The sequence below is a fragment of the Indicator indicator genome, chromosome 2 (assembly GCF_027791375.1).
Source record: "Indicator indicator isolate 239-I01 chromosome 2, UM_Iind_1.1, whole genome shotgun sequence".
Classification (NCBI taxonomy): Eukaryota; Metazoa; Chordata; class Aves; order Piciformes; family Indicatoridae; genus Indicator; species Indicator indicator.
This window is the reverse complement of record NC_072011.1, coordinates 24165550-24309728: the sequence shown is the minus strand read 5'-3', so window position 1 is coordinate 24309728 and position 144179 is coordinate 24165550. Positions and strand designations below refer to the sequence as shown.

At 40.5% G+C, this 144179-nt stretch overlaps 3 protein-coding genes across 3 annotated transcripts; 2 read left to right on the top strand and 1 right to left on the bottom strand.

Moving 5' to 3' along the window:
• The first annotated feature begins 38534 nt into the window (after positions 1 to 38534).
• Positions 38535 to 64439, top strand: LOC128975759 (plasminogen-like). Its single transcript, XM_054392787.1, has 19 exons — positions 38535 to 38583; positions 40735 to 40870; positions 41498 to 41604; positions 46369 to 46483; positions 47505 to 47668; positions 48180 to 48309; positions 48433 to 48551; positions 49931 to 50093; positions 50362 to 50492; positions 51359 to 51518; positions 52915 to 53105; positions 54120 to 54268; positions 54964 to 55057; positions 57058 to 57175; positions 58859 to 58933; positions 59457 to 59597; positions 61356 to 61466; positions 63240 to 63381; positions 64281 to 64439. The coding sequence occupies exons 1-19, from the start codon at positions 38535 to 38537 to the stop codon at positions 64437 to 64439; spliced, it is 2454 nt and encodes an 817-aa protein (XP_054248762.1).
• Positions 64440 to 73493: 9054 nt separating this feature from the next.
• Positions 73494 to 104554, top strand: PLG (plasminogen). The gene is made up of 19 exons (XM_054399295.1): positions 73494 to 73542; positions 76457 to 76592; positions 79239 to 79345; positions 83448 to 83562; positions 84392 to 84531; positions 85197 to 85317; positions 85436 to 85554; positions 86464 to 86626; positions 87194 to 87324; positions 90833 to 90998; positions 91744 to 91910; positions 94955 to 95103; positions 96498 to 96591; positions 98178 to 98298; positions 99402 to 99476; positions 99844 to 99984; positions 102043 to 102149; positions 103012 to 103157; positions 104309 to 104554. The coding sequence occupies exons 1-19, from the start codon at positions 73494 to 73496 to the stop codon at positions 104468 to 104470; spliced, it is 2409 nt and encodes an 802-aa protein (XP_054255270.1). The 3' UTR covers positions 104471 to 104554.
• Positions 104555 to 109990: 5436 nt separating this feature from the next.
• Positions 109991 to 135765, bottom strand: SLC22A3 (solute carrier family 22 member 3). The gene is made up of 11 exons (XM_054394064.1): positions 135352 to 135765; positions 125525 to 125628; positions 123981 to 124135; positions 120266 to 120431; positions 119554 to 119671; positions 115527 to 115624; positions 115172 to 115386; positions 111830 to 111938; positions 111494 to 111606; positions 110752 to 110851; positions 109991 to 110048 (listed from the first exon to the last, which is right to left on the bottom strand). Exons 1-11 carry the CDS (start codon positions 135763 to 135765, stop codon positions 109991 to 109993), a joined length of 1650 nt encoding a protein of 549 aa, XP_054250039.1.
• Between the last annotated feature and the right edge of the window lie 8414 nt (positions 135766 to 144179).

Here is a 144179-nt window from a genome sequence, read left to right as displayed (position 1 = left end):
TTCTAAAAAAGAGATGAAGTGTCAGCATATTTTTGTGGATTTCACTGTGACTGAGGATATAATGGGATTTCTATATTAAGAGTAGCTGTTTTAACTGTAAATTGCACTCTAAAGCTGTTCAGTTCCACAACAGTTGCTCTCATCTGTGGTGATAATCATAAACACAAAGGTGTCGAAATTCTCCTGTGGAGAACAGGACGACTTGTTGAAACTGAAGACTTGCTGTTGTTCAGTTCGCTCTTTCTTACTGGCTGAATGCTATGGCCTGTTTGAGCCCTATTTCTATTGTTTTATCTATGGATAGTTTGAAGTCTGGGAGAGAAATTTTCTTCACCCTTAATCCTAGTAGAGATACGAGACAATTAGCCCTGCTACTTAGCCTAGATATTAAGATGCTAACATAAAATATGCTGGACTCTGTGAAAAGACTCCAGCTTTCTAAAAATCCATGGGTGTTGCAGCATACAGAGCTAGGAAAAAAATGCTGATCTCCAGACTGAACACCCAGTTCTCAACAAGGCAAGCACACAGTCTTTCAATAGTACTGGAGAAGGACTGCTGACTAGAGCTTGCACGTTCACCTGTCAGAAGCATTCAGTGTGGATCCGTTACAAACTTCATCACATGTTGCATAACTGTAACCTGGCTGAGATGAGATCACAGAATTTATTTTATTTTCTAACTAATTCTTAGATAGACACTAACTCTTTGAATGGATGTTTGAGCTGTAGCTAACCCATCTGAGGTGGTCTCTGATGGTCTTCATCAGATATAGATGACTTCTCGCAGAAAGAGAAGGTATGTATTCTATAAGCTATGGAAGATGACTAACAGAATCACAGAATCACAGAATTGCCTAGATTGGAAAAGGCCTTTAAGATCATCCAGTCCAATCATTATCCTAACACTGACAAGACCTCAACTAAATCATATCCCTAAACACTTCATCTACACAACTCTTAAATGTCTCCAGCAATGGGGACTGCAACACCTCCCTGGGCAAGCCATTCCAATGCCTGATAACCCTCTCAGTGAAGAAATTCTCCTAATATCCAACCTAAACTTCCCTTGATGACACTTGAAGCCATTTCCTTTAGTTCTATCACTTGTTACTGGTTGAACAGACCAACCCCCACCTCTCTACAACATCCTTTCAGGCTGTTGGGGAGAGTGATAAGGTCTCCCCTCAGCCTACTTTTCTCCAGACTAGACAACCCCAGTTCTCCAGATGCTCCTTGTAACACTTGTTCTCTAGACCCTTCACCAGCTTTATTGCCCTTCTTTGGACATGCTCCAGCACCTCAATGCCCTTCTTGTAGTGAGGGGCCCAAAACTGAACACAGTATTTGAGACGCAACCTCACCAGTGCTGAGTACAGGGATAAAATCATTCCATAGTCCTAATGGCCACACTACTCCTGATAAAGCCAGGATGCCACTGGTCCTCTTGGCCACCTGAGCACACTTCTGACTCATGTTCAGATGGCTATCAATTAACACCCCCAGGTCCTTCTCTGCTGAGCAGCTTTCCAGCCACTCCTCCCAAAGCCTGTAATGCTGCTGGAGGTCTGTCTAGACCCCTCTGCAGATCCTCCCTATCTTCAAGCAGATCAACACTTCCATCCAGCTTGGCATCATCTGCAAACCTACTAAAGGTTCACTCATCTAGACCATTGATAAAGATGTTAAACAGGACTGGTCCCAAATTTATAATCTGTTTCTAGAGGGATAGTTAAGGTCAATACAAGGATAGAACTGCTATTATCTGGATTTAAAAGTTGAAGAACACTTCAGTTAAAAATTCTTCATTTAACTGTAATTACACATTTATAAAACACCTCCTAATGATAGCTGATTTCTGGACTCCCCAGCACAAAAGAGATATGGACATGCTGAAGTGAGACCAGCAAAGCATAATGAAGGGTGTGAAGCTTAGCTGAGATGTTCTTTTAGCTGAGAAGCTAAGAGAAAGGGGACTGTTCAGCTTGGAGAAGAGAAGCCACAGGCAGGATCTTATCAATGGGTACAAATACTTGATGGGGAGAGTACAGAAGATGGAGCCAGGCTTTTCCCACCGGTCTCCAGTGAAAGGACAAGAGTTCATGGGGACAAATTGAAACACAGGAAATTCTGTTTAAATATGAGAAAAATTTTCTTTACCATAAGGGTGGTCAAACAATGTCGTAGGTTGCTCAGAAAGCCTGTGGAATCTCCATCCTTGGAGATCTTGAAAACTGGTTGTGGTCCTGAGCAACTGGCTCCTTCTTACCGTGGCTTAAGCAGAAGGGTGGGATGAGGTGATCTCCATGGGGGACCTTTCCATCTCAACCGTTCTGTAATTAATTTCATAAATACTTGTAAATTACAAGCAATTTCTAATATGGAAAATTCCTTAGGAATTACAACTATTTAAAAGCACACAGCATCACAAAACTTTTGGGTTTTGGTTTGGTTTTTTTTGTGTGGCAACTTTGTGTCACACAATTTGTGGATTTACAATTGCAGTTTAATTTATTTAATTTAATTATTCTAATGTATCATTCACACTTCACATAGCCACTTCTGCAAATTAAATTGTAGCTTACTGTCAGAAGAAGGTACACAAATACTGTTTATATAGATATAAGGACAGCTTTGTGACCAAGTCATTTTCCTCCTCCTTTCCAAAATTGTGTCATTTCTTCCTAATGAAGTTTTATAGCCAGGCTGACCATAGTGCTTTCTTATTTTTATTTTATATGTAGACTGTAGGTTAATTGTTTTAGGAAACTTTTAAAGAACAAGTTTTTCCAAACCTTAGGTTTTATCTATGGAGGTAATTAATGGTACTTAATATTAACATTTTCAGTCTACTTCAAGGTAATTAAACTAAGCTATCCCATTTTGCATTTACTGTGTAAAATGGAAAGGCAGAAAGTGAATTGCAATGTTTAGCATCTGTGAACACCTTTGCAAGGGTATGTAGGTATTCATTTAATCTGCATTTGGTAGGGCTAAACCTTAAAGAAAACATTGGCAAAATCAAAGAGCTGCAAGTTGAGCAGTGACCTGGTAACAAACCCCTGTGGCTTTGCAGGAGGATGAGGTCACTGCAGAAAGCCAGACATGTCCTAGGCCAGCTCATTTTTGCTTCAGGCTGCCTTGTTCCTGGTCTGTAGAAAGTTTACCTTCCACAAGCTTGAAGGGGTATTGCACTGCAGAGCTTCTGTTTTCTCTCTCTTACCCAAGCGCTACAACCCCTTACCTCCGTGGCTAGTGGCTGAGTGTATGGCCCATACTGACATGATTTTCAAGTTATTGTGGAATGAGTCATACCCATGCTACAAGCTGCATTGTACCTGCAAAGGTAGGGGTACAAAGTGTTACCAGGGAGGTGTTTTGCCTCTTGGTTAGATGTCAACACCCAGCCACGGGAAGAAAACCCAGAAGAAATTGCTCAGGAACTCAGGTTCTTTCCTCTTATATCTCTAGTACACTAGGAAGAGTATTCAAGTTACACCTGTTTCAGGAAGGTGTAACCTCTGACTTCGGCTGCCTAGCTGGCTCAACCAGCAGGAACGAGTCAGAGTGATGCAAGCCCTACCCTTGCCCTTCCCTGTCAGACTATTTGTTCCCTCCTAGGTATCAAGCAGACTGAAGTTTTTAAGCAAGGGGGAGGGTTAAAGAGGCACACAACCATCTTTGAGAGCTGAAGACAAAAATAACCTATCATTATTACAGTATTTTTATGGAAATACAATTAGTTATTTAGGCAAAAGGATGCCCCTGTAAGGCAAAACATGGAATTCATGAGAGCAAGCAGAAAATAGAACAGGTATTTGGTGAATGGCTACTGAACCAATAAACAAATACTACATTGCTTGGACAAGTTGATTAATTTTCATCAAGACTAGTTGAGAGCCTTGACATAGAAAAGGATGCTAAAAATATTAGATAGAAGGGAAGCTTGCTAATCTGTACTATTGAAAAGGCTAATATATTCCCTGTGTATGAAGTTATTTTTTATGTGTTTCCAGGAAAAATACAATAGTGAATAAAGGGTACTTCATCCACAAAAATATATTTTCTAGTGCTCTTGGAAATGAAACGGTCACTAGCTTTTATGACACTGCTTTAAAAATGAATCCTTTCAAGGGAAGGAGGACAATAAACCATTCTTGCAGGATGTCTCAGCCACTAGCAATATTGGCCACGTTTAAAATTTGTGGGAACTGAGGATGTACAACATCATATTGTGGCTTCAGGTTACTACTGGACAAGCAATGTATTATTTTCATTTCACTGGACAAAGTCAGACCCTTGTTCTGATTATGAACTGCTTTTAAAGCTGCAAAGCAAAAAATCCTTCACAAATGTGTCACAAATGTGAATTGCTTGTGCAAAGCATTCATCACACAAGTTTAAGCTAATGCCTGTTCCAAGTATTCCTCAGAGTATTTGACATTTCTGCCATGACATTTGTGTACTGTGTGACATTAGTGATGTATTAATGCTGCACGAGCATCACTCAGAAGTTTGCTGCTGTTCTGCTGTGGGTTGACTAACGTCACTCGTGTACATGGAGGCACTGGGCTTGCCTTATATCAAAGCTCTGAAAACAAGGGAAGGTGGGAAAGGGATGGTGCCTCAGTTCTCTGCTGATATGTCCAATCACTGGTGACATTTCCATTTCTTACTAAAAACATTTCTGTTTCAAGTATAACAGACACCTGGGCAGATGAACAAAGTCTTTTCTCTTAGAGCATTAGGAAGAATTATTGCAGTCCCAGCTCCAGGAACTATATGAATTAGAGGCAAATATAAACTCAGATCAAATCTCTGTCTTCAGTTTTGAGCAAAGTGCCTGAGGATATGATGCAGAAATATTCTAAAGTTTCAGTAAGCAAAACAAACATACAGGATCTACAAGCTTAGGTCAACCTTCTCTTTCTGGGGACCTGACTTATGACCTCTAAATGCTTGTGTTAGCAATTCTGTATTTAGCAGTGACCAAAATGTTCAAAAATAGCTTCTCACTATTTGTGTTGCTATATTTATGCTTGGTAAAAGCCCTGCTAAACTTCTAAAAAAAGAAAGCCAAACCTTGGCAGTTGGCAGGGCATGCCCACAAAGATCGATATACTCCTTTGCCTCTTGAATCTGAAGTTCTCTGCTGTTGCCTCTCCACAGTGACAGAGGCTGATGAGAGCTCCTCTGAGACATCACTTTTTCTCTTACATCACCTATCTCTTAAGTGTGATCCATAATGGAACTTCCAAAAGGGCAGATTCACCAGGCAAAATTTTTATTTCCAGTTAAAGTGAGAAAAATTGTGATCTTATAATCTTCATACTTTTAAAACAGTGGAAAGTGTTCCTGATTGAACACAGACAAGACTTAACCAGTTACCTGCATGTCCTGCTCTTGTTTGTTCCAATCTGATCTTATCCACTCACATAGGTCTTATCTTTTAGTCAGTTGGATGGCTGGAACAGAAGTCATCACTTCCAATTTTTTTAAAGAAAACAGTGGGTAACCTGGCTGGACATTTTCACTTGCTGTATTGTAAGTGTTAAACAAATAATACTTTTGTCAATTTCTCGTCTCAGTGTTGGGTCCAAAGCTGTAATAGGTAGCACATGAAGTACTGGAAATCAGTTTGTTCAAGCCTCACTGTGGGAAATGTCCTCATTCCAGAATACAGGGTTTGAAAGCTGACATCTGGAATGATACAGATAAGTTTTCTTCTCTATTATATCTTCTGACATATATATACTTTAGATGTAAATTAAGACTACTATGTTAAAAATGTGTTCCTCCTGTTCTGTGTTTGCAGTTTCAACACTTAAAACTCCTCCAGCACAAAATCCCAGAGATGGATAATTTAATGTCCATAAGCAGAACCTGGCCAACCATTACTCAGAGAAGCAACTAACCTCTCTTAACTTAATGTGGCTTGTGCAAGTGCCAGCTACAGCACTTGCAATTGCTTGTGCAAGCACCAGCTACAGCACTTGCACTTGCTTGTGCAAGCACCAGCTGCACTTTCTTAGGGGACTGGCTGCTCCTTGTTTGCTAGCCTAGGAGAGCAGGACAGACCACAGCTGGGTTTACCATTGTATTGATCAGTAAAAAATTCCCTGTAACCCAAAACAAAAGAAGGAACTATAAAAAGGAGAATGTATACTGCTCCAATCAGAACTGGGAATCTTGTAGGAGACTCTTTCACTCTAAAATAAAACATAGCAATATTGCAATATGCTGGCCAGTCACAAGCCTGTGCCTGCAGTATTGCCTTGAAGATATTATGATGGAAATTTCCCATATCTTATTTTAAAGTGACATATTCTGCCTGGAATTCTTGTATATCCTTCCTTTCTAAAACTTGCATCATCCTGTCTCGGTGGTGCAAAATCGTATGTCGTGTTATTGGAGCTATTTGTTGCAGTCTGTACATTTCGTGTCTGTACTTACCTATATGAATATGTTACATGTACTTAAATGTGACATGTTTGTAAAATGTACTAGCATATGCAAGTCTGATAATGAATCTAACCATCACTGGGTTTAAAACTCTGCCAAAGGTGTTTTGGATGACTGTATTTGCCAAATGTAGCAAGCTGCATAATGATGTTTTGATAGCTCCTGCATGACAGATTCTTGCACATTATTCAATAGAGCTTAACTTATCTTTTCATTAAATATGTACAAGAGGAACATGGAAGCATCCCTGATTTTAATCTTTATAGTGCTCTTCAGGAATCAGCTGCTATTGTTCTGGATTATATGGGAGATGTGATCTTAGGATCACTCCATTTTGCACCATTGATGTATCAGTGAGACACTGCCAAGTAATTTACTCAGTCTTAGAAATTATGATTATATGCAAGACGAAAAAAAAATTGCAGAGTGAACTATGCAAATACCCATGCAGTGTGACCTGCCATAGTCGTCCTTCTGCATCAGTTCCTCCAAAGATCTGTCACCTGAGAAGACACTTCCCACTTTCTACTTTCCCTCAAGGACAGCAAGGTGTCTCAGCAGCAGGACACTGAAAGGTGAACAAGCTTGACACCCCCAAGAAACAAAAGGGATTTCTGTCCTTCTACATATTCTAGCTGTGTAGAAGTGAAATCCTGCTGTTTAGTCAACATTCACATCAGCTACCTGGGAAACCACCATTTCAAGCTTACCTATAAAAGTAATAGTAAAATTTTCCATTGAGTTCTTGCAGTCTGAATAGATACCTATTTTAATATATTTTAATATTTCAAAATAGATATAAAAATTGCAAAATACTTGGCTTTACCTTTTTGATATTTGCATATTCTGTATTTTATTAATGGTAACTGCTATTATGCTACTCAGTCAGTTTCAGTCCAACTTCCAACACAGTACTCATCACAAAGAGTCATGGAAAAAAATACGTAAAAGATCCTTGCTAGTATTACGTTTGTACATCTGTAGGGACAAGAACGACAGTTAGTCAAGTGCCCTGAACACTCATTTTCTCCTTTGAGAGGAAATATGTTCACATTTTTTCTCTACAAAGACGCCTCTGAGCTTGGATTCTTTCCTATGGTGCTGAATGCCAGCTTGTTCTGCAAAGAAAAGGAAGGGATTTAAAAGGACATGAAGCTAAAAGGACTTCTGGATAGTCAGGCAATTATAACAAAAGAAAGTCTGCCTTATGTAGAGAGACATAACCTCTTACTTCATTGCAGCATGTGCACACCACCATGTTATTTCTGCTCAAAAATTTCCTTTACTTTCCTATTCATATGTTCAAAGTGACTTCTCTCCCTATGGAACTAAATAGCTACTAGAATGGCAGGAGAAGTTCCTCATAAAAATTGTATGACCTGGCTTTCTGTTTGGTTTGGGTTTTGTTTTTTGGTTTTTGTTTTTCCCTGCACTATGACCACATGACCCAGAGAGACTGTCTGAAAGCATAGAAAAGTTCTTCATATTCATGAAGTGTTTGCAGTATTTATTTTTATTGTCTGTGTTAGCCCTCTTGGTTCTCTGCCCCTTTGTTGCTCATTGCTGAGCTCTGGGAAGGAACGTCCTGAGGCAGAACCGTCACAGGCCAAATGAAAGCCTTTTCTTGCCCATCAGTAAAACAGATGGGCTTATTAGTTCAGCTTGCCTGCCACATTTCTCCTGCACTAGCTGCTCAGAGCAGTCTGGCAGGCTCTGAGAGATTCAGCTCTGCACTCAAGCCAGGAGAAGCTGCATCTTCTTTCATTTCCATCTAAGCACATTGCATGCAAACCCAAGTAATTTTCCTCAGACCCTATCATAAGTCAAATAAAAGCCAGGCTTGGTGTATATTTGCTAGTCACTCCCAGGGGAATGATTTACTGCCTGACTCGTTTATGGACAACAATCCTGGGCCCGGGGAGCCATCTGGGGCACCCCAGCCAGACAGGCAGGCCCTTCGTGGCTGGGCCTGGCTTTCACAAGACATGCTGTGTCAGAAGCTGAGAGAATAGCAGCAACAGGACAATGGACTAACAATGATTTACAGAAAGGAGATTACTCCTTCCCATGTTGGGCTGTAGCTGGGGGTTGTAGCCAGCCAGCAGCAGGGTCAGGCAGAGGTGACTCACTGGAGTGACTCAGAGATGACCTGTGACAGAGGTTGCCTCTGACGGTATTTGCTCTTCTGACCAGAGTTATTACAGATGACCAGCTGAGAAAAACCGCTGCTGTGGGATGTTTCTCAGTATTGATGAGAGCTGTGGGGTTCTTTGGGGTCAGGAAATTCTTTGGCACACACCACCCTGCTATCTGGTGAGTGTCTCTGGCAGCAAGTCTCCCCAGTTAAATTGTGCATGTGGCCTGAGCCAAGTCCTCAGGTTTTGTATGTGCAGAGCACTCACAAATCTGCTGCTGGTATGCAGCAAGAGGTATCGTAGCTCATGTGAACCTGTGGGAGAACCAGCAGCCATCGCAGAGGTGTGGGAAGCAGTCACACCTCTGGCCATGGAAGGATAGCCATATCCCTATCAGCCTGTTTGTGACACAGATGGGTATGTGCTGCAGCCGCTGACTGCAGCTGTAGGCATGTCTGCTACTACTACAAGCCACACCACCAGCCTCTTTTGCTGCCTTAGTTCAATCTGATTTGTGAAAGGAAGTCAGGTGAACTGATTATCATCCCAGCTGTTTACTGCAGCTTCACTGCTCCAGTGTTTTTACTACACAGCTCCTATGATTTATGAAATTCTGTGAATGAGAAAACAAACCAGCCCATTAATGGCAGAATATGGAGTGAGGGCTTTAGTGGTGCAAGTAGTGTAGGCACAACTGAAACATTTTATCTGGCTACTAAGTCAGAGTTTATTTGGAAACAGCTGTAATGTCTTCAAATGTTGACCTTTCCTAGCTGTCCACTGCAGTGTAGCATTTTTCTGCAGGCAGCTACTGCTCATCTAACTGAGCTTCACTCACAGGTTGCTTGCCTGAATGCAAGTCATCTTAGACTGACCTACAGCAGATGGAGGCTTTTAAATTCAGACAAGCAGCTTTGCCCAGAGGCTGTTGAGGAAGACTGAGATGAACTGCTCTTTTAGGAGGGTGATCTCTCAGAGCAGTCAACTGAAAACAACTGGTCAAATGTAGTCATCAGTATCTTACAGCACCAAAGCTCTTTGTATTGTGAAAGTTTGGCACTTTAAATTCCAGGTTATCTGAATTTTCTGTGTACTTGTAAATGGACTATTTTAATAATAATTTAAACTAGTTTTACAAAAGAAAAATATATTTTGAGTATTTTGTGTGCGTAAAATGATTTTTTATGTTTGCCCTCGTGTCTGTGCAAATCTTAGATTTGCATATATTCGATGTATAACTCAGAAAAAAATGCAGCAGACTATCATATTTGCCAGCAAAATCCCCTGAAATACGGAAAATGTTTACATTCTAACTGCACTGAGATAAACACTGTAGTTTGCTAGCTTTATGTACGAGACTGTAATATCATACAGTAATAAAATGTAGGCACTTCAGTCAGTTTTTCTAGGATGCAGATGACCTAGTCCAGATGACCTAGTCCAACTGCTTGTTCTCATCTACAGGATAACAAATAGATATCACAGTGAAAGAAAAACAGAAGGCAGAAACAACAATTCTGACTTCCCCTAAGAAGTAGCTCCCAGCCTGGCCTAAAGCACCTATGGAAATACATCATGCTGTTGGGGATTCACACATTAGGAAAGTAGGAACAACCAGAAAATCATAATTTTTTTGCCAGAAAATGAGAGTTCATTTTCTACTGAAAATACAGGGATTCTTTTATTTTTAAGTGAAACTCAGTCCTACAGTGATCTGGACAAAATCATAGAGGTTAAGTATTTAAAATCCAAGCTCCCCAATTTGTTCAGTGTGATCACACCTTGAGGCTCACCAGTGACATAACCACAACTCTGAGCAGATAGGCAATACTTTTCATTCTTAAAGCTGTCAACAAGCACAAACTCGCTATTCAGAAATCAGGGAAGCAAATAGGCATGTGATGTCCCCCTTTATTTACTCAGAGGCTGTAAGCACCGCTTTACATCAGGTGTTGAGGTTAAGCATGCAGGTCTCAGAGTGCTGTCCCAGCCAGCAGTGGCCACTCCACAGATGTACCTGGGCCAGGGGCAGCTGCAGAGAGTGGCAGCTCCTCTTGGTGCTCTCCACACTGTCCCGCTGGAGGTTGAAAGTGAGGTAATCTGGCATTGTGAGGGATGTTATGTGAGAAAAATTGAAAGAGCTCTGCAATGAGCATAAGTGGCCTGTGGTTTTGGCCTTGTCACTTTCTTGTTCCTTAATCTTGGTCAAGAATTTTTCATTCTTTGCATCTCCATTTTTCCTCTAACACTATTTTTGCTGGCCTGCTCAGTTGTGTCCCAGTCTCTGCTGGGAGAATTCATACCAATACTAATCAACATGGTAGTTAGGATTAACAAGAAACAATTCTTTCAAATATGGCATCTTGTATAACAAAATAAAACGAACACAAACAAACAAACAAAAAGAGCTACCAAAGCAATCAAAGCAAGACTGGAACTCAGAGAAAGCAAATTACAACAGTTTAAACAAAGCTCCTCTACTTACTGCATGTTCTTCCAGACTTGTGCTGTGCTGACTGTATACTAGGACCAGTGGCTTAAGTGCAGTGGCAATGTGTAAGAAACAAACTGCAGAAGCAGCAGGAACAAATTTAAAGGTCATCAAGCTCATTCACTTTGGAAAACAAGTGAACACTGTGATACTGTGAACAACACTGTGCCTACTGTCTATTACACCACTCCTCGTGACTGTTACCATACTCCTTTTTCACTGTCATTACAATATATTTCTCAGTGGAGAACTGTGAAACATCAGATATCAGAGGGAAAAATGCAGAGTAGCAAAGGAAATAGCTTGCATACACGTCCATGGTGGAAGCGTGTTGTGCATGGAGACCATGACTTTTTGCTGGCTCCATATAAGTTAGCCTCAGAATGTGTGAAGGCTTGGATATTTAAATTATTTTAAATAACTCTAATAAAATACCTTTAAAGTAGAAGCCATGTGTCTAATTTTCCATGTGCATGTCTTAAAAGTACTAGTTTCCCTTTATGTTCCCTTCACTTGTTTTCCTCCAAGGTTCTGTAATTCCTTTCAGGCCCTTCAGCTGCTACTTGGGCAGCATTTAGCTCTTGTTGCTGTCTGGGTGAGACAACAAGGCAAGTTGCCTGACTTCTTGGCTGGCTTAAATACTGTCCCAAGACAATGCCCTTTGGTAACAGAGAAACCTGATAACTGGACCTATAGGATGGGACATATCCAAACATGGCCAGGAGCATGCACAATTCACAGCTGTATTACAAAGTTAATCACACATGGTACATGTTTATCTGGAGCCCAGGAAGTGTCCAGGTTTGCACATTCACAGGTGCTTAGCCTATTGTCTGGGCTAAGGGGTGTTTTTGGGGTTTGACCCTTCAGGACAGACTTATGACTGGAAGAGCTATTGAGAAAATTTCAAAAAAAGTGATATTTCTCAGTACAGTACAGTACTATACATAGAGTAAGAGTAGATGAAAGGGCCAGTTCAGTTTTCTGTATTATTTGTCTGGCTCAGAATTACAGAATCACAGAATCAATAAAGTTGGAAAAGACCTCAAGGATCATCAAATTCCAACCTCTCACCCAAGACCTCATGACTACTAAACCATGGCACCAAGTGCCACGTCCAATCCCCTCTTGAACACCTCCAGGGATGGTGACTCCACCACCTCCCTGGGCAGCACATTCCAACGTCTAACAACTCAAGACATCTTGAAACACAAACCAAATTTGTTCACAAAAATTAATAATACATTAGCTGTTTTAGAAATAAGATATGTATTCTTAATAGCAGCATTGTTCACTGTTATCCTGTGGAAATAAATGGTGGATGATAATGTCCAAGAAATCTCAGTGGACTAAGGTGAGTTTTACAAGCGTGCACGAGTTTAGACTTGGATGTGATAGCTTAAGTAGCAAATATTTTCTTGAGTAAATAGAGCCCTTTTGTTAATGGACTCATAATAATGCTTTAGTAGAAGCATAAAAAGTTGCATAACTATGAACTGAGGATATTGACATATCTTTGCAAAAACATGAGGCGCAGTTTCTTTTCTTGACATACGTATATTTTAAAGTCTGCTCAGCTCTCTGTACCATGTTACTATGGATGATATTTTGACTCCACTGAAGTTCGTGACAACTCCTCTTGATTGCAGTGACACTTTGATGATCACATTTTCATGTGCACATTGAATGGAATATAGTAGTTTTGCATTTATTTTCCTGTTTAGCATTTTTATCTTTGTGCAGATGAAAAATAATCTTACCAGTTAATGATATGACAATAAAGACTAATAATAAAAAGAATAAAGTGATGAGTGATAGCATACAGAAAGGTCAAAAAACCTGTTTTGATGGCATGAACATGTCTGTAATATGGCAAATCAGGGAACTTTGTCAAAGTGTGATGAGTTCCACTAGCATGGGAAATTGTACAAAGGAATGCTATATCAATTGCATATCCTGACTAAAGACTCTGAGTGACAAAGCTCCTTAGTTATTGCAATCAGCATCAGTAAGTCTGCACTACAATACTCAAAGGTCATCACAAAATCATTACAGGCATGCACAGCCCTGTTTCAAGAAAATGTCAAAATGCTGAAGCTTCAGTAGCTTCTGAGGCTCTTCAGAGCAAGCTTAGGTAACTTCTGCCTAGAATGTAAAATCCCTCTGTGCTTGGTAAAATTATCTTTCCTGGAGTCTTCTCCTTTTCCAGGCAAGGGAAAGTGCTCCATCCTTTGTGTTCTCTCAGCTAAATTCCACCACCTAATTGTCAGTATTTGTCCCCTCATAACTTAATGAAATGCCTGAAGTATTGGGCTTCCTAGGTATGAGAAAAGAAACATCAGTAAAAATAGAAAGCCGGTGCACATAAGAGTCTATGGTCATAAATAAAAGTATGCATTATGGTAAAAGAGACTGCTTGGCTGCCTTGTCCAAAGAAAGAATTTGTGGTCGCAGACTCCTGAGCACAAGGATCTTGATGACAAATCGGTTACCTCATGTATTTTCTCAACAGAGAAAAAAAAAAGGATTAAATAAAATGGCCATTTAATGCGAGCATGTTGAAGTCGAAGGAGAACTTTCTCAGCATATTCTTGAGAAGAGATAGAAGTGAAGCAAGCTCTCATTCAGTGGAATGATGTACACTGTAGCTGGATTTATCTGATCAACTCTAGGTGTCTCCTACCAAGTTCTGGTGCAGGTATGTGTCTCCTAACTTTATCACACTAAATTCATTTTGTAGTCAGTGAGATAAATGACTATTCCCAGGATGTGGATAATCCCAAAGTGTACATATATGTTTAGTCAAACAAAGTGTTTCCAAGTACATATCCCTCAATTGACTGGAAAGGGAATCTGAAGAGTATAAATTTAAGCTTATGCATTCTGAGTATAGAACTTCTTAAATACCTGAAGGTTTCGTTGTACCTACCCACTGCCACAGAACTGCAAGTTTTCTCTTAATGACAAGAAACTTATGTCTTGCAGTTAATATTTTGAGATAATTGATTGTTCTTAGCATCCTCTCTCAAACTGGCTTTGGAAACACTGTGCCAAAACTGGGTGATTTTGATACTAAGCCCTCTTCAGCTTGTGAACAATGGGAATGCTCAGTCTCTCTTTTGCAGACTTGCTATACACCTAGCTATTTTCTGTCTGTCTCTCCAGTTTCTTAAGGTAATGTAGAATATTACCCCTGTCTTTTTACCTGAACAGGGTCAAGTTTTGGGTCAATGTTAATTATTCCATCATATACCTGGGCCGTGGAAACTAGTGCAAAAGGGTCTGATTGGAAAAGAAATTTGAACCCTGAGGTCAAATGCCAAGACTATTGTGCATTTTGCAAGTGTTTTCAGTCCCTCTTTCTTGAAAACTGAAGTTGCATAACAGATCCACATTGTCAAGCCAAAGGACAACTGAAAGTTAAGTGCTGCTTGTTCTCCCTGAAAGTTACATACTGCTTTTTCTCCCTCCACTCAGCTTATTTCCTCCATGTGTGATGAATCTGACTTTCAGGTGGAACCTACCTCCCTAGACAAAAGTATCTCTTCTCTGCCTGTGGAGCTAGGAACTTCTGTAAGTGAAAGTGAATTCTAATACCACCAGGACTCCAGTGCACTTTTAGGCTTTACCAGGTGCTTTCAAATAGTTTTCAGTGAAAAGAAACTTCTGTTAGAAGATCCCGTTAGAGAAATTTAAGTTGGAGAAATTTCACTCTAAATTATGTGAAATTTCACAGTTTTGTAAGTGATAGCTAGTGCAGCTGCTTCCCAATTTACATCAGACCATGCTTTCATGTTTTTACCAGAGCTGTGATAAAGAACATGTTTCCTGGCTGAAGTAGTAAGTAGGAGATAAGCTTTCAACACACACAGTTTTGCAATGAACTTTATTAATTTCCCATGTGTGATAGCATGGTACAACTCTCCAACTGCAGGGAACTAGACTGAAAGTCCATTTCAGTCCTGCATTCTTTATGTTGTAGGTAACCATACCACGTACAATTGGAGCTGAACATACAGAGTCCAGGATTCTGCTCAGAGACATTGTCCATAATTTTTAGCAGTATCATCTACACATCTTTAGTTACACAAAATGATAGCAATTTCAGAATAACAACATATTTAGCAAGATGAGAGTGCCTTCACTTTTCTCAGCACCTAGTACAAACATTTAAATATTATTTGTAACATCTGACATTCCAAATCATGTTTCGAGACTTAAAAATGCAGATTGGAACTGAGGAAATTATTAACTTAATTTACCACATTTGTTTGCTGATGTGTAATTCCAGTCAGAATCAATAAAACTTTATGCACTCACACATGCTGTTTCCATCCCCAGCCAGATAGACCAAAACTGGGACTAGCAAAGCTATTTTTGTATGCTCCAGTAAGATTTCTTTGCCCTACATTTGAATTTTTGAAGTTAAAATCAAATATTTTCAAAATCAAGTTTGTGAAGTCCCATGTTGATTTTTCAGATTTGCTGACCAACTGGCACAGCCACTGCAAGAATATGAGACCTATGGTAGATGACAACTGCAAAAATCAAGGACCTTTATTAAGCTGTCAGATTATCTTCTCACAATAGTGATATGCATATTCAAAGCATGAATGTTAGCAACTTTGTGCCATGTTGAAGACTGGTATCATATCAGCAGAATCTGTAGTTCTCATCTTGTCTTTGTGAGATATCCTTTTCAGAGGCTGTCCCAGGCATGCAGATGTGTGCCATGGTCCCAACAAGTTGCTGCAATATTATATATGTTTTAGAGATGGGGTTAGGATTCAGGCACTGGAACGGTCTGGCCAGGGAGGTGGTTGAGTCACCAACCCTGGGTGTGTTTAAAGGTTGTTTGGATGTGGTGCTTGAGGATGTGGTTTAGAGACAAACCTTGTAGAGTAAGGTTGGACTTGGTGATCCTGAGGGTCTTTTCCAACCTGAATGTTTCTGTGATTCTGTGAGAACTCAGGTACCACACTTGAGTGGTACTTGAGCAGTACTTGAGCATAAGGCTTGAGTAATTAGGTTGAAGTCAAGCTGGTGTGAAAATAGCTGGCTGGGACAGTGCTAGTGAAACTGCATACTGGATATTCCGTTAACCAGGGTCACTTCCCTGGTTATCCCTTTGTAATTACTTTTGGGGAAGGGATACAGTCTAGACAATAATGTCTTTTTGATGTTCATAGAATCAGACTTTCAAAAGTCTAAAAAAAAAAAACCACCTTGTTGCATTTCAGCTAAAACATAAACTCCATTGAAATGTGGAGCTGTTTCTGTTTTATCTTATTACCTCTGTTACTATGAGATATTTTATAATTTAGAAGTTCTAATCTTAATTTTCTGAAATCCTACCTTTTAAAAGGCAACATGAGAAAAGACACAGAACACTCACTCCTTTACATGATTAATGCAGATTCACTCTTTGACATGATGAGATTTTCTTGTTGTATATAAAAATATAATCACAAAATTAGACTTTTTGCAGATTAAAATAATGATTCTTGGTTTCCTAGGTGTTGCAGGTTTGCTGTGGGGTTTTTTTGTTTGTTTGTTTGTTTTCCAAGGTAATACAATTGTATTTACAAGATGCTAAGCAACATGATAAAGTTTTAAAAATATTTATGTTGCTTTTCAGCATATTGTAAATGAATACAGGAAATTATCAGCTTTTGTGTAACAAATATTTTTAGTGTTTTCCCTTTTAGACATTAGATAAACGCATTTTATTCTTGTAGCTACATTTTCAAGATACAGCAACAAACATGTCCATACATTTTGTACAAATTCACTGTTCAGCTTAAAGCAGGTAGAATGCATATTTCTTTCTGGGCAAAAAATTAACGAGTAGCTGAACTGGAACCATTTTGAAGAACACAGAGAGAGATGGAGAGAATCACAGATGGCTCACAAATTCATTGCTTTATACTCCTTTAAGGGGGTATTAGAGAAGTGATCTGTTTGTCTACATTCTCCTTGCTATCACATGTCATTAATTCATAACTTTGCATATATTTATCCTCATGACTGTGAACAAGACAAGGAGCTAAAATTCAGGGAAACTGCTAGTGGAATCTAAAATGGAATAGTGCAAAGTCTGAGGTCATTGGTTGGGAAAACTCCTCTGCCAGGTACTAAACTAGTATTTGTCTTCAGAAGCAGTACTCTTTATAGATGAAGGCTGTTATTGTCCTACCTTCTTCTGTGTTTCTCACTACCTATTCAAACAATGCTATCCTGTATGACTCTCAGAAGAATGAGATTTATTCAGTTTGCTGACGTTAAATACAAATGAAAGAAGTAACATTTTAATGCCTGTGTGTGGGAACCCCCAAGGGAGTAGCTAACGGGATGTTTAACCGGCCTTCACGTCTATGTGGGATCCTGGGGTGTGAGAAGTGAATCGGGGGAGAAAGGATGGGAGCAAAGGTAACAAAATGCTGTATCTTTGAAGTGGATGGGAAAGGCAATTGGGGGAAAAGCCTCTTGTTAAAGTAATATAAAACAGTGGGCTTCAGCAGGGTAGGCTTTGGGAAAGTGAATTATACCATGTACAGACTCCTCAATAAACAGCCACAGGCTTGGCAGATTAAGGCCATTTGGCCCATCTACAGCCTTTTTACTGCTAATATGTTTTTGTTACTATATGAGAAGCATGCAAGAAGGTCTATCTGCCTCTCAGATTCACACATTGCATTTGTGTTACTGGAAACCCTCAGCTGTTTAGTCAATGTCCTTTTGCTGTATGTTCCAAAGAAAATGTGACCATTTTTTTGCCAACCTCTTGAAAACCTTGTATGTTAGAAACAATAAATGTGACAATAAAAGTCAAATAGATCAGCTACATGTAAATATTAAGTACTGTTGTCCTTTGTTGTATTTCCTGCAAACTGTAGACATGAGGTTGGTGGTTCTTTGGGGCATTCCAGTGGCAATAGAGAGACTTTTTATGACAGCTTATCTTATGGAAAGATATTCAGGCAGAGATATAAGATCCACAAGATCTTTGTTTTCTTGGCTCAGGTTGCATGAACTTAGCCACAAACATTTAAAACCAAAACCAAAACCAAAACCAAACCAAACCAACAAACAACCGGCACACACACACACACACAAACAGAGCCCCTACCTCTTTAATGGTATTTTTCTTTATGTACATGAAATTTTCACTTGTGGGCTTTGAAGAAAACTACTGTAGGAATCCTGACAGGAACAAAAACACACCATCGTGTTTCACAACCAATCCTGCTACCAGATTAGACTACTGTGGCATACCAAAGTATAAAGACCAGAGTATATATGTTTCTTACTTCTGTTCTGCCCACTACATTCTCTGCCATGATTTTTATTTTCTTTTTATATTTAAGTATGAGGAAGTATTCAGATTCTCCCATGTCTGCTTTATTTTGAATCAGGGATTTGCTTTACATGTGAATTTAGAGTATCTTTATTAATAAGGCTGAATTTGTTCATATGGGCTTGTGGCATGACCCAGATACTAAAATGCTGTGATTTGATAAAGTCCAATTACTGTGCATAAAAGAATGGACTTTTGTTTGGATTCTTCTAAGGGTGGTGCTCTTCTACTTCTCTGTACCCTGCAGTGCTTCTCCTCATACCTTATTCTTATCTCTTAGCTCACTTTTTCCTACTCTCTCCAACTTTGCTCTTCCACCTGACTTTCCCATTTTTCTTTCCAGCAATGCTTCTCATTCAACCTCCCAATCATCCCTGCTAAAGTTAGAGTCTCTCCATAACTGTCTGAGCAAAAGCTATCTGAGACTGGTCAGTGTTTTTAATATGAATCAGTCTCAGTGGACTGGCCAGCTGCCAGAACACATACCATACAGTATCACAGAGGGTTAGGGGTTGGAAGGGACTTCAAAAAATTACCTAGTCCAGCTATCCCATCAAAATGCAATCATCTAGAATAGTTCACACACAAATGTGTCCAGAAAGGTTTTGAATGTCTCCAGCAAAGGTGTCTCCACATTCTCTCTGGGCAGCCTGTTCTGGTGTTCTGTCACACTCACAGAGGAATAATTTTTTCCTTATGTTCACGTGGAACCTTCTTTGCTCCAGCTTGCACCTGTTCATATTTTCTTGCAGTATGCTTTTTATTGCAAGAGGAAAGAGGATAACTTGAAGCATGAAAAGCCAATCACGGAAAGGCCAGCAAAAGAACATTTATTACAGGGTGTCTTGATCACTTCCATAACGGTAGTTGTGGATGTGTCTGTGGTGCGAATGAACAGCAAGATGGGATGATTTATCTGTGATGATGACTCTCTAGTAAATAAAACTACTATTAAGCAGGTCAGAAAAACAGTTTATATTTTCATACAACAGCTGATTTCAGATTTCCAGAATGCTGTTATTTTCAATCCACGTTTTTTAACAATTTGTTCTCTACAAACTACTATGATAACCCAGATGGTAAGAGGCCCTGGTGCTATACCACCAACAACACAATGTGATGGTGGTATTATAGCGTCCCTCAGTGTCCAGAAACAGCATCAAAACCCCCTGGGAAGATGGGGGAGGATATATCTGTGCTACAGAAGCACAAACTACTTTGGAAGGCAGGCATTTGTGTTGTGAAAACCTCCACCTAAACTCTGTACCATTGATTATTTATTGATCTTGCGTGCATGCTGCAAAGCTTTCTCAGTCCTGGGTAGAAAGTACAGCCTCTTGATCACATGGGAATTGACGCTGAAGTTTTTGAGTCTTCTGATTAACAAATGGAGAGTTCTAGTTTTCCTTTTGTGTGTAAGTAATTACAAGAACATATCAGAAATGAGCACAACTAAAGAGATATGGCAAAAATTAAAATATCGGGCATCACTTCTCTTATTGCAGGGTTGAGGGAAAGTGAAAGTAAAGATGAGAGAAAAAAATGGATAAAAAGACAACAGTCCCTTGGTTTAGATCCTGGATGTTAATGATCTAAATCTAACTCACGAAAAATTACATTTGAAGACATTTTAGAGCTCTATGTGAAGCTTTTACTTCCCTAATACAAGCAAATGCAGCATGTAAAAGTGAAATTGAAATGCAAGTGCTCTTACAAAGTACCATCTGTTGCATGAAGTCATTTCAGACACTCTAACAAATGTCTTCTGGTCTTTATTCTCAAACATTCCTCTGACTGGTTACTAATCTGTCTGACTTTTCTAACTCATTTTTGACTGTTTCCTAAAGGTTGTTTTGGGGGGGGTGGGGTGGTGGTGTTATTATTTTTTAAAATTTAAACACATAAGTGAGGAACTGATTTCTGCTGCTCATTATGGATGCTATATATCAACACAGTCTTCAAATCCAGAAGAGTGCTGTCAAGAGAGTTAGGCTTGGATAATCATGGAACAATCTCTTCTACTGTCACAGAGACAGGCTTGTATAATCATTGAACAGTTTCTTCTACTGCCATAGAAAAGAAATGCCAAGCCTGGAGCTTGGTGCTGCCACATTGTCACAACAGAACAGCAAGGAATTTCCCAAATATGTATGTTTTTCTTGCATTTTTTGTTTTGTTAGCCAGTTGCTCTTTCTTTCCACACAGTGGGCTTATAGGACCTAAAAATAGAAGGGAATATTCTTGACTGAAAAAAAAAAAATCACAAGCCCAAACATTAAAAATGACCCTGTAGTAAATTTTTCACAAAACTCATATTGAGCATATTGAAGAACAACCATTAAGACATATAGGAAAATAGCTGTCTGCTTTCCAAAACTGTCTCTTTATAAATATTTGAGAGAACTGCAATAGCCTTTAAAGTGCTTTAGAGAGTAATAGATGGAAGAATTGAACAGCTTGACATTTATAAGTGCCTGTACTGTGTTTTATACAGCAAAACAATCACGATGGCTAGTAAGCCTACATTTAGTTGGAAACTGTAAGAAACTATAAGATTAATATAATTCATTTAACTGACTTCCATCCTTCTCAGCTTTCTCATTTGTCATTTTCCCCCAATTCCTTCCAGTGTATTATTACTTATTCTCCCATAAATCTCTGTTCAAACCTGCCAACAACTTGTGTCACATTTTCTGTGCCATTCCAAATCACACTTTTTTAACGAGATGGCATTTTTTGGTAAAAGATTTTTGTTTGTGAACCTGGGGGAGATTCTCTTACTGTTCTGATTCAACATGAAGAAATTAACTGATCTCCTTAAAATTCTTGGGGAGAGGAGGACCTCACTGTCCCATCCACCCTTCACTATGCAAACATTTAACTAGGGAATTGTTCACAGAATACTGCAGAATTATTGCTAGATGAGAATCTCTACTCAAATTTACATTCATATGCCTTTATAGGTCCTTGAACCTAGAAATTATAAGGGATTCATCTGTTGTTTTCTGAGTTTCTGACAGTGAAAAAGAAAATATTTTCAATTTTATACTAAGCTCCTACTTTGGAACATACGGTTCAGTTCAACAACAACAACAAAAAAAGACAAAGGATGTTTTCTCTAATTGCATGTATGTTCTAATGAATGGCAATAAAGGAGAATACTATGTCATTGGGCATCGCTCAGTCAGTCAATACATTTGTACAGCTGATGGTTAAGAGTCTACAAACACTGATGTGATTTATCAAGAATGAAATGGACAGTTAGACTGCTTGCTGGGAAAGTCCCTAGACTCTGTTGGCTGCCAAACTATGACTTGGCACTGTGTGAGACCACACTAGCCAGCATGGGCCAGAGCTGTGCCAGGGAATGTGCTAACAGTTGAACATCTTGCACCATCACGGGATAGTGTGCAAGTGCAGGCTCTGGCCATGTTTGGCTTACTACTAGTACAGACGTAGTCTTTGTCCCTTCTTCAAAAGCCAAAGGACATCATGATACTGAAATCATTACCAGACAGGCCAGAAGGACTAGGATAACTTCAAGAGCATTGCAGTCTATGGACGTTGCTGGTCTTTGAAGGATATGTCCCCCTGCCTGTCAAACACACTTACTTTTGTCACTTGCTTCAGACGCTGAAGAAACTTGCAGTGGGTATACGATGAGATAGCAAATGCATGAAAAATAAGTTAGGAAAGATCTAGGTCAAATTCCACAGATTAAATTCAAAGTTTCATACCTCTTCCTAACCTAATACTACCTTCCTAATTTAAACAGCCAGTATGCTTCCCTCCTTTGTCCTTCAGCTCTGTAGTATAAAGTTCTTCATCTTAATCCACTGACTATGTGAACCTGTAGAAAATACACTGCTCTTAAAAGTTTATTTTTCTAGTTCTTTGGCCATATATATTGATTGGCAATATACTGATTGATTTCCTGTATTATTTTTTTGACTAGTTCAATTTTTTTCTTGATTCTCTAAGCACATCAGAATTCCTTGTTAGTCTTTCTAGTTTAGTTCTTGAATTATTACTGAGGTGATATATGTTCTGACCTTGATCTAAAATGTAAGAGCTGAAAGGTATGCACCATGCCTCATCCTTCCTTTTCTAGCACTTCAGCTACATGACTACACATCACAAAACACCATTCTTTTTTTCTGTTAACTGATCAGGAAGACAAGCTATAGAAAAAGACATTCCCATTACAGTGATGCAAAGTATCTGTCCAAACACTAATTATCCATTGCTAATAAAAAATAATCCCAGACACATGATAAGGACTCAGGAGCCAGCATCCCTCATGTGCCACCAGTGATCCTGGGCAAATTACTTGGGCACAGAGTTCCAGCACCAAAAGGTGCTTAAGTGCATGTGCAGATAAGATCAAGGCAGCACGTGAGCTGCTACAAAGTACCTATTAACTCCTGCTGAGCACTGCAGTAGTGCTGCTGCATCACCTCAGGAGAGAAGCCAGTATCTTCTATGGATTCCTGTGACCATACTATCTCACACAAGCTCAGAAGTGTCTGTGTCAGATGCTATTAAGGCTAATTACTTCAGTGGTTGTATGTTGCTGATGTGGGTACATTGCCTTTTACCTCAGAGCAGAGTTCAAAGCCCTCTTGGGTGAATCACATACCTGGCAGAGATAGGCAAAGGGAGGACAGGGCTGATTGTAAGTGAAGAAAAGCGATCTGACTCGTTACATTCTGTTTGCAGAAATAACCCCTCACTATCTAATCTATAAAAATATAAAAAATAATGAAATGAAATGAAATGAAATGAAATGAAATGAAATGAAATGAAATGATGAAATTCCAGCCTTAGTTCCTCTGTGTCTCTAGAGCTTTTATGACTTTATAGCATATAGATTTATGATAGTTGTATAATAGATAATGAGAAGTCTTCCCCAGCCAAAGCCCAGGTTATGATATTTATTTGCCCTTTTACAGCCGTGGTGTTGTCACAGAATCACAGAACGTTAGGTGCTGGAAGGAACCTTGAAAGATCATCTAGTCCAACCACCCTGCCAGGTCACACAGGAATGCATCCAGGTGGATTTTTTAATATCTCCAGAGAGGGAGACTCCACAACCCCCCTGTGCAGCCTTTTCCAACGTTCCATCACTCTCATAGTGAAAAATTTTTTCCTCGTGTTTCCATGGAACTTCCTTTGCCTCAACTTCCACCCATTGCCCCTTGTCCTGCCATTGGGCACCACCAAGAAGAGCATGACTCTGTCTTCTTGGCACTCACCCTGTTTATAAACACTAATGAAGTCACTCTTTAGTCTTCTCTCCAAGGTAAAGAGGCACAGCTCCCTTGTAAGGAAGATGTTCCCCTCCCTTAATCATTTTTGTGGCTCTGCACTGTCCTCTCTCAAGCAGTTCCCTGTCCTTCTCAAACTGAGGGGCCCAGAACTGGACAAAATATTCCAGACATGGCCTCACCAGGGCAGAGTAGAGGGCGAGGAGAACCTCTCTCAACCTACTAACCACACCCCTTCTAATACACCCCAGAATGGCATTGGCCTTCTTGCTCACAAAAGCATATTAGTGGCTCATGGTCAACCTTCCATCCACTAGGACCCCCAGATCCTTTTCCCCTTCACTGCTCTCCAACAGGTCAGTCCCCAACCTATGCTGATAAATGGGGTTGTTCTTTCCCATTATTTACTCAGCTTCTGTTACTCCTTTTTGCATATTATTGAAGTACTATCATTAGCATATTTACATGCTTTCTTCTTCAAAGAAACAGTGGAGAGTCTTTATTTTTTTCTCATCCAAGGCAGTTTTATCTAATATGGACTCACCTCTGACACTTTCTGCCTTTTTAAGACCCTGACACTTTCTGCCTTTGTCAGAGTTTCTAGTTACACTGCTCGGATGAAGAATGCAATGGGAGCCAACTGATCCTGGGAAGGGACTGCCCTCTCCTGGAAAGCAGTATGCTTATTTGAAATATAAGATTACAAGTGCAACATTAAAATTATATTACATTTTAAGAATAAAAAATAAATATTGCTCATTATAAATTACTCTAACAGTCTGATAAGTAGCCAAGATGATATTTTTTCCCCTCTTTCAGTATTGTCTGTATTTCAGTGCATTTTACAATAAAAACAATTGAAGAACACCTTCAAAGCATCCTGTTCTCTGTGTTGCTGCATCTCACACTTGTTTCTAGCTCTCCTAAAGGTTATATTGCTCTAGGTCTTTTGTGGTCTCTGTTTTCACTGACCTCCTGCATTATTAACAGCCACATTTACAGTTTTCTCTGAGGGCCTCCCATAGGTCAGGAAAACATCAAGCTGAGTTGGGGGACAGGTAGATTCATCATAGGCAGACTTTGAACTCTGAATGACTTCTAGACTACAGTGTGTGGCTCTGGTAGTCTCACAGTTACATCAGCCATGAGGATTATTTTCTCCTCTAGATGTTACACAGGCAGAAGTCAGCAAAGAACCATTTGGTTTTAGAGATTTCTCATACTTGACTATTAGCATTAGACAAGATTTTCACAAGGTCTGGTTTGATGGAAACGGAAGAGACTTTTAAGTAATGTTTGTGTATGGTAAATTCAGAACTGTTACTGAGTCTCAGCGCTAGAGTATGCATGGTGCAGCAACATTTCAGTTGGTCAGCTCCAAAGCTTCCATCAGACAGATTGATTCAGATTCAGTCCTTTCTTAAGTGGCAGCTGTAGTCCCAAAAGAATTTTCTAGGGAGTCTAAAATGGCATTAGATGCTTTGCTTAAGTTCCAGCCTAGCTGTAATTTTTCTGACCAGTTTGGAAAGAGTTGATATCACAGTGAGGCTAATGAAGGGATTTTCCGTTTAGCTATTGAGATACATAAATACTTTTTACTTCTCAATGATAATTTAAGACATTCAACAGAAAAGAAAACAAATAAACTGCAATGCATTTGAGTCTTTGCCATGCATTGTAATACTAAATTAAAGAACCATAAGCTCTCAGCACAGCTCTTTTAATATTTTTTATTTTCACTGGCACATTAATTCTTCAGTAGTCCCATTCCATTATGGTCATCCCTGCATCCAAACAATGCCATTTCTCCCAGAATGTGTCATAAATAGCATTACTTTTCTTTCTCACAATATAACAAAGAGCAATGTTTAAGAAAAATACTGTCAAGCTGTCTAGAAATGTCAGTGTGCCAAAAAATGCATCTGCATTCAAAGCCCAAGAAATAATTTTCACCCTGCATTTAAATGACAAGTACTCTGGACTTGATTCAAGCATACATTGCACAAGAATTTCATCATCCCTCTCTTATCCTTGGAGACCAGAGAAGAGATAGAAATCACTTTTAAGGATGTGAAACTGTTCAAGCTGTGATTTTTGCTGTCTGTGGTTTGGTCACATTAATTTGCTTTTTTAAAAATTATCATTTCACTGAATAATCAACATAGCTACCAAAGGCTACTCTGACTCTTACTTTTCCTCATCAGCATCTGTTTAATAAATTTCAGTAACAAAAATCTTCATTGCTTGCAATGACAGACATGTGTCACAGGAAGAGCACTGTTTCATTCCAATCCTAAACCCAGCTTGCTTGTGTATTATCAGTTAAGCTGAAAAAGCTTTTGAGCAATATTAAATATTCTGTACAGATGAAAAAGAGCAATTGAATTCCCTAACAACGTGTGTAGAACTTATTAGATTCATTATAATAAATAAACAGTTGCATAATGGCAAGAAAATAATGGCATAGGACAAGTATATTTTCTGACAAAAGTGCCCCAACCCTAACAGTTGCTATGCTATACCCATTATCTTGGCAAGAGCTAAGCAGATGATACATGGCAGACAAAACATTACTGCAACAGCTCATTTTCTAACTAAGCCACCAAAATTTCATGTTTTATTGTTAAAGTATCCACTTTATATAGATAGAGACAGAGAAGAAGATGGAGAGAGATAGATATGGAAAGAGATGGAGAGATATAAGAGAGTGTGTGTGTGTGTGTGTGTATAGTATACATGCAATATCCATTTGCAGATATACTCTGTAGTCTGGTAATCTTCTTTGTACTTTCATCACTCATTAAAACAATAAGAGTAGCCCAACATAAATTTTGCAAGTGTCTTGACTTCATTGGCTCATAAAGACACAAGGCTCAAACCTCTGTTACTGGCCTTTGAAAGCTTTGAAACCCAACACATTCAGACATTACAAAATTAGTTGTCTATATCACTCCCCTAAAAATATCACCCCTCTTTCATCTTTATGCACTTAATTGTCTGTGGCTTCACTTGTGCTGTGCTTAATCATGTTCCATGTATGTAATAGTGATAAAACTTTTAACTGGGTCCTTCAAAAACCTCATTTTTTTTCTATGTTGATTTTATCTGCTGATTTTGCTAGAATATTTAATTTAAATAATGGGGCAGCAGTGTGTAGTTATTACTCCTTTTTTATGAAAATACTACAAAATGGAGAGAGGGAAAAGTAAAATCCAAACAACTCAAAAATTACTTTGAAAAAGAGAAGAATTTAGCTAAAGACGATTTACTTACCAAGGCAGATTTGAACATCAATTTACACAATCCAGTAGAGACCTAGACTATTTGAAATTTCCTAATCTGATCTGATTTTACATAATTTCTTTTTCATTGCATTTTACCTTTAGGGGTAGTGCACTATATTTTAATAGCCTACATATTTATCTGTTATATATTGTATTAGGAGGCATAGACTGCATAACTCTGCTTTTTTGTTTTCTGAAGGAGGCTGAAATATTTCAAACATCTGATGTTATACTGTATGTGCTTCATGGGCCCTTTTCTCCATAGCATCAATTTTTAATTAATTTTTTGATTGAGCTGCTGTATTGTCGATCTCACCCTTACTCATGAAGTAAATTTTCTAGTTTATCATGATTCTACATGTGAAATACTCAAATATTTTTACAAAGTTTTTTTTTAAAGTTGCTGGTGACTTTAAATACAGTTCAACTTTTTAAAAAATCACATTATTACACTGATTTCTTTATAGAATTTATTGTAGATAAGTCACAGAATGCTCAAAATACTTGTTTGCTCTTAAACAGAAAATTTCTAGCATTATCCAGATATTCTTATTTAGAAAACTTGGGATTAAATATAGTCAGCAGTTTGGTGTTCTGTGTCTGAGATCACTTCTATTAGGGAGAAAGTAATAATCTGGTACAAATACTGTTTTTATTAGAAAATTAGTGAAAAAATATGATTTAAACCAACACTGAAATGCTTCTAGACACTGCAATATCAGGATTATATCAACAGCATTGGTCTCTGTATATTTATTATAAATTGAATTGGCTAGCTATGACAAATTTTAATATTCTGAGTAAACCTATACAGAGAGACTTGCTTTAAAGTAAATAACATGCTTACAGTGTGTGTGAACCAACCTGCTCTACCTCATCCCTTTGTATTTCATGATTCTCCTGTGTGTTTCCATGGAACTTCCTTTGCCTCAACTTCCACCTATTGCCCCTTGTCCTGTCATTGGGCATCACTAAGAAGAGCATGACTCCATCTTCTCGGTACTCACCCTTTACATATTTGTAAACATTGATGAGGTCACCTCTCAGCCTCCTCTTCTCCAAGCTGAAGAGCCCCAGCTCCCTCAGTCTCTCCTCATAACAAAGATGTTCCCCTCCCTTAATCATTTTTGTGGCTCTGTGCTGGACTCTCTCAAGCAGTTCCCTGTCCTTCTTGAACTGAGGGGCCCAGAACTGGACAAAATATTCCAGATGTGGCCTTACCAGGGCAGAGTAGAGAGGGAGGAGAACCTCTCTCGACCTACTAATCACACCCCTTCTAATACACCCCAGAATGACTTTGGCCTTCTTGGCTACAAGAGCACATTGCTGGCTCATGGTCATTCAGATTTGTACTGAATATGGCTTACAAGGAATACAGTATGTGTTTGGTCAGGTTTCATTCACCGGCCCTGACTGCTCGTCCCCACGACTGCAACCTTTTTACTTACATATAACTCTTTCACTTATGGCACTCTAATGTGGCACAGAAGATTTAGCAGTGACTTTTGTTTCCATAGGAGCACGTATAAGCAAGAGCCCTTCTGCATACAGATCCTTAGTAGTAACTATAAACATGGAACATTATCACTTCTAGAAGCAGACACTGTCTGCAAAAACATGCCATTAACTTCAGAATATGCAGTTACTTAGAAGAGAGTGAGTTGAAAACCAAAATTGCTCAAAAAATAGCTCAAACCAGGACATGTATCTTTATGAGGATTGTTACTGATTTGGCTTTGCCAGCTAAGCTTTCTAAAGGAGATCTAACCATAGCTTACCTGTGGCTTTTTGCTTAAGATGCACATACACAAACTGCTATTCTGACCACTAAAAGTGGGTTTCCTAAAAATGGATTAAAAAGCCCAGTCAGGAAGAACAGTTTGTTCCTCCTCAGTGGGAGGAACAATTTGTTGAACAAGCCACACAGCTGAGCTGGTGAATTTTAAATAGTTCTCCAATCCAGCTGCATGCTCTACTTGCCAAGCATATTATCATAACAAAACCAAATATCCTTGACTGTGAACAAGAGCCTGGATACTGTTTAAGAGCAACTCACTTTAGTCCCTTCTTTTTAGCAATAGATAAGGTCATTGAAAGAAAATACATTTTTAAAACTAAATAGTTGTTGATCTCCCTGTGTAAAGGATCATTAAAGCTAACATGATTCTGGAAAGATTCCTAAGCTGGAGAGCTAAATCCATTTCTAACTCACGAGATCAAGCGGGCTTGTTTTAATTCGTTAATGTGAAGCTCAGTTGCATAATAAGAATTGTGTTTGTACAATTTCTCTGAACATGAAGGCCTCTTTCCCAGGATACCTAAGTGTGTGTTTAATTTGCAGTTATAGGGCTAAACTTGGATATTCACAAGTCCATGGGACCTGATGGGATTCATCCTAGGGTGCTGAAAGAACTGGCAGATGAGCTGGCCAAGCCTCTCTCCATCATTTTCCACCAGTCCTGGCTCACTAGAGAGGTCCCAGAAGACTGGAAACTGGCCAATGTGACACCCATCCACAAGAAGGGACGGACAGAAGAACCTGGGAAGTACAGGTCTATCAGCCTGACTTCAGTGCCAGGGAAGATCATGGAGCAGATTGTCTTGGGGGCAATCACTGCACACCTGCAGGATGGCCAAGGAATCAGGCCCAGCCAACATGGATTTAGGAAGGGCAGGTCCTGCCTCACCAACCTGATCTCCTTCTATGATCAGGTGACCAGCCTGGTGGACGTAGGAAAGGCTGTGGATGTAGTCTACCTGGACTTCAGCAAGGCCTTTGACACTGTCCCCCACAGCAAACTCCTGGCCAAGCTGTCAGCCTGTGGCTTGGACAGCAGCACTCTGCACTGGGTTAGGAACTGGCTGGAGGGCCGAGCCCAGAGAGTGGTAGTGAATGGTGCCAAATGCCAGCTGGCAGCCTGTCACTAGTGGTGTCCCCCAGGGATCAGTGCTGGGCCCCATCCTGTTCAATATCTTTATTGATGACCTGGATGAGGGGATTGAGTCCATCATCAGTAAATTTGCAGATGACACCAAGCTGGGAGCAGGTGTTGATCTGTTAGAAGGTAGAAGGGCTCTGCAGAGGGACCTTGACAGGCTGGACAGATGGGCAGAGTCCAACAGGATGGCATTCAACAAGTCCAAGTGCCGGGTGCTGCACTTTGGCCACAACAACCCCATGCAGAGCTACAGGCTGGGGTCAGATTGGCTGGAAAGCAGCCAGGTGGAAAGGAACTGGGGGGTACTGGTTGACAGCAGCTGAACATGAGCCAGCAGTGTGCCCAGGTGGCCAAGAGAGCCAATGGCATCCTGGCCTGCATCAGGCATAGTGTGGCCAGCAGGAGCAGGGAGGTCATTCTGCCCCTGTACACAGCACTGGTTAGGCCACACCTTGAGTACTGTGTCCAGTTCTGGGCCCCTCAGTTTAGGAAAGATGTTGAATTACTGGAGCATGTCCAGAGAAGGGCAATGAGGCTGGTGGGAGGCCTTCAACACAAGCCCTATGAGGAGAGGCTGAGGGAGCTGGGGTTGTTTAGCCTGGAGAAGAGGAGGCTCAGGGGTCACCTCATTGCTGTTTACAACTACCTGAAGGGAGGCTGTAGCCAGAAGGGGTTTGGTCTCTTCTCCCAGGCAACCAGCACCAGAACAAGAGGACACAGTCTCAAGCTGTGCCAGGGGAGATTTAGGCTGGAGGTGAGGAGAAAGTTCTTCACAGAGAGAGTGGTTGGCCATTGGAATGGGCTGCCCAGGGAGGTGGTGGAGTCACCATCCCTGGAGGCGTTCAAGAGGGGATTGGACATGGCACTTGGTTTAGGCCATGGTTTAGGTAGTCATGAGGTTTAGGGTGACAGGTTGGACTCGATGATCTTTGAGGTCTCTTCCAACCTTTTTGATTCTATGATTCTATGATTCTATGAAACCCTGGAAAGGGATTTGCAATCCCCTAAATTTGCAAATATTGCAGATGATTAAGGGGCCACATTGTAGAGCTCCTGCTTTCTTTGTCATTGCCTCAGTGCTCTGTCTGTAGATTTGTTCCCTCACAGCAGTATGATTGCAGGGTAAGAGGAAAGCAGTATTTACCGTAACTGTCCAAAGGGACATTTCCCACAGCTGTCCTGTCTTTAGGTAGAGACATCTCTCTTCCCTCTCACTCCATGCAGTCAGATTCTTTTTTATACAAATGCATCCTCCTAGTGCTTCTAGCCAAGAAGCAGCAGAGCTAAATATTGTATGGTTTCAGTCACTTCAAGGAAAAAAGCATAATGTCTCAAGAAGGAAATCTTCATAACCTGACAGTTTGAACCTCCAGAAGCAGGGGAGAGGCCAGAGGAGAACCTTCATGACAGCTGCACAGAGGGCCGAGGATCGTGGCGCTTAGAAGCTGTGTCCTAACTCACCAGAGAAGAACGTGGCATGACCTCATATCAGAAAGGGAGAAGAATAAAAATAGGTCATTACAGCATGTGTTGGCCAGTAGCTTCTGCCTGTGGGAATTTATTACCAAGTTATTTCCAAAGAAAATAAAACTGTTACTGAAAGTGACTATATCCAAAAGCGTGCATTCTAAAGCAGTTTTAGAGGTGGAACAGTTTCAGCTCTTGTGATTTAGTAAAACCATGTCCTTTACAGGAAAGAGACTAAAAAGTTGGTTTGTTTGTGGGATTTGGTTTGGTTTGGTTTGTTTTGTTGGGGTTTTTTGGGGTTTTTTTTTGGGTAGAAAGCCCAGTTGCCAACAACATAAGCTAAGTTTCAGATTTATGGGAGAGGATGTCTGAGATAATTTTAGACTTAATGTTACAATTGGAGAAATTATAGATTATTTTCAATTTACTGGACATAGTTAGCTCATAGCTGTGTTCTGAATGGACTGCAGACAGTTTATTTAGATTAAAAGTATGCATTTGTCACTATTGTTCCTGATTTAGTTTGTGCCAGTGAATTTTGGTCACCAACAAGTGATCTGTGACAGTAGCTGATCACTGCCACGTTTATTTGAGGAAAATAAGAGGTTTGGGTAGGAAATGTTCTGCTCAGATGAGAACAAGATTTCCCTCAAAGGAAGGCCTAGTTTAGGACAGGAAAACAAATTTCATGGTGATACCTGAAAAATATGGAGGATATAAGATAAATGTAAAGCTAAATAGTCCATACACTCTGCATGTGCGATAGTGTCCAGCACTATAGCTTGCTGTATTCTTATGTACAGTTTTGACATTTACTTGGAACCAAATAAAACATGTACTAATAGGTCTCATAGTAGGTTATTTTCTCTTTGCTCTGTGAAGTGCCTCCATGAAATCGGTAAACTCTTCCCAAGGGTTGTAAGAAGTGATTATGCCAGTACTCCCTGTGCGAGTCCATCTCCCAGCCATGCACCGTGTGGGAAAACTCACAGTGGGCATTAAAGATGGAAAAAAAGTCAGGAAAAAAAGGTCCCTATTAGTGCTACATTTGTGCTTCTGTGGATGCAGTGGACGTAATATATGTCCCTCATGTGAAGTCATCTTGATACAGGCTTTCTCCTGAACTGCATTTCTGGAAGAGTGGCCTTAGCTCAAGATTTACCATCTGCCAAGAGGGAATATATCATCTAACATGTCAAAGTACCAGCAGGTCCAGCTTTGTCTGAAACTTCAACAAAGGTGATCTAGGACCACTTATAAGAGAAAGATAAATATGAATAACATGGGAAACAGAAGGGATGGAGCCCTTCTTGCATTGCCTGTACATAAGGATGAGGATAAGGATAAGGATAAGGATAAGGATAAGGATAAGGATAAGGATAAGGATAAGGATAAGGATAAGGATAAGGATAAGGATAAGGATAAGGATAAGGATAAGGATGTCCAGAGAAGTGATGGAATTATCATTCCTGGAGGTGTTGAAAATACATGCAGACATGGCACTTCAAAACATGGTTTATTGGACAGCTGGACTTGATGACCTTAGAGGTCCTTTTCTAACCTTAATGATTCTATGATAGGGATCAGCATGTCTGGTGCAACTGTAGCACAACTGAAAGAGTAAAGTCTGGGGCCACATGGCACAGGCGTGGCCATAGGACTCTGTCACAGTAGAGGCCTATGAAACATAGCAGTTGTGTCAATGATATCAGCTCAGATATTTGTTCTCTAACAGCTTTCTGAGCCAATACTGTTATACACTTACTTGTTTTAGCAATACGGATATTTATAATTAATATCTAAGTAATCTGTATTGGTTATCTGAATATTCATTAATATATATTACCTATATGTGTTTTACTTGAGGTGTCCTGCATGTAATTCAAATTTGATATTGCATCCAGTTGTCTGAATGCATTTCAAAATACCCTGCCATTGCATTTGTTATATAACCATAATCCATCCACACAGATTCATTACTAGGAGCTATGAGGCTTGTACTAATCCTGGGTTATTTTATACAATATGGCAAAAACGCTTTAGGTCAGACATCAGGAAAGACTTAAGTGTGAGATTAATTGTTGGCTTCTTTCCTGAGAATGTGTGGGGTTGCCAGTTTGGGAGGTTTTTGATTTTTGCTTGTGCAAGCAGCAGTCAGGAAGGATGTGGTAGAGTTGCTTCTATTTGAGGGAAGGGAGACATGTTAGGTGGTTTCTGGGGACTTGTTTTCAGCCATTCAGTTGCTGTATACTAAAGGGTACGAATTCACACTTTGTGTGCATGCAGTACATTTCAAACTGAAGATTCAGTTGTTTGTATTCACATGCAGGAGAAATAAACAGAGGACCAAACCACCTTAGGAAGAAATGAGCTCTAGGCCTGTACCTTAAATCTGCCTCTTTGGCAGCCAGCTATAGAGGCCTTCAGTTCTGGCAGGAGTAAGGGCTAGACAATCAGCCATTTCTATAAACCAGGACATCATTCCTCTGAGTAGGCTCCATCATAGCTCTCTGTCCTTCTGGTGGGTCTCAATCATGTAACAGCATGTGCATGTCATACAGACTGAAGTTAGTATTGGTCTCTTATTTAGCAAGGTCATTGAGGTAAAAATGTTTTCCTGAAGTATTTTATTATCTGAAAATTCATTATCTAGCTATTACAAAGCTTTCACTGGTGCTGGGAGCATGCTGGTAATGCTCATGGTGTTGATGCTGAGAGAGACTGGGTGGATGAAAATCTGAGGTAGTAGAATATCTGCTGGACACAAACTCTCCCTCAACAGCTGCAGGAGAATTAACAGAGGCTAGGAGATCAAGTCTAAACAAGTATTTTTCATCATAGCTGGGGGACACTCCAGCTAAAAGCAACTGAAATGTCAAGGTGAGACAGCTTCTGAAGTGGCAATTACATTGTGAAAACCAGAAGCAAACCAACTGTGCTCGATGTTTCCCCAAGGCAGGGGGAGCTATCACTTGAATAAAAATGATTTTGCTTGTAGGCTCCCAGAAGGTTCCCTGAGTAGTTTGGAAAATAAAAGATTTTCCTTCTTTCTCTGAAAAGAGTTACCGTGCTCAATCAGTCTTCCTGGGGCAAGGACTCAGTGTGCTGTACTCTTCCCAAAGGAAGTAAAAGTGCTTTAGGAGATGACCTACACCAGTGAAATGTAGCTTGCAAACTGAGAAGAGCATGCAGATATAACCAGGCTGGTTAAAGGAGACAGTGTCTGTAGGAACTTGACTAAATAAAGCTCTGGAGTCCTGGATGATCTCCTTTTCATGTCTATGAGCTGTGAGAGGAGGTCAGTGGAGAAAAGAAGGCAGAAGGCACAAAAGCCATCCCATAGAGAAAAGAGGATGATTACTTCCAATGGCTTGTGCAGAGTAGTAGTACTGCTGTTTTGAGGAATTGTTCAAGTGTCACAAATCTAATTAACAGAATTAGAAGAAAAATAAAAGGATTATCTAGTTCAACCACCATGGTGTATAACATACACATACCCAAAATATGTCAGATATTTATCATTTTTTTTCCCCTTAAACTTCTGGTTGTAAAGATCCCACAACTTCCCCAGGCAAATTCTAGAGCTTCCCTTACCATGTGAAAAATAACCTTTTTCTACTCTTGATTTAAAATATATTTTGTATTTTTAAATCCGTACTACTTGCCTTATCCTCCATATTTATGACTAATAGACTACTTGTCATTGCACCATTATTTAGATGTACACATGTTATCTATACATATCTATATGTCATAATAGACCTGTATTTATATGCAATATAAATACATTAAATGCAATATGATCTCTAGCCAAAACACCCCACTCTTTTTCATTCTGCCTCCTTTCCTCCAACCCCATCCCAGCAAATTCTGTCTAATTTGCAGTTCTTAGCTTGGAAAGAGTAAGACATTGCTCTGCCAAACAGCCCTATTTGATTTTTCAGATGCCAAATCAGTATTATTTATAAGATTCCAATACTTACCAATAGATTTTGAACCATACTTGCTTCACAGTCTTGTAAAAGGATTATACTTAGCTCTTATGACATCTTTCCTTTTAATTCCAAAATAAGTCTGAATTTACTAACCTCACAGCAGACAGGCAATGAAATATTTGCTGCTCCTATTTTATAGATAGGAAACTTGCTGCAGTGTTTTGCCCAGGTGATGCTGTCAATGGGACAGATGGTAACATGCAGGTGCCTCAGAAACAGTCCTGGATACTTTAAATGTATCCATTGCTCCAGGTGAGCAGGTTACTAGCATCTTGATGCCTTCTTGTGACCTTTCTTATAGACATTCTGCTAGTTAGAAACACAAGCAATATGTGAAGTGAAGAACTCATATGCACCAATTTCTGAAATGAGTAGGGCCAACGAGGATTTCCTACCTCACCAATGCCATGGCTGTGCCATTTTATTTCTTTACCTCTTACCTGTTAGCAGAATAATCTCTTCAGAGTTGAGAAAGTCTCAGCTAGTGCTTGGGCTCTGATTTCAGGTGGAGACTCTGATATTAATAGTAATCATCATCTTCATCGGTGTCATCCTCTGGAAAAAATGTAAGTATCCATGAGAGTAGGCAAATGGTCAGTAATGGAGCCCTCTCAAAATGAGGTACTGAAATTTATAGAAACATTTCTCATGTTGCTGACAAATTGGTTGTGCTCTGTGCTCAGTTTACCTGAATGCTGCCCTAGTAGTCTGACTGAGGTTTGTCTCAGTGGACAAAATCTACTGTGAAGCAGGAAACCATTAGGAAGTTAGAAGACATTGCACTCATTCCCCTTGGAAACCAGCTTGAGGTTGGGAATTCTGTGACTAAACATGGAGAAGTACAAAACTGAAAAAAAACCCCAAACCAAAACCCTTAAAACAAACCAAAACAAAACCACAACAAAACCGAAACCAAAACAAAAAAAACCCAACCAAACAAAAACCAAACTGGCCAACCAAAACAAAAGCTCTCTGCCCATCATTCACTGTCTACTCTCTGCTTCTGGTGGCTAATCACTCAATTGCTGCTCCTCTCAGTGTGTCCTTACCAGGAAAGGAAAATTAGGGAATAGAGAAACTACAAAGTACTTTAGAAACTGGTTCTTTAGAATTTGTTTGCATTAATGAGGAAACAATAACTAATTCATATTTCATAGAGCTTGTGACTCACATTATTCTCTTCAGGAAAGACTAGAGGGATGGGTTTCAGAGGAATTTTTCTGTTATTTTTTACTCCCAGAATGAACTGTCCTTGATGACAAATATTTGATGTTCCACTCACTTGTTTGGAGATGTGTTCACTTCCCATTCTATTCCTAGATTATTTTTCCTTCCAAGAGTCTTTAACTTGATTTTAAGAATTAAAGATTATATGAGGCCTATATAAAAGCCCTCTGAAGTCAAAAGAAATATTTGTATTCCACTGACAGAATTTACTGAATCAGTGGCTGGAAGTATCTCCTTGATTAACTGACAAGTTTCCTGTTCATCACTTAAAACACATACTCTAAGCCAGTGCAGCAGAGTTGCGTGATGTTCCCTAATGAAGGTGTGAATAAGCAAGCAGGCACAAAACTCTCATTCTCCAAGCTGAAAGCCTAATGAAAGTATTTTAGATTTTGACACTTTACTTTGAAATTTATTTTTGTTTTCATTACTTTGCAGCTCTCTATGTTTTTCCATATTAATTTAAGAACATTATTTTGAACTCACAACTTATTTATTAATTTTATCTTGATTTATTTTCCTTTTCAAGAGAATTGTTTCTTTCCCATCTCATTTTTCTACTTCAGATGAAATCTGTCCTATACTCTCACAAAAACTCGGATTTATTTTTTTCCAAATAGGTGCCTCTGTTTTTCACTGCAATGTAACTTTTATTATGTTTTTCAATGTCTTGCAGTGATAATGTTATAGTTGGCTTTGTTCCCTTTCTCTTTCACATTCTGTTCTTTCTATGTATTATTTCACATACACATGCTGTCTTTCCTACCTGCAACACTGCTTTGAGAAAATAAGGCTTTTCAACCTAATAATGTCACAGAAACTGAAATCAATCAATTTTAAGCCTCTTGGATCGTGGTGGGAAGCAGAAGGTGGAACTGAAAAAGAAATTAATATTTACGTAAAACAAATTTCCTTGTAATCTAATGTTCTGATATGAGCAATGAAATCACAGTATCACAGTATCACCATATATCAGAGGTTGGAAGGGACCTCAAGAGATCATCAGGTCCAACCCCCCCTGCCAGAGCAGGATCATTAAGGGTAGTTCACATAGGAATGCATCCAGGTGGTTTTTGAAAGTCTCCAGAGAAGTAGACTCCACAATCCCCATGGCGAGCCTCGAGATTTTTCAAATTTAGAGACAAACAACATCTGCCAATATATCATGAATGCTTGCTAGCAGTTTAGTGTCACCCACTTTGTCAAAAAAGTACCATCTGCTGCTCCCTCCTGGACATAACCAGGACTGCACAGTTGCCAGAAAATCCCATACAAAATCAGGTCGGATTACAGAATAATTTTCATGAGAAAAGATGTGCCTTCCTTCGTTTCTAACAGAAAACAGGAATAAAAACCTCTGCTTTTGACTGATCTAAGATTTAAATGAGATTCAAGATTTTTCCATGCTATTTACTAGCATATCTAGAGTGGCTTCAGATTTCTGCATCTACAGTCCTTCTGATTTATGTTTTTGTGCAAGACAGTTGCTAAAAACAACCTAATCAATGCAAGTCTGTAACGGAAAATACTGTTGGGAACTAAAGCTGAATATCCAGACCTGTGTAGAACTAAATTGTACCTGGATACCCATACTTTCCTGCAACACAGTCCCCATCTTTACCTTAGCAAAGGGAGGACAAATAATTTGAGAACAAAAACATGCTACCATGAAACAAGAGAGTGCCTTCACATTTCCTATATTCCAGTACAAATGATTGAGTCTGATTTGGTAATCCATCCAATTCAAGGTTGTTTGAATGGCCACACCATGGCAAAGAGGGTCAAAGCATTGGAGAATGATTAACTTAATCTACCTTCCCTGTTTGTTTGATGCTGCTTCACTCCAATGTGTGTCAATAAAACTTTGTGCACTGACACACACAACTTCCAGCACCCTCCAGCTGGGCCAAAATGGGGCCCAGAAAAGCTGCTTTTCTCTTTCTTTTCTTGCTCAGCTCAGGTAAGAGCCCTTTGCCTTTTGCTTGCCTAGGTGAGATGGGGGCCAAACAGTTGCAAATTCTATTTGGTGAAGGTAAGTTCCTGCATTCCTGTGTTAGCACTTAGCTGGACAATGATGGATTTGGGCCTTGCTGGCTAGTGAGAGTTGTTGTTAAACGAAGTGAGAGCTGTGGTTTCTTCAGTGTTGTGTTCATTAGAGACATTACAAGAGCACTCAGCCTTGCTATCTGAGTGGTGAACCAATGGCTCCCTGCAAACATGACTCATAGTCAGAAACGGTGGTACCCTTGGAAAGCAGCCCCAAAGCCTGGTAGGAAACCTGTTGCCATCAGGGAAATGTCTGTCTCTGGTTTCAGCAGTCTTTGAATCAAATGCTAAGACTGCTTTTGGTGCCAAGTATTGCTAAGCACAGTGATTCTGATTCTCATCCTTTACAACAGGAGTTTTAAAGTTTTAAAATTAAATATTTAAAACTTTTAAAAAATCCTTTATATTCCAACAATGTCACATTTTCTGCTGTTGAACAGTTACAAGAAAATGTTCTCCCTTGTTTTCCTGGGGGCGATAGGTAGAAATTTTATCTTCAGGTAACCTAGATCGACTTTTCCAAGAATATGTCTAGAATTTGTTTTTACAACTTCAAAAGTAGATAGGTGTTACACTAAAGGTGTATCCACTAAAGGTGGATTTCGAGCTAATCTACAAATACTGTAAGTAAATATTGGACGTGTTCAATCGGATCTTAAAATCAGATATCATGTTCTCTAGTACTTAACATTGCATATCATTGTATGGCCCTTAAATGACTTTTAAAAAGCACTGCTAAAACCGGATCAGTACACTTTGTATGATTTTATGATAGCTCAGACAGTTAGTATCATGGAAAAACAGGGACATATCATTGTATGATTATGCTGGATTATAAAAGCCAGGTCATAAACTTGTATTTATTTATTTATTCATTGTTAGCACTAGCTCCAAAGTGATGGTCCACAAAAATACCTTAAAACTCTTATTGATGTCTTCTGGATTAGTACTGGTCTAGTTTGTAAAGATACATAGGTAAAAGAAGTAATTGGTTTGCTCAAATGTATTTGAATATTCTGTTCAGTTACTTGGTGTCACGTCAGGGTTTAAAAAGACTTGAACTTTAGCCAGAATAACATGTTCCCTTCTGCATTTTTCCATCTGTGATATTATTTTTTAAGCTTACACTTTGCAATGTTTTTCAGGCAAATAACATTGGATTTCTTTTCTGTTGTCTAAAGCTTCTGCTGACCTGTGTTGCCTTTTATCTTATGCATGTCATCCAAAACTTCATGTGTTTATTCTTAAAACTATTGAATCAAATAACTATTGTGGTCACTGAAAAGGAATGATATTCAAAACAGAGCTCTTTGTACAAGCATGCAGGTTTAAGATGATCCAATAAAGTTTGGAAAGGAATCTTTCCCTCTTCTGGTTCCCTGCAATCGGCTTCAGTTACCTTAGGAAAAAAAGGTCAGGAGAACAGTTGTTCACTGAGTCCATTAGAGGAAATTGGTAGGCTCTTGGTGCTCCACATAGTCCTCAATATCAGGAATTTCTTAAAACATGCAGGTTTTACAGCACTAAGCATAGTCTGCAAACAGTCATAGAAGATTTCTCTCAGGCCATGAATTCTGTTGCTTTCATTATATATGAATGAGTGTCATACAGAGGTAGGTGATAGATGATGGGAATTAATAACACCAGAGTGATGTTGGAGGGAATTGAGCCTAATATGAAAGTTTCCATTAAAAAAAAAAAATCACAGTATTATTTGTGAGAATGCTGTACAAGGTTATGAATTTCCTGTATCTATCAGTAATAATCTGTCTTGGAAAATGAAATAATTGAACCATATACCTTCTGTAATCTTGTAACCTGGTGCCGGACATGGAAATAAATTTTTGTTTTGCTGTTTTTTCCTGTGATGTATTACAGTCACATAGCTGTGATTCTGTCAGCAGACAGAAAATATGTCACAGTTTACAATCTTTTACCCAGAATTACACAAAATAAATTGTGCTTTCACCTGTCAAATGCATTAGAAATGATACTCAAAGTAACAGATCTTCTTAACTGCAGCATTTTATTTTTTTAATGTCTGCTTTATTTTGCTCCCAAGTAGTGAATGGAGATATACTGGATGACTATTTAAGAACAGATGGTGTTTGGATACTTACTCGAAATAAACAGTTTTACGAGGCAAATAATGAAAGAGAATGTGCAGAGAAATGTGAAGCAGAAAGACATTTTAATTGCAGGTAATTTCTACTGATCTTAACACTATGTCATTGTGGGTATCTGCTTATCAAGTATATCTTCCTCCTGTTGCTTTTGGAACCAAAATCCTCATCCCGCTGCAGTGCTGCTTATGGCAGTGTCTCCCATGCCTGTGCCTACAGCTTGTGGTTTATCTCAACCCATAAATTACTGTGAGATCAAGTAAAGGGTGGATTTACAAAGTTTTACTTTATTCTGTAGCAAATGCTCAGGTTCCTGCTCTTTTCTAATGTTAAGTGGAGAAATGCTTGCACCTCTTTAGCAGGATGCTGCCTCGCTTCACAAAGTAAGGGTGATACGTTTCTTAATCATTCTAAGGAAGGATGCTAATATGAGCAGCTAGGATGCTGTTGATAATGTTTTGCCAATGCAGTAACTAGTTTCCCAGCAGTAACTTATTCACATAGTCACACACCCTGAAAAGTTCAGCCACTTTAGAGCAGTAAAAAACATTAAGTCTCTTATTCAGTACAGTATCCAAAAGGTATCAATGGACACAAGCTAGTGGCAGTAAATGAATAATTTATAGAAAAATAATTACAAGTTGAATGATTTGGGTTGAATTAAAAATATTGCTTCTTATGCCAATATTGCTTCCTTCTCAACAGGGCCTTCCTATTCACCAGGAAAAAGCTAGAGTGTTTGACACTAGCTGAAAATGCCAAAATGACAGTGACATTCAACAGCATGGATGCAGTTCTTTATGAGAAGAAAAGTATGTATACAGCAAAATGCTGCACATTTACATGTTAATCCCATTTAACTACATCCTTGCATTCTCTCCCACACTGCTGGAACAAACTGTTGCAGGTGGTGACAGCTTTAGTGAGGTGGGCCGGCACCTATGATAAACTGGGTCGAAAGTGCCAAAGAATCTCACAGCATCAAGGCTCCTTACATTTAACTCCTCTAACCATGTATTATTGTAACTAGGCAGAATAAACATGCTCCAAAGCAAAAACCATGCACTTCCCTGCCCTTCAAGTATTTTCAGTCTTCTGTTTCATGGAGTCTATGGAGTCCTTGGCCACATAAATTTTTCAAGACTGTAGGATTTGTTATTTCTATGTACCCACTTCTCTAATTTTCTGTGTAATAATCCTGTCAATAATTGACTGAAATATTGTATTTACTTATAATTGTGGTTTTTTAAAATAATTATAATTAAATGCTCCCCTTTTATAGCCTGTTTTGTTGCTTCTTAATTCTTGATGCATGCCGGGCTTAGATAAGTAGCTTTAATTTAGGATAATTCTTGGAATGAATTAATGCTTTTCCAAATTTTTAATAAATGCTACATATCTGGAAAAAATGTTTTTGCCTAAACTAACTCACCAAGTTTTGTGGGAACATAGACAATACAGTCGCAAACATTAACTTCAATGACTCTTCTGGAAATAAGAAAGTTCTGATTACTAACTGACATGTAAGCTGAAGAGTGAACCTTTCTTGTAAGAACATTTGAGTTAATTTGAAAAGACAATTATTTTCAATCTCTTTACAATTGAAAGCATTTGAAAGATACACAGAAAAGTGAAACTTGCATGACTAATCATGGTGCAGGTCTCCTTTACCATATCCATTTTTTAAAGAAAAAGAAGCTCATGTCCAAATTCCCACCTAATATAAACTGACAAAGTTCTGGTGAAATAATCATAATTATTTCATAATGGAGTTTTGTCCCAAACAACAAAACCCTAGAATGTTAACATTTAAACAATTACATCCTAGTTATTCTACTACTAGAGTGGAAAAGCGGTTGCCAGGTTCATGGCAGCTGGTGCAGTTCAGTTTGTAACAGGTATGTTCAGTAGGTACTAGCTCAACATTTAGCTGATTATCAGCCAGTGACATTTTGTTCTTGTGGTGCAATATTTGTTCCTTGATGTCTTCTGTATGCTGATGACAAGTGGATTTTTCTCACCAGTTTTCCTGAACTTGAAGTTTATGTTTATCTTGGGCATATTAACAAAGCCTTGAAGGCCATGAACAGGACTGAAGGAAATGTCACCCCACAAGTTCACTGCAGGGCGAGACACTGTATCTGGTTCCTCACAGAGAGGGACCAGCTCATAAGCCTGTAGATACCTGGCATGGCAGGGGTTCCTCCACAAAGGGAGGCACTCGTCTGAGTGTCAGGCCTGGCACAGAGTCACAGTTACCTGATGTCATTCCACAGGGACTCCAAGCACCCAGCTTAGGCACAACAGGCATCCTCCTCTCTTGCCTTCACTGCCATCACTCTGTGAGCTGTCAGAGCAGATGTTATCTGCAGATCTCTACTATGAGGGTAGTGGCACCCTGGCACAGGTTGCCCAGGGAGGTGGTGGAAGCCCCATCACTAGAGATATTCAAGGTCAGGCTTGATGGAGCTCCATCCCTGTTTGCTGCAGGGGTCTTCAACTAGATATCCTTTAAAGGTCCCTTCCAGCCCTACGCGTTCTGATTCTACGATATACCTGAGGCTTGTGGCAGCTAGATAATAGCAGGGGGGAAAGGCGTCTGCCTTATAGACTGCATTTTCATCTAATGACCTATCAGGTGTTATTTTCTCGTCATCCAGTATTTTACACCCCACAGCAACTTGGAAACTGTCTCTCTCCATCTCTTGGCAGTTTCTGCACTCCAGGTGACTCACTTTTGACACGTGGGACACACACTTCCTCCCTTGTCTATGCCGTTCAGCTCCTATGCTGCCACTTTACAGCACATTACCTCTGCCTTTTTACGTTTATCTCTCTGTGAAAGTCTGCTTCAACAGCAAGTGCTTTTAGCCCTAATATTCAGAGAATTGGTTCCTTTGACTTTTTGGGGGATAGTTTCACAGTGCCTGTTTTTTTTCAAACAAGGAATGTGGAGTCACCTTCTACTTGACACTAGCAGAAATACAAGAGTGTCTTGTTCCTTCTGAAAATCACAGCTATCACTGGTAACCTTAAACCAGACATATTTCTCAGAAGTCTGTTAAAGTGCAATGTAAAAGTCAGACTCACCTTCCTAGAAGCAACCTAATTACCACAGCCACCATCACACAGCCTGAACTTGAACTTGCAAATAAAGATGTTTAGTTTCCTTAAGACTCAGAAATGTTTTCTGTCCCCACTGTGATGCCTCATCACCATGCTATAGGTAGAGTAAAAATATTTTCTGCTCAGATATGATAGAATTTGTTCTGCTTGGAGAAAACTATCTTCAGGATGTTTCACAACTGACACTCTCTTGGATTCATGGGGACCATTTGATCTCACCTATGCCTGACTCAGATCTTGGAGTTTGTAAGGTCTGCTCTGGCATCAGTCCTTGCTAGAGCTTATATTCTTTGGGAGTGTATTCAAAATATCCGTACAAAATGCCTGCTTTAAAGCCAAAAGGTTAATTTCTCTGTGACTATAAGAGTTTGTCTGACTGTGCTGGGCCACCCAATGTTACGTACTTACATCTTACCCTACCACAGACACTTTAGGATCTATACGCAGACCATACTCTGAATTGTCCATAGTTCAGAAGACAACTCTATGAACATATATCTGACAGTTATAGTTATACTTTCCTTATGACAAAACTCTGTATGAGGAATCCTCTTTTGATTACATCCTCCTTGTTAACAGTAGGGGAAATCCACGGATACCTGTCCTCTGTGGCCTGTGCTCACTACATTTTGTTGAGTTAGATTTCTTCCCACTCATACCTCCAAAAGTGTATTTTCCTTAGGTTCTAAATGGCCTCACAGAGTTTAAGAACCACAGCATTTTTCCTAGCTCAATGTGCATCTGGGATGCTTAACCTCTTGTGCTTTTTCATGTGACTTCACCTGGAGTACTGTGTCCAGTTCTGGAGCCCCTATTACAAGAGGGATATGGACATGCTGGAACATGTCCAGAGAAGGGCCACCAGGATGATCAGAGGGCTGGAGCACCTCTCCTATGAGGACAGACTGAAAGAGTTGGGGCTGTTCAGTCTGGAGAAGAGAAGGCTCCGAGGTGACTTTATTGTGGCCTTCCAGTATCTGAAGGGGGCCTACAGGAAAGCTGGGGAGGGACTTTTTAGGGCACCAGGTAGTGATAGGACTAGGGGGAATAGATCTGAGCTAGAGGAGGGTAGATTTAGATTAGATTAGTTAGGAAGAAGTTCTTCCCGATGAGGGTGGTGAGACACTGGAATTTGTTGCCCAGGGAGGTGGTGGAAACCCCATCCTTGGCAATTTTTAAGGCCAGGCTGGATGTGTCTCTGGGTAACCTGATCTAGTGGAAAGTGTCCCTGCCCATGGCAGGGAGGTTGGAACTAGATGATCCTTGGGGTCCCTTCTAACCCTAACAATTCTGTGATTCTGTGAATAAGAAAACCTTGAACACTTAGTCACTGCAGTTTCCCCAGTCAAACCTTACTTTTATCTTGACATGTAGTTTGGTTTTTAATCCCATCTGGGTTTTGGAAAACACAGAATATCAAGAATTACATGCCAGCATAACAAAATCCTGTACCAGACAGAAAACTGAAAGAGACTTCAGGCACCAAATGGAATGAAGTGATGTTACTAAAAATGTTGTTTAAGAAGGGTCAAAGGCTGAAATCCGTGGAGGCCTCCATGTACCATTTGAATTAGTAAATTACTTGCTTGTCTTCATTCCTGACCCATCTATACAAAGCCAAGGCAAGACTTTTGGGCACTCCAGTAGTACCCTGACAACCAGGCAGCAGCTCCTTTTTGGTAGGGCATGCAGCACAGATATTTGTAGTCCCTGTCACACACCATGATGGCAGTAACTATTGCAAGTTGTCCTAACAAGACTCAGCTTTTCCTATCAGATTGGTCTCCTGTTCTTGTTCTAAAATTTCCACGGTATATTTTGAGATTTAGGGCAATCCTTCATGTGCAAGCAAATTGATGGAAGGGTAAATCAGGGTCACTTCCTGAAATAGCTGGACATTTCTCAGTGTCCCTTGTTAATAAAAGCATCATCAACATGCTTTGCGTTCTTTCTGCATTTGAATCCCACTGGAAAGTACCTGGAAGCCTCAAGCTAAGAGGCTTGTTTGACAAATGCATTTTGGCAACTGAAGATTTTCTGGCTTGAAGGGATAGTTGTATGACACCCATACTGTGGCTGTGCTTATGAAAGTTTCACAAGCATTTTATTTCAACCAGTGGCTGGTGAAAACATTCCTTTTAATCTCAGTAGTAGGATAATATAAATATGAATTTTATACATGTCAAAAAAATTGCAACTTGTTTTATCTGTATTCTTAACTATTCTTTATTATCTTTATAGAAATGCTTTGGGAATTTTCCTCTGTATTTGCCTAGTAGTTGGCATCTAATTTGCTTAAAAATGCCTTATTGCATGCACAAGAAGTTCAAACTATGAGTAAAACGTAATTCCTCATGAACTGATGAACTTCAATTATACCTGCAGATTCTCATTTTAAAAAGATGCAATATTGTAACACCACTGAATTAACAAAGCCAATTCCATTTCAGTTTACCTTCTACAATGCAAAAGAGGGATTGGGAAGGACTACAGAGGAACAGAAGCCAAAACTTGGAGGGGTATTCCGTGCCAGAACTGGGCTGAAAAAACACCCCACAACCCAAAGTATGGCCTTATTTTCATCTTTTGTCTTCATGTTGTTCTGAATCCCTTCCAGGCTCATGTGTATGAATAACTTTATAATGCACATTGTCAAAGCCAATTGTCAAGTGACTTTGAGACATCTATCTTGCTACTTTTGACTGTACTGGCAGAGAACTGCAATGATCTGGGTAAAGAAGGTTGTCTGCTGGGGAAGTTGTCTCTAAATACTGAACGTCTTAAGATGAAATTCCTCTTCTATCAGCACATTAGGAAAATTTTTCTGTTGGTAACAGTTGGGCCATAATTTCTTTCCTCTTTATGAGATGTGGGGAGAAAAAAAAAAACAAACAACAAACAAACAAGCAAACAAAAAAAAACCCAACAGTGGTATCCATCCAGCTCTAAGGCCCCTGCCTGCCATCCAGTCCAGAACAAACATCCAGCAAAGAATCTAGGCGCCCAAGCTATCTGCACAGGTAGAGTTTTCTCAGGGCTATCTGCCACTGAGATCACTGAAACAAGCATGGAAGTAGAGGTCCTAATTTCCCTGTTCTATATTGGAGTTTTATCTGCTTAAAAAAATATTTGTTGCTATTCTAAATAAACTTGTATGCATGTGTTTAGATTTTTGTTTAAAAGCGATTTGGTCTTCTTTGGGAGGTTTGCTATAAGAAGAAGCCTGGGGTCACTTGCTTCAAAAACTCAGGAAATTAGGATCCAGATTTATTTGGTGAACACTCTACTTTTAAAGCAGTTCCATTTAGAAAAAAACATGACAGAGCCACCGGTCACAGGGAACTGACTAGATCAGCTGGATGCAAGTATTAAAGACAAGTATTTGAGACTGTCAACGGCAACTGGAACACAGGCAGAAAGATACTGAGAATGGTAGTTATAGAGTCTTTTATCAGATTTCATTTATGGGTTACAATGGGGCATCTATTTCTTTCACTGTGCATTAATAGAGCCCACAGTTAGATCAGCAAGTTGGACATTTCCTTTCCTCTTGACTAAATAAAAAAGAATTTTAATATTGTTACAGTTATACACCTGAAAAATACCCCAATGCAGGGCTGGAGGAAAACTACTGCAGAAATCCTGATGCGGATGAAAATGGCCCCTGGTGTTATACAACAGATCCTGCTACCAGATTTGATTACTGTAACATCCCAGAGTGTGAGGCCCAAGTCACAAACACTGGAGAAGGTATAATGTATTTTTCAGAGAAGGGGTATTCAAGTAGGTAATGTTATTCCTGCTATTTACTCTTGCTTTAATATTGCAGATTGTTTCAAATGTGAATTTAGATCAAACTGAAGCTTAGGAAGTTCCCAACACGAAGATTCTTTTCTTAATTGGTTCCAGTTATCAAAGTAATTTTGTAAATATGGAGGAAATCTTTTAATAATTTTCTGTTATTGTCTTACTCTTACCCTGGCAATTTATTTCATTTTAACAAGAGTAAAGATGATTCAAGTACTCTCTTACATACAAAACTCACATTGCTATCAGTACATACAGATATGTGATAAAGTCTTCCCTCTAAATGACACTGTACATAAAGCTTTATTTATTTGGCTAAGCTGTTGTGCATGGTCTTCTGGATTCCTTTCATCACTATCTGGAGAAAAACTGTCTTTTCCTTTCAATGTAATCCATTAGATCAGAAACAAAATTCACAGGCTGGTGCAAACCTTGATGGTTTTGTTCTGCCTAGGCCCTACAGCGGAGTGCATGCAGTGTAATGGTGAAGACTACCATGGAGAAGTTTCCAGAACGGAGTCCGGACTGGGTTGCCAGCGCTGGGATGCCCAAGAGCCTCATGCGCATGGATTTACCCTGAAACAGTGAGTTATGCTCAGCACTGAATTCATGTGCACAGTGCTTGGGAAACCTTCCCTTCAGGCAGTCTAATTGCTGCAGCTGGCCATAGCTGACTCACAAGCTTCTCTTTCATTTTCCATATGCAGCTTTCCTGGGAAGGATCTGAGGATGAATTACTGCCGCAATCCTGATGGTGAACTTCGGCCCTGGTGTTTCACTGCCAGCCCAAATAAACGCTGGGAATATTGCAACATTCCTCGTTGCAGTGAGTCTGATTTCCTGAGATCGCTAGAGACTTTTATTAAAATAATGCAGTGAGGTGAAAGAGAAGAAATCACAGATCTGAGTAACCTGAGGAAATCCTCATTAAGCAGAATCACTGAATTTCTGTTCCATAAAGTCACATAAGCTTAATGAGGGTGCAGGTGTCATAAAATGCAATAACGTCAAAGACAGTCTTCAACCACATTACTTTTCCATTTACTTGCGAGGCAGGGCATTCAGGTTAAATCAGGTGACCTGCTAAGTCATGGAAAACATGTAAGTCATCATGTGGCCATACTGTGATATTTTACCTGAGTCTGGCCAGCACAGCCAGCTCTGCATTTTTCTTAGAAAGGAATGAATAATGAGAAAAAGTTCAAGCCTTGGGAGAAAAATCTGAATTATCAGTGAGCTAGCTTAACCCATTAAGAACACTAAATCTGGACACTTTCAAAGTACTGGATAATGAGATTAGCATTGCTGTTTGTAGAACTGCACTGCACTTTGTGAGAATGTTTCGTGTTTTTCTGTCTCTGGAGCCTGCTTTCATACAGATCTTCATTTTCCAGAGCTCTAAGCAGCAACATGTGTTTGCAAGAAGTAGTTTGCCTCAGCATGCTCATTTGCAGATGGAGGGATGACTATTTAGAGACTTTTGTGTGATAAAGTACGCTGTGAAATTTACCTTGGTGTCTCCATTTTGTGCTTAAAACTTAATGGAAGTTTAAGGAACAGACCAATGTTTTAGAGTCATATTTGTCTCTTTAGAAAATTTCATATACAAAGTATGTACGATAGGTATGCACCATAGATTCATTTTCTGTCTTCCACAGGTTCCATGTCTCTGATCATTATCCTTCCTTTCTTTGCTGTTCCGCACATGCCAGACCAATTCACTTTCTTTTACTCCTTCCCCACTTCCCCAGCTCACTGACTGCAGAGACTCAGCTCTGAATCTGTTTTGATTTCTTTCACAATTTATTCTTGGCCTCTGTCCTTATCCTTTCTGTCTTTCCACCCTAACCATTATATTAATGCGCTCCCTTCATCCCACTTGTTTTTACAAGACTGTACAAGACTACTTACTGCCTTTTCAGCTTTGCTTTCAGAGGACTGCAGGCACAAAATACAGCTTGACCCAGCTAGGTTATTTACTGACTGCTATGAAAGGGCAGACACAGGACCTCTGTCTGGCAGCAATGGCTATCAACCAATGTCATCTCTGCTGAAAAAAAAAAAAAAAAAAAGAAGAAGAAGAAAAGAAAAGTAAAAAGCTAAAAAGCACATTTGACATTACAGAAAACAAAGGTATTTAAAATATATTTGAAAGCACTAGTTTAGCAGCATTTTTTCTTTTTCTTTTTTAAAATCCTGCTACAGCTACGCACCCACCAGTCTCTGGCCTGGGATCCCAGTGTCTTTCAGGGAAAGGAGAAGACTATCGAGGCAGAATAGCTGTCACCAAATCAGGAAATGCCTGCCAGCACTGGGACACACAGTTTCCACACAGACATGGTTGGATTCCTGACAAATATCCATGCAAGTATGTTAAGCCTAAGGCATTTAACAAATGCCAAACAACATAGTTATTCCTTATCAATACAGATGCAGAAGCAAGAGGAGCAAAGGTTCTTCATGTATCATCAGCATTTAAATTGTAAATTCAAAGGCAGCTGCTTAGTCTTGAAATACAGGTGCATGAGCCAATGTCAAAACATGATAAGTGTAGCCATTCAGTTGAGTTCTGCATGCACTAATTGTCAATACTCTTGATTTCTATGAGTAGTTTAAAGATGGTGTTTCTGTTTCAGGGGCTTAGAGGAAAACTACTGTAGAAACCCTGATGGAGAAAAGAGGCCTTGGTGCTACACCATCAACAGCAGTGTTCGATGGGAATATTGTGCAATTCCCCACTGCGATGGGACAGAACAAGGGATTGCTGGTATGAGTATTGGAGCATACCTGAGACAGGGACTTTAAAACAGTGATAGATTTATTGTTTCTCATTGTAAATGTGTTAAATCCTTGAAAGTCACTTTATCACTGTTGCTACATTAGCTTTTCTGCTTGGCATTTTGCAAAACCTGCCAAACATTGGCAAGCATTGGACTTCCAATGGTTAAGGAAGCGCAGTGAAGGATGTAAATCACCAGCTGACCCTACAGAAGAATTAAAGAATGAAACAGCTTTATTCTTTTATATTTTTTCCCCCCAAATTGGGACATTTTTAGAAAGTGAATTGAAAAATGAAAATTGGTCTTAAAGAGATGGAAAAGTGCTAAATAAGGAAGTGCTATTTTTGGAAACAGTTACAGAAGAGAGGACAAGACCTTCCAAAGTGAAAAAAAATCCAAAAAACCTCTCATCTGAAACATTCATTCATTTTAAGCACACACAAAAAAGAGAAGGTCTTAGTTCAATCATAAGGATAAAATAGAAGTTAAAGTTTAACAAAATGTCCATTTTAGAAATATGTCAGTGGCAAAATTATTGGCATCTAATCCTTGAGGTTTTTTTCAAGTGAACTTTTTGATCTTTAATTCAGATGTGTTCACATATAGCAAGATGAAACTGTGCAGTGAGCCTTCCACTGAATGACGTCTGACATAGGAGGGTAATCTGTGAAAGTTTTCTAAATATCTTTGGAAATGCCTTTCTTTTCACACTGGCCACGATGCTCTCACTGTACACTCTCTACATAAATGAATAACTTGTTTTTATCACCCTATGTATTTAATTTTTTCTTGTGCTAGTCAGTAAGAGCATAACATTGTGATTTAAAGGACTTACTTTTGTTGTTCACTGCAGATGTGCCTATGCACGTTCCCCTGCTTGAGGAATGCTACTGGGGCAAAGGCCAAAGTTATCGAGGCACAACTTCCATCACTGCATCAGGGAAAAAATGCCAGGCCTGGAACTCCATATTCCCACACAGGCATGAAAAAACCCCAGACAGGTTCCCAAATGCGTATGTTTATCTCACCTCTTCTTGATTTATCTGACATTGACAGTTGCTGATTGTATTATCTTTGAGGAAACATTTTCTGTTAAAAACCTGTGGTTTCTCATTAATTAAATTCTGAGTAAAATATAGCTGTGTCCTTCTACTCTTAAATCTGAGCTTCTGTAACATTGGGAGACTTGCATTCAGAATCTTGACATCTGCTCAAATAGGCATTTTGTTTATGAATTTGAGACCTTTGTGCTGGCCTTTCTACTTATTCCATCTGCCAAGAACACAACTTTATGCTTCCAAACGTGCAGTGATACTGTGATTTATGGTGCCATTTCAGTGTTCTTTGTAGTTGGAATTTGGCATTCCAAATTGCACACACTGAATTGTCCTCCTTGTTTTGTGTTAATCATACTAATAAAACTGGACCAGTGATGTTTTAGAGAGCTGGTCTTAATTACTAATGCACCAGATTTTAATAAGAGTAGAAAAGTAACAAGATGATAATTGCCTGTAAGATGGATTACAGGCATAAGCAGGAAGGTTGTTACTTTTCTATTTTTTGTGTTGTCACTCAAAATATATTAAAAAAAAATCTCTCATATTTTGTCATTAAAAATACTGATTTATTGAAACTGGAATATCCTCAAAGGGGATGCTGATTTTCACAAATATTTAAAAAAATGGAAAGTGAGATGTAAAAATGTTGTGATTCATGTGTTTTGGCATATTCAGGGGAAAAAAAAAAAGCCATCCATTTTTAAACTGTGTGACTGTACTGTGATTCCAGATGGGAAAACACTGCAACTCCAGAAATTATTGAAGGCAGAAATTTTACCTTCCCCTGCCCCCCAGTAAGCACAGGCGTGGAAGTGCTCCAAATTAATTCAAAAGTAGGGTATTTGAGGGGTGAGAAGGAACATTTCATAAGTATTTATTTGCCATTCTTCTGAATGTGAGAAAGAGCACTTCAACATTTAAAATAAAAATCTGGGGAAAGCATAATGGCCCACCAAGAGTATGGACCTTCCCGCCTATTTATTACTAATTCACACATTCACAGAATTGTGTATGCTTGTACAGATATATTTAGAAATTAAATTATTGACATATTGGGCATTTATTTAGTTATTCAGCACACTGATATATTAGAACCAGAATTTAAGCCAGTAGTTGAATTATATTACCTTATGCATAAATATATTCATTCCGCTGATGTACATGTGAAATATAACTCTCCACTTATATCACAGCCATAAATGTGTTTGTTGGTAACAGGATATCTGGCAGTAAGTAATAAACTCATCAATATATTTAGCCATACATAGTGCAGATCCACATCTTTTTGTAAAGATACTCCTATTATTGCTTTCAGTCTTATGCAATGTGACTGTTGTACTTATTTTTGCAGGGATTTGAGGGACAACTATTGTAGAAACCCAGATGGTCGTAACAGCCCGTGGTGTTTCACCACTGACCCCAGCGTGACATGGGAGTACTGCAATCTCAGGAGGTGTGATGATCATAGACAAGAACCCGTACCAAATGACCCCCTTGCAACAACTCCGCAAAACGTTGACCTGAATACACTCACTACATCTGGTAACAGCTGGCTATAAATGTAACCTGCTGTACAGTCTGTCAGTAAAGGAATAGTAATTTGTCTTGAGTAGGGCTGCAACGTAACAGTCACATCCCTCCTCCAGCTGTCAGATTTGTACTGTTGCATTTTGCAGCAAGTATTCTTTAGTCAATTCATATCCTGTGATCTGTATCATTTTACAGTACATTTTGTAGGACAGTTTTTTCGTTTAAGGGAACAAGAGGAAAGGAGACAAAATGTCTAGTGTTTCTGTAGCTATGTGCTGTTGAAATATGATCAGAGTGAATGTTGTTGTTACAGGAATTTTGCTTATGCAGTGCTTTATGTTTTCAGTAGGTTGACCTTAGCTTGTTTTATTATTCATAGGCAACAATGTTTTGCAAAATGTGCACAAAAAGAAACAAATATTTCCTCTATCCTACTTCATTTCTTCCTTAATTAATAATCCAGGGTGGTAAAAGTGGTGACATTTTGTTGAATGTGTGGTAGAGCTTTCCATGGGTTATTTGCTTTGCAAGGTAGGTGGCAGGGGTGGATAAAACATACATTGCTAAATGGACCTGTGTGCTAAATGAACTCGTGCAGCAAAATAAAGTACCTGAAGCAGTGTCACTGGAAGCAAAAATTCCTGTTTTATTCTAATAGGGTCTCAACTGTGAAATATGCGTCTCTCATTGAAGGTGTTTGCTGATATCAACTTAGCAAGAATATTGGAGTCTTTTCAGATATTTGCAATGTGTTGCAGAAAATATGTAGCCTGAAGTTCCTTGATCATTTTCCAATTCAGTTACCCAGTGCATCCAAAAAGATATCCATCCTGACAACCTAAAAGATCACATTTTTGTCTTTCTGCTGTAGATACTAGAGAGTGCCTACACTTCAGTGTCACTAGACACTAAAAGCTAGACACTAGAGAGTGCAAGTCCTAAAGGTTCTTAACTGGGCCTGTTTCTGCTTACCACCACCACAGATTCATCAGCTAACAATAATTTCCTTTTCTTCTTTTTTCACAGACTGTATTAACGGTAATGGTAAAGACTATCGTGGCACAGTAGCAAAAACTGGAAGGGGCAGGACTTGTCAAGAGTGGAGTTCGCAGAAACCTCATAGCCACAAATATTTCACTCCTGTAACTCACCCAAGAGCAGGCCTGGATAAAAATGTAAACACCTGCTAGTGCCACTGGTGTCACTGAATGTTGTCTTCTTTCTCCATGAGTCCTCAGTAAATGCTTCAGTACTTATATGTTAAGCAATCATCATGTTGATAGCCTAGTGGCTCCAACCAGAGTTAGAGATGGGAGGAGGCATTTTACATTACTTTAGGATGTTGGTACTTCAAGTGCAAAGATAAATGATGGGGTTGATGCTGACAGACAAGCAGTGCAAAAGAAATCATACAGTGCTTCCCTGATTTCTGGAAATCACGAAGCGATGTCTTTTCTGTTTGTCACAAACTAAGCAAACTTCTGGCACATTCTTGGAGTTAATCTAACTTGCTCTCACTGAATAAGGATTAGATATACAATAAATGTTTTAGTGCATTTAGTGCACTCAGACATACTATAGCAAACTTCACTTCTCATGAGGCCTTAAAAGTACTAAAGTTACAGTGACTCTTGGTGGATGAACCAATGATGGCAATTTTATAATATTTTTCTAGATTCCTGTAATGTTTTTGAGACACAGGAAAGAAAGAATTTTTTAATCAGAAGAAACAGAAAGCATGTAACAGTGGAAAAGTAGTTGGAGAGAATTGATTCAAGATTAATACTCTTTTTAAAAAATGCACCTGTAGACTTCTTTGTTCTGTGGCTAACATTTGGGGTCTTCATTCTCTGTTTTTTAATTATTACAGTATTGCAGGAATCCTGATGGAGATATACATGGTGTTTGGTGCTTCACAACAGACCCAGAGAAAAAATGGGAGTATTGTGAAATCCCACGCTGCCGTAATTATCCTTAAAGACTTTTCTGTCCTCCCTTTCTACCGTTTCCTTTGTTTGTTACAAAATGTTTTCATTCCATACATAAAAAGCTGCAGTAGGCATTCACTTTAGATTTGAATTTGAAACCCTTTTCATTCTCTGCTGACAATTTTTATTCTAATCAGGGTGTTAAAATAATCTGTCCTTAAGATATTTTGCCATTCTTTTGGAGTAGGAAGTGAATTTGGTCCTGGATATTTTATACAGATTTCCTGAATTAGTTTTTCTTTTTGCTGATAGTAAGCAATACACTGCACAGGTATAGTGTTTGCTGAAAGACTCAGCAGTGAAAAAGATTTTACCTTTTTTGGTGCTTTGGCAGTGGGTATCAATAATAGCTGTAGCATACTGGGAGTGCTGCTTGATACACCTGGCAATCATCTTGTTTGCTTTGCTTTTCCTTTCCTTGCCTGCATTTTGATAGTTTTGTGGGGGTTTTTGGTGTTTTGTTTTGGTTTGTTTTTTTTTTTTAATATCTCTGTCAGGGATATGGAATGTCTATTTCTTCTTCATCTTATGTATTTTTTTTAGTACAGTAACTTCTAGAGGCCAAGTTCCTTCTCTGCTGGACATTGTAGCAATGCCAAACAGTGCAGAGAGCGGTCACTCTTTCAGGAGCGTGTGATATAGTCTTCATACTGGCTATCTAATGTGTTCCTCCAAGCAGGAATGAGTTATGATTGTGCACATTAATTTTGTCATCCAAACATAAGAGCTGCACAGGCAAAAAGAATAAGGAATCATAGAATCACAGAATTGTTAGGATTTGAAGGGACCTCAAGGATCATCTAGTTCAAACCCTCCTGCCATGGGCAGGGACACTTCACACTAGATCAGGTTGCCCAGAGCCACATCCAGCCTGGCCTTAAAAAACTCCAGGGATGGGGCTTCTACCACCTCCCTGGGCAACCTGTTCCAGTGTCTCACCAAACTCATGGTCAAAAACTTCTTCCTAACATCCAATCTGAATCTATCCATTTCTATTTTTTTTCCATTCCCACTAGTCCTATCATCACCTGACATCCTAAAAAGTCCCTCCCCAGCTTTCTTGTAGGCACCCTTCAGATACTGGAAGGCCACCATAAGGTCTCCTCAGAGCCTTCTCTTCTCCAGTCTGGCCACATAGGAGAGGTCCTCCAGTCCTCTGATCACCCTCATGGCCAGCACATAACACAGATGTGAAAACCTGCTCCCTGGAACTGCCATGGTGGATTTTCACTTTAAGATCTGATCTCTTTTCGTAACAGATTTTAAATGATATATTTTAAAATTAAAGTGTAAGGGAACTTTACACTCTCTTGACTTCGAACAGTTTGTTATTGGTTTCCTACTGGAAGTAACAAATGGAACATTCATAGCACCATATACAACCCTGGAAAGAGTTACTTGGGTCATTACTAAGGGTCCAAGATCAATCCATTTGAAAAATTTTAGAGAAATTTGGATAAACAAGAAAGCAGAGTGAACAATATAAGAGCAAAATTCAAACATATTATGACAAAGGAATAGAGATCAAATTTTGTTTATAATCTAGGAATTGTTTTTAACTCGGCCAAAGTGTAGACTGTAATGTTTAAAAAAATTAGAAATTGTTATTGTCTAGACACTAAGTATGTGCACTTTCTTTAGCTCTTTCTTCCCTTCAGCTTCCCTACAGACCTACAGATTTTCTTTTGGGGGTAGGGCTTTTTGTGATTTTACTTATGTTATTTGACTACATCGAAATACTTGACATAGTTAATAATTTCTTGCAGGTAAATTAATATTTAATCATGTCAAATGAGATATATAATCCCAGGTTTAAATGTCCAAGGTAAGAATAATATAATAGAGTATAAACATTCTGGTTGTTTCTTTACCCTTAGTTTCTTCTGAAGAACTTATAGTGAAAGCCTAAAGGAAGACACTGTGGATGGCATTACAAAACTTTAAAATTCTCCATTGTAGCTTTTTTTATTCTGTAGCTTCTTCTGAGCATGACTGTGGAAAAGTCCCAATGAGGAGTGAGCGAACCTGTGAACAATATAGCATGTGTGACGCACCTCCAGGGTCTTGGCCTTGGCAAGTGAGTCTCAGGATGAGGTACGGCTATTTAGACTCTGTCACCATTCATGAGCACAAGCGTTTCACAAGAAACAGGTCTTAGATAGAGACTGACAACAAATAATGCATATGTTTCTGAGGCCTGGTCTTGTTTTATATATAAATAGAACAATGTGGTCTTGTGGCCAAGAAGGCCAATGCCATTCTGGGGTGTATTAGAAGGGATGTGGTTAGTAGGTCGAGGGAGGTTCTCCTCCCACTCAACTCTGCCCTGGTGAGGCCACATCTGGAATATTTTGTCCAGTTCTGGGCCCCTCAGTTTGAGAAGGACAGGGAACTGCCTGAGAGAGTCCAGCACAGAGCCATGAAAATGATTAAGGGAGGGGAATATTTCCCTTATGAGGAGAGACTGAGGGAGCTGGGTCTCTTTAGCTTGGAGAAGAAGAGGCCGAGAGGTGACCTCATTAATGTTTATAAATATGTAAAGGGTGAGTGCCCAGAGGATGGAGCCAGGCTCTTCTCCGTGGTGCCCAATGACAGGACAAGGGCAATGGGTGGCAATTGAGGCATAGGAAGTTCCATGTAAACATGAGATAAAATTTTTTCACTATGAAACACTGGAACAGGCTGCCCAGGGGGTTTGTGGAGTTTCCCTCTCTGGGGATATTCAAAGCCTGCCTGGATGCATTCCTGTGTGACCTGGTATAGGTGATCCTGCTCTGGCAGGGGGGTTGGACTGGATGATCTTTCGAGGTCCCTTCCAACCCCTGACATTCTGTGATTTTGTGATAAAATGCCTTAGCATTTATATAGAAAACTTCTTTTGGTTTTAATCATAATGTCCACAGATTGCTACTTACTGGTTTAAATTAATCCCAAATGTAACACTTCTGAATCTTTAAAGGGAAAAATTGACCTGCAGACATTGAATACATCTTTATTTACTGAAATGGGGAAGGAATAATTCTCACTGAGGAAAGTGAGAATTAATTGCCTTCAGCAGTAGTGGATTTAAGCCCAGGAGCATAGGAAATAACCTGCAATATTTATGAATAGATTTTAATCATCCCTTTTCACCCAGTATCTAATCTGGTTCAAATCTAGATTGATGTAAATATAAACCACCCTAGTTGTGTTAGAAGTCACAGGAAGACCATCATCTCTCAATATAAAAAAACCTTATTCTGCAAAGCATTTCCACAATGTCTGGGAGAGTGGATATACAGGAGATGAAACACTTACAGAAAGGATAACGAAAATTTCTATAGGGTTGTTGACAGTCACCATAATAACAATAATTATCCCAAGAAAAGTTAAAAATCCACAGTAAGGTTTATTTAAAGAACTAGTCCGAAGCAACCCCACAAATCAGAAGGATATATCCTTTTATTAATTGCTTATCAGGAGAAATTCATTACATCACAAGTGAAATTGTTAGGAAATGCAATGATTTTTTGCTAAAGTCCTAGAAGTAAGTGTGCACTGTTCCAAAAATTTCACCTGGGTGTCAATTTTTATGTTCACATCTCTCATATTCTGGAGCAAACAAAGCTTATTACTTGAAAATCTGCATTTATTTCTCTTTTCATGGATGAAAGATAAACTCTAACTGGTAAAAGAGGCACATCGCTAGTTTGTTAATATTTCCCATTGTGTATAGCATAGATGATGGGGAATTGACTATGCAGTCTTAAAGGAATGTGATTGTCTTCTGTGTTCTAGTACCAATGTGCACCATTGTGCTGGCACTCTGATAAATCCACAGTGGGTTCTTACTGCAGCTCAGTGCTTGCAAGAGTGAGTATCTGCTAGAACGAGTGGTAAGCATTCCCTAAAATGCTATGAGAAAATAGGTAGAGGGACAAGATGTAACCAGTAAGGCACTTTCTTTATTCCTTATTTCCTGTTTTTCTTGCTGTCAAGTTGATTTTTGTCTTCTGCTCCTGTCTCAGTCAAACAGCACAACAATGGTTTATTTCTGCCATCCACCACAAATCACGGCAAAAAGGGTACAAATTATGTGCTGGTGGTAATTGCACCTAATTGCTGTGGCTAGAAGCTGATGCTTAGGGCTTTAGGAGTTGTGAACACTGCAAGAAGGTGCCCCATTATTTACAACACATGGGATTTTTCACAATCATAAAAATCAAACTGTTAATAAAGTTGCATTTTCTATCTCCCCCAGAATAAATGAGGGTCAGAGGGAGCAGACTGACTATCATCTTAAGTGCAGTTCTCAAGGGAAATCACCAAATTTTAAAAAGTAACATTCCTGATTAAATATATGGATGTATAACCTTGGTATTGTCATTTCTTCCAGATCAACAGAGCCTTCTTCCTATAGGGTGTTTCTTGGGATACAGAATCTGAATGCAGTAGAGCCATCCCTGCAAATCCAAACTGTTCAAAAAGTACTAAAGGAACCAAGTGGAGCAGACATTGCTTTACTGAAGTTGAGCAGGTACCATTTCAGTCTAAGCTTTTAATTTCAGGATGGATGTAGAAATTCCTTGATGCAAAATTGAAGCAGAGGTAGAAACAAAGTTAACAACTTGATGTTGGGCAATCAGAAGCTGCAATGCTCTACTGCTGTAGCTCAAAAATCTTTGCCTGACTAGTCACACCAGTGGGCCAAACAGGAGCCAGAGATGTTGTGAAGGACATACTACCAGTGGAATTAGACTTGATGTGCTAAATACAACCTTAGAGACAAAGGTCCTAGAAGAATATCACTAGAGACCTAGACAAACCTGGAAACCAATAAACGCCCCCACCAGTCCAAGCTTTCTCACTCTTGTCTACTAGTTTTCAGGATTCTTTCAATACAAATACATTTTATTGAAAGTTTATGAACTAGTTTTGGAAGCTGCAGAAGTCATTTCCATTCTTAGAAGAAAAAGAAATCACACAGGATTAATTTCATGGAACATGGGAGAGTGGAGGTTTGAGATCACCATTTTGCACATGAGAGGGATGGAGGGTAGAGTTCAAAATTGTAATGATGGCATTGGCACAACTTTACCCTCAGCATAGGAGCTGGTTATCATATCCTACCCTCGAGGACTACTGCATTCATATTTCATTTAGATTTTTGTATTGGAGAGGTCTTTGTTTTAAAATGGATCAGAGTCAGATCCCTTGGTCTATGATTCTCTTACATTTTCTTGGGGCTCGTGACCTACCCTGGACAAAGAGGGTTTTTTACTTGCCTTTAACTGGACACTGAAGATCTCACTGGCTATCAGATCACATACTCTGAAAATCATTCTGAGCCTGAAAGGAGATTATAAAGGTTCATTTTACCCTGGCTGAACATCGAGTTCACTGAGATACTTTTACCCTTGCACAATCAGAACTAACCTTCACAGGGTAGATTCCTGGTAGTGCTAGATCTCATTTAACAGCTTGTTCAGACACACTTTCAGTGTACCAAAACTGTTTGCACTTGTCTGACTCCTAGGGCACCTTCCAGAAGCCACCTCATCTCTTCACATCTGCATCTGACAGTCAATAACGAATCAGACAGTACAGAGCAAAAGCAAAAGCCTCCTTATGCAACATTTTCATCTTCTGCAGCTCTGCTTCACCAGCCCTATCCACTCCATATTGAGCTTTGTTCCAGTGCTTAAGCCTCCACATGTTGTGATGAGTCTAACACCTACTTCATTGAGGTGCTAGACTTAGTAATGTGTGAGATAATGCATAATGTCACCCACAGCTAAATCACTCATGTAACCAGAGAAGAAAGGAATTTTCCACAACTTCAGATGCATCTGCTTATTCACTCATTCGTCCATCCATCCTTTCCTCCTTCAGTGAGGTCCCTGAAAATATCCATGACCTCTGAGGCAGGGACAGTCTGATATAAGTCAGGCTTACACCACCTGCAGGGTTTGCTAGGGGCTGCACTTGGGACTGTGCATGTTCCTATACATACCACAGGGGTAACCAGAGATCGTTGCTCTAACACTATGCTGCAAACACATTTTCACTGTCACTGTGCCCGTAAATACATGCCAGAGACTTTCAGCTGCTGTGAGGAACTGTTGTTTTGAGTAAGTGACTAGACACCATCTTAAAACTATCTATACAGTTTTAAGATACCATCAGCTTCTTCACCCTTCCCCAGGCCATTTCTATGCAGCCTTCTGGGCATGAAAACTGAAAAAAGCTGATGATAATTTTTCTAAGGATCTTTTAATTATTCTTTGTTTTCCAGCCCCGTAACAATTACTGACCGTGTAAAACCGGTTTGTTTGCCTGAAACCAGTCTGATGGTAGAAAGAAATGAAGTATGTTTCCTAGCTGCCTGGGGAAAAGCAAGAGGTAAAGCATATTTGGTGTTGTTGGAAACCTGGGAAGGTTTTAAAATCCTGTCACAATATATGTGCACTCATAGGACCCAAAAACCCCATGTTTTACATAGGAATTAATTAAGTTGGAGGTCACCAGGCAACATTATTCTTTTTATGTCTTTCTCTCAGTGCTTGACTTTTCCCACCTCATTTCTCACATAAACTGAATTCGTTAAACAGGAGAAAAGAGAGAGGAGATTCAGGCTGAAGATTTTACCACCTTCTATCTCTCTCTATTTTAAGCTTTCTTCAGCTTAAGTGTACACTGTATTATCACAAATAAAGACTCAAATGTTGCCCTTGCCTTTAATTTAGATCTTCCAATATAATTTTTTTTAAATGAATGAAGATTGCACTTACCTTCCTGTAGTCTAAACATTATAGTCTGCATAGATTTCTACAGAAAGCTATGCTCACTCTAGACTGATAGCATTCATGGCCAAGCACCAGACTTAAGACCTCGTTTTAACTACCTGAATTTTGTTCACAGCCTAGTGTTAAAAAATAACCATATGGTCTCCTGCTGCCCAGCTCTCACTCCACCTAAGCTGAGGGCTGAGAATATTCAGACCTGCCTTTGCTGAAGCAGGAGGCAATTCCTCACCCCTGTGGCTGCCAGCAGGAATACTAGCAGCTGCCTTCATTCAGTCCCAGCTCCCATGTACATGCTTTTGGCCTTGCTGAGCTGCATGCAAGAGATGTTTTTTGCATCCCATTTGGCAGACAGCACCCTACTAATATTTCTGGATTCTTCTTTGTGTGTGCATTCACAGATTTAACAAAACAAAACAAAACAAAACAACAACAAACAAAAAAACCACCAAAACCCCCCCAAACAAATAAACAAAAAAACCCCAAACCCATAAAAATGAAATCTTTTGGATTTCAGCATAAAATACTTCTACATTGATTGCAGTACATTTTTACTCTTGCTGTGTCATCTAGGTACAAAATTAACTCTGTGAAAATAATGTCTGAGAATTATCACACTACTATTAGTGTTATCAAGAAACACTTTTCTCCAGCATTTACTGGCTTTCCTGTCACCTTTTCGCCCCTTTCTTGCCTTGTTTATTTCTTCTTTTTTTTCTTTTTTTTTTTTTTTAGTTCAGCTCACCACATGGTGGCAGGTTAGTCCTGTGTTCTAGTGACCAGAGGCACGACAAAAATGTTACAGGCTAGATTTCTTCTGGAAGTGCTTTAGGACGGAAAAATCAACAGACCATTGTCGTGTTTAGGCAGTGTGCAAGAGTCTTGCCACATCATACAACTAAGTAATGAAATCAGCAGGGGAGGGGGAGTAAAGCCAGAGCCCCACATCTAAATAATCTGTGTTTTGAGGAAATTCGGTCTTGGCTTCAGTAAAATCCTCCCTGTTTGTAAAACTCTTTAGGCCTTAAAGAGTTCAAACTACTGTACAGTAAATCCAGGGTAACATTCTCCCCCCTGAAACAAGTCGTTGCTACTGCACTATGGTGAAAGCCTACAAACCAACACAGTGACTCAGAATCCTAAGCATCTGGTTTTATTTGTTTTGTGACATTTTGCAAAGAAAAACAAACTTTGCTTGTTGAGAGTAGGTAAGATCCAAGTACGAAAAAATGTAAAAGATTTAATACAGTTCTTCAAGGAGCTCTGAGACTATAAGTTGAGTTGGGTAGGGGGTCACAGTCCCTTTGGTACTGAGGCTTGATTGGACCACAATGTCCAGGTTACCATTTATAACTGTTATATTTTCTTAATTATATTGATACAGACAACAAATTAAAAGATGTGGAGTTCCCTGTGCTTGAAAACAGAATGTGTAATCGCCCTGAATTTCTGAATGGAAGTGTGAAAAACCATGAATTTTGTGGTGGATTTACTTTTGGAAGCATAGGTAACTGCAAGGTAAGAATAATCTGTTTTAGAGTGTAAGCAGGCCAGATGACAATTTGTACTTTCAAGGCTCAGAAGCTACTTCAGCATAAGCACTGAGGTATACATTGCACTTTTTCCTTCATTCAGCAGAAGTGCAGGGAAGTTGCATAGGGTGATTTCACCTTCCTGCATGCTGACATATTATACTCATAGTCACCTAGTTGTGAATAACACATCTCACCTGAAATACAGCCTGTAACATACTACATGAACTTCCCTTCATTCCTAAAGAGAGAGGGGAACATAGTGACTGTTTCTGGTGAAGCCTGGAGTTGTATCACATCTTATTTAATCCCTTGATTAAATAAAGCTTGAAGTGCTTCCAATGTTCTGATTTTCAGAAGTATATAAAAAAGGCTTTTAAAATGTGCTTTTCTTAAAGGAGGCGATCCCGCTGAGAGCTTTTCAGTAAGATGCTAGTAGCTAGCACTTGGTGACAAAAGTCAGAAAGCAGATGCTGGTCTTTGTATGCAGACATTGAAGACTGCCAGTGCAAATGATATTTTTGAGTGTGGACAATGGATTCATTGGCACACTCACTAATTATTTGGCATAGGTACTCATATCCTGCCATGCTTGGTTTTTAAGGAACAGTGTTAAAACAATTAAAATTATTTTGTCCAAGATCAAGTGGGTCAGAGGATGTGGAAACTAAGAAACTTCCTTTTTTGTGTGTATAATTTGCCTTTGATTTTTTTCTTACCCTTTTTTTTTTTTCACTCTAGCAGGTCTAATAAAACACTCTACAGCTCTTGCCTGAGACATATTTTGAGGCCTTCAGAGTTACCACAATATTGTACCTGCCAGTATTTTGTTGTTGGCATGTGCAGTGTCTAGAGGAGTAACTTTATTCTCTATTCTCCTCCTAGGCTGAAGTTGGAGGACCTCTGATCTGCCAAGATAAGGACAGATTTGTCCAATATGGAGTCACCTCTTGGGGACTAGACTGTACCCAGCCATCAAAGACTGTTTTTGTCCGAATTCCTAGTTTTGTTTCTTGGATCAAGAATACAATGATTGTTCACTAAACCTTGATGCAGGATAACTTTTCTGGGAAGCAGTCCCTGTGACAGAAACAGCATTCCAAGTATGGTTTAAAAATTGTGATAATTCATAAGAATCTTAAATAAATATCCTTACTGGCTGAGCATAAGTAGTTATTGCAAGTAGTCAAGTTGACCATTTATTACTGTCTGTCAGTGAGTCTGTGTTGTGCCTGGCTAAGTCAACTATACAGCTTATGACACTAGCTGTACAGTTCCTGTGGGAAGCATACAACAGTGGAAAATTACTGAGCCCAGAGTTGCAAATAAACACATGGGGACCAGAGCAGACACAGGGGCTGGGTGGAGACCTGGTGGTCTGTGTTGCTATGGCACCAAGGAGAATAGGAGGAGCAAGGCAGAGGCCCACTGTTCCATCCTTCCATTTATCATCTGCAACACTGCTGACCAGATGAGTCGCATAAAAAAAACAAACAAGGAATGTCTTGTGCAACTGAGAGAAAAACACCAGGAACGATGACTTGAGTGCAGTCCCACCCACACACTGCAAAATTGTGGGTAATGATGTATAAATATTTGGAGGGGATTGAGAGTTGGATACAAGAGAGCTGGGACAGACTGACAGGTGTGCCCCCCACACCTCCCCTCACCATACCAGAAGGGATGCCTTTTGGGTAAGAGTTGCACCCCCCAGCTACACTGAGTGCTCCCCTGGGAGACTGAGTGTGTGGTTGCACTTGTAGCTTGGAGCTACATGGCAATTCTGTAGTTTAGTGTCTTTATCACTGGCAGTCTTAACAGATCTGTATGTGTTGCATGTAAATAAACTGCACTGTTTGTACACCTGACTGCTTCTTGTGAATGCAGTCAGACCCACAGCAGACAGGCTGTTTGGGTACCTGGTGTCAAGCCTATAGTGCCAACAACTGGCCTATGCATTTAGAGAGAAGTCCAGCCACCCCTAGCCCCTCTGATCTCTGCAGACCAGCTAGGGAATTCATCTGTTAACAAATTTCTCCTTCTCTAAATGCAATAGGTTCCTACTTCATCCATTTCTTTTGAGATGTACTCTGGCTGATGAAAGTGTCTTCCTCTTTGTTCTTTTCTCCACTGTACACGAAAATACAAAGTCTGCCCTGTGCAAGTAACTTTATCCCAAATCAGACCCATCCCTGTATATAACACTGTTATCTACTCTCCTTTCTGTTGCTGCTCCAGGAATAAGAAGTAGCAACCAGATCTAGATGCTGTCTTGGGTAAGAAAAGGACAAGCCTAGTGCCTGTGCTACTAGGAACTGGATGAAGGCCTGGTGGAATTGCTTCTTCTTGGACTAGTTCCCCCTGTGCTCACCACCCAAGCAGAACTTTGTGCTGCACTCTGAAAACACCTAACCTTCCTAGGTTAGATGTCTGCATGTCAAAAAACAACTACCCACACCAGTGGGAAAAGTGGTGAGACAGATCGCATATAGTATAGTTAACAAGTTTGTGAGGCACTTAGAAATCCTCCAATCACTTGTCATTTCAACAGCTCAGCTCTGACAAAGTTCAGTAATTAAACTGTTCTGTCAGTTTATTTCCAGAAGAGGTAAGGATGTCTCAGAGCGCTGGACAAGTGAAGCTGATGCTTGCCTTGCCTTACCAGTTTTGACAGTATAAACACACTCTAGTTGCACAAGTTTTCTTCTCAAGTGTGTCTCTCCCTCATTCTTCCATAGTAATACAGCCCCAAAACTTTTCTTGAGTTATATGTTTGGTAAACTTGGATACATTCAGAATATGTCGACGACATTATTTTCTGGAGCAGATGAAAGGCTTTCTGCCATCTGGCCACTTGCTTTCTGTTTCCCATATACTGTTGTTTTTCTGAGTTCGGCCAGTAGTTCTGTTCCTTCAAAAACATTGGTGCAAAACCTCTGTAATAATTGGCCAGACCCAGAAACTGTTCCTGTTTCTCTTGGTGCCTATCAGACATTTTTAATTTACTATAGGCATTGCCTAATGAAAATTTGGGGTATTTGATACCATCTTTTGCTAGCAGATGCTGAACCCCATCTTTAAAGGGTCTCCTGACATAGAGGATACCATTGCCTGCAGATATTTTATACAGTCTGCCTGTAATTCACAGATCACAGTAGCACAGATGTGTGCAGCTGCATACTCCTCATTGGACCCAGCAACCCCACACATTGTCACTGAGATGCTGCTGCTGTTTCATGTAAACCAAAGGCTATAATACTTCTTGATCTGAAGGTTTGAAAAAGGCCATTCTCCCTGGATGCTCTTGTCAGAATATCTCTCAGTGTTATTTGATTACACTTGAAGTGACTGTCTGTGTAGTTCTCCCTGGACTCTAACAAATATGAGAAATTTAATGTCACTTTGCATGACATTTGGAAATTAGCATTCTTTCTCAGAAATCCATGTGATTCATTAGTAGTCCGTTCTCTTGCTACAGAACATTCTCAGGGGCTGAAGACTCCCTTTGGCCTTCACTTTACAATATTCTCTGAATTTTCTTTGGCTTGGTTCCACAGATTTGAATCTTTTCTTGATACATTTTGTGTCTTTCTTGGGGCTTTTTTTTTAGCTTTTATGCAAATGTAGTCTGGAAATGCTGCAGTATTTTCTCCAGCTGAGAAATGGCAGCAGTTGTGGCTATTCTATTGCTTGGGAGCTCTTGATTTCCTATCAGTTTTCTGTCCTCATTTTGACACATAGTGACACACTACTTTTGCATTTTTGCAGTCTTCTGGTGTGCCTAAGTAATAAACATGTTCTTGCATTTACAGTGCAATGCATTACTACTAGGACTGTGGCAATACATGTCACAGAAGTTAGGAACTCAGACCCTGATTCTAACACCAGTGCGTTGAATTTATTTAACAAGTCTGAGGACAGACTGAAAGAGTTGGGGCTGTTCAGTCTGGAGAAGAGGAGGCTCCGAGGTGACCTTATTGTGACCGTCCAGTATCTGAAGGGGGCCTACAAGAAAGCTGGGGAGGGACTTTTTAGGATATCAGGTAGTGATAGGACTGGGGGGAATGGAATAAAGCTGGAAGTGGGTAGATTCAGGCTGAATGTGAGGAAGAAGTTCTTCACCATGAGAGTGGTGAGAGCCTGGAATGGGTTGTCCAGGGAGGTGGTTGGGGCCCCATCCCTGGAGGTGTTTAAGACCAGGCTGGATGAGGCTCTGGCCAGCCTGATCTAATGTGAGGTGTCCCTGCCCATGGCAGGGGGGTTGGAACTAGATGATCCTTGTGGTCCCTTCCAACCCTGACTGATTCTATGATTCTATGATTCTAAGTTCTCTTATATAAGACGTTACCAGACTAATGGGCAGTTTCTAACCAGGGAAGGTGTTGCAGACATTGAAAATAAGTTTGGAAAAAAATTATGAAGATAATTCCAGTTGCTCATGGCATCATCTAAATTTTCACCTCACTTCCATCCACCATCCACCTTGTTGTTTGTGATGAATCCTAATATCTGCACTTCCTTTTTGTAACAGTGTGCGAGCTGAAATCCCCCTCCCACACCAACAATATAGAACATGATATGCTCAGTCTTTTGGACACATTGCACATGTAAATGGCATATATTTCAGAAATTTATTTTGAATTAAAATATAATAAGGGCAAATGGTAAAATTGATCAGCAAATGTTTCCCTGATTTCTAATCTAGAATTTCCTGATCTTAGCTCAGGAGTTTACATGCCCCTTCTGAAAAAAAAAAAAAACGAAATCCAAAACCAAAACAACTTTTCCAGTTCTGCCTCCAGCAAATGTAACCTAATATTAAGGTCTTTTTGCACAGGGACATAAAAATTGTTAAAGAATAAAGGATTTATGTATTATCTATTAAACTGAAACCATCTCAAACACTTTCATAACCTACTTGTAAAGAAAGATGGCATTACATGTTATACCCACACACATAAATGCACACTCCCTCACATAGCCATACATACACATGCACAATCTGAAAAAATATTAAACTAAACCTGAAGGTGGTATTCTCACCTTGCTGACATGAACTCACATCATGACATGTCTTGAACTGATCCCACTCCACTCAGCCTTATATGGAATACAGTAAGGTCATTTGCTGTTTTGACCTTTCAGCGTTTTGTCCCATTAAGATTAAATTGATTATAACTCCCTTCCTTTATGCAAGCTAACGAGTCAAGAACAAGCATAGAAATAAGCCTAAATGCAACTGAGAAGTAGAAACTGCACTGGCAATATTAATATGTACATTGTGTGGAAAATAGATGTTTCTTGTGCCACTTTTCTGAAAGAGTGACATTCTAGACAGCCGATTTCATCATTAGCTGGAACTTCAGTAAACAAAACACTGCGGCAGGGATCATTGTGTATGTACAAAAATTACCAGAACAGAACCTTACAAATAGTAAGCATTTGTTGAGATCTTTGGGAGCGCAAAATTTCTCCACACTTTCCTCTGCTTTTCTAACCAGAAATTGAATAGTGGTTATGCTTCTTTTCTTCATTTTCTCTTTGACATTCTGCTGCCAATAGCCCTCACCCTCATCCAAAGACTCCCCTGTAACTCCAAAAGTTTTGAACAGTGTGGTCAAAGGGTTAAGCTGAATCGCTAGTTAGGGGAGAAAGGACTGATAAATGCTCAACAATTCCCCCTCTACTCAAGAGCAGCAGTCACAAATGAATCCTGTGGTTCAGGTCAGAGGAGATAGGAACTACTTGCCTGCTAAACCCAAAATAGTGTAGCCATGACCTGCCAGGCAGAAGCCTGAGTACAAACAGGCTCTCCCAGGAAGAAAACCAGATTAGAAAGAAAAAACAGACATACAGGTTGAATTTCAGGCCTTATATGCTGCTTCTCTGTTTCTGTTGTGTGGCCCCACAGGTAAAGAGTGCCTAGCACTTGCAGCCAAGCTGGCATCTGCAGTAAACTAGAAGAATAACAAAATCAAAGAAAGACAATGTTGCATGCAGGACATGCTCTCACTAACAGAAACATGGAGTAGGCTACAGCAGTCTCTGCAGTGTTTTGCTGAACCATTTCTCAAATTGGTACTAGTGCTGGCCATTACATGCTGAGACACTTGAGCAGGACACAAAGCTTCCCACTGGGTCTCTCTGCTGTGTGCCATCCTTTAGCTTAGCTATGGTTTCTCCAAAGCTCTCTCTGTAGGGAACAGAGAATTCTTTTGCCCTCCTGCCTAGTAGTAACATGAAGTTGTCCCTCATGTACAAAAACTTACAGCACACAGTGCTAAATGCCACTGCTGCTGAACTAGCCACAACTTCTAAGTATTTACAGCTGAATTCACTCTTCCTCTCCTTGCTTTTAAGTCAGGGAATGGACTGCATTTTCTCTTAATCACCTCCAGTAAAAGCTGCTGTCAGATTCCCTATGGCATTAATGCTCTTCACAGCTCTGTTAAAGCAGGGTCCCTGTTTTACCAAATATTTGTTCAGCAGCTCAGAAATTTAAGTAGTTAATTCTCTAGATCTTTTTATTATAAAGATGTCACTCAGTCTGCTCACTTCCTAATCTCTTTGCTTCTCATATGTCTGTCTGACTTCATTATGGTGGTTTCTTATATTTGGCAGCAGTCAGAAAAAATCAACATCTCAAAGACTAAAATTTTCACTACTGGAAATGCATCCTTTCTGTGCCTCCATACTGTCACCATCACTTTCTTTTCATTTGGATTTTTGAGTGTCTGTAGCTAGAAATTGCAGAGATTACTTTATCCACCAGGTCTTCTGCCCTCTGTATTGCTTCATGTGTGGAACAAGGACAGAATTTACTTTTAACTTGGCTACCTTTTTCCTTCCCAAACCCCTTCCCACCCCTACGCGTAGCAGCTCCTTCCATTAGAAGCTATCTACATTATCCCTCTGGGGCTGCTGCTCGAAGTTCCCTCTAGCTCTCTGAATCAAGGCTGTGTAAGTCTCACTTCTATCATTTGTTCTGGTTGCCTTTGAAAAGAAAGGAAAAGTATCTTCTTAATTCTCAGCTACCCATGGATTTATGCCATAATATCACCCTTTGGAGCTCTTACATGAGCTCCTTCAGTTCGTGTTCACTGCAGTCTTGTAGTTGTGCCCATCCTTAGAGCTGCCTCTTGAGATTTTCCTTCCAAGGAACTGAATCTTACTATTGGTCCTTTCTTCACTTAGTAAATAAGTCGAATGTAGAGTGGCTGTTCTCTGATTTTTTTCTGACTCTGAAATTTAGGGAAATTATGTGAATTAATTCAGTAAGGTGTGACCTGTGTTCTGACATTGTATGCAATTCCTTTTTCAGGGGATTTTTCCTGACCTTACAGTAAATCCAATTTCAAGGGTCAACTTCTATTTAAAAAGCCTTCTACTATTGTTTATATTTTAACCACTGTGCTAACTAAAGTACTCTGACTCTGAAATAAGATCTGATAAACTTCCACCTATGGTAGACCTCACAGTGGTCAAATAAATGAGAACAAACACCACAAGACTAGAACTAAGAAAAGATTTAGACACTGTGTGAATCTATGAAGGAAAAGAGAAAAGACACAAAAGGAGACAGATAAATTGAAAGTTTTCAAGAGAGCCTTTCTAACACGATGCTCTGAGATGCCATATCCTTGTAACAATACAGTAGGGAGTAACACCAGTCTGGCAGATGAAAGACACTTCTGTTTTGACATTTTCTTGTGGAAACCTTAGAGAATGAGCAATTTTGTACCACAATGACTTGCTGACAATATCACAAAGTAATTTTTTCTGGGATCAGATTCATTAAGACAAGATGAATAATATTTCTCCAAATCTGCATTGTCACCTTTGAAAGAAATGGCAGTACAAGTTTTCTTTCCTTTTTCCAGACACAAATTAGAAATATCCATGCTGAAGTAAGTGCATTTTAACCAGATTCAAGGCAATGAGACTGAGAGAAGAACCTGACCCAGGCCTAAAAGTGGCAATTGCTATAGACTTGAGGGAGTGTATGTAGACATTTAACATGAGAAAGCTTGTAGCTTGTGCTTGCTTGCACAACGCATGTAGATGTTCCCAAACTATCCTGGACACATGTTAACACACTTTTGGCTACCACAATTAGCTCCTGGTCTGATTAAAATCTCTAAAACATTATTTTCATTTAAGAGTTTTACAAACTCCTTTAAAACTCAAGGCTTTCCAAACCTCTTCTGTGCAGAAGAAACAGCTGCATTTAACCCTCATATGTAGGTTTTGTCTCAGTGTCACCACCAGCTATGTACCATAACACAGTAGCCAGTGAACACTTCAGTAGAAGTGGGGGACAGGAAAGGATGGAGAAGGGTGCTGGAGGTGTTATAGAGGGCAGAACTGTGCAAAAAAATTACATTTTACATTGAAGTAAAGACGAAAACATAATCTGATCATATCTGATGGGAAGAAGGCAAGAGGACCAATGAGCCATGCTGGCTGTGGCTGGGGACAAGACATTGTCCAGGGAGTGTGGAGGGAACCTCGGATCTGGAGTGAGAATTGAAAATGAGATTAAGATTGTTAAAAATGGGTGGGGCTAAACCAAACTTGAGTAGTTCTCAAAAGCCTGCTTGCTAGTGAGGAATTCTTTGTGATCTGCTACTTCATTTAATCCTCCTTTCTCAATGAGCAATTGTTCCTAAAACCCAATAAACTCAGTCCCTTAGTATCCAACACCTTCCTCCTGTCACTCTTCAGGTGTTTTCCTGAACCAAGCCCAAGAACACTTGGTTCCCAGTTGGGCTCATCTGCTTTATTAGTGGCCTCCTAAGCCTCTACAGATATCCTGTCCTTTGCTGCAGAGGGCAGATCGAGCTAACTGGTAGCCAAAGGTGTGTTCACATGTCCAGGACAGTTTGGAAACAAATGTGTTCACAAGTTGCATTAAAACATCTTCAAGCACAGAAGACCACCAAATAACTTGGGTTTACAGCACAAATAGCAGAAAAATACAAGCAGGATCAGCCCTAGATTTTTTACATAATCTGTAAAGCAGCAGTTAATCTCTCACACGTTTACTCCTGAACCTCTAGCTTTATCCCAAGCCCTTGGTACAATCCAATGAATTTCTTCTTAAAGTGAGTGAGGCAACAAAGACGTGGGAAGCTTCACTAATTTTTAGAGGGAGGTTATGATTCTATGAACTTTTTGCCTTTAATTGCAGAAGACTGAACTGCATGACACAGAAGTGCCTATTCAAGCCTGTTTTGCTCATCCAACATTCAGCCTCCTCCTGCCTTTGGGGAGTCACTAGCACATTTGCTTCAAAAAGTTGTTCTAAAGAAACACCACTGACCTAACATTCAAGTGCAACTTTTCCAAGGCAAAGGCCACTTGGGAAATGCAGAATGATCTGATGTTGAAATCAGGATAACACATGGATGAGCAAAGTCTGGCACCCTCACTGGATGAGTTTATGCATGCAGTGTAAGGTTAAGTGTCTGCTAAGGAAGAATACTAAATACCTATCTTTGGATCTTAAGCCTAAAGTTATGCTATAAAACTCAAATAAACTCTAAATGCTCCTCCAAAACAGAAGAAAAAAAGGACAAAGAAATGGAAGGTGAGACTGAATTCTGTAAAAAAAAGTAAAATTAAACTACTTTTCAGAGTTAATATTATCTGGATTTGATAATCGTGTTTACTCTGACATTAAATGCAAGTTGGTCCTTATAAATCAATGCAGATATGAATGGTAGAAATTTCCACTTGGACTCTAGTGTCCGACGCAATTCGAATTCTACCTGGATACATGATTTCCCATGCTTTCCTCCAACACCATTTCTGTATATTCTCTAGCAGAGAAAGACCTAACTATTTGAAAATGAAATATGCCCCACAAAACAGGAGAGTGCCTTTAAATTTCCAAGCATCCGGTACAAATGATTGAGTCTGATTTGGTAATCCATCCAATTCAAGGTTGCCTGAATGGCCACACCATGGCAAAGAGGGTCACAGCGTGGGAGAATGATTAACTTCCTTGTTTGTCTGATGCTGCCTCTCTCCAGTGTAAGTCAATAAAACTTTGTGCACTGACACACACAACTTCCAGCACCCTCCAGCTGGGCCAAAATGGGGCCCAGAAAAGCTGCCTTTCTCTTTCTTTTCCTGCTCAGCTCAGGTAAGAGTCCTTTGCCTTTCACTTTCCTGGGTAAGATGGGGGCCAAACATTAGCAAATTCTATTTGTGAAGGTAAGTCTGCACTCCAGCACCACTTCGCTGGACAATAATGGATTTGGGACTTGCTGGCTAGCAAGTTGTTAAACAAAGTGAGAGCTGTGGTTTCTCCAGTGTTGTGTTCATTAGAGATATCAGAAGAGCAGCAGCCTTGCTGTCTGAGTGGGGAACTAACGGCTCCCTGCAAACATGACACATGGCCAGAAGCGGAGGCATATTTGGAAAGTGTCTTATCAAAGGCGTAATACCAGACATGGTTGTCTGTTCTCATCAGCCTTTCATCCTGGGGTTGTTGCTTTCCTCTGTCATTACCAAGTACTCTGACCCTTATTTTGATTGTTTTACAATTTGTAAATACATTGTCAAAAAAAAATCACCAAAAAAAGAGGAAAAAAGTTTCTGCGCACTAGAGTTCCCATCTTTTTCATAGCCACAATCTTAACAGGAAATTTGTCATTGCATGTGGTTGGAAGTTCAAAATCTGGTCAGCTTTACTTTCTGCAGAATTTTTGGTGCTACAAGACTGTTTTTGTGGAAGATGGTATGAAATAATTTGTGATACACAAGAACCGGGTAAACCTCTTTACATCTATCTTTTTGGATATAGTAGATTGCCGGATACTTTCAATTTTTACAAGAACTATTCTCTGTCCTAAAAACTGCAAGGAGCTATGAGATTCAGACGGCACATCTTCTTTCAGTCCACATCTTGTTGTGATTGCAGTTAAAAACATAGTTACAAGTGCGCCAACATGTATAAAAAACCTCAATAAAGTACGTTTTGCATACCTTGTTTTAAAACACGAAAAAGGAAACAGTTGTTATGTATTGGTAGGTTTTAGCTAGAACTATTAGATACATGCCCCAGCATGTATCTAGATGTTTAATGTTAAGAATTATCATCTTCATTTATTTTTTTTTTCAGAAGAATAGCCTCACTCAAATCAAATACAGTTCTCTAATAAGTAGAAAATATATGTGGGGGAGGAATAGATAGAATTTGGGCATTTGTCAGCAACGCTCTGCTTTTGTTTGCAAATCCTTTATCACATGGTTGTAAATATTTGCATTTCTGAATACGACAGTAATACGTCTTTCTAACACTGAAAAATTCCATAGAAAGCAAGAAAATTTATTGCATTTTTATTAATCTTGCATATCTTTTTTTTTCACTTTAAGTATTATGCCCTGCTGTGTAAGTATAACAAAAAAAAAAAAAGAGGAAGAAACATTTTTCATACACAAATCGATTATGGCCCTGTCAATATTTTAAAAATCAAATTTGATAATCATAATGACAATATTATTGCAAAGTATCCAAACAGAATGGATTTAAAGTTGCATGGATGCTGTATCATAAAAAGAACTCTTGTCCTGGTAGAATGCATTGCAGCATACCTGTGATGTGATTTTAACCTATAATATATATATATATGTATGTGTGTATATATATATATATATTAAAAATATAATACAGCCTAGTATAACGATTTCTCTCAAAACTCATTTAACCTATAATATATATATTCTCTATATATTATATAGAATATGTATATAATCTATATGATATATTTTTTATATATATATATATATATAAAATATATTATATAGAATATATTTTTCCCCTGTAAAAACTATCTTCTTATTTGATGCACACTGTTTAATTGACAACCCTTAAAGTCAAATTCATTCTAGTCTACATGCAGTAACTCACTGTCCCTCCTGCTGGCATTGGGCTATGACTGAGAAAGAGAAGGGTCAGAAAAAGATGGAGAGAAGTCCCTTTCTTCAGCATGACTGCAATGCATCAGTGAGAACTCAGGGTCTGGTTCATACCATGTATGCCTTTTATTCAACAGCAGCATAAAGCCAGACAAAAACAGGGCACAGAGTAGGACAGACCACGGGCCAACTGTCTGTCTGAAGTGGAAGCTATGCAGAACAGGTAACTTTGTCAGTAGAGTTATATGCTCATCTGATAAAGAAACTGTAAAAATCACAGGACTCCTGCAACTCCATGACACTGCAGCTGAAAGCCATAAAAGTCAGAGTGCTGTAGACTATAACTAAGTATTCAGAGATGGCTGTAACAGCAAAAGAAAGTATAAAAGTATATAAGAAAGACTGTATGTTTTTGGAGTTTACTGCTAAAAATGGCTATACTTTTTAGTATCCTGTATCTTTCACTTGCAGCTGGAGCCCAGAGTTGTTAAGTGAGTTTGTTTACTAACTTAATGCCTTGTGTAAATTCACTGCAATGGAGGGGAACGTCTGCTGCCTTGATCATTAAGTCCTGTACAGAGTTATTACAAAAATAGCAAACTGAACATGAGCATAGTGATAACCACCTGAGAATGGCTTGTTTCTCACAAGAGCGTTTGAACAGGGGGAGCTGAGGAGTGGCTGATAAAACTGAAGTCATTTTATGGGATAGATATCTGCAAGGAACAATCCTTGTTTCACATCCATCTTGATGACCATTTCACCACTTTCTTCTAAAGATGGATGACCAATATTTTCGTTATGCTTTCTAAAACACCTTATTTTTTTTTTTCTCTTTGGGTCATCTTCTCTGTTCTCATTATTTTTTACTCTAAGTTTGTGTTACTCATTATGACTTTAAGAATTATGCAAAACATGGTTCAAGCCACCACTCTGCCTTATGTTTTCAGTGGTGCTATGCAGTACCATACTAGAAAGGCAAGATTTATTAATCTTTTGTTACTATTGACACATTATTCCAGCAGTTAAATAGTAATGTTTATCAACAAGGTGACACAGAATTTAACATGAAAGTTTGAAATAAACCCTCACGTCAGCATTCACATTTTTAACTCATTCTCTCTTTTTCCTTTTAGTGCAAGGAAACATACTAGACAGCTATGTGGAAACAGAAGGAGCTTGGCTGCTGAACCCAAAAAAGCAAATTTATAGGACAAATAGTAAAGAGGAATGTGCAGAGAAATGCGAAACTGAGAATAAATTTATTTGCAGGTAATTTCCACCGGTTCCCATATATATTTTTCATTGCAGATAATCACAGAATCACAGAAATGTTCAGGTTGGAAAAGACCCTTAGGATCACCAAGTCCAACCAATAACCCAACCCTACAAGGTTCACCCCTAAACCATATCCCCAAGCACCACATCCAAATTACCTTTTAACACATCCAGGGCTGGTGACTCAACAACCTCCCTGGGCAGCTCATTCCAATACCTGACCACTCTTTCAGTGAAAAAGTTCTTCCTAATATCCAGTCCAAACCTACCCAGTTGTACCTTGAGGCCATTCCCTCTTGTTCTATCACTAATTACCTGTGAGAGGGGACCAGCACCAACCTCTCCACAACATCCTTCCAGGTAGTTGTAGACAGCAATGAGGTCTCCCCTCAGCCTCTTCTTTTTCAAACTAAACAGCCCCAGTTCCCTCAGTTGCTCCTCATAAGATTTATTCTCCAGGCCCTTCACCAGCTTTGTTTCCCTCTTCTGCACTCCCTCCAGCACCTCAGTTTTCCTTATTTATCAGTACTATGAACTTTTGAGGGATTAGTTAGGAGTATTTATGTCTGAGGTTTGCTGGAAAACCAAAAAGGTATACAGAAACAGAATGCCTGGGACATATGGATGAAGCCAGCAAAACCAGAGAAATTTAGGCCAGCAACCGTGGCGTTGTTTATTTTCATTGCATTACTTAGTATCTTGCAAATACACCCTTTTTATTTTTTTTCTGAATGATACTAGAATTTGGACTTATGGACTGACTTACTTACTTTGAAAAAGAGATGGCCACATAAACCTTAATGATCCTAAACCCTACTTCCAGCCAAGCCCTTACTCTGAACTTATATTTAACAAGGCCCAAGGGATTCACAAGCACAAAAGACGCTGACCAGTCTGTACCACAGGTTTTCACTCAGGCTTCTGCCTCAGAGCCATTGACCTTCAGCAGTACAGCAGGCAGCTGGAGAACTGAGGAGAGATGCCTGTTACTGCAGTGAGAGGCAGTCCTCACATAGGAGGCTAAGAGGTTTCCTCTTCTAATCTTCATGAGTTTCTGTTCTACCACTTCTGCAGCATACCTGTTTGAACTCAGTAGACTGTATGCAGGACTGTTATCATTACTTCATTCTCCATCAAGCTTTTATTCAAGGCAGGGATACCCCAGTGCTGACTTTTAAAATGTATTTTATCATTTTATGGTTTAGCTCACAATGGAAAATGAGACTTATTTTAAAGAGGTGTAACCCTGAAGGATGACAGGGGTTTGCTGACTGACTGAGTGTAGTAGCATCCGTTGCCTTTGATCCAACTCCCCTCTCTAGAAATCACAAAAAGAGCCCAGAGCTTGGCTCAGGAGGGTAGGAAGGAAGGCAGAAAGGGCAAGTCTGTATATTCAGATTATATATTTACAGTTTGCAAAGGATTACTGTTCCTTCTTGAGGCATATTCAGACATAGTATCATTCCTTAGCCTCTGCCTACCATCAGTTGACACTGAATGTTTTGTCTTTGCCTCCCTGATTAATTATATGAATTCTTTTACAATCAATAAAGAACAGGCACTACCTGGCAGGGAAGGATCTGGAGGAGGGAAGGTAAATATTAGGCAAACCTTTAAGAGCAAGTCAGCACTATTCATGCTTCAGACCAATTAGTTAAATTAACACTTGAATAATTCAGACTGGTCCCTTTGACAGTGTGTTGGGCCATGCTCATTAGCAATATCCCTACTTAAAATGTGACATTACTAAGAGTTGGGCTTGAATTTGAGGAAAGAGTCTCTAGTGTAGTTTTGACCCAGGACAACCAGCACTCCCCAGACTGGATGTGGTTACCAGTACCAAGTCCAGATGTGACCCCTCTCCTCTGGGGAGAGGCCTTGCAAATCTAAAAAGTGGAGGCTATGAAACCATACCAGTTGGTCACAGGGCTACAGAATGATCTTTGTCAGTATTTGCCTTACTGGTCTACATGTAGCCACCGAATGTCATGTTGCTACTTCTTATTTCCCCTTTTGTTCAGAAAAATGCAGCTTTAGAAATTAGTTAGTCTCTCAGGAGCTTCCCTTAGATGCTATTACAAAGGTTACACCATCTGCTCGAGTTTTGCTCATTTACAGCCTTCACTTCACTTGCTGAGAATTAAGATGGCAGTGTTTTCCACAGTACTTACTTTGTTTCACACACAGCAACTCAGAACATTTATCACAAGGCAGCTTAAGGTCCTGGCTTGCTGCATTTTATGTGTTCCTTGGTAACTGCTGAGTACAGTAGAATATCTCACTTTTTGAATGAGCACATATTTTTAAATAAGATCAAGTTCTTTTGTTCATATATACTCTTTAGTATGTTCTCTGGACTGTCTGGAATGTTATAAACCTTGGGTTTTATGCCTTGTCGTAATTTGTTCATTTATCTCACTTTCATTGTAAGCTTGATATGAAGGCTTAATAAGTATAAATCACACCTGAAAATGGGAGCTGTGGTGTTCAGTGATTCATGAAACATCACCCAGTCTTAAATACCACTGAAGTGCAGTGCTTGCTACAATTACAACTGAATACTAGAAAAGTTGTTCAGAAAAGTAATACTCACATTCAACTATTGTTCCTTACATTGCTCTCTTGTTTTAATTTCAACAGGGCCTTCTTATTCACCAGTAAAGAACAACAGTGTTTAACATTGTCTGAGAACAGCAAAACAGCAGTGCTATTCAGAAGAACAAATGCAGTTCTTTATGAAAAAAGAAGTATGTCTATGTCTTTTTAACACTATTGATATATGCTTTCCAGTGAGACTTACATAACCCTATTGTAAATGGGGGCTAAGCCTTCCCAGGGTCAGATGAAGTGGGTAGGTTGGCCTTTACCTAACACCCATTTTTTGCCAGACAGCAGTGGTACCGTTTTTCTCTCCCAGATCAGTACTCCAGTATCTTTCCTTCTCCCTATATCCTGGTGTCCACAGGCAGAAAAGAACAATGCTGCTCAAAGAGTACAGAAGGTTCCAGACTTAATGGAGATGCTTGAGAGTCCTTTCTCTCTTTTTGAAACCAGCCAGTAACCTACAGCTGCATCTTCTCTGTCTCTGCTAAGGCTCCATAAGGAGCAATGGTTTCTGAGATAGTTCTTTGCCCACTGGAAAACTGATGGACACTGTTAAATAATTTCATTTGTGTCACCAAAGAAAATTCAGAGTTTTCTTAGGTGGGACTCAAGTCAACTTAATTTCAGTTGCAGATGTTGTCAAAAATATTAGAGTATTAACTATGCTTCAGAAAAAATAAAATCTGTTTTTACAGAATTCATATATCATCATATGATGTTTACACTCTTTGGTTAATAAATTTAGTGAAACTTTTATCCTAATCTTTATTTTGATGGTATAATTAATTTATATGGTGATTGATATGGTGAATTGATATGGTATTCTCCTTCTGTACATGTTTCTCTTTTCTGATCATTTTTGTCAGAGATGAGGATTATTTGACTGAATCATATTTCACCTCCTATTCTTTCTGAAAATAGGAAGACTCCATTTAAGAAATGGCAATTATCTGATTTTTATCATCTCTTTAAAAAAATCTATCACCTTAGGCCAGATGCAGACAAACTATCAGGTTTTAATACTACTTTTGAATTACATAATCAAGCACAGAGCTGTTGCTGTATACAGGCAATCACAGGACCATAGAATCATAGAATCACAAAATGGTCTGGGTTGGAAGGGACCTCTAAAGGCCATCTTGTCCAACACCCCTGCAGTAAGCACAGACATCCAAACAGGCTGCCCGGAGCCCTTTGAGCCTCACCTTGAATAAGAAAGAATGTGTTTTAATTTTAATGTGGCCTAAGTTTCATTGTGGTGCTCTCAACTTCAGTAATACACAAGAGAGAAAAGAGCTCCTTGCTGAACATTCAGATATAAGCTACCGTGGTAAACTTTGATTATAATTACTACCGTCTGTCTTTCACTGTTTACTGATTGGTAGCTTTTTAAAGAATATTAATGCATTTGAGAATATTCAGAAATCTGAAACATTAGTCTCTACCGAAACATTGGTCTCCTTCAACAAAGAAAGGTACAGAAAAGTACAAACGAACCAATTCCTCAACTCCTAAAAATCAAACAGTGGTTTCAACAGGCCAGTATCTAGCCAAAAATCAAGAATCACAATAATTAGACTGCAAATATCTGAATTCCAGAAATACAAAGAGCTCCAGAAAAATGCATCCTTATTCTTGTGTTGACCTACAAAGACTTATAGGATAACATGATGGTATGTGTGTAGCACCTGCAAGAATTTCCCTGAGTCATAATTAAATAATATTCTGCAGATCCTGTTGTAGGAAAAAATCTGAATGCCAACTTTGTTGGCAAGCAACAAAGTTTAAAGACTGAACAGATCATTTGAATGTGAACAATCCTTACTGTTTTTCTTCAGTAATGTGATCAGGAAATAGATTGATTCTTGTTTATTTTTGAGACAACCCCTGTATGTGCTGAGGCTAGAACCTGGATAAAATCCTGTAATTTTCAGAGAGGATTTGTTACTGCATCTTTTTTAGCATTTTGAGGTCATAAACATGGATTTTATGTTCCTGAAAAACAGAGCCCCATCAGTAAAGGTTTGAAAAACTGTAGTTTTACGTAACCAAAATGTCCAAAACTTGCACATATGTCTACAGAAAATAAAAGATGAACCTAGGTATCATAAACATCAAAGCCACAGTCTACTGTGTACGTGTCAAATGACTTCCTCTGTTGCTCATCTGTTCATTGCAGAGAGTCTCAAATAATAAAGTGTCCATTTTAATGATAACATCTATTGTCACAGAGAGATGTGAAAATGTAGCTGGTACCTAAACAGATCACATCACAGCTTCCAGCAGCTGTTGCAGCCTGATTCTTCAAGGAAATTCCTTTTACCTGCCCAGACGCTTTAGCAATATTATCGTTGAAATGGTTTTGTATATTTATTGTTTTTTGGTTGAAGGAATAATTTCATGAGACCTCTTTTTCATTGCATTTAAAGAAAAGGATGACAATTAGTATAAAATTAATTTCTTAAAATTATTTTTTCTATGATACATGCTATAAAACAGAAAGTTAACCTTCTCCGGCATATAGAAAAAGTTATAGAATTATACCTAACTTTTGGAAATTGTTATCCACATATCTGTCTGTAAATAGTTAACCCAAGGAACATGGATAGAGTGTGGGGATCAAAGACAGTTATTTGTTGTCAGATAGAAAAAAAGCCCTAAAGGTTATATATATGGTCAAAAGTTTTCACAAACAAAATGAGTCAACACTTGACTGATTCAATGCTCAGCTGGGGGGGGGGGGGGTGTTAATGTTAATTTACTGCAGAATTGTTTGAGGGATAAGTGTCTTCCAGCTAAATTTTTAGAGTAAACTTGCCCATGTATACGTATTACAATAAAGATGTGCCTAAGGATACATCTATAAATGCAAATCTATACTACCTACTGGGCCACAGAAAAGCTGGACCTTATTTCAGATTTAAATATTAGTTCTTTTCACTTTTGACAAGAAAAGTCTGTGTAAAATTTGCATTATTTTTCCAGATCTCTGTTAATCTTCTGCTTGTATGTCAGTTCTGGCATAACTTTAATGCTGAGAAAAGCTTATACAAAACTGGGTCTCCACAGTATCTGATTTGGAAACTATTGAAGACAATGAGACAAGCCAGGTCACAATCTAAAAGATTTATTGCTCTATTACCACTAGAAAGGAGGAAATGGCTGATGAAATATGTCCTGTGTATAAAGAAATGTTAAATGAGTTTTCTGCTTAGTTTTCCAAACCAGAAGACATATTTCTGATAGTGACTGTCCCTTGAACTGCAGACATAGCAGCTCTACGGGAATATGCCAAGATCCAAGTTCCTTCAGACATGCCTTGGCAGAGTCATACCTTACAAGCCCCTTCTCCCCATATAGTCACCAGCTCTTTGCTGGGAAAGGTGATTGTTTACTCCTCCTAGGAAAATCTTAAAGTATGTAATAAGGTTATGATTACTCCCTTCTAAGGTTTTTAAAATGTTTTTAATGCTACCAGTAAAAACCTCGGCATTAAAATTCCACTTGACTTTATATTGACAGGATTTCATTGCTAACTCTTTCACTCCTATTACTTTTTTTTGTTCTAAATAAAGATACTATTAAGTTCCAAAATCTAAGAATATGAAAGCATATATAATGTGCACCTTCAACCTACTGCCAAATTTGTCTTGCACAGCACATTGTTATTGTTTTAGTATATCATAAATTAATTTAATCTCATTTATCGTGTAGTGAGCTTTAATGAAACAATGTCATCCACATTTATAAGAACTTAAAAAAAAATGCCTACTTAAGCTGATAAAATGTTAGGTGTACTTATCTGCAATTCTGTTATCTTCTTTGGCTGAATTTTGGTGGCTCTCTTTTAAGGCATGATTTTAATTGCTGTGTATAACTGTAATAACATCACAGGAGAAAATGAAAAGAGAATGTGTTTCTAATTTGTTATTGTGCGTATTTAAATGTCAAAAGGTTATTATTTAAATCTACTACAGCTTTATCTCAGAAGAACTGGGCTGCATTACACTTCTCTGGAATTCTGGTTTGAATGTTTTTGACTTTCCCATGAATTTTTCAAAGCTAATTAATCCAATTTAGACACCTGATTAGAAGCAGGCTTTTACAACACGGGCTGACTATTTTTGATGGCAGAAGAAAGCCAAAATACAATCAAATGTATTTAACTGTATTAACATGAAAATGGCTTTTGTATATGCTAAAATCTTGTCATGATACTGATTAATGAGGCATATATACTTTCAGTTTATCTTCTAGAATGCAAGGAGAGAAATGGCGTGGATTACAGAGGAACAGAAGCCAAAACTCAGAAAGGTGTACCCTGTCAGAAGTGGGGTGATAAGACCCCCCATAAACCAAAGTAAGGCCTTTTTTGTACATCTTTATGTGTTTTTCTGAAATTTTGCAAAAATTTGAAATTGTGCTGAGTAGTCTTATAAGCAATTTGGTGTTCAAAGTCTTCTTAAAAATATTTTTAATATTTATCTAGAATAAGATAATTCTCTAATTTGAGTTGAAACTCAGAGACCTGCAATTGGGACTGCACGATCAATAGAGGTATTGTCAGCCTTGGCAGCTACATTTAAATTTTGTGGTCCTTACCTTAAAGTAAAACACTAGACAGAAACACCTGATTCTGCTGAAACAACATTTTCCCATTAATCACATCAGGGCAAGAACTTCTCTTGGCTAGAGGTATAACATGCTGCAGATGAGATAGAGGTACATCATTTTATCAGTGAATGCACAATTAACAGGGCAGTATTTCCTGTACTTAATGAAAAACATCCAATTTGCTTTATGGATAACTTCCTATTGAGAAGGCACAGCATTTAGATTTCTGATAACTCTCATATTTCAGCAAATACCTTCTCATTGTTACCTCCCAGGGAACATGTACTAGAGGAGACTGTTCCCTACATGCTGCATAGTACCTCAGCTGCACAGAAATTACTGGAAATTGAATGTTGGAGTAAATGCAAGTATTAAAGACATGACTGCTCTTAGAGGCGCTATATTTCATGAAGTGTATAGCTATGGACTTCAGCATTGGCCCACAGTAACAATGAGACTTCTAATGAAGAACATCTACAAAATGGTCCTCAGATAAAGATTTCATTTTTAGAGTCCTCATCTGAACAGTTGGGTCACTTTCTTTATTCTCTAATCCCATTTAAATTCTCTTCCAGTTACACACCTGAAAAGTACCCCAATGCAGGACTGGAGGAAAACTACTGCAGAAATCCTGATAACGATGAAAAGGGACCTTGGTGTTACACAACAGATCCTGCTACCAGATTTGATTACTGTAATATCCCAGAGTGTGAAGGTCAGGATATACTTACTGATTCCATTTTTGGAAGATGAGTTCAAGAATGTGGAGTTATTCAGATACTTTTAAATTGAGTATTTGTTTCAATCTGAAACTTTCCAAAGACATTTTCAACACCAACAAGGAAGATATCAAAAAAAATCCCCAAATCAGCTATACAGTTTTCCCTAAATTACAAAATAAAAAAAACCCAAAACCAAAACAACAACAAAAAACCCCAAGAAAACAAAACAAAACAAAAAAACCCCAACAAAGTATATAAGGATATTCACAAATTGTAATCCTAGAATTGAACCAAATGACACTTGCTACTGAAAAAGTTGATAAAACATGGTATCAGCAAGGCACACTTTTTAAAATTATAGCTTAGAATTTTAAGTTTAGCTCTTTTTAAAACTATAGTCTATAATGTTGGGGGGGAGGTGTTCTTGTTGTTGTTTTATTTTTTTTTTTAATTAATATCTATAAATGTATGACTAGTTGAAGTCATCAAGAAAAATAAGCTTTTACCTTGCCAAAAAAAAAAGCTGTCCTTCAGCCTTGTGCTCTCATTGGGCTCTTGATCTTCATGTAAGATGAGTATGAGTGTTTATTGACCAATCAAGTATTATTCATCAAGTATTTTCTGTCTCTTTTTTCCTCAATCTGCCTTGCTCATACAGTAGAGTGCATGCACTGCAGTGGAGAAAACTACCATGGAGTAGTTGCAACAACAGTGTCTGGGCTGGAGTGCCAGCGCTGGGACTCCCAAAAACCTCACTCTCATGGATACCTCCCAGAAAAGTAAGTCAGAAACTGTGACTGTTTATCATCAGTGGTGGACTAAAGACCACATTGCCCCAGACAGGATACTTACTACAACCATTAGTGATGTTCTTTAAAAGTTATTTTTCTTATTTAGTTTTCCTGAGAAGGATCTGAAGATGAATTATTGCCGCAATCCTGATGGTGAACCTCGGCCTTGGTGTTTCACTACCAGCCCGACTAAACGCTGGGAATATTGTGACATTCCTCGTTGCAGTGAGTCTGACTTCCAGACATCTAGACACAAAGACAGAAAGCTTCCATTCAGAGCAGTGCCAGGAGCTAGAACAAATCAAAGAGGCTCCAAAGAAAAAGGAAATAATAAAAATGTCCTGAGTTTTATTTCAAGGGGGAAAAAATGAAATACTTTTGATATGAGCCTCTGAATAGTTCTTTTGAGGCCAGACATTTCTGTCATAGGCATTTCTAGTGGTTTTGCCTGGAGCACGTCTGCCTTCCTTAATGACTTCTCTAGCCATTTCAGTGGTTCTGATGCTTCTTCTGATTTCAGTTTCTTCTGATGTTCCTACTTTGACATCAAGTTTCACTTTTCCTGAAAATATTTTGGCTTTTGTTTTGCTCTTCCAATTCAGTTCTTCACCTTTCCAGTTTCCTTTTCCTCTAACGACCTCTCCTTGTCGTGATACTGTTCTTTGGGGTTTGTTACCAGAACTCATCCTTGTTGTCTCTCTCACCAGTTAAAGTACATCTCTTTTACAAATGCACCCATACCTGTACGTAGCTATGACTGCAGTTATAAAAGGGCACAGGTGCAATGCTGAGCCTGCCACTACCACTTGAGTTTTCTTCATGGCATTACCAGTTGCTCACTTTCTAGTTTCATTGTGATGGATCTGCTACTACTTGATCGTGTTGCATCCTGGCTGCTATAAAGGAGCAGGTGCAAATGCCCTTCTTGCAGTTTGACTGCTTGTGAAAATGTTAAAATGGAAGAAAGAAAAGTCAAGATACTTTTAGCTCTTTTCTGAACATTTTGGTCTTTAAAACTTACCTGTAAAGAAAGCTAAGAAGCCCACTTTATTATAAAGATCATAATGGCTATGTTTATGTTTTCATTATGTCTAGAAGGCACTGCTTAATTTCAGTTCCTATTTTTTGTAATAGCCACACCTCCACCAGTTCCTGCACCAGGACGTCAGTGCCTGTCAGGAAGAGGTGAAGACTATCGAGGCACAATATCTGTTACTGAATATGGAAATACTTGCCAGCGCTGGAGTTCTCAGTCTCCTCACAGACATGCTCGCACTCCTGAAAACTATCCCTGCAAGTAGGTGAAGCCTCTCCGTTATTCAATGTCCATGAGAAGTACCAAGCACAGAACTACTTCATTTTTCTTCAGCTATATTACAGTGTTCTTCAGATGGATTCTCTTTTCTTTTTTTTTTCACACTTCTTTTTATTCCCTTCTTTGTTCCTGAATATTACTGTCTCTTTTTCTGACTTTCAAGCTCTGTTCCTCTGATCTTTTTCTCATTTTTTTAATTTCATCTTTTTTACTGTATTGGTGCTCAGGTGAAGCGATGTGGAGTAAGAAGGTTATAATTATGATATTTGCTTGAGACTAGATCCTTTCACTCTTCTATGCTACTCTTGACCTGAAAGTACTACATAAAATACAGTATTTTAGCTCATCCATCAATCTGGCAGATGTCTGGCTTAGCACATACAGAACGCCAGTACATTGCAATTATTCATCTAGTAAATAACATCAATAAACAAGAGCAGCAGTTCTCACCAATAAACACAGCACTAAATTAGGCAACAAGGTGCATTCTCCTGTTGCTCATAATGTTTGCTAGATTTCCATGGGAGGCTTTTCTGTTTTCTGTTTCAGGAGCCTAGAGGAAAACTACTGTAGAAATCCTGATGGTGAGAAGATGCCATGGTGTTACACCACCAACACAACTGCCCGGTGGGAATATTGTGCCATCCCCTCCTGTGAATGGACAGAATCAGAGGCCCCTGGTAAGAACAGGAGACATCTGGAAGGAAGGGTCATCTTGGTTGACTCTTCTCAGTTGTATTACTGCTCTCACTCTCACTGTTACCATGCATCAGCTGAACTCCTAAGCCTGGTATGGAGCCCAGGATGCTGCATTCAGTCTGGTGGCTAAGTGCACAACTGCACATCAGTGCACTTACTGACCCAGCTCAGGAAAATTTGCACTAGCAGAGGACATTTTCTTTTGCCAAGTTGGCAGTTCCCTCTACCTCTAAATTTTTTAATGTTCCATAGAAAAGTTAATTAGCTTTGCACGGCATCTCCTGAAAAACAGAATCCAAAGCAAAACCTAAGAATCGGATTCACAGACAGAGCTTCAGTGGGAACTTACTACCACCCAAGCCTGATGTCACCAGTAGCACTCAGGGTTCTTTAATCATGGGCTGATTTACAGGACACCAGGCCTGCTGCCAACAGACAGGATACCCTGTCTCAAAGAGGGAAAAGGATCCTAGGCCAGGAGATAGCAGTGCTCATTGAAAGAGCTTTAAGTTAGATATGAAGGAGGAAGGGCAAAAAACTGAGTTGCTAGAAACAATTCCAAGGGCATCACACCAGTATTTCAAGGATGGTCTGCTAGCAAGGTTTTTCAGTCTGCAGGTGGAGGCAAGGAATGGAGACCCACATGGCAGAAAAGACAGGAGGGCTATTAATGGATTAGTAACCATGGGAGTACCTGAGAACAGTCAGGCAGGAACAAGACTTCTCCCCATAAAAAGGTGGTGGGATCATTAGCTTAACTGAAGTACATTTATACTAATGCACACAACGTGGGAAACAAACAGGAAGCCATTGTGCATCAGGAAAACTGACACAACAGCCATCACAGGAAATTATGTCTTACACAACTAAACTACTGAAATCCATGGCTATGAACTCTTCAGAAGAGATAGGCAAGGAAGGAGAAGTGGCTGAGTGGCCCTGTATTTCAGGGAGTGATTTGACTGTCTTGAGCTTAACGATGATGACAATCAGGTTGCATGTTTATGGTTAACAATAAGGGGAAGGCCAACAAGGCAGATATCATGGTGGGAATCAATTATAGACCACCCGACCAGGATAAAGAAACAGATACATTGTTTTTTTTGATATTTGGGAGAAGTCTCACGATTGCTAGACCTTGTTCTTGGTGGGAAATTTAACTTCCCTGATGTCTACCGGAAATACACCACCGCAGAGAGGGAGCAGTATCACAGGTTCATAGACATGTGGAGGATAGCTTCCTGACACAGCTGGTAAGGGACACAACTAGGGAAGGCATCGTGCTGGACCTGCGGTGTATGAACAGAGAAGAACTTGCAGGTGATTGCACTCCAGGGTAAAAAAAGGAGTCCATGGCCTTCCAAAGAAGGGGCAGGACACTCCAGAGGACTATGAAGTTGTTGTGAGGCCATGAAGAGAGAAAATTAGAGGGGCCAAAGCCCAGCTGGAAATTAATTTGGCTGTTAAAGAGAACAAGAAATTATATTAGCAACAAAAGGAGGGTTAAGGAGAATCTCTGCCCTTTGTTGGATGCAGAGGGGAAACATAGTGGTCAAGGATGAGGAAAAGGCTGAGGTACTTAATACATTCTTTGCCTCAGTCTTTAGCAGTAGGATCAGTTCTCTGACAGATACCCAACCCCCTGAGCTGGAAGAGAGGGATGAGGAGTGGAATGAAGTCACCATAAGTCAAGAGGAGAGGGTTAGTGACCTGCTGCACTCTTCGACATACACAAGTCCATGGTACTGGATGGCATAGAACCAATGGTACTGAAAGAGCTGGTGCAAGCACTCACCAAGCCACTTTCCACCAGCAGTCCTGACTAACTGGGGAGGTCCCAGGTGGCTGGAGGTTGGCTAATGTGACAACCATTACAAGAATGATCCAAAGAACTACAGAACTGTCTGTCTGACCTTGGTGTCAGGGAAAGCCAGACTGATTGGATCATCTTGAGTGCCTTTATGTAGCATGTATCCAGGTGATCAGGCCCAGTCAGCATGGGTTCATGAAGGGCAGGGGAGACTACACCTCTACTGCTGTGTTCAGTTTTGAGCCTTTCACTACAGGAAAGACATTGAGGTGCTGGAGTGGGTCCAGAGAAGGGCAACAAAAGTGAAGGGACTGGAGAAAAGGTCTTCCAAGGAGCAGCTGAGGGAACTGGAGTTGTTTAGTCTGGAGAAAAGGGAAAGGAGGTTGTTGTGAGGTGTGTGTTGGTCTCTTCTTCCAAGTAATAAGTGATAGGGCAAGATGAAATGGCCTGAAGTTGCACTAGGGGAGATTTAGATTGGATATTAGAAGGAGCTTCTTCATGGAAAGGGTTATCAAACACTGGAATAGGCTCCTCAGGGATGTGATTGAATCCCCATCCCTGGAGGTGTTTAAAAGATGCTTAAATACTGTGCTGAATGACATGGTCTAGTACCAGACTTGATAGAGTTAGATAATGGTTGGCATGCAATGGTCTTAAAGGTCTTTTCCAGTCCAAATGGCTGTGATTCTGATTTTAGAATTTCAGAGCACTGAATCAAGACTCCATAAAAAGCAATCAAAGGAAAATTCTTCTTATACAAGAAAGGCTTGTTCCACACATGCATCTGTGGCAAAGCCACATTCCCCAGTTCACCACATGTGAACTATTTCCCTCATTAGCTGAAACAAATCCCCATGCATAGCAATAAAATTGATATATAAATTCTTTTAATCCAGCATATCATGAAATGTCTATAAATATTTTTTTAAATCTTCCTTTTGATCTACAGCCAGAGAAGAATTCTGTTAGAGAGAACATGCAGTGGCAGTCAGTGACATACTCTGCCTTGCTGTTTTCTATTGGCTTTCTATGCTCATGTATTAATGTGAAAGTATTAAGATGCTGTGAAGGTTTTAAAGACTGTCTTTTAATTTTTTCTTCACAAAGTTCAAGAATAGAAGGTTAGAGAATGTAAATAAGTCACTATTGGGTGTAAGAAAGCAAACTAATGATTATTCTAAACACTTCCATTGGATAGATAGAAGTGTTTAAGGACCACTACTCAAAACAAAGTTGGGGCAGTTGGAGTCTGAGTTCACAGGTTGCTGGGCTTCTCTCTTCTTCTGGCTTGCTGGGCTTCTCCTCTTCTGGCTGAAGATAACACACTGACCTTGATGAGCTAAGTCTAACAGCCTCTCTGCTTCTTAACTCTCTGCAATCTGCCAGGGGCATCTGGGTCCTTCTGGTTGGGGAGGAGGCCCCTTGGGAGGTCCCCTTGGGGCAAGCAAAGGGAGCTTGGTTGTGCTCTTCTGTTGATTGTACATATTTGTAAATGTTGTGAATAGTGTATATTTGTACATATTCATTGCATTTCATCATAGATTGTAGATTTTGCTTGTAAATACAGCTTTCATTTGCTTCCAGACTGAGCTAGCCTGGTTATTGTCGGGGAGGGGGGGTGGATTTCAGCTCTCACACTGTTACGGATGCAAGGGACTGGTTTCTGTTATTCACTACAGCTGTTGATGTGCCTGAGCAGGCTCAAATTACTGAAGAGTGCTACGAAGGCAATGGTGTGACTTACCGTGGCACAGCTTCTTTCACTCTCTCGGGAAAGAAATGTCAAGCCTGGAGCTCAATGTCACCGCACCGACACAACAAAACGGCAGACCGGTTTCCCAATGCGTACGTGTATCCTCCGGTTCCCTGCTTTACTGGACAGTCACCCTTCATCAGCTTGGTTTGATGTGCATCCTCTTTACACAACGATTTTAAAGCTAAGAAGGGAGTGTACTCGACAAAAATAACCCCCTCATTTTCCTTTTTTTTCTTTTTAATGTGGAAATACTTTCTATTAACCTCATCTTGAAACAAACCACAGTTGTCATTGTTATGCTTTTAGACTGTTTAACTGTGTGTTTCTAAAGGAATTAAGAGTTATCACAAATTTCCCCTTATACCAAAATGAACTGTTTCTAAACATGAGCTTACCTCTAGAAGTCCCTTCCAACCCAGTGCATTCTATGATTCTATGATTCTACAAGCTTATTCATGACTTTATGGTTTTGCTTCCTACTCTGCAGTTCATTAGAGTTTTGAGGAAAGGATCAGTTATTTTCTTATTCCAAATATTTAATATTTATTTATTTGAAAATTAAAAAACAATCTTCTTAAAAGCTAATAATGTATTTGGAAATATAAAAATAAATATATCTTTATATATATGTGCTTTTACTTATCTGGATTTGTAAATCCATATTTAAATATTCTCTGTATGTTTCTTGATTTCTTCATGCTGGATTTCTGTTGCACACTGTACACGATAAATTATATATGCTAGCTTTATAGCCCACCAGCTTTCCAAAATGTTTTTTAAAGTCCTCCCCAGAGCAGTGGCATGGATTGGAATGTGATGTGTTTACATTTTTAGGGACCTGAAGCAGAATTATTGCAGAAATCCAGATGCCGATAGCCGCCCATGGTGCTACACCACTGACCCCAGAGTAAGATGGGAATATTGTAACTTGAAGAGATGTGATGACCACACACCAGTGACTTTACCAAAACCTCCTCAGACAACACTGGAACCAAATTCTGGTGAGAATACTTTCCAATTGCCTTAGAAGTGTTCATAAGCAGCAAGCTGCTTTTTATAGAAATGTCATCAAGAATTTAATGAAGATGATATACAGAAAACTCTAGACAATTACTGAATTTAACATAATACTGTATCCACTCTCTTCATATCCTGAACTTTCTTGTAGAATTCCATAGCAGGGTTTCTCTATTTTATTTTAGATTAATATTCCTTCTTTTATCTACTACATTTGGCAATATTGGAAACAGATGGGCTGTAGTCTCTGCACTACTGTGGGAGGATACCTAACAATGACAGCAAATATAGAGGTGATAGCTTGCGACTGTTGTGAAAAAGCCTTTTTGTGTGCCATGCATTCACAATTCCTGGGTGCCATTTCCCACCAGAGAGCAACTTGCTTTTTTAATTCAGTTCAGATGCATCTTCATTATGCAGCAGGTGATTGGAATGCTGCCCTTTCATTTTTTTGCTATGATGTGTTCTTCTGGTTAGAAGGTTAATAGTTTTGGCTGAACATGTATTGCTGATTTTACCTACTGTGAAGCGTGGCATTAGACTGGTGTAAGTGTCCTAAGAGAAAGATGTTACCAGTGCATTGTCTTTGTGGTCCTGACTTCTGGACTCACAAGGAGTCAGTTGAACTTAAGCTTCTTTGATCTGTGACTGTCAGAGAATCATAGAATCATTAAGGTTAGAAAAGCTCTAAGACTATCAAGTCCAACCATCAATCCAACACCATCACTCCTGCTAAACTATGTCTTGAAGTGCCATGTATGTACACTTTTTTTAACACCTCCAGTGATCATGCTTCCACCACTTCCCTGGGCAGCTTGTTCCAGTGCTCGACACTCTTTCAATAAAGATATTTTTCCTAATATCTACTCTAAACCTCCCCTAGCACAACTTGAAGCCATTTCCTCTAATCCTGTCACTAGTTACTTGGCAGAAGAGACCAATACCCATTTTGCTACAACCTCCTGTCAGGTAGTTGTAGAGGGCAATAACAACTGCCCTCAGCCTCTTCTCCAGGCTAAATGATCCCATCTCCCTCAGCCACTCCTCATAAGACTGTTCTCTAGACCCTTCACCAGCTTTGTTACCCTTTTCTGGACATGCTCCAGCAATCAAGTGTAATGTCTGTCTTGTAGTGAGGGCTGATGAATACAAGAGCATGATCGCTTCTCTGCTCCTACTGACCACACTGTTTCTGATAGAGGCCAGCGTGCTTTTGGCCTTCTTGGTTACCTGAACAAACTGATGGCTCATGTTCAGCCAGATACCAGCCAGCACCCCCAGGTCCCTTTCTGCTGAGCAGCCTTCCAGCCACTCTTTCCCAGCACAGGGTTCTTCTGGCCCAAGTGCAGGACACGGCACTTGACCGTATTAAACCTCATACACCTGATCTTGGCCCCTCAATCCAGCCTGTCCAGATCCATCTGCAGAGCCTTCCTCCCTTCAAGCAGACCAACATTCCCATGCGATTTGGTGTCATCTGCAAACATGCTGAGGGAGAACTTCATCCCCTCATCCAGGTCATTGATGAAGATATTAAACAAGACCAATCCCAATACTGAGCTCTGGGGAACACCACTAGTGACTGGCAGCCAGCTGGATTTATTTCTGTTCACCACCACTCTTTGGGTCCAGCCTTCCATCCATTTTTTTTACCCAGCAAACAGCATACCAGTCTAAGCCATTAGCTACCAGCTTCTCTAGGAGGATGCTGTGGGAGATGATGTCAAAGGCTTTACTAAAGCCCAGGTAGCCAACATTTACAGTCTTTCCCTCATCTGCTAGATGGATTACTTTGTCATAGAAGGAGGTCTAGTTGGTCAAGCAGGACCTGCCTTGCATGAGTCCGTGCTGGCTGGACCTGATTCCCTGCTGTCCTGCACTTGGCATATGAGTGTACTCAAGATGAATCACTCCATAATCTTCCCCTGTATTGAGGTCAGACTGAGAAGCCTGTAGTTCCCTGGATCCTCTTCTGGCCCTTCTTGTAGATGGGTGTCACACCGGCAAGTCTCCAGCTGTCTGGGACCTCCCCTGTTAACCAGGACTACTGATAGATGGTGTAAAGTGTCTTAGCAAGCTCCTTTGCCAGCTCCCTCAGCACTCTCAGGTAGATCCCATCCAGCCCCATAAACTTGTGAGTGTCCAGGTGGCATAGCAGGCTGCTAACTGCTTCCTCCTGGATTATGGAGGTTTTATTTTGCTCTTTATCCCTGTCTTACAACTCAGGATGCTGAATACCCTGAAGACAACTGATCTGACTGTTAAAGACTGAAGCAAAGAAGGCATTAAGTACCTCAGCGTTTTCCTCATGCATGGTGGCAAAGTTTTTCCCCCACATCCAACAAAGGGTGGACATTTTCCTTGACTCTCTTTTCGTTGCTTATGTGTGTGTAAAAACATTTCTTACCTCTTATGATAATGGCCGAATTGAGTTCTGGCAGGAATTTTGCCTTTTTTATTTTCTCTCTACATGACCTAACAAGACCTCTGTACCCTTCCTTATTTGCCTACCTCTTCTTCCAAAAGGGGAAAACTCTTTTTTTCCTGAGTCCCAGCAAAAATTCCCTTTTAAGCCAAGCTGGTCGTCTTCCCTACCAGTTTGTTTTACAGCACATGGGGGTAGTCTGGTCCTGCACCTTTAAGACTTCTTTCTTGAAAAATGCCCAGTCTTCCTGGACCTCTTTGCCCCTTCAGGGCTATCTCCCAAGAGAATCTCTCAACCAGTGTCCTGAACAGGCCAAAATTTGCCACCCAGAAGTCCAAAATAGCAGTTTTGCTGACCCCTCTCCTTACTTCACCAAGAATCGAGAATTATTCATGATTGTGAGGAAAGTATTCAAAATGCAAGGAAATTAAAATGTGATTGTTAAATATCATTGACACTACATTGCCCCTCTTTCCTCCTATATATATTATGTAGGATGTGTAAATCCTAGTAGTATTTCCCCAAATCTATTTCTGCTTCACCACCATCAAGAACAGCCATGGCCCAATAGTTCACAGCTAACAATTATTTATTTCTTCACAGATTGCATTAACGGTAATGGTAAAGACTATCGTGGAACAGTAGCAAAAACTGGAAGAGGCAGGACTTGTCAAGAGTGGAGTTCTCAGAGACCTCATACTCACGACTATTTCACTCCCACGACTCACCCAGGAGCAGGCCTGGATAAAAATGTGAGCAGCTCTTCATTTAATACTTTCTGTCACTGAGCCGTGCCTGTTGTCATCATTCAGCAAGCATTTCATGTCAGGTCTTTGCAAATTACTTTATTTTCCTGAGTTCAGCCCAAGAACCTGTGTGAACAGTCTACACTTCCGTGGGACACACAGATGCCCAGAAACTGTTGAATGCTTCTGGAGCATGGTCAAGGGGCTACAGATGGGCACTCACTTCTTCTCACTGGAGTTGGTCTGTGGGTAGCACTTCTGCCTCCTCTGCCAGAAAGAGGAGGGCTCATAGGTTTCAGCAGTAATAGTGACAGGTATGAAGACAAGGATCCAATGTTCAGTGCAAGTTCCTTGAGATATGTAACTGATGGATTGCAGCCCCTATCCTCCAGTAATTCCTCCTCCAGCCCTTCAGCTTCTGCCACAGCCCATCATATAAGGATGCGTTTGGCCCATCCTGTAACTCATTCTCCATCTCTAGCCTTCATGTCCTAACACACATACTCATCTCTAGTTCTCTAGACTTGTAACATTCCATATACAATGCTTCCCTGGTTTGTGACAAGCTCTGTGATATAAAGACCTTGTTTGCTGCTGCCATATTGAACTATTTTTTCTCCAGGTACATGATTTTACAGCTTGCCTTAGTCTATCCTCCATCTCAGACTGGGGAAACAACTTCAAAAAGCTGTGCACTGTAACATTTTGGTTCTTGCGTTCATCAGGGACTCTTGAGGAAAGGAAGCAAATATTTTCTCCTCTTTCCTAAAACATGGGATGTATTTCAGAGTTGGGAAGGGAACTAGAATAATGTCTGGTAGCATAAAGTTGTATGAGCAGAGATCAGCCAGCATAGCCAGCGAATTCTAGAGATTCAGCTACCCAGGCACCCCATAGAGACCAGGGTAAACAAACACTGCAACCCTGCCCCTAGGACTCCTAGGCATCACCAAGTTGTCCAAGAGCAGCTACAGAATATCCAATTGCCCCAGAGTCATGAGTCACAAAACCAGAGTGGGTGTGAAAAGACCTCATGACTGACCATATTGCTCCTATGAACTGCAGTGGAAGCAGAACTAGACAAGTGCTTTAGAAAGCATTGTCCTGCATCACAATCTCATACTTTCGGATATCTCAGACATCCAAGCTTGCACTAGTGAAGCTTACTGGCTGAAGATAGTTGAAGAGGTTGCACTTTTATTATATATATGTATTTTCTAAACTCACAGAGCAAATAGAAAATTACACAAATTTTTACAAAAGGAATTGGAAATTACTTATTCAGTAAGGAAGTAAAAGAAAATATTTCCCAAATTTAATTTGATTTTATTTAAAAACATACAATGGTAGTTTCTTTTTGTCCCCTGGTTAATCACTAGTGTCTTTATTGTTTGTTACAGTATTGCAGGAATCCTGATGGAGATGTGAATGGCCCTTGGTGCTACACTACAGATCCAAGAAAAGCCTGGGAATACTGTGACATTCCTATGTGCTGTAATTATTCATTTAAAGACTAATCTCTCACTTTCCTGTAACCTTTTAGGACAACTAGAGGACATTCAGCAATAATCTGAAAGAACGATCTAAGACAGTGCAATAGCTTTAGACTGGAAATTAAGGCTCTATGGAAAGGATTCTCAAAATCTGTGCCTGAAGTCTTGTGAGTGGGGCTTATTCCTTGGAAGCTCCAAAGCCAGCACAAGTTGTACCTGAAACTCAGTGAAGTTCACATGGCTTTTGCCATGTACTTCAAAATAGGGCTATTCCTGTGGAAATTTTCCCTGTTCCTTGCTGGTCACCTGGCAAACCTCTGTGTGTAGCCAGGTGGAAAAAAGGATGCTCTTATCCCAGAAAAAAAAAAAAGATTGCACTCCCTGCTCATACAGCTCTGGTTCTGTCCTGTATGTAAAACAGCTTTCCCCTCCTCTGATATTGTACCATGTCAGATGTCTGGAAAGTGCATCAGGTCCTAAATATTCAACCAAATTCCTTAGTTTTTGCTGCTAGTAATCAAGTCATTCAGTATTCTGAATGAAATGGTGCAATGCAGTGTACAATCGTAATGTTTTACAACGTTTTGTTTGAAGTACTTTCATGTCCATCAACAACAAAAGCTATGCCAGGAAGAGAGGTAGCTCCTACTTGAAAGAAGGGTGACTTGCTGCTCTATCCTCTCAGCTGTGAGCAGCAGAAAATGTGCTCTGATCAAAACCCTCAAATGGAGCAAACAAGACAAAGAACAATGTTCTGTAACAAACACACACTGTTACTCTAAAAATTCTACTACAGTGAAAGCACTGCATAGGGCTCTTACCAGGAAAATGCCACTTTCACGTGGTTGTATTAATTTTGAAGATCTCATTTATTTTTAAAATTAATCTCTTTTTTAAAAACTCAGTTGTTCAGCTAAAGAACAAAGATAATGTGGCTTTTGTCTTTAATTTCATTAGTTTGTTTCTTCTGCCAGCAACAAATTCTAAATACTGTGTGGTTTCCTATAGCTGAATAAGAACTACTCTTTCTTAAGAGGTACTCAGAGGTACTGAAGTACCAAAAGATCCTGAGATGAGTGGACAAAACTTTGTTCCACAGAGACGATTGAATGTCATGTGCTGTACTACCAAGATTGTTTGGAAACAGGTGCCAGTGCAGGTTTTGCATTGCTGGCATCTGTAACAGTACATTTAAAGATGTTCTGAGAGCTTACTTTTCCTTTATCTCTATTTCCTTCTTCCCCTTCTGTTTTTTTGGTTGGTTGCTGGTTTTGTTTTTTTTCTTCTATCTGACTATATATATATATATATATATATATATATATATATATATTCATGTGTAATTTGCTGACCACTGATAAGTGTAATATAAAAAAAAAAATTATCAGGCATTTTAAACCAGTCTGGATGAAGGTAGCCTAACAAAACACAGGGGATACATGGAATATAATTATCTACAGAGAATCAAAAGCTGAAGTGACAAATATAACAAATTTGCCTTCTAGTTTTCTGAGTGCACAGTGAATGCACAAAAAATACACTGAAGCTCCCTATAGTGATATTGTTTTTTTTTAATTCATTGTGTAGCAGCTACTCAGTATGAGTGTGGAAAAGCCAAGTTCAGACCAAAGCTGTGTGCTCAAAGAATTGTTGCTGGGTGTATTTCACATCCACACTCCTGGCCCTGGCAAATCAGTCTCCGGACAAGGTATGGCTGTTCCCCATTACATTAGAGTTCACATCAAATAAATTTTGCATCACATAGGATGCTACAATATGTTGTTGCATCATTCTAGACTTGATTTTGCTTTTAAAATAGCTCAATGTTATACATTATGTGTGCTTATCCTAAAGAAGGTCCTTTAGACAACCAAGGCTGCCCTCTTTTGTGATAAATATCTAGGAAATCAATACAAATGCTAATTTCAAAACCATGTTCACTGAAGGGCAGAATGAATTGAAATCTGTCACTATATTCTATGGTATAATCAGTATCTTATCATTAAAAGCAACAGTATGAAATATGGCTAGTACAGATCTTCATCTCTCCTTCCATGTAAGTGTTTGGTCCTATTGGTGAAGTTATTAACAAAACTAGGAATCAAGGCCAGCTGCAGAGCTTTCTGACTGATCAGAGATGGAGGAAAGCCACAACCTCCAAAATATCATTGCACAGAAGGTTTTCCAGTAACAGAAATACTGGTTCAGAACAAAAGTCTACATGTTTTCATACAAGGCCTTATAAAAATATCCAAATAACACTGCTGTCATTGGAAGACATATTGATCAAGGAAAATAAAGTGTTGATTCTTAATGAGAATGTTGAATAATGTCTTTAGTCTGTAAATTCATACATGTTAAAATGATTAGTCTGGAGAGGAGGAGGCTGAGGGGGTATCTTATTGCTCTCAGCAAGTACCTGAAAGGAGGCTGTAGCAGGGTGGGTTTTGGTCTTTTCCCTGTTGTAACAAGTGATAGGACAAGAGAAAATAGCCTCAAGCTGAACCAGATGAGGTTTAGGTTAGATATTAGAAGAAACTTCTTCATGGAAAGGAGCAACACTAAAATACTACAATAGGATCCCCAGGGAGGTGATTGAATCCCCATCCGTGGAAGTGTTTAAAAAATGCATCGGTGTGGTGCTAAGGGGCATTGTTTAGCACCAGACTCAGTAGAATTAGACAATGTTGAATGATAATCTTAAAGGTCTTTTTCAACAGAAATTATTCTATGATTTCCTGATGAACTGCAGTGGAATTAACCTCCCCACCTTAAGCCAACACCCTTTTTATGCTTTCTTCTGTATTATAGTTATGGCCTGCATTTCTGTGGAGGAACTCTTATAGACCCTCAGTGGGTTCTTACTGCTGCTCACTGCTTAGAAAAGTAAGTATCTATTATAGCCTGCACCATCATTTTCATACACTAGGTAGAAAATCAGAGGAGAAACAAAATGGACCAAATAACCAACCTGAGCTGTCTCTCGACTTAGCTTGCAAACAGTTGACAATTGAATCAAGTCTATTATTCATTAAAGCACTCTTTGAAAAAACAGTGACAGTAATAGCTTTTGTTGATTTGATTTCGTGTTCCATAATAAAGGATTAAGAAATTAAGTTTATGCCAAATGTGGCTTTATTTTCCTTTCTTGACAAAAAAAAAAAAAAAAAAAAAAGGTGCCAAATAACTTTGTAAGTGGTCTATGTCCTGGGTCTGTGTTGGTCATCTCATCATGTGCAACCTTTTCCAACAGGTCGTCACGGCCATCTGCATATAAAGTATACCTTGGATTACACAAAGAAAGAGCATTAGAGCCATCAGTGCAAAAACGAGATGTTGAGAAATTGTTCAAGGAGCCACACAGGGCAGACATTGCTCTACTAAAACTGAGCAGGTACCTTTTCACCTGAAGTATTCCTTTGTTCTGATGGGCCAAGTTAACTAAACAGTGATTGCTGGTGTCATGGAGGTGTTTCTGTACACACCATGTTCAATCAACCATTTAAGACCACCTCTTTCTGCAGAAGCTCCAGTGGAAACCAAGGTGACTTAGCTGCAGGGCTTCAGAAAGGGAAAGGTCTGCCTTGGGAAGGGAAGAAGGCTAGGGACAGTGACCCAGACTGGCAATGGGAGGTGAGGCAGGGACAGTCAAGTAGGAGACGGTAATGCCTAGAGGAGCTTTCAGTCTGCATTTCTACATGCTTCTGCCTTGATAAGGTAATGAGGATTGAAAACTGCGATATTAGCTTGATGTCATCCTAGACTGTTTCCATGCTGTCGTGGGGAGATTTTTTCTTCTATCAGACCTGTCCAGTGTGCAGGCAAACAGCATGAGTGTTTGATGTAATACCTGGTATGGACCCTCTTACATCTTTTTCCATTCATCTGAAACTCTTGCCAAGGCACTGTGCAGTCTAAAGAAATAAGTCCCTACAGCTGCAAAAAGACCCCAGCTGACCCTCCACTCCTGAGTGGGATGAGAAGGAATATTGGGAGAAAAAGTCAAGATCCCATGTGTTGAGATAAGAAAAGTTTAACAGAGCAGCACAAAGAGAGAACGAAACATCGGGAATAACAATACTAATGAAATAGTAGGCAAAATGAGTGATACAAAATGCAGCACTGGCCCGCAATGGCCTGCCCTGGCCTGCCCTACACATCCACCTGACCCTGGCCCACTGCAGCTGCCTGCTCCAATAACCCACTCTTGCCCTGGCCAGCCACCCCCTTATATAAGCAGGCATGACACCAGTATGGCAGCAGTCTGGCACCATCAGCTGGTTCAGCTGACTATCTCGACAGCGGCCCCTCCCAGCTTCTTATAAAAAATGAGCTGTATCTTAGTCAAACCTAGGACAGATACTTGTGCTTTGATTTCTGTGGCTGTCATGCAAGACCGAAACAGATGCAGAGCCAGCACAATTAATGCAGCTTCCTGACTGAGCCTAGTCTTAGTTGCACCCAAAGACAAGTCAGACTGACTTGAGTTCTGCTGTGTGTTAATCATTCTGTTTGGAATTAATTTGTAAATAGTCAGACTGGATGCAGACAGACTAAGCTGTTTCAAATGACACTAATTCATACATCTAAGTAGCTTTGTGTTGTTTTTCTTCTCCCTCCAATACGGGCTGCCATTGGGTGACAAACGAAGGCATGAACCCTGTTGCCATATAGCAACGAGACTCCAGAAATGCAGAGGGCAGAGAATCTCAGAAGTTCTCCCCAGAAGTCTTTTATTGCTGTGTTGTAGAATCCCCAGCATTACAGAGTCTCAGAGTCCCACTTATAATAGAAGTTCCAGAAGCCCTAGCCAGATGAAGTAGCTAACTAACAGAAGTCCCGAGCAGCCCTAACCCCCCAGTCCTCCTTACAGCTTGGAGTGGCTGTTTTCTATACTCTGTGTTATCAATCCCTTAATCAGTAAATCACAGCTACATGTATAAGCTAAAATCCTTTCCCAATGAGAGGTGCCAGCTGGTCAAGGAGGTGGCTTCTGCAGCATGTTCCAATCAAAGGGTGCCAATGGGAGGACTTTGTTCTTGGCACACATGGAATGTTATTGTTTTGCTCTATGCAGAGTGCTAAGGAATCGGTCAGCTAAGGAATCATGCACTCTGCACATGTCCAGCAGCTGCCCTCAGAACAGTGGCTGCAGCAGCTTTGTAATTAAGTTTTGTTGGCTATACATTAACATAAATCAAAGAATTCTCTTGGATTTATATTAGCAATTTCAGTATCAAACTCCATTTCAGAACTTTTTTGTATCATATTCTGACAGATCATACTCTGAACCAAAACCAGTTTTGCATATCAGAAAAACCCATTAACTTAAATGCAGATTTTTAAAGAAAATGCAACTGTGCATAAAACCTTTTCAGAAAGCTGAAGGTCGTATGAGGGATAAATGTGCTAACGATCATTACTGTACAAGTCTCTTGCATGTTTCTTCCAGCCCAGCAATCATCAATAATCATGTAATACCAGTTTGCTTGCCAAAAGAAGATGCTGTGTTAGGAGGAAGAGAGGAGTGCTATGTGACAGGCTGGGGGGATACAAAAGGTGAGATATCATTAACATATCTTAAAGCTCTGTGTTTGGAGACTGGTACATACCTGTATCAAAAGTATATTCTCTTTGTGCCAAAAGCACCCCGTAAAATCTTGCATGCATACCTATTTCATCAATATCCATCAAGTAGTGCCACTCTTTACACTGCTTCCTTCTGATTTAGATTCTCCTAAATTGGTCAGAGCTATGTAAACTTAACCCTCCTAAACCACTACTGAAAGAGATGCTCTTATCTCTCAGACCACTCTGCTTTTCAGCACTGGTTCTATGCAGTCAGAAGGAAAGTTTTTCTAGATTTAGGCTACTTCTTAATCACATAAATGTGAGTTAGCTCACTCTTGAATAATTTTTATTTTCTTCTCCCAAGTAGCCTGGTTCAGAAGATTTCAGACCAATACAAACATAACTTTCATTTTCAAAACCTCCCACTGTCTTGGTTGAGAAATGTGTTGGTACCTTCTCTGCCTCCTTGTTTCTTATTATCATGACATTTTCAACTGTTTGTTTCCTGCCTTCTTTCTTCCACAACAGAGAAAACTCAGCACATAAAAAAAAAAAAAAACTTAAAAAAGGCTTACGAATTATTCCCACAAATATCAGTCAGTACAGGATCCTTAAGGCTGTGCTGTGGGAACAGGAAAGTTTTGATAAGTGGTAAAGTGTAATAAGGTACTATGATATTGATAATGCTGACTAATTTTAGTTTCACTTCATATGGAAAGTATATGCATAGTGCATAAACACTATGATTATTTTACTGCTTAGCCACATATCAATGTTTGTTTTGTGAATATGTCCATTTACCTTTATTGTTTATTGCACTTTCATTTTGGTTTTGTTTTTATTTGCAAAGGAACTATTGGTGATGGCTACTTAAAGGAAACTGGCTTCCCTGTAATTGAGAATAAAATATGCAACCGCCCTGAATTTTTGAATGGTAGAGTCAAAAAACATGAGCTCTGTGCTGGGAATATTCATGGTGGCACAGATACCTGCCAGGTAAGGAAGTCTGTGAGCATCAGAGTTGGTTGTAAACATATTCAAATCAAGTAGTGCTTTGCTTTCTGGGATTAAGAGACTCAGAATTAGCCTTGGGGTGTTTCCACACCACATGGCACATGAGCTGAAAATGCACATGGATTCTGCTCTTCACTTGCTCCCTTGCCTGCTGCCAAGGTAAGTTTGAATTACAGCATACATGGTAATACATGGCTGTCTGGGCCAGGTGTAGGGAAGCTTACTTAAAATAACTAACTCTGATTTTCTTTTTCCCAGACCACTCTGTTTTCCTTACCTGGGCTAGTACCAATGTCCAGGCTAGCTCAGTTAACAACTTGAGATATCTCAATAGTTAAGGAACAATGCAGCAGATTCTGTCATACAGGCATAACAGGCCCAAAGGAACTACTAATTTCCAAGTGTCAGACCAGTGCCTGTGAAAATCACACTGGGTGAGGCAAAATGCATGCTGGGCTTTCCTTTTGCTGAAAAGGAAGCATATGCTTGGCAATAGTCTGTCTCACAAGTATGGTATAAATGCTTTCTACAGAAGTCTGAGCTTTGAAACTGAGTTCTTCAGTTTCTTTAAATGTATGAAAGGAGTTAGAAATATTTACTACTGAAACAAAATAGAAACTATCCTCCCTGAAAAGCCAGAGATGACTCTGTAAAGAAGTGTGAAAACAGCAGACTGCCTGCCACAGCAGGTCAATGCTATTGCCAACCCAGCACAGATTCCCTATACACAAGCACTGTGGTGGAGAAGCAGGCCATCGAGAGGTGTGTACTCATATCTTAAGACACACAGCTTAAATGTACAGATTCACTTGGTCTTGGGCTGTCTAGTAACAACAGAAAGCCATAAAGACTTCAGAGAAGATATTGAAGGGAAAAGTGCAATTTAAGTCACTAAGAGCAACCACTCCTTCTCAACAAATCCCCTTACTTTAAAAAAATGTAGTACTTGGATGATGGGGGAGATGACTTCACAACAATGTTCAACAACATGCTTAGAGAACCCTTCTAGAGTTGGTTAGAACTCCAATGATTTCTTATAACCTGTGTGCTCCTCACATGTGTCCCCTGTGATAAGGACACTCTTGTACATGGGGCTATCCTTGAATAAATTACAACTTTCTTTCTCTGTTTAGGGAGACAGTGGAGGACCTCTGGTCTGTCTGGACCAAGATAAATTTGTCCAACATGGAGTCACCTCCTGGGGCCTTGGCTGTGCGCAACCCATGAAACCTGGTGTTTATGTTCGAGTTTCCAACTATATTCCTTGGATTAAGAGTATAATGGAAAACTACTGATCGTGGGTATGAAGTGCCCTCTCCTGGAAAGCAGCATGCACATTAGAAAGATTCCAACTGCAATGTTAAAGCTACAATCATTCATAAGAAAGTAAAATAAACATGATCATCCATTTTAAATGGCTATAAATGAACAGTTATTTTCAAGAACCCAGCTGATGATCTGCTACCCTCTTTCTATATGTTCTACAGTTTGCTATGTTTTACAATAGACTTACCCACCTCTGAAATATGTGGAAGGAAATCCCAACCACAACTGTAATTGGACATCTGCATTTTAATCTATATGAGGCTCTAGAGTGACTTTTTGTTCTAAAGTTGACTTTCCGAAGATATTGTGCTTGCAGCAAATGAACAAAGCAAAATGTCTCATTTTCTGAGGTGTCTGAGCCTCTTATAAACCCAAGAAGAATCTCACTGTACATGTCTTATATGCATGTGAGGTTCTATCAGAAATGTCAGATAGTGTTAAGCATGGGATGAAAAAAAAAAGAAGAAGAAAAAGAAACACATTTGGTTTGGTTTGTATTTTCATAGTTTTAATTGACATGGAAATCTGAGTGTCAGCAAAAGTACAAATGTTGCAAAGGAGGTATAAAAGAGTGAATAAAAAGTAGCCTCACCATAAAGTTAGTCCAAAGTGAAAACAAATAACTGTCCATCGTTACAAGATATGCATGATACATGTTTAATGTATTACAAACTTCTGGTGTCTTAGAATCATAGAATGCACTGAGTTGGAAGGGACCTTTAAAGGTCATCCATCCAAGTCCCCTGTAGTAAGTAGGGACATCCTTAATTGCATCGAGTTGCTCAGAGCCCCATCAAGCCTGACCTTGAATGTCTCCAGAAATGAGGCCTCCACAACCTCACTGAGCAACCTGTGCTGGTGTTCCACCATCCTCATAGCAAAGAACTTCTTCCTAAAGTCCAAATCTACCTTTCTGTAATTTAAAACTATTGCTCCTCATCCTAGTGCTACATGGCCTTGTAAATAGTCCCTCCCCAGCTTTCCTGTAAGCCCCATTCAGGTACTGTTAGGGCTGCTGGAAGCTCTCCCTAGAGCCTTCTCTTCTCTAGGATGAATGACCCTAACTCTCTCAGCATGTCTTCATAGGAGAGGTGCTCCAGCTCTCTAATCATTTTTGTGGCCCTTCTCTGGACCCTCTCCATCAGGTCACTGTCCCTCTTGCATTGAGGGCCCCAGAGATGGACACAGTACTCCACATGAGATGTCACCAGAGCAGAGTAGCAGGACCACCTCTCTCGATCTGCTGGCCATACTTCTTTTGATGCAGCCTAGGATGAGATTGGCCTTCTGGATTGCAAAGTGTGCATCATCCCCATCCTGATTCACTGTACAGTTTTATGCCACTATATTACCATTACATGTATGTTTTTCTTATCTAAAAGAAAACTATGTACTCATGCCTGTGGTTATAGGAAGTGGAAGCTTAGACCTTAGAAATGTTTTCCAGGGAAAGCTTGTCTCACTCTCTCTTGAAGTGAAATACCTGCTAACTATGACTCCCCACTCATATTGTGCCAATTGTATATAGACTAGGAGAACTCCACAGGCACCTGGAGGCACCTGGAGCACCCTGGACCTCCACAGACTCCTTCCTGCATCCTCAGGGTGCACTGAGTGTACCCCCAAATAGCTGCCCATTTTTGCAGTGTAGAGGGCCACTCCCAGGAATATCAAGCTGCACATCATTTAATTTAAATTATATTTTTTTCTTTTTTTTCTTTGTGCATGAATATACAAAAGGGGTGGGCTACATGTTTGGAGGGTTATTTTTTTATTTGTGTTTGTTGGTTTGGGTTTCTTTGTTTATTTATTTTGGTTTTGTCTTGGGTTTGGGTTTGATTTTTTTTTTGGTTGGTTGGTTGGTTGGTGGTTTTTTTTTCTCTCCCTATAGATAAAGCTTATAAAGAGACATAAGAGCTATAAAACAGAGCTAGATCATGGGTTTTGTAGCTTTTACACCCAGAATCTTATTCTAGGGAAGCAATGCTCTCAGGGCAGTGCCTTCCTGAGCAGGAACAGCTCTAATAAAGCATTCCCTACCCTCTTCTCTTGTGAGGGTGTATTCACTAGGCACAGATACCCTCTTGCATATTTTTGGTATCAATTTGTTTGGATCATTAAGTCAGCCAAGAAATACACACAGCACTTCCCTGACAAGAGAAATTCTGTGATGCAGCTTGTTCTTTGATTTATAAAGCTCTTCAGATGTGAACTCTTGCAGGCTTGGTTAGTATCTGGCTTATAGGTAGAGAAACCCATTCCTGCTGTCCTTGCTAAATCCACCAGAAATTCCTGGACACACCTGAGTGGCTACAGAACTCTTACCTGATAACATATATTATGTGAATTGTGACCTTTTCCTTCTGCAAGGGTGTCAGTGGCAATGACAATTGCCATTCATCACTAATCACTTGCACAGACAAGATGAAGTAACAAGGCACATTTCATGGCAGCTGCACATTCGGACCAAATAGTACATTCCTTTGTTGGCTGGTCTGAGCAATATCTTTGCAGGCAGGAAGAACACAACTTATGGATTTCTGAGGTCATGTCGTCGTGGGTGGTAACATGATCTATTGTTTGCTATGCACATGACATCCCTCACTAAGCCTCTGAAGTATAACAGACAGCTAAAGCAGGCAGTGTTTGGCTCCTTCCTGAAGAGGTACTTCTCACTAAGGTCAGTGATGATAGCCTTTTATATGTCAGCCAGTGTGGTTTAGGAAAACAGTGCTTTGTCACTGGAGAAGTTTACAGGACTTACCTTTAAGGGTCAATCTATTAAGCTGAGAGACATAAAAAATTTATGCTAACTCCTTTTAAACAAGCAGCCCTTTCAATGGTCTGTACAGTCCCAGCTGGTTTCCCCTGGGATCTTCCCTGGCTGAAGTTCTCTGTTTTCATCGTCTCATCTGTCCTCTCTCACTCACAACAGTGTAACCCTGCAGTGACCAAACCACTGGTCATACAACAGATTGCTATCCACTTCACAACCTTCACAAAGCAACCTAAAGTCTCATAGATATGGGAAGATTTTCCATCTTACAAAATCCCCCTGTTAGAGGCAGGCATTTGCACAGAAGCCATTAGCAAATACAAACTCTACCTGAATTGTTGCTATCTTATTAGATGTCAGAACACATACACAGTGTTTTTCCTGCTGTACTTTTCATACGAATTTTTGGAAAATAAGTACATCCAAATTTCTGACACTGCTGTTAGCATCATATGTTGATCAGAAGATAGTATAAGTGAAACATACGAGCAGTCTGAAAGGTGAGAATCCACCCAATGTTATTTTATGCTCCACAAACAGCAGTAGCCAGCAAATAATATTGACATTTCTTTGGCAAGTGGTATTTTTAAATTACCTTAATTGTCCTTCTCAGACTGCTCTAGTGTTCAAGAAACCAAGTGAAAATATTTAAAATTCACAAAGAAGAAACATTTAAAAGGAAGAAGGAGGCTTAGCTCACACAGCATCACATTTGATTGCCTCACCCTGGCTCTCTAAGTGCCATTCCAGTGGTGTGGGCTGTCCAGGTGTGAGGAAGGCAGGGCTAAGTTCTATGGCCAGGCACCTGCACTCCAACCCCGAGTTAAGACAAGATACCCAGCCACAGCTAGCCCTGAGCTTCTAGTTCAGGGCTGGTCTCTGCCAGTCAGTCCCCCTGAGACTACAGCTATCTGTAGACTGTGTTGGTGTAAGAGTACCTTCCTTGCAGCAGTAGTTCCTGTTTTAGATTATCTTCTGGATACTGGTAATTAGACAGATATATTATGAGATGCTCATTTGGTTTCATATATATCAGTCACTACTGACCTTTGCTAAGCATCCCATTGACCTTTAACTATGCCTTGGAGGAAGTTAGAAACAGCCTTGAAAGACAGCCCTTTATCGCTTTCTGCTCAAGGTATGCAAACATGAAGCTGAGGTTACTGGTAAAGTTCCCATTTCCCTCCAGCAATTTGTAGTACCAGCAGTTGCTAGGAAAAGGCAAGGAGAGTCAGGAGCTGTTGAAATGCACAGCGTACTTCCCACCACAGGAAAGCTCCCTGTGCAGGCACCTGCCTATATTGCTCTTAAAATGATGAGAATGGAGCAGTAGTCATTTAGCCACACAGATTGTAAAGTTAGCACTACTTATTTGTGGTATGAACCTCCAAAACTATGTTTGCTTGTGCCAGATGTTATTTTACGAGCTTATAAGGTCCTTTACAAGAACTCATTTGCTTTCTTTTGTTTATTTAATTCCATGTGGGTAACAGGATAGCCTTTGAACATTATATCTTTTCAAGTCCTTCACTGTACTGCTTACCTGTCAATGGCCAGAAGCCAATGCCAGAAGGTCATAGGGCTGGAAAACAAAACAGGCTCTCCCTGCTATATGGTTGCAAAGCTGCAAACCCACATTATTCTGCTGCATGTCAGCTTCAAACAATTGGGATCAGTTAACACTACTCTCCGTAACCAAAACTTTTTGTCTCATCCCTACCCATCCTCTTAAGACAGTTTAACTTGCCTGTCAATAATCCAAGTAATTTATCCCCAAGACAGATAGGATAATAATAATAATAATAATAATAATAATAATAATAATAATAATAATAATGATAATGATAATGATAATAATAGGCAGAGGGCAGTGGTCAGGGCAATGGATTTAGTGTTGTAGGGATGAGCAAAGATTCTGATTTAGAAGGGGAAAAGTCAGCATAATTTTGAAAGAGAGGGTTGGAAAAGTACCTGACAGAGGAGAACAGTCCTTCCTGTATCTCTTCCTTCAGAGATAAAGGGTCCCTGGCCAGGACAGTTGTCCTGTGAGCCCCAGCTGAATCTGACCTGCAGAGCTAATGCCCCGTGTAGGATGTGGTTCTATGATTCTGTGTGACACCTACATAAAGCCCTTGGAAGAAGAGGAGGAGGACTGTTACTACACTTCAGAAAGCCCCTAAACAGGCTGTTAAGCAGGGGGTTTGTGGCAGAGGCTCTCAAGGTGAAAGGGTCAGACCAGGGCAAGGGACCTGAAATGCATGCTTCTGATTCCCATCCCTTCTAACCAGAGAAAGAACCACCCTGATAAGCTCCCTCCTTCCTAAGACACCAGATCTTCTGTCTCTCAATACCCCCCATAGCCAAAAGAGAACACGTCAAAATACCCATCTTCTCCTCAAAGTCATCAAAATCTTAAACAAACAGCGGCATTTCAAAGCTACATGCCATCAATAGAAATAAAAATAATACTCAAATACATGAAGAAATAAATAGGAGCCCACTAAGCTGGATAGTACATCTTGTTAAAGCTGAACCACAGAGTGATCCCTTTGTGCAAACAGCATACTCAGAAAAAAACCTAATTTATTCCATATTCATAGAAAAACACATTGCTTATTTTAAACATCATTATGCTTAGAAGAAGAACATGGAGCTTAATCCATACTCTGCAGCAAATTTTGAAGTGGTGGCAGGTGGAGAACAAATTCCCAGGTCAAATATAAGAGTTGGTGTCCTGGTGTTTTCGCTTCTTGCCATGTTTACCAAAATGACTGATGAAACAGAAGAGGAGAGGGATATAAGGGTGAAAGAAGCAGGAAAAGATATAATCCAAGTTGTAGTCCAAGCTGCAGTACTGAAGCATTTATTTACTACATAAAAAATGTCTTCTTCCTTTAGTTTGCAAATTAAAGCAGGTAAAAGTTGTTGATGACAGAAGCATGCAATGCCACTGTTTTAAACATTAATATATATTGCTAGCTCCTGAAGAAATTTAGCTAAGCTGTGAATCTCCCAGGAGTGGGAAAACTGTGCCTGCAGTTCTTCAGCTATACATTTTTCTTCTCCATTATTTTTCAGTGACTTCACAAATTATGATCAAGGGCCCTTCTTTGTAAGATGCTTTGATTGAGATAATGGCTGGTTTTCTTGAGCTGAGAGTTGCAGGCTGTACTTGGCAGTATGTGTCTTGCACCCTATTACTTTCTGCTGCTACAGATGAATAGGACAACTTTACGTCTCTATGAGGAAGATACAGATTCTATTCCTATTTTTTTTTAACAATCTGCCTTTGTGCTACTGAAAAGTATGTGTTTCTGTTGAGGAAAATACCACCTGCTTATAAACATAAACCTGACTAGGGAATTTACTTTGACACTTGAAAAACCTCAATAATTTATGGCATCTAATAAGATCAGAGCTGAATACCCTCAGGAAATCTCACCCAAGTAAAGGTAAAAAACCTACATATCATACCTTGAAAGCTGCTCCACATCCTCCACTGTCTCCGGTAGAGAGATTCCCTTTGTCTCTGGTAAAAGCAATACTAGGAGCCCACAGACAACTGCAAGAATACCTACAATAGACATCGAAGAAGTAAAAGGGAAGAAGACATTTGTTACTTTTCTTATTTTCAGAGTTTATCCACTGAAGTAAGTTTATTCAGATTAAGGTTGAAGTAAAATTTAGTGTTGTTTAGTCACAGGCTCCCATTTTCTTGTTGAAAATAACTAACCTTTTTTTCCATAGAATAACTTTGCAAGGATCATTTTTTTGCAAAAATGTAACTGAGGAAGAGTTTTACAGGAGTACAAAGTTACAGCTAATACAGCAGCTACAGTCATAACAGTATCTACCAAAAAAACCCAAAAAACATAGTTTTTGAAGGGCATTGACTTCTGTTCTTGGGAAATTAAGATTACTTCTCTACAATTACACAACTTAGCTGTAAGGTCTCCCAGTATTGAAGCACTTCACACAGTTTTTTTTATGTTCCTTCAGCCAAGTTACTCAAGCAGACATGATGTCTTCCAAAGCATGCCATGAAATCACCTACATTTCACCCATTTGGTGTTCAGCCTCTTGCTCTAAGCATGAAGCTTGAGAGGCACTGGTCTGAAAATGAGATAAGGCCACACACTACATTTTTGCCCCAAAAGAAAAGCTCTATTAGGAGGAGAATAATTAAACCGAGAGTACTGTTTAAATCAAATCTTACTGAAAATAATTAGAGGTAGCTCCAACCAAATAGCTGCTAATCGGAAAAGCAGAAATGGGGCTATGATCCCACCTAGGTCACACAAACTCGAGCAGAGGGAAACACCAAAGTTTCTGCAAAAGAAAAAAATACTTGAAAGGTGTTACCAAACAGCAGTTTAAGGAGAGGAATGTAGCTTCAAAAAATTATTTCATCGGTATGTGCAATGAACATTGTGCAGTGGCTATTGAATGAGGAATCTCCAGGAAAAACTAAGTTTTACTAAGCAGAAGTGGCACAGGGAATGGTGAAAAGCAGAAGGAAGATTTGAAAGATTTCTGGGAGCTTTTGACCTACCTCAGCGTCGTGGGATACAATTCAGTGTTCACAAGATAGACAATTTCAAAAGCCATCGTGATGCCCAGTCTTCCCAGTGTGGCAACTGTCATTTTGAGCCATCGGATATCTGTTAATTGAAAAAGAAGCCCATGAGAAGTGCACTATTCTGCATCAGCTGAGATTTCTGAAAGTCCTTGGGTCCTCTCAGCAGAAACGACATCACAGAAACACTGGCTCAGTACAAATCAGACTGAAAGGTCACTGATGTAGATATCAATCTGTACTGGCATTTATTGCTTTTCAGAATCATGTGGGGCTGCTTTGGAGAATCAGAAATCACTTCTAGTCAATTGCTGCAAGATGCTGGTGGGGCGTAAGAGCACAGGTGGGAGAATGAACATTATGAACTTCTCTGATCATCTCCAAACTGTGCTCTGGAAAGCAGCATTTATTTACATAGGGATGTTATGCTGTAAGAAACACTGTTGTTACCTTTCAAAGCCTTCTGACCACAATGAAGCTACTTCTACAGGTGCATAGAACAGCAGAATCATTTAGGTTGGAAAACACCTTTAAGATCATCAAATTCGACTTCAAACCTAACACTGCTAAGCCCACTGCTAAGCCATGTCCTTAAGTGCCACATCTATGTCTTTTAAATACAATGAGGGGATGCTACAAATAAGTCTTCCTAGAGTAGGCCAACTACACTTTGTCATTTGTCTACCTGTTGCATGTTAGACACACTCCTAATAATGCTAATACTGGCCACCTCTCCCTTTCCTGGTGCTTGTTTTTGTACCTGACAGGAGTGGACAAGGGACCTTATGCTGCCCTGGTAGCTCTGCCCAGCTCTGCTTAAGCGCCAGCATGCAGCCACTGCCTTGTATACATCAGCAGGAAGCCCTTATACATCTTCAAGGGGTGTGATGGTCACATCTGCATCACAGAGGAGAGCTATCCCTTCTCACTGTGTGCAGCTCCTCTGCAGTCTCAGTGCCCTCTTGAGAGCTGGCAGCTTCCAAAGAAGTGTCACAAAGAATGCAATAAACATTTCAGCAATGCCCTCGGGGAAGGACAGACATCTTGTATGGTCTAAATATGACTGGGCAGGTGGGGGAGGTGAGTGGAACAACAAGCCTGAACCTAGCATGAAGGGGAGCAATGGCACTGGAGAGGACTTTGGCAGTGATTGTGTTTTCTCAAAACTTCAATGGAAAGAACAAGAAAACGCTTTGGTTTTCTCTGAACCAAAAAAACATCAGATGCTTGGGGTTATTTCCCTTCCAAAACAACCAAACAAACCCCCATCAAATTTAATCCCATGTTGCGAGACACTGCCTTTGACCTGAAAAGTTCTGTTTTCAGACACTTGTAAGAGATGCAAATGCTGGAAAGAACAAAACAAATCCACGTTTTCTTCACGGCACCCCTTCAGTCTATCAGACCCCTGAGGTGAGGGTGATATCTGTGTGCCTCCTCCTTCTGCCAGGGGACTCAAACTGTGTGAGCACCCCAATTATGGAGCTCTCACAAGCTGCCACTGCAATTTTTTCCATCTGTATAAACAGACCTGTGCCTCAGGTGCCCACTTTCTGAATATCTTAATCCCCAGGCTGTTCTCTGCTCAACTGGGTAATGTTCCCTCAGCTCTTCACCTCTACTGAGAGGCTGGTGGCTACATACTGCTGGTCCCAGGCCACTGCTTTCTTGCCTCACTCAGGCCATACCAGCCCCACACAATTCTCCTGCTCCCCAGACCTGCTGCACCATGGTCAGCACATGGTGTGACCCACGATGCACCATGAAGGTGTTAGATGCAGGTGTCCTGCAGCACTAATTTTCCAGCGCCACTTTGCTTTCTCATGCTGCAACTGCCCTAGTCCCAGGTAATCAACAGTCACTAGTCCTTGCTATCCCAGCAGGACCTCTGTCCTTTTTTAATGGGTGGGAAATGGTACTGGAAAGCTCAGCAGATGGCATGGTGAGCAGGCCTCCTGTGCCTGAATTGCAGTGCCCTGTGCTGGAGAGGCTGCCACAGGAGCCTGGGGCAGATGGCATCAGCTTGCCATATGGTGGCTCTTCTGAGAGGCACACAGAAGTGAGGACCTGGGGAAAGCGCATCAGGACAAAAGAATCAGTTTTCAGTGGATTCAGTGGTCACATAGATGAATGCAAACAAGTGATGACAATGTGGTAAACCAGGACACAATTGCACAGCCACCAGTGTTGGCACCAAGAACTGACTTTTTCTTCCTTCTCCCTTCCCCATCATTTCTGCTTCTATTAAAGCAATTAAGCTCCTCAAGTATACAGTATTAATTTTAAGTGCTTTTGGAGGAATACTTCAAAAGGGAGCTTAACTGAGGTAGATGTGATCCAACACACTTCTTTGAAGGATTCATTTTGCACACACCACAAACTTACCTGTTTTCACAGGCACATCATACTCTTGGAAGTGGCTTCTCACAGGACTTCTCTAGGAAAACAATTAATTGTCCCATGATATAACTTCAGGAACTAAAACCTCCAAGGCTGGCTAGGACTGTCCCTCACTTTGACAGGAATATCCCTGGGGAGGACTAAGCCTCTTAAATTCTGTTCAGCTGCCAGTACCTAGCTTTGATAAGGCAAAGCATGCTGAGATGGTAAGATTCACTTCAGAACACTTCCAAATTTTCCCCCAGGGATTAAAAAATACACAGGAAGGAAAACAATTTAAAGAAAAACATAGAAGCGTTGGGAAGCCTGTGTGCAACATCAGACCATTTAGTTGTCCTTGAAACCAGAGAAGAACAATTTAATCAAAAGCCATGTCCTGTCTCCAACCCCTTCACACTGTCCCAACCCCTCAGAAGTAGGGTAGGGCATCAATATCCATGTTTTCTGCCACAGCTCTTACACTGTGTTTTAGTTTGCATTGTTTCATTTGCAAATGAGTAGACTACAAAGATGTCTCAGCTAAATCACCGGTTTCCTATATCGTTCAGTGTTTTTCAAGTCAGGGAATGTATTTTCTCTCTATGTTTGTATACTCTATCCTTGTATTTGCCTTCAAAACCAGTACAGGGTCTTTATGCACATTTCTCTGAAGATCAAAACCAGTACAGGGTCTTTATGCACATTTCCCTGAAGACTACACCTAACTGTTGCTCACCATCTATCTGAGACACAGCCATCACAGGTCCCAAGGCAACCTATAAACAAGTATGATTTGTTGTTCCATGACTGTGATGCTGGTTGCCTCATCAGACACTTTTTACTTTTATCTATAGTTCTGTGTGTCCTGCTCTCCTTGCTCAAGGGGTGTCAGAGAGAAGACTTTAACCTCAAAAGCATGACACTGGGAAGGGGAGTCACCTTCTGGCAAGAAGGCAGTAATGAGGCATGCAATTCCTGCCACCATGTTGCTTATTGCGAAGGGAAGGCGTCGGCCAATGCGATCGATTGTCACTAAAATTAGGAGAGCAGCAGGCAGCTCCACAGCTCCTGAGATGAAGAAGTCTAGGTAGAGGTTTCCTCCGATAATTCCCAGGCGCATGACAAGCCCTTGGTAGATCAGGGCACTTGCAAACCTGAACAGCAAAGGCAAAAAAATTGTTGAGAGCCAAACAAGTGACTGCCAGCAGCTGGAAAGACTCTAAAAGTCATAAGGGAGGTTTTTCTTCAAAACCTGCCACCTTGGTAAGCAAGCTGGGCTGACATGGGAACTCACCAGGCATACATCAGGATGAGTGTGTTCCTCCTCATCTGGGGAGTCCTCACCAGGTCAAGAAAGGAGGGGTTGCTGACCTCCTTGTTGCTAATAGTAATCTGAGGAGAAAAGCAAGCAGCAGTCAGCTGTCATGGGTGAGGAAGGTGCTGAGGCAGTTTCTGTGTAAACGCAGTTCTCAGCAATATTCCAATCCAGCAATCAGATGTGCTGATGAGTCAGCTTATGCTTTTAGCACGCCAGAGCAGTGTGTGGATACAGGAAACAGCTTATGACTGAACACAGCTGTGGGCTTTCCTTAATGATGATCATGCAAAAAATCAGGGAAAAAAATTCCCCAATCTTGACTTAATAGTAAACTGAGAGTCTGACCTGCAATTTCTTGGAAGGCAATAAGCAGTCATTGTCACATCAAGGTCACTGGGAGCAGAACTGCCTTCTGCCAGAGGTGACAAAGAGAAGGAGACCATGGAAGAAAGGTGATGGGCTGAGGGAAGCAGGGAGAGAGAGGGGGTAAGCAGCAAGAAGTGGGCTGAGGAACATGGCTTGTAGCACAACACAGCTGCAGGGAAGAAAGACGAGTGAGAGAAAGAGCAGATCTGTGAGGGCACTTGACAAAACATTCCACTGGTAAAATTTAGAGGGTCTGAAAAGCACCTTGCTGAACGTGGCTTCTACCCTGGAATAAAAAAGATCCCACAAAGTATGAATTAATTCTCCTTGTACCACCTGTAAAGTACCGTAAAGCTGTTCACAACTTTCTCCCATACAGTCACTCAATGAAATCATTAGTTAGAAGGTTTAACAATAACAGAAAAGGACAGGATTTCACACAGTCCCTGTTCACATGCTGGAGTTCTATTCCATAGGATATTGTGGAACCAGAAGATTATCAGGGCCAAAAGGGGATGGAGGCTGTTTTTAACTATGGACTACAGTTTTTAATTGTGATGTTGTCCAAGCAGGGTGGCAACCTCTTTGTTCATATGGCAAGTGAGGAAGGTGAGGAACATAAGATTGTTTTAGGCAGGGACAAACCATTTGATTGCCCGAACTGGCAGGTTCATATGGAAGTGCCCTCAGCTCTCAAAGCAGGTGAGGGAAACACAGGGTTAAACCTGCTGCAATCTTTTTAGAATTTCATGCATCCTGGCAGCTTTAACTCTCAATTATTGACCTCTTCTGAGGGGAGGGCTTAAGAGAACAAAGAGAACAATAAATTCCACTCTACCCTCACTGCATCTGATACCCTTTTAGGCATAGGAGGCCAGTGAAGCAACCCTAGCAGATGGAAGACATGTGAAAGGACAGACAAACACATGTGAACATGCAGATTCGTGATGAGAACACAGATAAAGCCAAAGGCATTGTCTGAAGGTCTCATTGGCTCAGCCAAAGCTTCCACCCTGTATTTTTTTTAACAGATGTAAGGCAGCACAGATGTTTTTCAGTGAGACTTGGCTGAATTTATTTACACATGACTTTTTCACAACTGAGTGACACAGTATTTTGTAATTGGGCAGAGAAACTCCACATTTGTTTGAATTTCCGTTCTACTGCCTCTTAGTTTACCTCTGTAACCAGAGCCAGAAATTTTCTTCAAAGTATTGCCATGTCTGCTGCATGCAGAGTGCTTTGAGAAGCAGGCAGAGGTTGGTGGGTTTCTGCACTGCTTTGAATTCTCTCATATTACAATTATAAAGGTGCCGTGACTATGTATTTAAGAGCAGGCTGCCTGTCATCAGATGTGCCAGTGCAAATATGGTTTTAGTTTTCAAAAATATTAAAGATAAATTCAGCATGGCAACTACCATATAATTTTATGTCTTATTAAAGTCAGAATAATCCCAAGCATGACTGGGCTTTTTTTTTTTTTTTAATGTATGAAAGACAACAATTCTTGTGGAAAAATCAATTTTTTAGACAGAAAAAGTCCTCTCTCTGTTGTTTGAAGTCAAGGAGACCTTTGGTATTCATATCATTATAGTCAGGAATTCAATTACAGAGCCTGTGTTTCCAAAGATACACTATCTGAAAGCTCTGGAGGAAGATTTGCAAATAATTTCCATTACATTTTTATGTTTCAATAAAATTATACGTCAGTTTTTCTGAAATAACTTTTTAAGATTCCTCCTAGCACAGACATATAGTTCTGAACATGCTTAATTCTTCCAAGGACAGTACATCCATGCATGTTTAGAATACATATGGATGTAAGTTAATATGTACTTAAAATATATATGTCTAGATATTGCTATACAATGTGAGTATATATGAAGGGGGAGGGGGCTTTGATCCACAACTTTCTCAAGAAGCAGCTCTGACTCATCTGGCTGCAGTCTACTCTGCTTTTGAGACCAAGAATTTAAAAGTTAGCTTGAAAAAAAACTATGCTGGAATAATTATGAGCAACGTGAAGAAAAACTTTTATAATTTACAATTAATTTAGTGAGTTGTAGATGCATCTGAACCATACCGGTGTCGTAAGTCACAGAGCAAAAGAAACAAATGTTTATCTGTTTTCATACAAAGGTCATCTGTGGTTTCTGCATGACAACAAAAACACAAGGCTGCTACACCCAGAGCTGTCTAAGGGGTTTGGTCAATGACGTTGTCACATATATATTGAATAATCTTGGCCAAAATGCAGTGACAAATAATGCCTCTCATTTCTCCCTGTCCCTCCTTACCTACAGCATTTTGCCTGAATTTCTGAAGTTGCTTTGTGAAAGAGAAATCTGACATGAGTTAATGTGAGAAATACATTTGATCCACAATGAATGTTCTTCCTGGAAATGCTCTCTTTCCTCTGGGCACAGCACCAAGAATGACAGACATTATATTTTAAAAACATCCCAGGACCAAATCCAGGCACAAATCTGGATGTGTGGAGATTGATCTGTTGCAGCTGTGAGTGGCCTGAGGTCATGAGCAGGATACTTCTGAAAATACTTAAATAAAACTTAAAAAGCAAGGAAAGAGACACGTTTCCATTCTGATGTGACACTTTGAAAATACTGATGTTTAGAGAGGGGAAGCAAGTGGAGGAACACGGGGCTGAACATGGACAGGGGGCTGGAGCAGCACAACCTTCCTGCTGCATGTCTTGGGCCAGACTCAGCATTGGGTTATACCGACCAGGGTAAGGGATCTCCACTGGTGTATATGCCTCAGCCAAGGACAACAAATCATAGAATCATAGAATGGGCTGGGTTGGAAGGGACATTAAAATCATCTAGTTCCAACCTCTCTGCCATGATCAGGGACACCTTCCACTAGATCAGGTTGCTCAAAGCCCCATCCAACCTGACTTTGAACACTTCCAGGGATGGGGCATCCACAACTTCTCTGGGCAACCTGTTCCAGTGCCTCACCACATTCACAGTGAAGAACCCAATCTAAATCTACCCTCTTTTAGTGTAAATCCATTACCCCTTCTCCTATCACTACACTCCATGATAAGGAGTCCTTCTCTGTCTTTCATGTAGTCTACCTTCAGGTTCTGGAAGGCTGCTCTAAGGTCTCCCTGGAGCCTTCTCTCATCCAGGCTGAACAATCTCAACTCTCTCAGTATGCCCTCATAGGGGAAGTGCTCCAGCCATCCAACCATCTTCATGGTCCTCCTCTTACACAATCCAACAGGTCCATGTCGTACTTTTGTTGGGGACCCCAGAGCTGAACAGAGTTCAGCTGCTGTGAAATGCCACCAGATGTCAGGCTAGTTTGTGATCTTTTCCACAGGTTTATGAAGCAGGAGTCTTGCAAATAAGTCATTGTTTTGTATAATTTTCAAGTTATTAATTTCGTTCATTCATTCATATGATTCATTTTTTTGCAAACTTCTCTTTTTTTTTAGCCCATGCTTTCCAGCCAATTAACAAACTAGGTATGGGACTGACGATCTTGTTCTGGTATGACACTCCAATAGTGTTGCCCATCACATAAAGATAATGCATTTTAACACAAACGAACATTCAAAAGCTTAAGAAAGTTTAGAAGGAAATCCTCTAGCTCAAACAGATGGCAGTACCTCTGAGTAATGTGGTGAGAGATACTTCCCATTGTGTTTTGCAATGTTGTGCATGATTTTTAATGCCTTCTCTCCCTTTTTGCGTGTCAGGAGCCAACGTGGAGATTCAGGAACCACCCTGTGGTAACACAGAAGTCATAAATAGAGATTTCACTGATAGGTGTTTCTGCTACCCTGGGGATAAAATGGTTCACTATTTAAAAGTTCACAGCAGACAATGTTTAAGGTAACAATGTACAGAAGAGGGTATGTGAATTAGTTTCTTTGTTTCCAGCCCTCAGGACGGCTGCACTGGACCAGGACTATGGCATAGCACTCTCTCATTAGCTGTACTGCTCAGCTCATGGGACCTGTAGGGCAAACTCAGGCTTAAACTGAGTATATAATGACAGGTAAAGGTGGGATCCCATGGCTAATGGGAAAAGCACACTTTGGTCAAGTTAACTAAATAAACAGCCCTGGCGAAGCAGAAGCAGAGCAGGGTTCTGTGAAGGCCCAGCTGTGGCTGACAAGAGACCTGGGTAGAAAAAGGAAAATAGCATATGTCTGCAATTCATTAAAAAGAATTTAAAATGCCAACATCAACAATATGCAAATATCTTCTTCCTAACCTACAACATGTTTCACACTGAAGATTTGGGACAACAGCAGGAATCTTAGGGTGCTCAAATAGCAACAATAATCAAGAAAAGAGCAATGACTGCAACATTACCAGTAGTAGAGCAGAAAGAGGAAGTTGGGCAGAGAAATGGCCAGCTGGATCCCCTGCCAGGTGGGAACCAAATATGCAATTCCTGGAAGAATCATAATTCCCAGAGTGAAGAATATCTGAATCACGATTCCAACAGTCCGCTGGTCAGAACCAACAATCTCAGTCACTGAACAGAGAGAAAGCCAAAATAAATAATCACAGAAACAAACTTGAAAGAAATATATTAGTGGTGGAACATACAGAAGGATAGTACTGTATCAGGTCAGAAGTCTGACTAGCCCAGCATCTCGCTTTCAGCACTGTAAGCATATCACCAAGACTGTCCAGAGCAAGCATGGATGACTCCTCCTCATCAGTTCCCTTGCCATTCTTCAGCTAAATGGGTTTCTGACTGCAAGTTTACTAATGAATTAAATAAAGCCAGAAAAGCGTTTTGAGACTGCATCATGCTTACTGGTAAACTGTAAGCACTCTCCCCAGCACAGTTTTCACACCTTCCCCAGACTAGAGGATCCTCCAGGCAGGGACTTGTCCCAACAGGTAATATAGACAAGGCATCTGTGGGGAAGTGAATTTAGCCATTTCATGCTGGCTGCTCTGAGGGCTAAGGTACGGTCCTCAGTGTGGTTTATTTACTATAACAAATGTAGCTTTTGTTGTTTGGGTTTTTAACCCTGTGGTGGATACTTTTACTTTGTGAATGTGTCTAATCAGTTCTGAAACCCATGTAAGCCCTTATTTCAGGCAATATCCTATGACCATGAGATCCATAGTTGCAACGAGCAATACATGAAGATGTGTCCCTTCATTGTTTCAAAACTGTCACCCAGCCTTCAGAGTAAAAGCAGAGGGATTTACCTTAGTTTATAATACACAGAAAACATTTCTTTTTAAAATTATTGTTATTATTATTTCACTAAAGGAGACTCAACTTTACAAGCAACAGTGATTCATTTCAGCTGGCAATGCAGAGACATATGGTGGACGACAAACTCAACATGAGCTGTCAATGTGCACTTGCAGCCCAGAAAGCCAACCAGATCTTGGGCTGCATCTGGAGAAGCGTGGCCAGCAGGTCAAGGGAGGTGATTCTCCCCCTCTACTCTGCTCTGGTGAGACCACACCTGGAGTACTGCATCCAGTTCTGGAGCCCCTATTACAAGAGGGATATGGACATGCTGGATTGTGTCCAGAGAAGGGCCATGAGAATGATCAGAGGGCTGGAGCACCTCTCCTATGAGGACAGACTGAAAGAGTTGGGGCTCCAAGGTGACTTTATTGTGGCCTTTCAATATCTGAAGGGGGCCTACAGGAAAGCTGGGGAGGGACTTTTTAGGATATCAGGTAGTGATAGGACTAGGGGGAATGGAATAAAGCTGGAAGTGGGGAGATTCAGGTTGAACGTGAGGAAGAAGTTCTTCACCATGAGAGTGGTGAGAGCCTGGAATGGGTTGTCCAGGGAGGTGGTTGGGGCCCCATCCCTGGAGGTGTCTAAGACCAGGCTGGATGAGGCTCTGGCCAGCCTGATCTAGTGTGAGGTGTCCCTGCCCATGGCAGGGGGGTTGGAACTAGATGATCCTTGTGGTCCCTTCCAACCCTGACTGATTCTATATGACACCATTACTATTTTTTATTAACAGGGTGACTGTTGCCTAAAGGTGGCTGCTTAGCACTGGTCTGGGAAGAGCCAGATTGTAAGTAAATGCAAAGTGGTTTTCTGGGGCAACCTGTTGTGGTTCTGAAGCACAGATCAATTACTTGGGAACTGTATTAATGGCAACCATCCTCCTGGTGCAACCAAACCAATGATATGTATATGCTTCTTAAAACGTGTTAAGTTGGTAAATACTTTGTATGATCCTGGGACGTAAGATTAGATCCCTGAAGGGATCTGTAAAAGTGATCCATAAGAGAGATTCCATAATCACTCTTTCCAAGAATTAAGCACCGTATTTAGGGCTGCAGAAACACACTATCCCTCAGGGTGCTGTGTTTTTGAACTTTCCCTAAAGTTGGGCAGTCTGATCTGAGCATTGTAAAACATTCCTGTCTGTTAAAACTTGGCCATTTTAGGGAAACCATGGGTCTCTCATAAAACATTTTCCTGGTTAGACCACTTTCCAAAGTTTTAGGGTAAGATCTTAGTTTAAAATTAGACCATGTGCTTGGAAGGAAGAGGAAAATCAGCTTCTAGCCCTCTCACTGGGTCTTGGACCTGAACTGCTCAGCAGTGCAACTTTACCTAGAAAACTGAGGTGCTTTCTGGGCTCTAAATGCTCAGAGGGTTAGGCAGGTATGTTTGGATGAACATAACTACAGTCTTCCCAGGTCTGACCATAACTCTTTTTACATCTGGTTGCAACTCTGCTCCCACTCATCTAAATTCCACTGGGAATTCTAAAAAAATATCACAGGCCTCACAGACTACAGTGGTGGTACATGTGTTTTGCACCATATAATGATGGTATCACTGTAGTTTGGATTGTCACAGTAGATTTCTAAATAACTGATTTTCTTTTTATGCAAGCCTGATGTCTCATCTCTAGCAGAATGCTTTCCTCAATGTCTTGCTATTTCATACTCTAGAGAGGTTTTTCCCCGTCTGGACCTAGCAGCCATTCAAGATGCCAAGTAAACTTGCTATGCAAGGAGCTTCATCACTAGACCATGTCTATAACCTACCAAAGAGTCTGTATCCCTGATGATTTGATGACATTTATAAAAAGGCTTTCCTTCCTGTTCCCTCTTCAGGAAATAATAATGTTAATATGGATCCTGGTGTCCAGCTTGGCAGTAAGCAAAGCCTCCAAGAAAAATAATGAAGAATAGCTATCCAAATGTCTGTCCTCCCAGCAAGGAAAAGAAGTTAATGCCTCTTTGCATCTGTAGATGTCCAGACTCTGCCAAAATTAGCCATGCCCCTGCTTGTGTATCCAGTATATTCAGGGCTTGCTCTGTATATTTTGATCATCTTGATGATCCATGTAGTAAGAAAACCTTTATATATATGCATTCTACTCCTTCATCTCTTAATTATCTACATTAACCCCTCCCACCAGAGTCTATAGATTAGAGAGCCAAAAAAAAATACTACAAAAAAGTACTACAATAACATCAACAGAAAATATTCCATTGATACTGAATTGCTGATGGCTAGCTACTCACAGGCATATTCAAGTACCATGATGTCTCTGAAAGGAGAACTTGGGCAGTTCTGAAGGGCACGTCACCCTTGTTAGTCTGCCCTCCTGCATTACTTTGTCCTCACTCTTCTCCATGAGATGCTGTGAGATCAGATAGGCATGTACACTTCTGATCTTTTCCATCCTCAATCAGTCTGAATACCAGGAAGAGATGCACTTGCTGTTATACTCAGAGACCACTTCTGTACCAGTACATTAACAGACATTGCCAGGTAAGGAAACACTACTGTTTAGCTGCTAGAAATGCCACTAGCATGGTCTGGACAAAAGCCAGTGACTGCTTCTCCAAATATTCGGTTCAGACATGAGCCCAGATCATAGATGATGCCAAGTTACAATTTGTATGCAAGCACCTTGTCTTGGAGGAAAAATGCATTAAGTAGAATTGACTTGAGTTAGTCCCAAGTTTGCTAACCCTTAAAAAAATATTATCAAGAGCAGATGTAGCCAGAGTCCTTGTCCTCCCCAAATCCCCCACTTTTCCTAACCAGAAAAGAAAGAAGGTCTCTCACCAATCACATAGCCTGTCATCCAGGTTCCCTTGCCAAACGTGCCTTGGAGAAAACGGAAGATCAAAAATACAGTAAAGTTTGGTGCAAATGCCACTATGATACCACATATCCCAACCCCAAGACAGGAGAGCAGGTAGATGAGGATTCTGCCATATCTGTCAAAAAAGGAAAACAAAATCATGAAAAGACACAAAGACTTTCTTTTTCTTTTCCTGTCATCTCATTTTAACGCTAGGTCTGAAAGTACCTTTTTGAGACCAGCCTTGTTCCAAAGGGAAGCTGCCTGAAACTTTGTAGTGTTGGCCTTTGGGATACAGGACTCTTCCCTGTGGTAGTTATCACGGCCTTCATGTCATTATTTTAAACATGATGATCTTCTCACCAGGGCCCCTTTTATTTTAGAAATGTAGTTTCTCCCTTTTTTATCTAAACTACAGCCCATTTGTTACAGTTCAGAATAAACTGTGAAAACTGATCACAGAATCACAGAATATTTGGGTTTGGATGGGACCTCTAGAGATCATTGGGAGCAACCCCACTGCCAAAGCAGGATTACCTAGGGCAGGACACACAGGAATGCATCCAAGCAGGTTTTAAAGTCTCAAGAGAAGGAGACTCCACAACCTCTCTGGGCAGCTTGTTCCAGTGCTCAGTCACCCTCACCATAACAAAGTGTCTCCTCGTGTTGAGGTGGAGCCTCCTGTGTCCTAGCTTGTACTTGTTGTTCCTTGTCCCACCACTGGGCACCACCAAGAAGAGACTGGCACCTTCATCTTGACACTCACCCACCCAGATATTTATATAATGTTGATAAGATCCCCTCTCAGCCTTCCCTTCTCAAGACTAAACAGCTCCAGTTCTCTCAGTTTTAATTCATGGGACAGATGAGGTAGCTTACAAAAATATTTGAGAGAATATTTGTATTTTCTTTTTATTCAAAAGTATTTTATGAACAGAAGAAATACTATCTGCCATTGAAAACATCAGTAGTGCTCTCAGCCAATGCATAGTTTGACTACTGTGAACTATCAGTGCAAAACAGAAATCAGGCTCTCTCCTTTAGTCTAAAAGAAAGGTAGAGTCTATGAAAGCTCCCCTCTCTGGGACAGGTCAGCTGCTCAAGCTTCAGTACCACCCACATCTTTTCCTTCATATTCATCCAGCTCCAACAGAGGTGAGGACCAGCTGAATGGAGCTATTACCTTGCATGTAAGTTCAACCTGTGAATGGAGAGATTTCCATACTGAGTCCCTTCTTTCTTTCCTCAGGTAGATGCTTTCCTCATCTGTGGATCCCCTGAATGTTTTGTTTTCATTTCTGTGTCCTTCTGCCTTTCCTGGGCATTGGAAACCTCAAGAAAATCCATTTTCCTGACATTAAAATTCCAAACAGTATCACTAAGTACAATAGTGACATTTCCGGCCCAAAAGGAAGTGAAGATTATATTGGCTGGGTGTTGTTAAAATGAAACCTCTGAAGTTCTGATGTGCTACAGATAAGTTCACCTCCAAACAAATCAAAGGATAGCAGTGCTTATACAGTACCTGTCTGCAGCATAGCCCAGGGTGAATGCACCAACCAGAAACCCTAGATTGAGGATAGCCTGTGAGAAATCCAGCATCCAGGCATCGCCACATACAAGGTCATACTGCAGGAACAAGGGAGAGGCATAAACACCCCAGGTGAGTCATTCATTATGCTCAGGGCAAAATTTTACAAAAACTGCAAAGGCCCAGGCAGGAAGGGGAAGGGAAAATAAAAAGGGAAGGGGAACTTCAAATATGCGTGTCAACAGCAAGCAGCAGTAGGTCAGGGAAGCACAGCCACAGCAAGCACTCTTCTTGCTATTGTGAAGGCAGAGGGAGAGCTTCTCCTTGCTAAAGGGATGCTGCTTCTCATACATCAGTAGTCCAGATATGGAAAGCAAATCAAACATGTTGCCAAGCAAAGCCAAGACTTTGTTTAATGCAGAGTAAGGTTGCACAACTACAGCAAATGAAAACACCAGTTTATAGAAATGGTTTAATTAATTTTCTTAGTGCCTTCTAGATAATAGCAAAAACATGTGGACTCTGAGGAAACTGAAAAGAAATTTCAGATCAGTCTCAGACACACTGAAGATCTATTTTCTTGGTGTAGCTGTCCCAGACTTTTCTCTTCCATATAGTGCCATAGCTGTAACTCCATAACATGACATTACATTGGTGCATATCTGAAGAATTTACTAAAAGGGATTCAACAAAAAGCACAGGGGCATAAGGAGGAGGGAATTAAAACTGAAAGGACATTGAGGGGGGTGGGAGTGGGGGTAGAGGAATAAAAGTAGTTATCCAGACAGCACTTCAGGGAGCTTTTGGGAATGAAGAAATACCAACCACTGCTTGCCATGTTCTGCAGACTTTATGGGAATTGAGAGGCTTCAATGTACACTTGGGGTAACCTTAGGAACCAATGGCAGTCACAGACAGCAGCTGTCACCTTTCACAATGGAAAGACCCTCTTGCTTCCAGGCATGAGCTGTAAGAAATCTTTTCATCACTAACAAGGTGCTGGTTATTGAAGCACTCACATTGTGTCACTTTTGTATGCACCAGCTCATGTATCACAATAACAGTGCTTGGAGATGGCTACAGAATGGGTTAGACAGAAGATTAACAGCCTCTTCTGCTACTCACAGTTCTCCAGACTCTGAATATTGTGCCATGTTCCAACAGCCCAGTTGTATGCTGCAATGCCCAACAAGTATTGCCTGGGCCTGGGATTTCAGAAATGCCTACACAGAAGATACGGAGGACACCCGGACTTGGATTTCACTGAGCCTGAATTCGGACCCAAAAATCTAAAGTAATACCCTCAAATGTTTATTTATGTACATAAATAAGAAACCATTTCAATATTCTGAACTCCACACAGGTGCCATTCCCACTCACTTCTATGGGCTATTCTCCACTTTTTAAAATTATTCCAAAAGTATTATTAGCACTGCCACTAACACTAAACAGCAGAATTGCTGTTAGTTATGATGATTTTAGTTGGTAATCCAGGATTTGGATTTATTAATTGTTGGGGGGGGGTGTTATTTTATTTTCTTGAATCTGCAGGTCTGAGAATTTTGTGACTGCATTCTTTAGTTTTCAGTTCTCACAACCATGAAGAAAAACTTGACTAGTAACCCACAGATCCACAACCCAATAGATATCCCACCTACACTAACTTTAAACAAAGCTATTGCCTTGTTACTCTGGGGAGCCTGGGTGGCCACTTCTCACACAAGCCAGGCCATCAGCATCTAACTCCCACTTCTGTAAATCTTGAGCAAGAGCTGCAGAAACCTCAGCTTCCTCAGGGAAGAATAAAACCTTCTCTCAGCTGTCATACCCAAAGACAATACTTTCCTAAAATAGCCTGAACATGGAGCAGCTTTAGGCTATAAATACTGCTTAACCTCTGGCTTCTTGAAACTATGATAACCATGGTAAATAGTATCAAAAGATGCAGCTCTGGAATGTGGATTTTTTTTTTTTTTCAGAAGAATGACCATTTTAGATTTTAGGAAACAGTGCGATCAACTCTGCTGATGGCAGAGGCTGGGGCTCTCAGAGAGCATCTGCAGCCACCCATACAAGGCAGTACAGCTTACTAGGGGGCTAAAATACAGCTACAAGAAACTAAGTTTGCTGCTGATTTGTAACAGAAGAGGAAATAATCACATGAAGACACAGACAGAGAAGTCAAGCAGGAAAAGTAGCTTCACATGAGCTCCAGAAACATCTCTGACTTAAAGCCATACTCAGCTAGACATCTCAGGACATGTTTAGTGAAGACGTTCCTACCAGGATCCATGCTGGACACACTGGCACCATGGGGGCCATCTGAACAGCTGCTGAACTTGTATGTGCACAGAGACACACACACACTGAGTGGTCAGTAGGTCACTGACACAGTTCTTCTGGCCAGCTTGGCCTGAATTTCAGGTGTATGTGAGGCTGGATGCCACTGCTCAGCTGAGCTATTACGTCATGCAGCAACAGCTTTCCTGAGACTTCAAAGCACAGCACAGTCTTTCACTCTCCTTGCCTGTCTCACCACAGGTGCTACATTCTTTCTTGTGGGTTTTTGGTCACATTAGCACCAGCAAGAGAGATTACCACCTTCTGCTGTGCAGGTGAGAGCTCAGATCCTGATGCCACAGGCTGTTTTACAAAATGCTCTGTTATTTCATGCTGTTTCCCACAGGTAGCTTCATAACTGGCTGTGACACATTATCTTTTCACAGCCATTTACAGAGATGGAGCGTGACAGGAGTCAGCTTCAATCTGCATCCATACTCCAGTTTTGAACACTGGTTAACATGAGCCTTCACACCATTATTTTTTGTTTCCAGCAAACAGTTGTGGAGTCACCTGGGGAACACCATTCCCCAGAGAGGCAGAAAGGGGCCCTCACACCTCCCTCTTAGCAGTCCCCATGGATAATAAAGAGATCTGAGCCTGTGGTGAGTCATCTCCCAGTGAAGGTTACGATCATTCAGCACCACACAAGCGGCTTAGCTCCTTGAAAGATCAATCCTTGAAGAGAAATATCAGACTGATTGATAGAACAGCAGGGGGGCATCATATGGGACCAGGTTTAAAAGTCTTTCACAGAACAGCAAAATGTCCTTCAATATTTGCTATTCTTCCTGAAGAAGAAGGTCATAAAAGAGGTCTTCTTCTCACAAAGCAGAAGAGTTCAGGAAAGATGGGGAAAGAGCAACAGCATTAATTTCTTTAAAGAAACAGCAACAAATTAGTGTAAGAACAATATTTAAAAGTGCATGCAGTAACAAAATCATTAAAGCAATGTCAAAAAGAAGCTTACACAGACATAAAATCTGTAAATCAAAGCAGATTACATCACTTCAAGTCCACTTGTGCCTAATTTCAACTGTCCAATTTCAGACACCAAGCTCCAGCTTTATAATACCTATGGGGTGCGTAGGAATTACAGTGAGATTGTTAAAAGGAGCGCTGTCACTGGCAATGCCAGGTGGGTGGCTGCCCCCTAGGAGGAGCAGAAGGCTTCCCACTCTGCTGTGGGATGGGACCTGGACAAGCTGGAGAAGTGGGTCCATGTGAGCCTTGTGAGGTTCAACAAGGCCAAGTGCAAGGTCTTGTTTCTCTGCCGGGGCAACCTTCGGTATCAACACAAGCTGGGTGATGATGGGATTGAAAACACTCCTGCAGAGAAGGACTTGACATACTGGTGAATGAAAAGGTAGACACGAGCCAAAGATGTGCACTCACAACCCAGAAGGTCAGTGGAATCCTGGGTTGCAACAAAAGAATCATGGCCAACAGGTGGAGGGACATTGTCCCTCTGCTCTGGTGGGATCTCACCTGGAGGACTGTGTCTAGCTCTGGAGCCCCAGTACCAGAAGGACTTGTTGGAGCAGTCCTCCCAGAGAAGGGTCATAAAAACAATCAGAGGACAGGAATGCCTCTCCTTTGAGGACAGGCTGAGGGATTTGGGATTGCTTAGCCTGAAGAAGAGAAGGCTCTGGAGAGACCTTGTTGTGACTTATCAGTACTCACAAGAGGCCTATAAGAAAGCTGGGGACAATCCTTTTAGCAGGGCCTGTTGCAATTCAGTGTAATGATTTAAAGCTAAAGAAGGGTTGGTTCAGACTAGATTTAAGGAATAATTATTTTTACAGTAGGAGTGATGAAACACTGGAACAAGTTGCCTAGAGATGTGGTAGATGCCCCATCCCTGGAAACATTTAAGGTCAAGTTGAGCAGGGCTCTGAGCAACCTGATCTAGTTCAAGATGTCCCTGACCATGGCAGCGGGGTTTGATTAGATGACCTTTAAAGGTCCCTTCCAACTCAATTTTATGATTCTATGGCGCAACTTTGCATCCTCAGCACACTGCAGAGCCACCCTCCCAGGAAGGGCACCTGCCCTTTGCAAAGCAGAGGAAAAGTTACAAAGGCAGCTGAGTGGCTCAGCTGCCAGGGTGGTGGTGGGTCATTGTGCTGGGTAGTGCTGAAGCCACACCTAGGCAAGCAGCCAGCCTGCACAGAGCTGCCAAGAGTGATCAGCCCCAGTGGAACCTTTCATTTGAACAGCAATTTCAGCTGACTTAGGCAGCAGCTGAAACATGTTCTTGGCCAATAATATAGTTGAATATGTTAAATGTTTTAGAAAATACAGAAAACTTCTAAGAAAGAGCTCTTTCTGAAGAGATTAGTGTCAATACACAACTGTACTCTTGTAAGTTTGTCCTGTACTTTGTTCTGATACACTAATCAATCTCAAATCTTCTCTCTTTGCTTGACTACTAGCATGTAGCATTTAAGTGATTACCCTGCTAATGTCTTGCTATTCATTTGCAAACATAACCTTTAAAAGGGAATGTAACCTTTAAAAGAGAATTGCATACCCTACAGAGATCTGGTTTTGATCCAAGCTGACTGTCAGGCCCACATCACCACTTCAGCTGTGACCTGCTTTGGTTGTGCCTGATAGATATCCCCATCTGCACCACTTAAAGGAAAAACAAATGAAACTGTTTACCTAGGATTTTGGTCTGTCTCCAGATAGTCAGTAATCTTCCTATATGACACTACTCAACAACAGTTCCCAGGTCCCTTGCTAGCAGCCTCTACAAAAGGGAGCAGAGTTTCTAAATGGTTGCATGTCTATCCATGCATGGGCTGATGTTTGTACTCCTACCACACAGGCTGCTCCTATGCACAGGCAGATGTGGTCTATGTTGTGAGGAGCTCACCAGCCAGAAGCAGCACTTCATACAATCCTAGATTCATAGAGTTGTTTTGGTTGGAAAAGACCTCTAAGATCATCAAGCCCAACTGTTGACCTAATACCACTATGGCCATTAAACCAGGTCCCAAAGAGCTACACCTATATGGTTTCTGACAGCTCCATGGATGGTGACTCCACCATCTCCCTGCGCAGCCTAATTCAAGCAGTCTGACTACTCTTTCAGAATTGCATCTTCTATGCAAATGTCTGGTGGCATCAAGGAGAGGAAAAGCTATCCCCACCAGCAACCATCTCCCATTGTAATCGGAGATCCCATTCCCTGAAAGTACATGTTCGTCTCATAACATACAAGAAAATCCCAGCATACAGTATTTAAATCTCACAGACTACCCTCCCATGATCCCAGTTGTTTTCCAATATTGGTAACATTGAGAATCAAAAACTATAGGGCTCTCTTTGTTTTCTTCCTGAACATCTCAGTTTGGCATCCCCAGGGAAGAAATGCTGTAGCACATACAAATTGAAAGCAAGTTGCAAAGGAGATGTGAGATCAGTGGCTCCTAGCTAAGCATCACACAACCATGGAACCTAGCTGAGGATTCCCCTCAGAAGCATCACCTCTACAGTTGTAACAGCACACCCCTTCTGCTGCAAAATGTAGGACATATTCCAAAGAAACTTTTGGAAGACATTGGAGTGAGAAGAGTTTACTGTCATGTCCTCCTTGTTTAATTGTTGTCTCTGCCAAAAACTAGTGTCCCTGCAGTGCATGTCTATGCCATGAAGTAAACATTTCTGTTTTCACTTGAATAAGCTCACCCAAGACAACACAGCAGAAAGGTAATGATGCTGTGTCTTGTGTTCAGGCCCCTTTTCTCTACAGACTTGAAACCTAATTGCTAAAGCATTTACTGCAGGGAAGAATATGGAAAAGGAAAGCTTTAGGGTTTTTTTGACCCTTATCTTGAGTCTATTTGTTGACCTGTATAGCCCTGGCTACATGTAGACCCTGTTAAAACTATATGTTTAAATGAAACCTTCTGTGCTCTAGTTTGCACCTGCTGCCCTAGCCACTACTGAAAAGAGCCCAGCCCCCATTCTCATTACCTCTACCCTTTAGATATTTATAAGCATTGATAAGATCCCCTCTCAGTCTTTTTTCCAGACTAAATAAAAGAGAAGAACCTACAAGAGATGTTGCTGGCATGTTCCTTATTTGTTGCTGGGCAGTCCTTGTCCATCTCTCTCATCCTCAAGAGTATCAAACTGTTATCTTTCGCACATCCTTACTGCAACAAAACACTGTGCAAGCTTTGGAGATTTCTCTCCTGTGCATGACCCAAGGCCTGTCTGGTACCTTTGCATCCCTGCCAATCAGATCACCTGGATTCACTGAACTTTATAGGACATAAGACTTGTTCTGTCCTTTTTTCTCTTCTGCCTATCCGTGGCCAAAGCAAGAGGGAGACAGAGAAACTTGCCATCTTATAAACGGGGAAAACCAGCAGCTCTCCTAAAAACACTGTAAAAAACCAAGACCTGAACCTTCAGCCAGTACCAGCTAGTTCAATGGCAGTGACAGAAACATAACCTGTGCAAGGAACTGCTCTGACCCCTTTCTTATGAGGAAAGCTTTAAGTTTCACAAGAAATTCAGCAATTTGCTGCTCCCTTTGCTCCTCTGTCTGCCCTTTTTCGCTTTCCCTCCATTACTTAATATTAATCCCACCATGATGGTAGAAATAAGGCAGGGTGCTCTCATGCCTATGGCAATAATCATACTAGATCAATAATTTGAGGGTGAATTGCATTATTTATTGCCTTGGGGGAGGACAGCAAAAGGAGCAGCTGTGCTTTCTGTATCAGATCTGCTAGCCATATAATTTAGATTCTTTAGGGTGCTCATAACTGACTGCAATAGCCTGGACTTTGGCAGCCAGATCTGCTCTGTAATATGACATCTTTTCCCAGAGAAGGCTTTACATATCTGCATTTGCCTTCTGCGTCTCCTGCCATGCTGCAAATCCACACCAGATCTGCACTTGCCATAGGCCTGGAAGAACTCCTTCAGTATTTTGACTTTTTTTTTCCCCTTCTTTCTTTTTCTCCCTGAACATATGTTCTTTGAATTATTGTATAATTCATCCTTTCCACTTTGTCTCCCTGGTCACTTCCACTGTTGATTCAGCCAGATAAAAAGTACCAAAAATCTTAAGACAGTTGAAAGAAATAGAAAGATTTCTGCACATATGGGGAAAATGAAGTATTTACTCCTAAGCACATGGGAAACAACATTTTTGGTGAGCTAATTAAACAAAGCACAAATCTGTTTAAATTGAGCCATAACTTGTTAGAGTTTCAGCTGAGCAAAAGGAGACTAAATGAAATCTGGGATTTCAATTGTTTTTGTTGGATGCATAACACATTAATAGGTTATCAAGCTCCTCTTAATATCTGATCTCAAAAAATTGAACCAGGTAGTGTATGTGTATGCCACATGCTTCCTTTTAGAAGAAGAAACTGAGCCTTGTAGGATGGAATTTATCCAGAAAATGTCACTAAAACCAGAACAGGATGCACGTACCACAAATCATAGCCCTGCACCCTTTGTCCAAGCTGCATCTAGACAGTAAAAGTGCCTCTAGGAGCCATAGTGACACTGGTGATGTGACCTGCTGCCCTAGAACAGGGGACAGATGACAGCCTGTCACTACTTCCAGACAGTTATTCCTTGATTTTCCCAAATTAGTTCCTTTAAAGAACACAGGTGGGAAACACTTCCCCAAGCACCCTTTCATCCCTTCCCTGGCCCTGGAGTGTCTTCCCAGGAAAAGAGAGAAAGAAGATGTAGATGGATGAGGTGTTTGCCAGAGAACATTGAACTGTTCACTCCCTTTTATTGCTGCAATACAAACATCAGGTTCATTTTCTCGGAGCTGCACCCGAGGGCTCAGCAGTGCTGGAAAATCACAGTGGTTTTGCTAGATACACAAAATGTTGCCATAAACAGACTCTGAACACAATCTTATGGACACAAAAGAAACAATAAAAACAACAAAAGGATTTGCTATATGTTTATTTTTAAACTGAGGGGGAAAACTAGCACGGACTATCCAGATAAAAGATACCATGACCTAACCCAACACAGTCCCTCAGCAGAGGTGCTTTGGAGACAACAATGTAACCTTCCCACCACATAACTGCCTCCTGTGGTTCACTCTGGAGGTAGACAGCAGGTCCTGGGCAACATTTGTCCTCCCACCTATCCAGCCCTGGCTGCCACTGCCAGCATGGGCAGAGATACTTTATTCCCAGGTACCAGCACTCTATGTGTTACTTGCAGCCCTCTGAGCTATCTTGATTTCAACAACCACACACACACAACCTGTTTTGAACCTGTGGTCTAAGGCCAGCAAGGTGTTCTGGTTTTTCTTCTTCCAAGCACAGATTCTGGCTAAAGCTGCCCAGGTCAGTTGCAGTGCTTAGGGCACAAAGCTTCTGCATTCAAGAGTCTGAAGCCTGCGAGTAGGTCCAACAGTCCCAGACAGATGGAGAAAGGATGGAGTTTCTGTCTGCTGGAAAACTAAGACAGAAGGTTGGAAGAGGCATTGCTTTTCAGTTGAGTGTTTGCACAGGGCTTTGCCTGCTCTGTGTTTTAGAGGTCACAGTTGCAGTGTGAGCACCCAGTTAAAAAGCACAGGAGGAGATTCATGAGACAGGCAGGAGCCAGAGTCCATGGCAGTGCTAACATGCTTTGTTGTGCATCTTGATGATTTCCTAGCCAATCTTTCTAAGCACACTTCATATTTTTCATTACTGCATCAGTAGCAGCTACTGTCTGGGTGACCTTAATCATACTCCCAACATTCAGACTGTGTGCTGGAGCTGGACCACAGCACATTCATGGCATGATTATAGATCACACAGACGAGCTCCTAGGAAAGAGTCTTAAATGCCCTTCATAGTCTCATTAGAAAGCCACTACTTTTGCCAGCACTTACTACTGGCAGTAACAGCCTATGGTTCTCTGATGCTGATATTTCAGGAAAAGCCAAATGACAGCTTTGGGCAAAACTGTGTGTTTGTTTCTTTGTTTGTTTGTTTTCTCTAGTAAGTACAATTATTTCTGCTGATTCCTGTCAGATCTCAGATCTCTGCCAACAGGTTTTTTTATTACCTGCAGACCTAAATGTTCAGTAGTGGAAGTAGCGGAAGTACAGAGACTGGATAATATACAGTGGCTCAGGTCATCAAGTGGTATCAGCTACACTTGTTACACCATCAAAGTAACTGGTGCAAAACTGAGCACCAGAAGCCTCAGCTGCAAGGACTTAACTCTTTTATTTTGATCTGACATTCCCCTAGTGAAAAAGCCTTCTCTGTGTGAGGTCTTTGGCTTTGCATGGAGTATTTGGCTTTGGCGAACTACCCTTCCGATGAATTAGTTTTTCCCTAAAAGCTTGGTACTGTCGCTTAATCATACTCATTGTCCTGATTTATTTGTAACTCAGGGTGAAATAAATCCAAAAAGCAAAACCAGCCACCAAAGCAATGACCCTTGCAGCATCAATCCTGTTTCAGTTAGAGAACAGGGATTTTCCTTACCTCACTGACGATGGATGAGTGGGGCTTTTTATATACCCAGTTACCCTGACACATGGTGAGCTGCAGGTTGCCTGTGCTGCAATTGCCATAGCAGGTGAGTGGGCTGGTGCAGGTGACAGAGGTGTCCCATGAGATGTCCAGCCTCTCGCATTCCCCACTGGAGGACCTGTTCCCAAGGCGCAGGGGCAGGACTGTAAAGTTTCGTTCCTCTTCCAATGTCCAGCCACATCGTTCACTTAACTCAGCTGCTCCAGGGATCCTGCACCAGTAGTCATCTGGTGCCTGCCCAAGAAAAACCACACTGGCAAACAAGGAAGAAAAAGTTATTCCTGTCTGGCAAAGAAGGAAAAAGACCCTCTTTTGAAATCTTCCAAATTCCCCAGCTTCCTTCAAAACCTCATCAAAAGTTGGCATTATGTGAGGCAGTCTGTCCACTTGCCGCAGTCCAAAAGACGGCAGAGTTTGCTCTCACACTTTGCATTGACTGCTGGCACTTCCTAGAAATGTGAACATCTCTCCTCCCCTCACTTCTCTCTTCTCATGTGCATGGACACAGGCAGACAGACATGTGTGCGTGCAATACTGCCAGTAGCATGAGTGAAGCTGGAACAGGGTAAAGCTGCAGGCAGGCATGCAAGCACATATCCAAGCACATACACACAGACTCAAGATATGTTAAATGGCGTGGGGCTTACACACGGCTGGGGAGGAGTGTGATTTAAAGTGCACAAACATACTGTAGGAGAGGAGGGGCGTGCATTTCCTATTCATCCTGAATGTTAAACAGATTATGTAAGAAACCCAGTTAACTCCTTCAGGGCAGGTAAGCTGCAAATACCAGCTTCTACTGCAGCTATGACTAATTAAAAGGTGTGAAAATAAAGCAGAGAGTTAAATGAAAAAGAGCACAGAAGCCATTGTAAAAAGCAGCCGTGAGTAATGCAGACTCTCTGTGAGATGACATGGGCAGGAAAAAAAAGTTGTATCAAAAAGAGCTATAAAGTTTTTCCCTCTGCAAATAGAAATGAATACTGTGACAATGTTTAACTACTTCTACAAAGTGCTACTTCACCATCTGAACAGATTTAATTTGCAAGAATCTTTCCCCTATGTTGTGTAAATAAATCAAGGCTCACAAAGAGTGGCAGTTCAAAATCCAAGACCTTTTTTTTTATATGTCAGACCTTCCTGTTCAAGGCTTTTATACCACCTTGTTAATTTTATTTTCACAAGGTCTTCCAAATATTTAAAAAAATATTGACCGGGCTTTCTTCCTCAAAAATGAATGGAAAACAAGTTATTTCGATTTTCTGTTCAGCTGTTGGTTTGAGTGGGGTAGAAGGAAAGGGGGATCCAGGACACAGGTGCCTTTTGTGTGCACATGATCACATCTTGTTCAGAACTTCCTGAATCAAATCAGACCTGCAGCAGCACATTTTGCACTTTGGTCAGTGTCATGAGGTCCATGGCAACTGTCTTTTCTTGCAAGAATTAGCACAGGGACAGCACCTATCAAAGAAGTCTCCTGCAATCCCTTTCCTCTGGTTACCTACAGATTTGACCATGGGTGTCTATGATTTTGAAGCATAAAACAAGTCCAGATCAAGAAAGTTTGACTATCTGATATGGGTTTTGCAACAGACACGAAGACAGGTGCTGTGGAGTGAGCTTGACAAAGATGCAGATTTCTAGGTAGATGCACTGCTGTGCTTGCATCAGAAGATGTTTTTGAGGGAAATTTGCTTAGCTACACTGTTTGGTGATAAACAGGTTTAGAGGCCATGAATGCATCACCTTTGGATGCCCCATCTTCTCAGACACACTTTATAAACAAAGGACAGTGACATCAGCCAGTTTGCAGACACGTCAGGGCACTATCCTAGATAACAGCACCGTTTTCATGATAAAGTTACACACAAAATCATGACCTACAGACACGTGGCTTCTGCTAAATAAAAGAAGGCCTGGGAAGAAACTTGGGCAGCCTTCATTCACCCTGCCTGTTATCTCACTGCAGCTTCATATCACATCAAATATTCCTCCCCCAGACAAACCTGCTATAGACTAGATAGCTCTAAGCAGCAGGGGTGTAAATCAGTCAGCATCACATCATCCTAGGACCAGAAGATTGCCTACATCAGTCCTTTCTCTTGCCCTTTGCACCAGGAGAAGGGATGGAGCCATGCAGCCCTTTGGTGATGCACAGATGAGACTGCCACAAGAAACCAGGCACAGACTTAATGGCAAAACTCTGTTCACAGCAGAAGATAGTAGGGCCCTTCATCATTCTTCACCACCCAGTTCACTTTTCATGCATTTTGCAGCTGCATCCTGCAAGTTTGGCTTTCCAGTACAAAAGCCATTGCTCTTCCATGATGGAGTGCAGAGGCCTGATGCCAGCCTTAGAAATATTATAGGTCTATCAGGCTGTTATTGCAACACACCTCACTAAAAAAGCCAGGCTGGAAAAGATATAAGAGCTCAGTTCAGGAGAATATATAAATGGTGCACTTTTGAGATCAGAGCAAGACCTCGTCATGGGGCAAGTTTAAGAAGTTTATGCTCCCCTCTCCCACACATCACATTCCAAGTCAGGACACTAAATTACACGCAGTTTTTTCTCTGACAGTTCTCATATTTTCGGTTTTGTTGCTGTTGTTTTTTTCCCTTGACTTCATTAATATTTCTTCTTCCTCCCACCACCCACTTTCATCTTCTTCTATCTCCCCCTTCTTTGTCTTTCAAATTTCCTCTTTTTCTTTCCAAAAGACAGCATCTCTACTAAATGGGATATGTCCTTTCCCAGGCCTTCAGATCAACATAGTGAGCTGTGGGCAAACTTTGGGACATGGGAAAAGTCAGCTCCCACCTTTTGGCAATCCATGAAAGCAATGCACAATGCATTATACTCCCCTCCCTCACTATTTCCATGACCTTTAGGCTGTTTTTACAATATTGGTTCCAAGAACAAATGCAAATAAATGTAGTCCTGGGAACTGTACAGTACAGCAACCAGGGAATCTGTATTCATCATTATGATGGCAGCTGAAACAGCAAAGGAAAATGGGGTCATGGGGAGAAGGGAAAATCCAGATGAGGAAAGCGAAAGGAAAAACAAACAGGAGCAAAGAGGTTTCTGTTCCTCTCCTCACAGAAGAGGAAAAGAATCCAAATCAGATCAACAGTGACCACATCAGAGACAGCCAGCATCTCCATTGTTTTGACCATACGTAGGTAAAATCTTACAGCAGAGAAGGAAGCCAGCCTTCACCTACAGCCCATGCTCATTCTCATACCCTCAGCTTTTCCTCTTGCTGTTCTGGTGCAGAGAATGAACGGCTCATGAGGTTCTCACAGCCTCTGCAGCTCCCACAGGGTTATCCTCATCACAGCCAGCAGCAAGGGATCCCTCCCTGCTGTCCCACACCTGTATAGGCTCTTTTTAGGGATGAAGCATTCTTTTGTCACAAGGCAAATGAGGTCCTGGTGGTTCTGTGTTTTCTTATCCAAACCCAGTGCTCTTCCACCATCATGGCATTTGCACACTGTTCCTCTTTGCCTCTTGGAGGAGATCAGGTACCACATATTTGGGTGCCTGCAGATAGCCTGTATATGTTCCTTCTTGACTTCAGTCCTACTCGGGGAAAGCAGCAGAAAACTGTGGCTCTCTGAGCATTTTTGGGAACACCTGCTTGGCAAGATTTCAGCTCAATATCAGAGACAGGCCAAGGAACCAAAAGGGCTCATCACCTTCTCCAAGGGCAGGTGAAGAAAGGGCAGCCAGAGGAAAAGGGGATCCTTTATTTTTATAATCCATATGCGGCTTCCCTGATCCTTTTCCTCTTCACCTAGTCACCCTGGAGACCAGTGGAGGGCCTGCAGCAGGCTCTGCCTTCCTGTTCAGATAAATATACCATAATCCCACAGCACAGTTTGTCAGGATCCTTGCTAATGACTTTGAATACTCAAGCACTTTGGCCATGAGATAAGACAAGCTGAGTTCACCAAAGGCTATTTCACATGATGGAACAAACAAAGGCTTTTTCCAGAGATGGGTGTAAATTCCTGATAAAATGAAAATGTCCCCACCTTGTTATCTGAGAGCTGTAAACTGCAAGCTTGCTTTCTCTCTTAGCCGCACCAGCCTCAAGTTCTTCCTGGAAAGAGGGGGAAATCACATCAGTTTTGTTTGTGATTTCTCATGGTAGCACAATTCCTCCCCTGTGACTTGGTTTCCACCAAGTTTGGAAGTAAACATTTCTAAATACTAAGAAAATGGCTTTAATCAAAAGTTCCTAACCCTGTTTTACGAGAATAGAGTTGAAACTTCTAGACCATATCAAGGAGGATGTCAGTGCAGTGAAGACATCTGGGGGTGCCACTCATGAGTTATCTACTTCCTTAGTTGTTTCTAAAGTGGGACTTTCATTAAAAAAAAAAAAAAACAAAACACCTTGCAGAGTTTCTAACATTAGCCGTTTTAATTTACTTTCATATAATTGTTTAGTTTGCTGTTTTATCAAATATTTCAAATAAGCCTTTTTTATAGCCTTTCTATTGCACAGGTTTTTATTGCTGAGATCTCTCAGGAACTAATCTAGTCAGTGTAACAAAAATTCTAGCATTCATACATATGAGAAGAAGGTAATAGAGCAGTTCTCCTAGATCACTGTCCATCTTATGGACAGATTTAGGTAGAAGCAGCATGACTTGATGACTTGGTATAGGAGACAATTTGGGTTCAAAATACCCCATGAACCTAATATCTAGCTGATCAAATCCCACATAGGAGAAGTCATACACACTTCGTATTTATGTGAAAAATTATTTACTCTCAGCAAATTCCTGTTTCTGGTGTTCCTAGATAATAACACCTTTTTTTTTATCACCACTGAAAAAGGGCTGAGATAAGCTCTTAAGAAAACAAACAAACAAAAAAGCTATAGCAGCAAGGTAAATTCAGAGCAGCAGCAGCAGTCTAGCACACTCCAAACATACCAGCCAAGGTTTGATTCTTTCTGGAAGGATGGATGGGAACTAGTAATTCCTCAACGCCTTTCTCTAACCTGCCTAGAGTTGTTTTTGAAAGCCCTTACTGGCAACAATCTATTTATAGTTGCCCCTTGTTTTGTAGTTTATCTCTCCTGTGACACTGTGTCCGTTGTCCTAAGCGCACAATACCAACCCCAAAGAATTCTTAACAGCTGAGTTCTCACCTCTTACTTGATTTAGCACACTCTATTAATAGCAATAGGGAGCAGGCCACTTCCATCAGGCTGCTCAGCTGGGTGCACACAGCCATGGTTCATGATCCAGCACCTAGCACCTACTTAAAATGGGCATTTTTGGATATGTGGAGCTACCATAGAGTACAGAATAATAGAATCATAGAATGCTTTGGTTTGGAAGGGACCTCTAAAGGTCATCTAGTCGAACCCCCTGGAGCGAGCAGGATACTTCAATTGCTCTGTACTTTCAGCTGGTTTAATCCTTATTTGCTTTTAAATGTTATGTTTTCCCTTCCCTAGTGAATGATCCTGAGTGTATTTAAGAAAAAAAATGCAAAAACATAAAGATATGGAGATAAAGATGTGGAGATACAAAGCAAGAATGATTCAACAAACATTCAAAAATCAAAGAATTGTTTACATTGATCTGACATCCCAAAATCCTGAGCAATCAGATGAGCTGAAACAAAGACCATTTCAAACTGTTTGTTTCTGAAAAGCTTGTATCATTTGTATATGTTTTCCCATGAAACAATCCTGCAGTGAGTGGATGGAAAGTGTGACACCTCTACCTTGGGAAGCTGGACAAGACAAAATTATACAGGCAGAGGGAGTCCCTGAGATGGTTGCTTGTATTTCTAGGCTTAGCATTACCTTACAGAGAACTCTGTGTAAGGGAAGTGCTGTGATCAGGACAAGTTGCCCCTGTCAGTCTCAGCATGATGCAGAGCATAGCAGCAGATGGAAAGCCCTGAGCACCAGGAACTGGAAAGAATCATCTACAAAAGACTGTTCTTCCTACTGTGAGGTTGCTCCTCTTGGCTGCTGATCTCAGCAGGTGTGCAACCTTTGATTCAGCCCTTGTAGCCATGCAGTAGCCAAGAGCTGGGGCTACCAAATGTTGAACAGACATCATCAACAACAGATAAAGGATGGGACCACAACTTCACCCCTTCAGTTACATGTTAGCCAGCTGCAGTGGAAAAGGGAAGTGAGGAGGTCTTGAAGAGTTTAGGGTAGTGACATCTGCAGCCATGGTAGGTGGCCTTCCCTGGAGACAAGCCCACCATCAGTCCCCTGTGGCAGCCAGTTCCTCTGGCCCACCTATCTGCTCCTCTGCACTAAGCTGAGAAGCTAGGGAATGAACCAGTCTCAGTAAACTCAGTAAACTCAGTAAAAAGTCATTGGACTAGCTGCCAGCCCCTTGAAACTTAGATTTGGGAGAGTAATCCAAAAATGAGCTTTATGAAAAGGTTATTTAGGGGATTAGTTCATATGGGGTTTTTAGCAAAATGATAGCTGAAGAAAGGCAAAGGGGATTTACTTTCAGTTTGTTTAATAAAAGAAAACAGACACACTGCCATGCCATTTCCATATATGCACCAGCACAGCCCCTGGCACCACCCTGACCCCTCAGATAACTACCTTGCTCCAGTGTTGTGTACAGCAGCAAACCGCTCCTGGACCAGCAGAGCCAAGGACATGTTTGGAGATGTTTATCATCTTGCACAGTGAGCAGGCACAGGCTTGGACCTCAACCTCTCATCATCTTTAGCAGGGCTGCAGGGCCTCACTGCCTTCTCAAGGGGGTAAGGGAAGCAGAGGTCATCCCAGCCCTGCTGCCCATCCGGCACAGGCTGGCTGAGCAGGAGTGTATGGTGATGCATGTATCAGAGTGGTTTGTGCACCCAGGGAAGGCTCTCTGTACACACCTCATGCTTTGCAGGTTCTGGCTTCCACTCTCCCAGGCCCCTATCCCAGCCTGATAGGGTCTTCACTGGCCTCCATCCCCTTCACAATCATTTTCCAAAGGGATGGCTGACAATTTTGTAACAGAGAGGGCACAACTTGGCACAACTAATATGGGAAAAACTCTCTAATTCTTTCTTTCAGTAATATGATTTAAATGGCAATTTATTCTAAAACAGCAGGCATATCTCTTTCACTTTTTTTCTTGGTAACAGTTTTTGCTCAATCATGTGGCACTAGGCAAGCTTTCATCATGGAAACTGCTTATTTATCTTCTCAAAATCCATGATCTTCTCAGCTAACTCTTCACTGGCTTTTCTGTATTCAGGGAAGTTTCTTCCTTAGTTTTCCTATCTTACAATGCTGTCAACTTATCCTCTTACACCTCAGTTTTACAGAAGTTATGGAGTCTTCACACACAAAGATATTCAAAAGCCATCTAGACATCGTCCTAAGCAACCTGTTCTAGGTGGCACTGCTTGAACAAGGGGCTTGGACCAGGTGACCTTCAAAGGTGCCTTCAAACCTCAACCAGTCTGTGATGATCCTGAGTTTCCTCTTCCCTGTAGCCTACCTTACCTGTGCTAAGCCCGCATCACCAGTCACTGCCAGTGCCTGCTTATAAAATCTTGATTCATTTCTTTTGAGTTTCTGAAAGTTTCCAGGTGTTTTTCAGCTCCTCACTTGTTATGCAGCAGGGTTTTTTTAGCAGATCTCGAAGCTTTTTTTTTTAATTGTTTTTTTCATAAAGTTCAGCATACCTGGAAATCCCAAACCAACCACAGCACAGAGAGAAGTTCAGACAAAGTTCTTGGATGCTATCACCTGACTTACTTAAAAGCTTTTCACTTTACAGTTGTAACCTGTAATTATCTAAGAGCACACACAAGTCTTACAGGATGTTCTTGATAAGACCAGAGCTTGGGAATCTGCAGTGTATTTTTGCCCCTGCTTGGTAATTGTCCGATGGGCTTTGCATTGGGCATGGCCTTGCTCTCTGTAGGCAGTGTGGATCAGCCTGGCAGAGATCCTATGTGTGAAACACTGCAGAGTACATTTGCTCTGGGATCATCCTGGAAAGGAGTCTTTGCTGAGGTCTGCATCCCCAGCCAGACCCACCTTGCCCAAACTCAATGAGGCAGATGTTCTCTCCTGCTGTTACAGCCCTTAATATCTATATTTCTGTCTGCTATTCTTCTTGTGCCTATGGAGTTCAAGAAAACAAGAAGTGAAGTCACACGTGTCCCAGACATCAGGCATGCCTAGTTGACAGGGGTGTCTGTGCATTTCCAAGAGCACTGCTAGACATGGAGGGTCTGGTTGCTCTGACTGTGAGACTCATAGTGCTGGGTAAAAACAATGCAAAACACTGAACTGGCATAAATGTATGCAACTGATTATGGTTTGTCCAGAAAGCACTGAAGAGACCTTCTAGCAGTATCAGCACTGGCTGAGGTCCCTCACTATCTGCTGACTTGGGTATCATCCTGGACCTGGCCTTGAAACCAGTGCAAGAGCATAAAGCTGGCATAGTCCTATGTCATGTGCACTAATTCAACAGAAATATGTTTGCCTCCAGTCTGTACAGGTCAACCTTGTGTGCTGTGTAACCTGGGAACCAGCACTGGTGTTGCTGAGGAGGGACAATTCTGCTGCAGGTAGCAGTGGAAGCTTAGCCTGAAATCAGGTGGAAAAGCTGAGATCACAACTTCTACTGTAACTGAGGGGCAGATGCAGTTTAATGTTAACCTTGCTATGATGTATCTACAACCTGACCAAAAATACATGTAATAGCACCTACTTTTATCACATGTATGACTGAAAATAGTTGCTCACCATAGGTATGATTAA

Bases quoted from the DNA above. Each gene is read 5' to 3' on its own strand.
- LOC128975759 (XM_054392787.1), top strand. From the start codon at position 38,535: ATGGGGCCCAGAAAAGCTGCTTTTCTCTTTCTTTTCTTGCTCAGCTCA. The intron at 48,552-49,930 runs GTGAGTCTGATT...ATCCTGCTACAG, and splicing joins TTGCAACATTCCTCGTTGCA to CTACGCACCCACCAGTCTCT. The intron at 55,058-57,057 runs GTAATTATCCTT...TTTATTCTGTAG, and splicing joins TTGTGAAATCCCACGCTGCC to CTTCTTCTGAGCATGACTGT.
- SLC22A3 (XM_054394064.1), bottom strand. From the start codon at position 135,765: ATGCCAACTTTTGATGAGGTTTTGAAGGAAGCTGGGGAATTTGGAAGA. The intron at 125,629-135,351 runs GTAAGGAAAATC...TTGTTCCTGCAG, and splicing joins ACTCATCCATCGTCAGTGAG to TATGACCTTGTATGTGGCGA. The intron at 111,939-115,171 runs GTGACTCCCCTT...TTCAATTAACAG, and splicing joins TACTGCCTTCTTGCCAGAAG to ATATCCGATGGCTCAAAATG.
- PLG (XM_054399295.1), top strand. From the start codon at position 73,494: ATGGGGCCCAGAAAAGCTGCCTTTCTCTTTCTTTTCCTGCTCAGCTCA. The intron at 85,555-86,463 runs GTGAGTCTGACT...TTTTTGTAATAG, and splicing joins TTGTGACATTCCTCGTTGCA to CCACACCTCCACCAGTTCCT. The intron at 98,299-99,401 runs GTATGGCTGTTC...TCTGTATTATAG, and splicing joins CAAATCAGTCTCCGGACAAG to TTATGGCCTGCATTTCTGTG.